At 52.5% G+C, this 141525-nt stretch overlaps 3 protein-coding genes and 2 pseudogenes across 3 annotated transcripts; 1 reads left to right on the top strand and 4 right to left on the bottom strand.

Annotated features, from left to right (window-relative positions):
* Positions 1–19396: 19396 nt before the first annotated feature.
* Positions 19397–20329, bottom strand: LOC136570505 (olfactory receptor 14J1-like). Its single transcript, XM_066570967.1, has one exon. The coding sequence runs from the start codon at positions 20327–20329 to the stop codon at positions 19397–19399; it is 933 nt and encodes a 310-aa protein (XP_066427064.1).
* Positions 20330–51464: 31135 nt separating this feature from the next.
* LOC136570535 (serine/threonine-protein kinase pim-1-like) lies at positions 51465–111273 on the bottom strand (annotated as a pseudogene).
* LOC136570402 (olfactory receptor 14A16-like) lies at positions 84512–85433 on the bottom strand (annotated as a pseudogene).
* A 7648-nt stretch (positions 111274–118921) lies between the features above and the next one.
* LOC136570421 (olfactory receptor 14A16-like) lies at positions 118922–119854 on the top strand. Its single transcript, XM_066570897.1, has one exon. The coding sequence runs from the start codon at positions 118922–118924 to the stop codon at positions 119852–119854; it is 933 nt and encodes a 310-aa protein (XP_066426994.1).
* Positions 119855–133785: 13931 nt separating this feature from the next.
* On the bottom strand, positions 133786–134718 carry LOC136570422 (olfactory receptor 14A16-like). The gene has a single exon (XM_066570898.1). It carries the CDS (start codon positions 134716–134718, stop codon positions 133786–133788), a length of 933 nt encoding a protein of 310 aa, XP_066426995.1.
* Positions 134719–141525: the final 6807 nt, after the last annotated feature.

Consider the following 141525-nt stretch of genomic DNA (forward strand, 5'->3'; position numbering starts at 1 on the left):
CCACTTTTAGGCAGCAGCTCCTTGGAGAGTGCCCTGTAGGAGAAACCTGGTTGTGCTTGAATGTGATGCTACTGAAGCAAGCCTGGTACATCAGGTCAAAGAGAAAGAGACAGTAAAAGCAATAAGAGAACAAGACCATTTAGAGATACCCCGAGGTAAGAACCTATTCATAGATTCAGTGAAAAAAGTTAGCCACAAACTAAATTTAACTGATTGTTGAGTTTGTACTCAGATGACCGAAATTTGGCCATGGGAGAAGATTAATCTAAGGCTATTAGAAATCTGTAACTGGATACAGAATAACTCAGAATTTAGTATTAATTTAGTATTAAAGGTTACAGTACACCAGTAAAAAGAATGGTCTGTAAATGGCATTTAGCAGTAAAGAACTCTGCTACCCAGCGGATCCCAAGAGATCCAAATAGATTTTGGTCTGTTGAAAGAAAAGAACAAGTGTATCTACCATGAAGCATATGAATTTTATGAGTATACTGAAGAATGGATAAACCCCTTTTGGGGAATGAAAGGCATTTCTAAATATTGGGAATGTCCAACAGAACCTAAGCATACATTTTGGGGAGCCCCTAAACACCTGTTTTGGATCTGTGGTACTACAGCATACACTAAATTGCCAGGAGACTGGTCTGGCAGTTGCACTATTGGAATGATAAAACCATCGCCCACCTGGGACTGACATCCCTAAACATAAAAAAAATTTAAGCATTTTTCCTTATAAATAAAATTCAATTAATTAATAAAATGATAATTATATTATTCTGATAGTATTATTCAATTTAATTACCTAATTTTTATATTTATATTAAAAAGTCGATACACTTTTAGTAACCAAGAAAATTATTGGTCATTGGTTCCAAGTAACACAATTCCCTTCATTAATTCATTAAGCTCTATTGGGTATTTATTTCTTCCTCTTTATGGTAACTAATATTCTTTGTAGACCTTTTACCATCATTTTTATCATCTTTTTTTCGCATATGGTCAAGAGGAGGCACTTTGGGGTCCATGCAGACATTTCTGGTGCACATTTGGGGCAACTTTGGGTCTGGGGAGGGAATTCAGAGAGAACTTGAGGGTCTGGAGGACGCTTGGGGGAGCCAGGTGGGCACTTGGACGGGGCACTCGGGGATTCTGAGGGACAGTTCGGGGTCCGGGGCAGCACTTGGGGGTCCAGGGGGGCCCTTGGAGGTCAGGGAGGGGAATTCGGGGCCCTTCGGGGTCCGGGCGGGCCCTTGGGGGGCTCTGACAGGGCTCTCTGGGGCGTGGGGGCTGATGGGAGTTGTAGGCGCGGGTATCATACGGTTTAACGGGGCCGCAGAGCATCACGGGAGTTCGAGGCGCAGCTGCAAAGGCTCTCCGAGGGGTGCGGGGCATGACGGGAGATGAAGTCCCAGCTGGAATAGCGCTGGACGTGCGCCGCGGAGCATGATGGCAGCTGTAGTCCCAGAAGTGATTGGAACGCGGGGTTTGGGGGTCCGGGAAGGCACTTGGGGGACACTTTTGCGTCCGAGCCGTGACTTGAGGTCCTCGGGGCAACTTAAACGGCTCGGGAATCCGTGGGGGGAGTTCGGGGAGCTCTAACCGGGCTCTTTAGGGCGTGGGAACGGCAAGAGTTTTAGGCGCGGGACTGTGTTCTGAGGGGCTCGGGGGCCATGGGGGATGAGAGGAGACGAATTCCCAGAAGTGGCTGTAGCGGGCATCTGTGGGGTTGGGAGCACTCAGGGGAACTGGGGACGCTTTTGTGGGCTCCCAGATAGGCACTGAGGGGGCACTGAGGGATCCTGGAGGGTCTAGGGGACACTTATGGGACAGATGGGGGCGGATCCCGGGGTTCTGTGGAGCGTGGGGCATGACGGGCGTTGCAGTCCCGGCTGCAATGGGGCTGTTTTTGGCCGCGGGGCATGACGGGAGTTGTAAGCAAAAGGAAAATATGGCGGCCGTCTAGGTACCGCCCGCAGGCCCCGATCTCTGGCGCTGATTGGCTGTGAGTGGTGATGGGCGGAAGCCTCGGCAAATGAGAGGCTTACACTAAATTACCCTGGGGGAGTGGAGCGGGAATTATTAATTACTCCCACATTTTAATTACTCCCACATTTTAATTGCTCCCCAAAGAGTCTGGATGGAACCTAGGGGTCTCAGTATGTGATGATTTGAAGAAATCCAGCTGACAAAAAAGAAACTCAATCGAAATTGGAGGAACACAGACAGGGAAAAACACAGAATGGACCCCCCAGGAAATAATTTGCACTTCTGGACCGGTGATCTGGGCTCAAGATGGGGACACCAGAACCCAATTTATTCATTAAATCGGATTCTAAGATTACAAACAGTACTGGAGATGGTATAGAATGGAACCTCTCCAGCTTTAGACCACATAAATGACCAACTATCCCAGACTAGAGCTGCGGTGAATCAAACCAGACTGGCAGTAGATTATTTACTGGCCAATGAAGGAAGCACGTGTGGAAAATTGAACTCCTCTGAGTGCTGCTCAGAAATAGATGACCGCAGTGAAGTCCTTAGAAATATCTCAAAGGAAATCTGGAAGTTATGTTGGAACACAAGAGTGGATCCCTACATTTGATACCAGCTGGTGGGACAATTTCTGGTCATTGAAAGGAAACTGGTGGGAAAAAAAACCCAACCTTTTTTATCGAATGTGAAATTGCTGTTTTAATCTTCCCACCTTGCATGCTCCTCTGTATGATATGAGTTGTAACATCAGTAAGTTTAATGATACCAAAAGAGCTTAATAAGAAAGAAGTGCAAGTAATCACGATAATGAACGATCGAGAGCGTCAAGATGCCAAGCAAATTTACAACCAACATTAAAAATTGTACTTTCAAGAAGAAGGAATTGCTGATTGATGCAGGCCTGAGCCCATTTGAACAATTAGAGGGGGAAATTGTAGAGAATACTTTGTTAAAGGAGTTGATATAAAGTTCGTTGTTAAAGGAGTTAATATAAAGTTCCAATGTTGGTTACAGATTGCTTGTTGAATGTTTTATAGCCATGCAAAGTTCCAATGCTAGTTAAAGGATTTATAATTATGTAAATCCCCTGTGTTTCCAATAAAGCTGAAACCACTAAAGAGCTGATTGCCATTCATAACACTCAGCGCTGCAGTTCCCTGCTCAGAGCCTTGGGCTCCCTGCAATCCTGGCCTCAAGGATCTGCTCTCACCAGGCCCTGGGCAGCCTTTGGCACTCCCTGCCCTCACTGGGGCCCAGCCATGCTCCAAGGCACTCGGAGTTTTGCTGCTGACTCCTTGAGCAGCTTCTTCATCCTTCTCTCCGTGCCTGAGGCTTCCGGACCCAGCCCCAAATCCACCGTGGGGCTGATTAAAATCCAGAAAGCCCTCAGGAGCTCTTTGTCTCCCTTCCATTGCCTTTGAGTCTCCAGGCCTTGTGCAGTGATTGGAGTCAGTTTGGAGTTCTCTTCAGGAGGAAGATTCCAAAGTGCACCTCATGATTTTTGGTTTTAGACAAGGGAATATTTTTTTACTTTTCATTTCAGAGAAGAGGGGATGGAAGCATTCCCCAGGTGATCTTGATGCTGAATGTCTCCTTAGGAGGTCTGGGCACAGAGAAGAATGAGTCCATTGAGGGCTGAGCCTGTTTGGACAAGCTGCTCCTCACCCCCAGCCTCACCATGTCTGACATCGCCCACCTGAGACTGACATCCCAAAACATAAAAAAAAATTATGCATTTTTCCTTATAAATAAAATTTAATTTATAAATAAAATTACAAATATATTATTCTAATTTATGAAAATGTTCTTCATTATTTTTAATACCTTATTTTTATATTTTTCTTTAAAAATCTATACATTTTTAGCAACCAAAAAATTTTTTGGTCTCTCATTCTAGGAAACACAATTCCCTTCATTAATTAATTAATCCCTATTAGCTATTTCTTTCTTTCTCCTTATGGTAACTAGTAATATTTGTAGTCCTTTTGTCATCTTTTTTTATCATCTTTTTCTCACACAGGCTCAAGGGGACCACTTCAGGATCCCTGGAGCCATTTCTGGGGCACATTTGGGGCAGTTTTGGGTCTGGGGAGGGAATTCAGAGAGAACTTGAGGGTCTGGAGGACACTTGGGGCAGCCGGGTGGGCACTTGGAGGGGCACTCAGGGATTCTGAGGGACAGTTCGGGGTCCGGGGCAGCACTTGGGGGTCCAGGGGGGCCCTTGGAGGTCAGGGAGGGGAATTTGGGGCCCTGCGGGGTCCGGGCGGGCCCTTGGGGGGGCTCGAACGGGGCTCTCTGGGGCGCGGGGGGTGATGGGAGTTGTAGGCGCGGGTCTAATACGGTTTAACGGGGCCGCAGAGCATCACGGGAGTTCTGGGCGCAGCTGCAATGGCTCTCGGAGGGGCGCGGGGCATGACGGGAGATGAAGTCCCGGCTGGACTAGCGCTGGACGTGCGCCGCGGAGCATGATGGGAGCTGTAGTCCCGGAAGTGGCTCGAACGCGGCGTTTGGGGGTCCGGGAAGGCTCTTGGGCGACACTTTTGCATCCGAGCCGCGACTTGAGGTCCTCGAGGGAACGTAAACGGTTCGGGAGGCCTTGGGGGGGAGCTCAGGGAGCTCCAATCGAGCTCTTTAGGGCGCGGGCACGGCAGGAGTTCTAGGAGCGGGACTGTGTTCTGAGGGGCTCGGGGGCCGCAGGTAATGAGAGGAGATGAATTCCCAGAAGTGGCTGTACCGGGCATCTGTGGGGTTGGGAGCACTGCGGGGATCGGGGGACGCTTTTGGGGGTCCCGAATGGGCGCGGAGGGGGCACTGAGGGATCGTGGAGGGTCTGGGGGACACTTATGGGACAGATGGGGGCGGATCCCGGGGGTTCTGTGGAGCGCGGGGCATGACGGGCGTTGTAGTCCCGGCTCAAACGAATCTCAATCGAGCCGCGGGGCGTGACGGGAGTTGTAGGCAAAAAAATGGCGGCGCCACCAGGCACCGCCTCCGAGGCGCCGATCCCGGCGCTGATTGGCTGCTGGAAGTGATGGGCGGGATCTTCAAAATTGGGACGCAGGAACAGCCCCTTCAACCTCTCCAGTCCCTCCCAGTACAGACCAGTGCAACCGCAGTACAGCCCAGTTCATCCCAAGTGGAACCCAGTACAACCCCAGTGCCGCTCCAATCCCTCCCAGTACAGCCCAGTCCCTCCCAATACACCTGAGTTCATTCCCAGTCCCTTCCAGTTCCCCCCAATGTCATCCACAGGATGCCCCAGTGTGCCCAGTCTTGTCCGCAATGTCCCCATTGTCCCCAGTTTGCCCCAGTATCACTCCCAGTATGTCCTGGTATGTCCCAGTGTGTCTCAGTGCACCCTCACAGTCTATCCCAGTCCACCCAGATTCCCCCTCAGCATTCCCCGTGTCCCCAGGTTGTCCCAAGTCCTCCCCAGTGTCACTCCCAGTATGTCCCAGTGTCTCCCACAGCGTTCCCAGTGTTCCCCACTATGTCCCAGTCCTCCCCAGTGTTTCCAAGGACAGTTTAATTTCTCACGGTGGCCATGGCAGCCAAACCCAGCAGTGGGGTCAGTGCAGTGCCCATGGCCACAGCCCCTTGCAGTGGCCCAGTGCAGCTTCAGCTGATGATCCACCCTCACAGCTGGCCCAGGGCAGTTCTGCAGTGGCTTTGGTGGCACCTGGGGCTGGCACACACCTGAGCAGTGTGTCTGTTTGCAGGGGGGAAACTCAGGAGTTTCAGATTGCTTCAAAAAACCCCAAAAAGAGAAAACCCCTCTTAGGCTGAGTGCAGGCAGCTCTCCAAGCACAGCAGGTCCCAGGGGAGTGAGGACAGACAGGATGGGGCTGGGGAAGGTGGAGCAAGGTTGTCCACACTGGGTCAGAGCTCCAGGCACAGCTTCTGTGAGCAGGCCAGAGCTGCTGAGGAGAGACCCTGGGTCAATATCAATCACAGAATGCTGCAATCACCTCTGCTCTAAAGAGAAATAAAATAAAAATACATAATTTAAAATAGGAATGTCTGTTTCTGACAAGTTCTTTGAAATCATTCTCCATCACTGGACTAGGAAAACTTTAATGACCCTCTCAGGGCTTTGATGTTGTTTACATCAGACTCAGTCCCTGAGAGTGTCTTCAAAAAACTTCTTGAGAACTCAAAGATAAATTTAGACTCCCAAGTTACTTCAAGTTTTAATGGGTCCCACTGAAGGACACAACTGAGCAAGTGTCCCCAGGTTCCAGTTAGAGCAGAACACTGGAGGCAGTGATGACAGCTGGGGACAAACAAGGCCAAGGTGTCTCTGGTGCTGAGCAGAGCTGGATGTGTTTGAGGAATGCCAAGGGCCAAGACCTGAGCCCCAGGGCCTGGCCAGGCAGATCCTGTCCCTCCCTCCTTGCTCAGGGCTCTTGCCAGGATGGGCACTGGCATGTGGGGATGGGCAATGCCAAGGGCAGGAGCATGGGGCGGCCCCTGCCAGGCTGCTGAGCAGGGACAAGGAGGCCATGAGGCCCCAGGCCTGCAAGGGTCACTTGTCTCCTGCTCCTGCCTCAGGCCCAGGCCCAGCAGCCATGGCCAAAGTGCCGCCCAAGTTGGCTCTGGCAGGGCTGTCTTGCAGCTGCTGCCCATGCCTGTGCCCTGTGCAGCCCAGGCTGTCCTACGGTGTCCCTGCCCTGCGCCTCTGTCCCTGCAGGCTGTCGGCATCCCCCGGCTGCCCCACCTGGCTGGGCCCTTCCTTTGCTGACAGCTCTGCCTCCTGCCTGCCTCTGCCTGCCCACACAAAGCCTGGGGCTGATACCAAAAGAGTTCATTCCATTTTTACCCTGCCTGGGAAATTTCAGCACGGGAATAAGGCATGCAGGGGCTGCTTTCCCTGCAAGGATGGTTGGAAGAGAAGAAGAAGACATCTGGCTCAAGGGTGCAGGGATAGAGAAAACAAGGACTGAATCTGGGAACTTGGGGTGGGTTTTATGGAAATGGGTAAATTGTAATTGGCATTTAGTGACTGTGTATTAGCAACACACTGGTAGAATTACATGTCCACATAAGGTTAGGAGTTATTCCCTGTTGGACCTCAGGTCTGAATAAATGATGCCTTCTCAAACACCGAAGAAGTGTTATGGAGCCTTATTCTGATATTTCAAGCATTTGGTGACAGCAGAGGCTGACAACCCAAGGAGTCAGCTGTGACACTGTGGAACCCCATGGAATAAAGGGTCCCTGGTGATGCAGTGGAACCCCCTGGAACCAAAAGTCCATTGTATCAGAGCAAGGCCTCAGGGAACCAAGGAGAGCATTGCTGACAGTGTGGAAGCTCCTGGAGACATGGGGTCATTGTGACAGTGTGGGGCTGCATGGAACCAATGGTCCATTGGGACACTGCAGAACCTTCTGGAATCAAGGGGATCGTGTTATGCTCTGGAACCTCATGGAACAAAGGATCCATGGTGACACTGCAATACTCAGACCATTGTTGACAGTGTGAAAGCTCCTGGAACCAAAAGTCCATTGTGACACAGCAAGGCCTCCTGGAACCAAGGGTCCCTTGTGGCTCTGTGGGGCTTCCCAGAACCAAGGAGACCATTTGGACACTGTGGGGCCTCATGGAACCACCTGGCACTGTGACACAGCGGGGCCACACGGAGCCAAGGGGCCACTGAGACACTGAGGAACCTCATGGAACCAAAGGTCCATTGTTACACTGTGGGGCCCTGTGGAACCAATGAGACCATGGTGACACCGTGGTGCTCCATGGAACCAAGGGGCCATTCTGATTCTGCTTTGCCTCATGGAGCCAAGGGGCCACCATGACACTGCAGGGCCTCGTGGAACTAAGGCAGCCTTGTGATACTGCGGGGGCCTTGGAACCAAGGGTCCATTGTGACACTGCAGGGCCTCATGGAACCATGGAGACCATTCTGACCCTTCAGTACCCATTGGAACCAAGGGGCCATTGTGACACTGCAGAGCCCCGTGGAATCAAGGGGACCACAGTGACACTGTGGGGCTCCATGGGACAAAGGGGCCATTCTGACACTGTGGAACCAAGGAGACCATTGCTCTGCTATGGGACATCATGGAACCAAGGGGGCCATTGTGACACAGCAAAGCCTCATGGAAGCAAGGACACGACAGTGACACTGTGGGGCTCCATGGGACCAAGGGGGCATTCTTAAAGTGCAGAACTAAGGAGACCACTGTGACAGTATGGGGCATCATGGAACCACAGGTCCATTGTGACACAGCATGGCTGCATGAAACCATGGAGGCCATTTTCACACTTTGAGGCCTTGTGAAACCAAAGGGCCATTGTGGCACTTTGTGTCTCCATGGAAGCAAGGAGTCCATTGTGACACTATGAGGCCCTGCTGGGCCAAAGGGCAATTTTGGCACTGTGTGGCACCATGGAACCAAGGGACCATTGTGACCCTACAGGGCCACATGGAACTAAGGATTCATGGAACAATGTGGGACTCATGGAACCAAAGGTCCATTGTGAGGTTGTGACACCCCATGAAATACAAGACACCATTTTGACATGGCAGGGTCTCATTGAACAAGGGTCCATTGTGATACAGCGGTACCAAGGGGAGCACTGTGACACTGCTGGGCCTCATGGAAGCAAGGGGGGACAATTGTGATGCTACAGGGCCCAATGGCAGCAAGGGGCCAGTGTGACACAGCTGGGCCTCATGCACCCAAGGGGCCACTGGGATCCTGAGGAGCTCAAAAGAACCAAGAGGCCATTGTGACACTCTGCAGCCTCATGAAACCAAGGAGGCCATTGTGCCATTGTGCAGCTCCATGGAACCAAGGAAACCGTTTTGACACTGCAAGGCCTCATGGAAGCAAGGGACCATTGTGACACTGCAGAGCCCAATGGAAGCAAGAGGCCTGTGTGACACAGCGGAGCCTCATGTAGCCAAGGATCTAATGTGACACCAGCATTTTGAAACTGTGGGGCCCTGTGGATCCAAGGGAACAGGGAACAGGTCTGGTTGGCTTGGCCTGACTGGCTGAACTGCCCTTGGCATGTTGAGGGTCTGTTCCCCATGTGCCCCTGAAACACTGGGGCTCTGGGCTTACCTTCCTGTGGGAATGAACTGGCCTTCTCCTCCAGGTGCTCATGTCTAAAATCAGGATTCTGTTCCCAAAATTCTGTAAATCTGAGATACAGAATCCAAGATATTTATTTGGTTGCTCCTAGATGAAATCTGCCAGAACAGACAGCTCAGGCTGGCCTTGGCCTCTGGTGGCTGCTGTTCATCAGCCCCTGAAACACTGGGGCTCTGTGCTTTCCTTCATGTGGAGATCATGGTAACAAAAAAAAATTAGGGCATCAAGGAACCAAGGGGCCATTGTGACACTGTGGGGACCCCATGGAATCAAGGCAATCATTGTGGCACTGTTGGGCTGCATGGTTCCAAGGGGCCAGTGTGAAACAGCACTATGGAAAAGAACCACCCACCTTTCCAGGTGCCCACAGCCAAAATTGATACTCCCCCTGAAAAATTCCCTATCTGCAAGATTCTCCCAGACAAAAGCTGCCAGGACAGAGAGCTCTGGCTGGCCTTGGCTTCTGGTGGTCACCTCTCATCTCAAGGAAGCCCTGAGGAAAGAATTTGAACAGGTTTGACTACTGGAACATCAATGAGTCTCTCCTCCTCTGAAAAATTCAGATGCTCTCCTGATCATTTGAGTCTTTATTTCCTCATTGTGTATTATGCATGAAATAATATTTTCAGTTACATAATATTATTCTTCTCACTCTACCAGTGTTATCTGACACAAAACACCTCCTCTACATATGGATCCAGGTCACCTGTAAAGGCAAACACAAGAAAGAATGCAGCAGGAATGATTTGTCTCTGCTCCCATCTGTCCCATCTCCTCTGGAGCTGGAGGTGCAGCCCCAGCACTGGGCAGGGCTCAGGGCTCACAAGCTCAGCTCCCACCCAGAGAACTTGCAGACCCTGGCCTGCTCTTCTTGGCCCCTGCACGCTCAGCCAGGCTGAGATGGACACTGATGGTTTCTGGGCCAGGCTCTCTGAGCCCAGCCCAGCTCCCTGCAAGCTCTGCCAGCTGCCCTGAGCTCTGGGCAGCACCAAGGGCCTCTCTGAGCCCAGCCCTGCCCAGCCGGCTCTGGCCCCACAGCTCTGCTCAGGCCAGGCTGCTCTGGGCACTGGCCCACGGCCTCAGCCCCTGGCAAGGGCACAGCAGCAGCTGCAGCTGCCACAGGACTCAGCCCCACCATGGGGGAAGGTGCCTGGCCAAGGGAAAGGAGGCTCCCTGGCTGCCCTGCTCTCCTCTGCAGGAGATGCTGAGAGCTCTGCAGCCCCTGCTGCCATCCCATCTGCCCAGGGCAGCACAAGAGCCCCGGCCTTGGGGCCCTCAAGAGCTGCTCCTGCTCCAGGCCCAGGGCCCATGCCAAAGCTGGGGCAGCCACAAAGCTGTGCCCATTTCTGTTCATTCCTGCTCTGATCAGGATGGATCCTCAACACCTTGGAGGTTGGTGATGAACTTTACTTTTGCAGAGGCCTCTTCCTGCTTGAGCTCTTCAGTTCAGGAATTCAGTGACAAAGGCTCATAAACATTTATTCAAAACACCCAAACAAGACAAGCCCATGGGAATAATTCAAGTCTTGAATTCTTTTGTGGTTAATTAGAGATATTTCAGATGTGTATTCAAACTGAATCTACTAAATTGAAAAGAATGAAGAGAGAATTGCTTTGTCCTATTTAGTTTTCTTTCCCTGTTTATAGATTGATATCAGCAATCCTCATTTGATATTGATCCCCAGCCCCTCCTAATGCAGTTTGAACAGATATGAAAATCAAGACCCTCCATGGCTGACAATCAATCAGACTTTGTCCCTACCCCCTCCCCACCATTTCCCTCATCCAACCCCTGGCACTCAGAGCAGCTGAGGAATGGAGTCACATCCAGGGGTGTCCCCAGGGCTCAGGACTGGGGCCAGGTCAGTGAAATCTCTTTATTGCTGATCTGGACGAGGCCATGGAGGGCACCCTCAGTCAGTTCCCAGGTGAGCCCAAGCTGGGTGGCAGTGTGGCTGTGCTGGAGGGCAGGAAGCTCTGCAGAGGGATCTGGCCAGGCTGGAGCCATGGGCCCAGGACAATGGGATGAGGTTCACCAAGGCCAGGGGCCAAGTCCTGCCCTGGGCTCACAACCACCCCAAATCCCTGGCTGTGCCCTGCCCCTGATCCCCACAGCCTGCCCTGTTTCCTTCATCCCTGCATTGCCAGGGACTTTCTGGGACAAGGGAGCTCTGCTCTGGGGATGGAGGGAGGTGCAGGTGCCACCGCTGGAGTGGGAACCAGAACTCACCAGGTTTGTGTCCTTTGGGGGTCAGGAACTGGTGGGACTCAGAGGCACAGGAAGTTTCTCTTCATGGCCAACAGACCATGGTTGAACAGGACACAATTCAGTAACAATCACGCTCTTCCCTGAGCCATGTGCAATGTCCCAGCAGCCTCTGACATGTCCACCATCCACAAGTGATTTCCATACTAAAATTAATTTTAGAAAAATATGTTTCTGTGATAGATATAAGCACACTCAAACTCTTGTATCAGGATGCCCATCCTGGAGTGGGGGAAAAGCAGCCTGAACAATTCCCATTTTTTTAAGCTGTCAGTGGTGGACAGAGAAGGGAGTCAGGCTGCTTTTGGTGTTGAAGAAATGCTGAAACCTGCCTCACTCATTTCATCTCCTCCTGTCCTGGCTGATCTCCCCTCTTTTTCCCCTTCCACCCATTGTCTTTTGTCTCCCCCCAGGCCCCCCAGTGAAGAGCCTGGCTCTGAGTTCTCCATCCCCTCCTCGCTGGCACTGCCAGGCTGGGATGAGGAGCCCCTCAGCCTTCCCTGCTCTGGGCTGGACAAGCCCAGCTCCCTCAGCCTCTGCTCACAGCCCAAGGGCTCCAGCCCCACCTTGGAGGCCCTTCCCAGACCCTGCTCCAGCTGCCAGACATCTTTCCTGCCCTGGGCAACCCAACCCAGGCCACAGTGACCTGGGTAATCCCCGTCCTTGCTGTCCTGGTCACACAGCCCTGGCCCCTTGTCCCTGAGTCAGGTTTTGGGGTGGATCCTGTGGAACATCCTTGGGGGAGGCTGCAGCTCCAGGTGGACCAGGGGGATACCAGGGGACAGGGACCCTGCTGGGCATGAACAGCTTTGGACTTCTCGGGGGAAACTGTGAGGGGGGTCAGGGGCAGAGTGACCAACCCAGTGACCTCACACAGCCCTCCTGTGATGTCACAGCCTGCTCTGTGATGTCATAGCTTATTCTCTGATATCGCTATGCTGGTCTTTGATGCCACAACCCACTCTGTGAAGCCACACAGCCCTCCTGTGATGTCACACAGCCACCCCTCCCCCTGTGATGTCACAGCCTGCTCTGTGATGTCACAACCCATTTTCTAATGTCACACAGCTGGTCTCTGATGTCACAGCCAACTCTGTGATGTCATAGTCTGCTCTGTGATGTCAGTCCTCTGCCCTGTGATGTCACACCTGGCTCTGTGATGTCACAGAGACAGCCTATGATGCCATAGCTACTCAGTGACCTCCCATAACCCACTCTGTGGTGTCATAGCCCACTCTGTGACCTCATGTTACCAGATGATAAATTGCCTACACCAGGTGAGCTCACACCTGAAGCTTGTTCTTCAAAACCCCAGGCCTATGGAAACCACACAATGTCCATTGTGTGAGAAGGGGAACTGAAATTCACCAGACTCAGTGTCCTGGCAGCTCAGCCAGGCCCACTGGAACTTTGGGGTCCACGAGCACCAGGGACCACCAGAGAGACCCCCAGGACAGAAGAACGCATAGGTAAAGGGGAGGGGAAATGTGTTAATGATTTCAGGGAAATTGTTATCATATGCATCACAGTGAGTGCAGCCACGACAAACCTCTCTGGTTCCCTGACTTCAGGGCGAGGGTGGTGAAAATGAAAAGGAGCGGATTCGATGGAGTTGTCCAAAAAGAACTATAATAACAGGGTGAAAAACAACAAATGTGGAGAAAACGACCACAGTATGAGGGACAGGATCCAAAGACCTGAGACAAAGGGGAAACAACAATATATACACTTGGGGGTGGAACACTCTAGAACAACAACCATCTAGGGCAAACAGGTAACCAATAGGGGAGCAGAACTGGGACAACTTAGCATAACAACACCAAAGGCTTCTGGGGGAACTCTCAAGCTCACCCCAAGATAAACAAATGATTCTCAGGGCTTGAAGCTCATGCTCAGTGCTTTTGGGGTAAAATCCAGTTGAGTCTGAGTCACAGCTGGGCCAACTCCACACATATGTATGTTTAGTCTGGGACAATCAATGAATATGTGTGCAAAATACAGAATGTAAACAGAAACTTTCCTGTACTCAGCATGCACAGCTTTGGGAGGGGCTATCCTCCTGTGCATCTGGCCAAATAAAGAATGCTGCTTCTTAATGCTACATTGGTGTTAAGGAGTTTTTATTTTACTGCATTTTTGGTAACAATCCCACTCCCAAGGAAAGCTCTGCTGCTGTTCACAAACAGAGAAGGGCTGGTGGGAGATGTGGTGGTTGGAGGCTGCCTGAGGCACAGCCACTATGAAATAATCGAGTTTTCAATATCCTGTGAAAGAAGGAAGAGCATTGTCGTGATGGGCGGAGGAATTGCCTCACACAATATGCGTGAACAGCAAATCCCAAAGTTTATTGATAGCTCAAACATATTTATATTGGTGTTAATGAAGCTTATACATATTGCAAAAGCTGAGCTCATTATTGGTTAAAGCACACTTAGATCAACCACACCTACTTCTATGCTCTAATGAATTATTTTGTTTCTATGTTTACATTCTTATAGCTACTCTACCTAGGCTATCTTCATTTTCTGGCAAGCGATTTTCTCCCCCATCTTCCTGTTTCAGCGAAGGTCACTATGACCTTTGTCAGTGATTGGACACTGGTTGCTTAATCCCCAGCTTGTTTCCCCTATTCTTATCCAACGGTATCACATCGAAGTGGCCTTTCTCAGCTAGCCAATTATCCACAAAGCTCTCCACATTTTCCTCGTTTTTCTGTTGAACAAGCATGGTTTGATTAAATGCGGTAGATATCATCTTTTGCACTATATTCTGTAAGTATATACAAAAACATGGCAAAATTAATACTAACAACAAAGCTACAGTAGCTACTACAATGCTAACTTTAGCAATAGAGCGTAACTATGATCTTAAGCTTAAAGATTTGAGCTATTCTTTGCCCCCTTTTCGATTTGCATAGGTGGAAAAAGAGTATGCACTATAATAGAAATCTCCCCTGTTTAGTCAGCATCTAATATTCCAGATAAAACACACAATCCCATCATGGTAGCCGAGGAACGACCTAAAAGCAAAGCTCCCATAGGTAATCCATCAATAACGAGTGGTCCCTTCTCTCCAGTTGGAACCTTTTCTGGGTGGGTGGTCATCAGGGTTACTGTACCTGCGGCTGCCAGGTCCAATCCGAGGCTCCTGGTGGTGGCGGGTTGGAGGCAGGTTGAGCTGAAGCGGTGACAGCTGCTACTTGTGTCTGGGCGCGGTGGCTGGTGGGCGCGCTGGCTCTGCCGTTTCCCGAGCGGCATCTGCAGGCTCCGGTGTTGTGAGTTCACTGGTTACTCCAAATTGACTAACCGTGGATCGTAACTGTGATAACAATTTCCAATCCAAAGCAGTTATTGTAGCTTGAAACCCTCCCCCCGCCAGGGGAGAATAAACCACTGGACAGGCAATTTCCATAGCAGCCGATATCGCTTCGTCATCCCCCGTGTCCATGAATTCTTTCGCTACCGCCGCCCATGCCTCCCTTTGCTGCTGTTCAATGGCCCCTGCTAGGTCACTCTGACCCGGGGATGGGCACATTACTAGGTGGAGGAGGTGTAGGGTTTGACACCAGGGCAGGCGGTGCGGATGGCATTGCTGGAGTACACGCAGGGGGGAAGCTGCTGCCTGAAGCAGGAGCTGATGTCGGCGGGGAGCCGCCGCTTAAAGTAGGTGCTGGTGCCGGCGGGGGACTGCTGCGTAAAGCAGGAACCGAAGTCGGCGAGGAAGTGCTACTTAAAGCAGGTGCTGATGTCGGTGGGGCAGTGTTGCTTAAAGCAGGCGCCAATGTCGGTGGGGCAGCGTTGCTTAAAGCAGGCACCGATGTCGGTGGGGAACTGCTGTTTAAAGCACAAGGCGATGCCGGCGGCAGATTGACCGTGGACGTAACAGGGGGTAACGGGGAACCAAACCAGTCTCCGTAATTCCTGTTTTTTTCATGGGCTGCACTAGCCTGCTGAGCAGCTCTTTCCTCCGCCTGATATTTCAACAATTCATCATGCACGACTCGCCACAACTTTCCCAACTTTCTTGCAGTTTTATCATCATCTATGACTGCTTGCCACAACTTATCCCCAAATATACGCCACTCTGATAACTCATGCACTGTGTGAGGATTTCGAAAAAGTCCCTGTGCATACCCATGAGCTAACAACCCATGAAGCTCTTTCTGCAAATCTATACCCTTAACCTTACGCTTTTGTAAAAAGCTAGTAAATAAATCATATGCTGCTTGCCTTTCTCTATCCATGTTAAAGATAACAGCGCGCTTCTTGCAGCCCTTCAAGGCTTCGGCAGCACGTATCGGCCGGGCTCTCCGATGAGGTCACCCGGGGTGCGGCACTTTCCCTTTTTCAGCGGTGCTTTCGCCGTCCTCAGCTGCAGTAGGACCTGAACTCCTTACACCGATCGACTGTGGCTACCAGCTATCACATCATGGAGTCACCAATTGTCGTGATCGGCGGAGGAATTGCCTCACACAATATGCGTGAACAGCAAATCCCAAAGTTTATTGATAGCTCAAACATATTTATATTGGTGTTAATGAAGCTTATACATATTGCAAAAGCTGAGCTCATTATTGGTTAAAGCACACTTAGATCAACCACACCTACTTCTATGCTCTAATGATTATTTTGTTTCTATGTTTACATTCTTATAGCTACTCTACCTAGGCTATCTTCATTTTCTGGCAAGCGATTTTCTCCCCCATCTTCCTGTTTCAGCGAAGGTCACTATGACTTTTGTCAGTGATTGGACACTGGTTGCTTAATCCCCAGCTTGTTTCCCCTATTCTTATCCAACAGTATCACATCGAAGTGGCCTTTCTCAGCTAGCAAATTATCCACAAAGCTCTCCACAGAGCATCAACAAAACGTCTACCCTGGAATCAGGAAGGGCAGACCTTGGCCTGTTCAGGATGCAGATTTGGAGAGTACTGAATCAGGTACTGATTTTTTAAAGGGAAACAGCCTTAAAAACAAAGGTGTCCATGAAGGATGGACACACCTCAAGAAAGGAATCTTAAAGGGGAAGGAGCAGCCTGTGCCTCTGTGACAAAGTTTAACCAGAGAGGAAAATGACTGTCCTGGCTGGGCATGAGCTTTTTGTGGGAACTCAGAAAAAATAGGTCAGGCAGGTCAGGAAGTGTTTAAGGATGTTGTTGGGTCATGCAGAAAGAAAAATAGAGAGATGAAAGCTCAATTAGAGCTTCACCTGGCCACTTCTGTAAAAAGTAATAAAGAAAATTTTTTATAAATAAACTAATAGCAAAAGGAGGAATAAGGAGAACCTCTACTTGAGAGTGGATGCAGTGGGGAACAGAGTAACTAAAGATAAGGAAAAGGCTGAGCTGCTTAACACCTTGTGTACCTCAATTTTCAACAATAAGACAGCTTGTCCTCAGGATAAGTGTTCTCCTGAGCTGTAGATGGGCACAGGGAGCAGAACAGCCCCCCTGTAATCCAGGAGGAAGCAGCTAGGGACCTGCTGAGCCACTCAGATGCACACAGGTGTCTCTGGGAGCAGATGGGATCCATCCCAGGGGGATGAGGGAGCTGTGGATGAGCTCCCCAAGCTGCTCTCCATCATTTACCATCAGTCCTGGCTCAGCAGGGAGGTCCCAGAGCACTGGAGGTGCCAATGTGAGCCCAACCCCAAGAAGGGCTGGAAGGAGGAGCTGGGGAACTCCAGGCCTGTCAGCCTGACCTGGGTGCCCGGCAAGGTTATGGAACAGATCACCTTGAGTGCCATCACAGGGCACCCACAGGATGGCCCAGGGATCAGAGCCAGCCAGCGTGGATTTCAATATCTGCACTGCTGATCTGCATGAGGGGACTGAGTCCAGCATCAGCAAATTTGCAGATGACACCAAGCTGGGTGTGAGTGTGGATCTGCTGGAGGGTAGGAGGGCTCTGCAGAGGGACCTGGACAGGCTGGATCCAGGGCCCAAATCCAACAAGGTGAGGTTGAACAAGACCAAGTGCTGGCTCCTGCACTTTGGCCACAACAACCCCTGCAGCGCTACAGGCTGGGAACAGAGTGGCTGGAGAGCGGCCAGGCAGAAAGGGACCTGGGGGCACTGATGGACAGCAGGCTGGACATGAGGCAGCAGTGTGCCCAGGTGGGCAAGAAGGCCAATGGCTCCTGGCCTGGATCAGGAATGGTGTGGCCAGCAGGAGCAGGGCGGGGATTCTTGCCCTGCACTCGGCACTGGTGAGGCCACACCTCGAGTGCTGTGTCCAGTTCTGGGCCCCCAATTTAGGAAGGCCATGGAGGGGCTGGAGCGTGTCCAGAGAAGGGCAACAAGGCTAGTGAGGGGTCTGGAACACAAGTCCTGTGAGGAGCAGCTGAGGGAGTTGGGGTTGTTTATTGTGGAAAAGAGGAGGCTCAGGGAGACAAGGTGGTGTCAGGGCTCAAGTTGGACTTGATGATCTCCAAGGTCTTTTCCAACCTTGCTGATTCTGTGATTCTCTGGAACCACCCTTGGAGCAGGTGCAGGAGGAGCCCTGGGCCTCCTCTTCCGGAGCTCCAGCAGCCCAGGTCCCTCAGCTTCTCCTGCCAGCCCCAACGCCCATCCTGTCAGTCCTGCAGAGCCTCTGCAGCCCCTCCTCACTGCCCAGAACAGGGAGCCCCAGAGCCAGACACAGCAGCCCAGATGTGCCCCCCTGGCCTGGGGTGCCTCTGGCAAGGGAGCAGCAGCAGGCACTGCAGGAGCCTGCAGACAATTCCTGCAGCACTTGTAGGATGATCCTGCTGCCCAAGGGACGTTCCCATGGGGCCAGGTCAGGAACTGCAATGGGGAGTGGGGCCAGAGAGGAAAGGGCAACCAGGGATGGGCTGTTTGCAGGGGAGGGGACAGTGATGGGCAATAGGAAGAAATCTGGATCAGGAAAGAGGAAATAAAGCAAAGGTGAAGCCAAGGAAATGCTCAGGGCAGTTTGAGGGTGGCTGCCAGGCAGCCCTGGCTCTGAGCAACAGCGTCTGCAGAGGCACAGGAAACTCCCAGCTGATGGGAACAAACTTTCTGGCTGACTGCAGAGGCCAGGACAAAGCTGAGTGGTTTCCCTGGTGTCCCCCAGCCCTTGCTGGCCCCAGGGGCTGATGGCATTTGTGCTCCCTCAGGTTCATGTCCCCACAGCAACAGCATGGGGGTGCTGCCCCTGCTGTGTGCAATGCAAACAGGGGCTGCTGAGCCAGTGCTGCCGTGTCTGTGCCTGCAAGGATGGGGCACCTGTGTGAGCTGGGGGAGAGGCCAGGGCTGCAGAGGGGGGATGTTGTTGGCAGCTGCATGAGGACGCTCTGGGACGCTGCCCTGGGCTGTGCAGCGCACTGGGGATGGATCAGCCCCTGCTCTGCTGCTCCTTCCCGTCTGCCCCAGGGCCCTTGCAGAGCCCCAGCCATGCTGTTTGCCCCCAGCCTGCCCACGGCCAGCCTGGGGCTGCTCACGGGGGTTTCTGTGCTGAGCATTGGCCTGGGCGTGTTCTTGAGAGAGCCTGGGCAAGGAGCCTGGAGCCCCCAGGCCCTGGGCTGAGGCGTCAGCGCTGCCCCAGCAGTGCCCATGGCCTGTCCCTGCTGCAGCCCCGGCACTGCCACCCCCAGGGCTGTGCCCGGCCCCGAGAGCACTCAGGCCCTGCAGCAACACCAGGGCCACCAGGGCAGCGGGGCAGGGCCACGGCAGCAGCACTGGCAACACCAAGTGCTGCTGCTGCTGCTGCTGGGCACAGCTGCTGGGCCAGCCCTGATCTGCCCCAGCTCTGCACACAGACATTGCTGCTGCAGCTCCAGAGAGGGAACAGAAGGGGCATCTCTGGTGAAAACTTTGCTGGGAGATCTTTTATTTCATTTAAAGCCACCGAGAGTGCAGCCCCTCTTTGACACAGTCTGAGGCCACAGTAAAGGGGGAAGTGGCACAAACAATAGCCTTGGTTTAGGGAGAATACTAAAAAAAGAAAGAACAGGAAAAAAACCAAACCAATAGATCTATCAAAGATGACTTTTATTAAAAGTGAATTGCAGAAATTGGCAACCAGTTTAATGCTTCTGAAATTGTCCAGTGATCAGTGTCCACACTGCAGCCTTGAGCTCCTGGTTCCTCAGGCTGTAAATGAGGGGGTTCAGAGCCGGAGGTACCACCGAGTACAGAACTGACACTGCCAGATCCAGGGATGGGGAGGAGATGGAGGGGGGCTTCAGGTGAGCAAACATGATGGTGCTGAGGAACAGGGAGACCACGGCCAGGTGAGGGAGGCAGGTGGAAAAGGCTTTGTGCCGTCCCTGCTCACAGGGGATCCTCAGCACAGCCCTGAAGATCTGCACATAGGAGAAAACCATGAACACAAAACAGCCAAAAGCTATAGAGACAGTGAAAACAGAAACCTTAAGTTCCCTGAGGTAGGATTTGGAGCAGGAGAGCTTGAGGATCTGGGGGATATCACAGAAGAACTGTCCCAGGGCATTGCCATGGCACAGGGGCAGGGAAAATGTATTGGCTGTGTGCAGCAGAGCATTGAGAAAGGCACTGGCCCAGGCAGCTGCTGCCATGTGGGCACAAGCTCTGCTGCCCAGGAGGGTCCCGTAGTGCAGGGGTTTGCAGATGGACACGTAGCGGTCGTAGCACATGACGGTCAGGAGGGAAAACTCTGCTGAAATGAAAAAGGCAAACAGAAACACCTGTGCAGCACATGCTGAGTAGGAGATGGTGCTGGTGTGCCAGAGGGAATTGTGCATGGCTTTGGGGACAGTGGTGCAGATGGAGCCCAGGTCGCTGAGGGCCAGGTTGAGCAGGAAGAAGAACATGGGCATGTGCAGGTGGTGGCCGCAGGCTATGGCGCTGATGATGAGGCCGTTGCCCAGGAGGGCAGCCAGGGAGATGCCCAGCAAGAGGCAGAAGTGCAGGAGCTGCAGCTGCCGCGTGTCTGCCAATGCCAGCAGGAGGAAGTGCCTGATGGAGCTGCTGTTGGACATTTGCTGGGGCTGCACATTTCAACCTAGAGAAGGAGAGAATACAGGGATATCTAGGGGACATTTCTCACAGAAAAGTCAAAGCCCTTTCTTACAGACCCTTTCCTCCCACTAAACACCTCCCCCTTGTCTATGTCTAGCAGATCTTCCTTCACCTTTCTTGCTGGAGCCCTGATTGCTGCTGGCCAATGTTGTGTGAGGAGCTGGACCTTCAGCTGCAGGACGCCTGGGAGTCAGCACTGACCTCCAGTCAGTGCAGGGGAACAGTCAGAGCAGGGGCCAGTCCTGGTGTTCAACTTGGAAAAAAAATCTTCCAGTAAGGCTGCAGAGCTGCCTGGGTGAAGGGATGGGGATTGCTGGAGGCAGAACGAGAGATTCTGCTGCACTGGGGAAGAACAGAGAGTCCAGGGAGGCAGGAGGGTTGTCTGAGGCTTAGTGCAGACTGAGGGGAGCTGCTCTGTCCCTCTCTCCTGTTCCAGCTGCCCTGCACTTGCACCTTTCTGAAATCCAGTCCCGTGTTACCCTGGACAGCCAGGAGACACTGCTGAGAGCAGAGGGATCCCTGGCACACAAAGTGGCTCCTGCCTTTCCCAGAGTCAGGAGAGTGGGCTCATTGCCAGCCTCCCAGGCTGCCCTGCCCAGAGCTCCCTGGGCACAGGGAGCAAGGACACCCCATTGCTGTGCTCAGCCTGCACAGGAGGAGCCCAAGGGCTGGGCCTGGCCCTGCAGCTGGAACTGCCATTGCAGAGAGCCCCTCAGCAATGCCAGCAGCACCTGGGCAAGGCAAGGGGAGAGATAGAGAGAGTCTATCTCTCGGGCCTGAGGAAAAGCCTTTCCCTGCCTTTCCCTGCCCAGCCCTGCCCAGCCCCTGCCAGGCAGCAGCAGGGCAGGACAGTGGCCCTCAGGCCCTGGTCAGCAGGGTATGGGCACATGGCCGGAGAGATGCCCTTCATCTCTGGGGCTGCTCTGCCGGCCCAGGAGGGACTGAGGGCCCCGAGCCCCCGGGCTGAGGGCTGTGCTGGCTGCGAGGGGACACAAGAGCTGTGCTACTCAGGGCAGTGTCTGCCCTGCAGGGCAGGCCCAGCAGGTGCCACACCTGCCCTGCAGCAGGGCTGCCCTCAGCACTGCCTCCCTCCCTCCCTGCCCACGGCTCTGCTGCTGGAGCTGTCCCAGCCCCAGCTGCTCCTGTGGCCCCGGGCTCCTTCCCTGCCAGAGCTGCCAGAGCCCAGCCCAGCCCCTGGGCCAGCCCTGCCCTGCAGCTGCTCAGCTCTGCAGGGATTAAAGAACAGCTCCCCCAGCCTGGGCACCATGGAAAGGCGATGCTGCATGGATCTAGAGGCTGGGCAGGTGCAGGCACTTGCTGAAGTGCCCAAGAATCCTCAGGGTGATGGTTTAAGAGTCTCAGCCCCTGCTCTCCTATGCACAGCTGAGTTTCCATTGCCTCCTCCTCCTCCTCCTCCTCCTCCTGTGCCACAGAGAAACTGGGAGAGTCCTCCTGACACGTCCCCCAGGCTCTGGGGTGTGCTGGCTTCAGGAGATCCCTCCAGGAGCACAGGGGACATTGCCCTCCACCCACACACTCACCATGCACAGGGCTGTGAAGATCTTTCCCCAGGTGAAGTCTCAGCTCAATGTCTTCCCAATCCTGATTGCCTTCAGCCTGTCTCTGTCTGGCTCCTGTGCCCTCAGTGCCTGCAGGCAGAGCCCTCAGCCCTGCTGGGCTGGGAGAGGAGCTGGCCCTGGGAAGAGCTGTTCCTTTAAAGCTCAGCAGCACAGACACAGCACAAGGACTTTAGTGAGCCTCTTGGGGATTTGGTGTTGTTTACATCAGACTCAGTCCCTGAGAGAGTGCTCAAAAAACTTCTCAAGAATTCAAAGTTAAATTGAAACACTGAAGTTTCCTGAAGTTTTAATGGGTCCCATAGAGGAACACCACTGGGAAAGTGTCCCCAGGTTCCAGTTAGAACACAACCCTGGAGGCAGTGATGACAGCTGGGGACAAAGAAGGCCAAGGTGTCTCTGGTGCTGAGCAAAGCTGGATGTGTTTGAGGAATGCCAAGGGCCAAGGCCTGAGCCCCAGGGCCTGGCCAGGCAGATCCTGTCCCTCCCTCCTTGCTCAGGGCTCTTGCCGGGATGGGCACTGGCATGTGGGGATGTGCAATGCCAAGGGCAGGAGCATGGGGCGGCCCCTGCCAGGCTGCTGAGCAGGGACAAGGACGCCATGAGGCCCCAGGCCTGCAAGGGTCACTTGTCTCCTGCTCCTGCCTCAGTGCTTTCCTTTTTATGGAAAAGAACCATCCCTCCTTCCCAGGCACCCTTGGTGGGAAAACAGGACTCCCATACAACTAACCAATATGATTAAGCTGAAGCCATTGATTGTTTACATTATGCACTTATTTATGCATTCTAACTCTACTGCACACACTGATCACGCAGCTCTTCATTGGTGCCTCTCTCTTGTCCTTGTGTTCTGCACTCACTTCTCTGGGTATGTGATTGGTTACAGTCCAGGTGGTTCACAGCCCTCTGTTATCTAGTTCTTGTGCTCTTGGTATTCTGTTTCTCAGCATTTTCTTTCTTCATTTAGCACAGTTTATGTCTTAGTAACCTTGCTGAATTCCAGAGGGCTCTGATAAGAAGAACTACAAGCAATATGGCTGGAGCACAGTGTGGCCTAAGTTGTTCAGATACATTGCTACAACTCCCCCTTCTTCTTCTTGCACCAGCCAAACCCTTTTCACTGTATTTTCTACCAAGTGGGTCTCCAATATCACTATGCATGGAATAGCTTAAAGGAACATAATAATAACTACTAGTAATAACAAAGCTTCCTTTAAGGTATCTTTCAATCATCCAGTTATTCCCCATCCCTCAAACCATTCATCCAAGCCCCAATCATTCAGAGTTAATTTCTTCATGTTGTCTTGTAGTTGTTTGAGTTTCCTGTGAATGGATGTAGACTGGCCAGAGAGGTTCATACAACACATTCCTTCAAAATCCTCACACCTGTGCCCATGTGCTAACAGCAAAAAATCTATAGCAGCTCTATTTTGCAGTGTGCCATGTCTAATACCATCTACATCAGTGAGCATTTGATTTAAAATAGATGAACTTGTGTTCAGTGTGGGAATCCACAAAATCAGAGGGTTTTTGGGGAAGCTGCAAAAGGCAGGCCTCAGAGACAGCAGGACTGTGATTAGAGCTAAGCAGTAGCCCTGAGATTGGTCAGCAGAAAAATTATTTAAAAAGTAGAAAAGCAAGGACAAATAGAACAATAGTCTGTGTATTAACGCTTATCTAGAAAAACTCTCTAAGCTACAGAAAAGTTCTTCTAGCAAGATATTAGGAACTTTGAAGCTTAATAATGGAGCTCTGTGCATTGTGTTTTAAGGCTTCCAAGCAGGTATTGTATTCAAAATAATCAAGCATTGTTTTAACCAAAGGTACCTGTGCTTATTGTGGTTGGATAGAACTACTATCAATATGCTTTTTCTTTGTGGGATTGGTCAAAAAACTTTTAAAGTAAGTTGTAACATTGCGTTCTTTGTCTTCTGCCGAGGACACGAGCTGCTGGCATCTTCCCATTGTCACTACCATGTAATGAGACTGATGCTGGAAAATAAAACAGCTCAAGGCACGTTCCACAGCAGCCCCGTCCCGTTTGTGATTTGTACATAGCCCCCGGCTCTCTCTATACATAAAGACAGACTGTTCAAAGTACTTTATGCTATGAATTTCATGAATTGCTCTCAAAAAGAACCAAACCCCCCTGTCTTAAGGCACTTTCATAACAACATGTACACACACCTCAAAGAAAGACCTCCAGTACTTGACCAGAATCATGAATCTAAAATTATTGAAGGGCCATACCCTCTCGCTATGTGGGGGAGAGGATATGCTTGTGTTTCTACAGATACAGGACCCTGGTGGATTCCCAGAAGATTTATCAGTAGACCACAGATCTGATGATGACCCCTCGAATGAACACAAAGTCAGATCCCCCTCCCACCATGCCACAGAAGCAGCTTTCTCTTGGAGATGAAGAAAAAAGAAATTCATATATCCAAACATTGTGGCAAGGACACTCATTGCACGTAGATACATCCCACTGATAACATCCATGTCAATCTCAAACGCAGACACACCCCTGCCTTTTCCACCATCTCTCTACCAGTGACCCTTTATCCCTACCCCCTCCCTCTTTCCCCTCTTGAAACTGCTCCTTTTTCCCTCCCTCAAACTTCCCTTAAAAAAGAGAAAGGCGTGATTGGGAGGAGTTGGTAAGAACTATAGGGGGAACTTAAAAATATTTAAGAATGTCTTAAAATAAGTCAACTAATGTGTGTTTTTACCATACACAAGTGAAAACTACCCAGTGGGAAAGAAGAAGTATGATTCTTTCTGTCACACCCTCCAGGGCAGCCCACAGCAGAACCAGTGCCATCGTTGTCATCGTCTTTATCAGCGCCCTCATCTGTATCCAAGTGACCACCGGCTGGATCGTCCCTCAGCCAAAACAAAACATCTGGGTCACTTTGGCAAAGTCATTAAAGCAAGACAGTCTTTGCATGGCCATTGGAAGCGTAGACGGTCCGCTCTTAACATGCCTGGTGGGAGTCCCCCTGTCACCAAACGACCACCCATATGTAGGTAAGAAACCCAACCCCATGGACACCTGGGACGAGTGGATGAAGATCCTCCCACACCATGTCTCCACAGGACTTGCTTTTCCAGGCCCAGGATGGTGTTCTGGGCAGTGGTGTGAGGCACAGGGTCAGTCTCCAACCATCCCGTAGCGGCTTCCACCATGGTCAGCACGTAGCGCTTGCCCTGGCGTGTCTGGGGCAGTGTGATGGAGTCAATCTGCCAGGCCTCCCCATACTTGTACTTGTACCACCGCCCACCGTACCACAGGGGCTTCACCTGCTGGGCCTGCTTGATGGCAGCACACGTCTCACAGTCATGGATAACCTGAGAAATACTGTCCATGGTTAGATCCACCCCTCGGTCTCGTGCCCACTTACAGGTGGCGTCTCTGCCCTGATGACCTGAGGCATCATGGGCCCATTGAGCTGGGAACAACTCCCCCGTATGTTGCCAATCTAAGTCTATCTTTGGCACCTCTATCTTTGCAGCCTGACCTACCTGCTCGTTGTTTTGGTGTTCCTCACTAGCCCGACTCTTGGGGACATGGGCATCTCCGTGGCAGACTTTCACAGGCAGCTTCTCCAACCAAGAAGCAATGTCTTCCCATTCATCAGCAGCCCAGATTGATTTTCCTCTATGCTGCCAGTTGGACTTTTTCCACCTTTCCAGCCAACCTCACAGATCACTGGCTACCATCCATGAATTGATATAAAAGGTATAGTTTTGGCCCCTTCTCTCTTTCAGCAATGTCCAGGGCTATCTGAATGGCTTTGAGTTCAGTAAATTGACTTGATCCAACTTCTCCTTTGATAGCTTGTGCAATCTGTCGTGTGGGGCTCCATACAGCTGCTTTCCATTTCCAGTTCATCCCTACAATGTGTCAGGAACCGTCAGTGAAAAGAGCGTAGCGTGTTTCCTCTGCTGGTAGTTGGTTGTACGGTGGAGCTTCCTCAGCCCGTGTCACTTGTACCTGCTCCTCTTTGTCAGTGAGACCAAAGTTTTCATCTGCCAGCCAGTTTGTATTTATCTCCAAAATCCCAAGGCGATTCAGGTTTCCAATACAGGCACGCTGTGTGATCAGAGCAATCCATTTGCCCCATGTGGTGTCAGTGGTGTGGGGGGTACAGAGAACCTTTCTTTTAAACATCCGCCCCAGCACCGGTAGTCGGGGTGCCAGGAGGAGTTGTGCTTCTGTGCCAATCACCTCTGAGGTCCCTAGAACTCCTTCATAGGCAGCCAAGATTTCCTTCTCAGTGGGAGTGTAGTTGGCTTTGGATCCTCTGTAACATTGGCTCCAGAATCCCAGTGATCGGCCTTGAGTCTCCCCAGGCACCTTCTGCCAAAGGCTCCAGGACAAGCCATTGTTCCTGGCTGCAGAGTAGAGCACGTTCTTCACCTCTGCTCCTGTCCTGACTGGGCCAAGGGCTACTGCATGAGCGATCTCCTGCTTGATCTGAGCAAAGGCTGGTTGCTGCTCAGGGCCCCAGTGGAACTCATTCTTCTTGCAGGTGACCAGGTGGAGAGGGCTCACAATCTGGCTGTACTCAGGAATGTGCAGTCTCCAAAAACCTATGGCTAAGAAAGCTTGCGTTTCCTTCTTGCTGGTCGGTGGAGACATTGTTGTGATCTTACTGATGACCTCAGTGGGAATCTGACGCCATCCATCTTGCCACTTCACTCCCAGAAGCTGGATCTCTCGGGCGGGTCCTTTGACTTGGCTTTTTGCTGGCGAAGCCAGCTTCCAGCAGAATCTGGATGATCCTGTCTCCTTTCTCAAACACTTCCATTGCTGTGTTCCCCCACACAATGATGTCCTCGATGTACTGAAGGTGTTCTGGAGCCTCACCCTTTTCCAGCGCAGCCTGGATCAGTCCATGGCAGATGGTGGGGCTGTGCTTCCACCCTTGGGGCAGTCGGTTCCAGGTGTACTGCACTCCCCTCCAGGTGAAAGCAAACTGAGGCCTGCATTCTGCTGCAAGAGGAATGGAGAAAAACGCGTTAGCAATGTCTATAGTGGCAAAGCACTTTGCTGCCTTGGACTCCAGCTCATACTGGAGTTCCAGCATGTCCGGCACAGCAGCGCTCAGCGGTGGAGTCACTTCATTCAAGCCACGATAGTCCACAGTCAATCTCCATTCTCTGTCAGACTTGTGCACAGGCCAGATGGGGCTGTTGAAGGGTGAGTGGGTTTTGCTGAGCACCCCTTGGCTCTCCAGCTCACGGATCATTCTGTGGATGGGGATCACGGCATCTCAATTCGTTGCTATTTCACCTTGACTTGGCATTTTCCTATCTTTAAGCCTCTTCCCTCCGTCGAGCCCTAGCAGGCTCGGAGCCTGCCACAGATCACAGAATCTCAATTTGTTCAACACTGCCAGTGGTGCACCATCGAGGTGACAATTGGTACTCATTGCTCTTCCACCCTCAGGAGTCCTACTGCAGATGAGTTTTCTGATAGTCCAGGCAAGGTGTTCAACTGCTTAATGTTCTCTGCCTCTACCGCAGCTATTCCAAAAGCCCACCCGAGTCCCTTGGGGTGTTTGTGAAGCCATTCTGGAAGAAGTCTATGCCCAGAATACACGGGGCCTCTGGGCCAGCCACAATAGGATGTTTCTGCCACTCCTTCCCAGTCAGGCTCACCTGGGCTCCCAACAGGGTCAATTGCTGTGATCCCCCCGTCACCCCAGCAATGGAAACAGGTTCTGCCCCACCATGTCCCGAGGGCATTAGGGTACACTGCACACCAGTATCAACTAAGGCGTTGTATTTTTGTGGCTCTGATGTGCCAGGCCATCGGATCCACACCATCCAGAAAATCCAGTTTTCCTGTGCCTCTCCCTGGCTAGAGGCAGGACCCCCCTAGCCCTGGTTATTATTTCTTTCCTGGGCATACATGGTAGAGGTTCCTTCAAGGGGATCTGACAGATCACACCTGGCAGCTCGGTCATGGCAGGTTGGGGCTGCCTTCACTTTAGTGGAACTCCCTCAGTTAGTGTTTCCCTCCTTGAGCTGATGCACCCATGCTGCCAGGAGAGAAGTGGATTTCCCATCCCACCTTCCCATGTCTTCCCCATGGTCACGCAGGAAGAACTACAGGTTGGCTCATTGGGTGTACCCTCTCTCTCTAGCTGGGGGATGTTGGGCTCTGACTTTGGGGCCTGTAACCTGCACTGGTGCCAAACTGATCTTCCTCACCTCCTCCTTCATCTCTCTCATTGTAGGAAACATATGTTTGTGCTGTTCTTGTGAGCCAGCAAAGGCTTCCTGAAGATAAGGAAAGCCCCATATCTCTCTGGAGGAAGGTACCAAGGCTATCACCATGACACCATGGAGAAAGAGAGAGAGTTAGAAGATAGGGGCTTTAGTTGGCTCTCAGAGTGACATGGCTCCTTGTTCACCTACTGAGAACTTTGTTTCTTTCTTATGACCAATGGGCAGTGAATGTGTCTGTTCAGTAAATGTAAATATCTTGACAGAGTATAACAGCAACATGTTGCTATAATAAATCTCTCTTGCACCCTTCTGGTGGAGTCGTGGTACTTTGTGCTGTGTCGTGCCCTATATTGGCATCTGGTGGCCCTGCCATGATTGCAACAGGACTGTAAAAAAGGAAAGACAAAAGAGGGAAAAAGTTGAAAAGTAGCCTAAAAACGAGTGAAGGCAGCAAGGACGCTGCGGAGGTCCGGACCTAATTCAGACGTCTGATTCGAGGTAAGTGACTGGGAAAAATAATGGGAAATAATTTATTAAATGAGGAAAAGGCTGTTTTGTCCACGTGGAAGGCTTTATTGAAAAGGAAAAATGTTCAAGCTTCTGATTATGCTCTTGGTAGTTTACTGACATGGTGTAAACCACATACTTTGAAGCTGATGCCGACACTGCCTTCAGTGTCCGGGCATGGAAAAAGGTTGGGAAGAGACTATGGGAAGAGATATCTAAGGGGTATAAGACAGTTGTTGATTTGGCTGCTACCTGGAGACTGTTGTATGAGGCGTTGAAGGTGTAATATATGTTATGAAATAATTCATGCTTATAGAGAGAACGTATTTTATAAGACTGTGAAATCCAAACGAGTCTCTGACCACCAGCAGCCCAGAGGCAGACGTCTACTTGGAATCTCAAGGTTCCTGAAGGCAGCAGGAGAACAATACCCAGTTAACTTATGAATAGACGTGTCCAACGCCATGATTGCTGCTATCCCGAGTGATCGGAATGTGCCCGAGGACGATCATTGCCCAACTGATACAATCGATCAAGATAGCAGAAGTTGCCAGAAAAATACATCCGAATAGACGACTTCCCTGGACGCAATTAACGCTGGCTATTGACCAGGAAACAGCGATTGTCCAGCTCTGCACAGTGAAACTTGAATATGCAGTTACAAAAGAAATCAGGACTCCTCTGCCTCAGGCATAACAAACTGTATAAAACAGCCCCGCAAGAAGTGGTGCTCGTGAACAGGGGAAGGTCTGATGCGATAGAGGTCAGATCCAGGTTCACCCAGCGCTGACCCCGGGCTCGACACTTTCTCTTTGGCTCTGGGGTTTTTGAGGACCGTATTTTGGTCATGGAAAAAAAAAATAAAATCTTTTTTGCATTTTGATAAATTTGGCTTTTTGATTGATCATTTATAACAAAGGAACGGAAAGCAGAACAAGATAGAGGGGAGGAATTGGAGGAAGAGGAATTAGAGCAAGAAACTGAAGTAGAGGAACAGGAGGAAGTTGAGGCTGAGCCTGTCCATGTATCTCCCCCTGAAGAGCCTGCTGCAGTTGCTGGGGAGGTTCCCCCAGGGTTTGCTATCGTGAGAATCAAACGGCAGGCTGAGACTGCTCCTTGGTACTCATCTCCAACAGACTGTTGAGTGTATGTTAAACCTGTGTTAAACTGCTCAGCAGTTGGTTGAACTGAGTACCAAACCAAAGTATCTTGTGCCTGCACAGCAATTAGCCAAAATGAAGTTCCAGAAGAAGCCAAGTGAAAAACAGGCTGGGTCCTTGGCCCTTCTGTCTCTCCCTGGGCCGTTTGCTCCCCTGCTCCCCTCTCACCCTCCCGTGGATCAGTTGCTCCCCACCACCCCCAGCTTTCCCTTGAGCCGTCCGCCCCTCCTCTGCCCTCCTTCGAGTCCTCTGCCTCCACTCCAGCCCCAGCTGAGCCATCTGGCCTGCCCCTCCCTCCTGAACTGGTTGAACACAAGCAATTTTTAACATTGTGTCCTTCTTTCTCTAGTGATAGTTCTGACGGTGAACTGCCGGTTATAAGTACACCTAAAAAGACGCAGGAATCTGTTTCTGTTAGCCCTCGGAGCAGATCCAGGCCTGCTGTTTCTTGGACTCTGCCTCCCTGCCAGGTGGCTGTGACTCCTTGACACCCTTTGCAATTCTGGGAGCATGTGAGAATGAAAGCAGCTGAAGTGGGAGATTGGAATTTGTTAGAGAAAATAGGTGCACCTAAAAGGATGGAGATGGCTTCTGCTGCTTCTGGTGGGCCTGTGGCTTTTCCTGTTTTCAAAGCTGTTCCTAATTCAGGACAAGAAGATAGCCATCAGGTTTTTGCATGGAGGGATCTCCAGTCAAAAGTAGATCAGTATGGTGTTAACTCTTCCCAGGTGATGCAAGTGATTCGTGTTCTAAATGCTGATGTACTTGCACCTCATGATATTGCTCACCTTGCTACGATTCTGTTTCAGCCAGTGCAGTATGGTGTGTTTCAAGCTACCTGGAAACAAATGGTTGAAAGAGCAGCATTGGACAATGTGCAGTTACCCCAGCAGGATCCACGTCACGCTGTGGGAGCTGATGCCTTGCTGGGCAATGGACCATTCTCTAACCCAGATTTGCAGGCAAGATGGGACCCCCTGGTTCTGGCACAGGCCCAGCAGCTGGGTATGAGTGTCACCATGATATTTTCTGAAAATTCCTCTTTGCCCAGGATTTTCTCCTGGGAAGCTGAGAAGCCTCAGAGAGGAATGAAAACAATAAGTATCTGATTGATGCTCCTGTGTTTGCTGCTTTGGAATGTGGCTTGAACATTGTTTACCAACAGGCGAATGTTGATTGGTTCCATGTGAATTGTTTTAATTTAACGACCAATCATGGTCCAGCTGTGTCAAGGCTCTGGGGAGTCATGGGGTTTTATCATCATTCTTTTCTAGCCTTCTGATGTATCCTTTCTCTATAATTTAGTATAGTTTTAGTATATAATTTCTTTTCATAAAATATAATGTCATAAAATAATAAATCAGCCCTCTGAGAACATGGAGTCAAATTCTCATCTCTCACCTCGGGACCTCACAAACACCACACATGAGTGCTTTACTCCAAACAATGGAAATGGCAGCTCCTAAACCAAGGTTTATTACCATCCAGCAAGGGGTGAAGGAACCTTTGCTGCAGTTTGTGGAGAGGGTTGCTGCAGCCCTTGAGAAGCAAGTAGAAGATGATAAGCTCAGGCAAATGTTATGCAGACAGCCTGGGACAACGCAAACAAAGACTGCAGGTGAATTATTGATTCTTTAGCGGGAGATCCCCCACTGTCTGATCTTGTAGTGGCTTGCTCAAAGGTTGGTTCGGTTGAGCATAAAATGGCTGCTTTGGCTGAAGTAATGAAGTCTTCACCCAGATGTTCTGCTTGTGAAGAATCGGGGCATGTGAAGACACAATGCCCTCAAACTGCTGGACGATGTGTACGCTCCAGTTGGTTTGGTTATCGCCCTGGAGAAAGTTCAAAGGCAGATGCCTTGGAAATATTTGGGGTTGATAATCACCAATACACAAATTGTGCCTCAACCTGTAAAATTGGACATTGATATTAAAACTGCTGTTGACGTACAAAAATTAGTTGGTGCAATAGTTTGGCTTAGGCCATACTTGGGGATAACTAATCATCAACTTCAACCTTTGTATGACTTACTATCCGGGATAACTTCCTCTACCGATGAGAGACATTTGACTGCTGCAGCAAAAAAGGCTGTAGAAGTTGTTGAATTGCCCTTGACATCTAAATTTGTTACCAGGATAGAGTTTCTCTTGGTGTGCAATTATTTATTTTGAGAGATGATGAAATACCATGCAGATTGTTGTGTCAATGGAATGATAAATGGGAAGACAAATTGCATATTTTGGAGTGGATATTTCTATCTTTCAGGTCCCGAAAAACAGCTCCAGGCCTGTATGAGCTTTTTGCAGACATCATTATCAAAGGTCGCAGACGCTGCCATGAGATCTTAGGCCATGCTCCTGTAACTATTGTCACACTGGTACAACAATGGTATTTTGAGTGGTGTTTTCAAAACAATCATGAGTTGCAATCTGCCTTATCTTCCTTTACAGGTCAAATAGCATATCATTTACCTTCTCATCCTCTTTTGGATTTCACTAAGAAGATTCCCTTTCAGGGGAAACAATTTTGCTCTTCTGTGCCAATGGAAGGTGCCACAGTTTTTACAGATGGATCGGGGAAAACTGGATAAACTGCTGTAGCCTGGAAGAACAATGACTGCTGGGAATATGGGTTCAAGAAGGGTCTTTTAATTAGTTGAACTTGGTGTCGTACTTTTGGCCTTTACCTTATTTCCTAATTCCATCAATATAGTTGCTGATTCTGTTTATGTTTCTAATTCAGTGAAACAGTTGGATCAAGCTGTGTTGTATAATGTAAAGGAGAAACCATTATTTGTTATGTTGTTAAAATTGTGGATTGTTATTCGTAATCGAAAGCATTCTTATTTTATTATGCATATCCATAGCCATACATTGCTACCTGGATTCTTTGTTGAAGGTAGCGCCTATGTGGATTCCCTTGTGGCTGCCTCAGCAGTAAAAACGGTGCCTAATGTGTTACAGCAAGCTGTTCTATCTCACCAATTTTTTCATCAGGGTGCTCAGGCACCACGGCAGCAATTTAAGTTATCACACAGCGAAGCAAAGTCAATTATTTCTTCTTGCCCTGATTGTCATCTGGCTCATGTTTCACAATATTACAGCACTAATCCTAGAGGCTTACTCCCTTTGCAAGAATGGCAAACAGATGTTACAAAAATGCCTGAATTTGGCAGTCTAAAGTACGTTCATGTTAAAATTGACGCTTTTTCTCATGCCATGGTTGCTTCAGCATTGGCAGGTGAACCAGCTCGGGGTGTTATTCGTCATTTTTGCCACGCCTTTTCCATCTTAGCCGTTCCATCACATGTAAAGACAGATAATGGCCCGGCGTATGTTTCAAAGAAATTGCAAGTGTTTTTTCATGCCTGGGGTGTTGATCATTCCACTGGTATTCGACAGGCCAAGCAATTATTGAATGTGCTCATGGTGTGTTGAAACGACAGGTACAAAAAAAAAGGGGGAATGCAGAGGGAGTTGCCTCAAGTGAGATTAGATAAAACCGTTTATGTCTTAAACTTTCTGCATCCTCTACCTGACTTAGCATCGTCTCCTATATTCCATCATTTTTTGTCTTTGAATTCAAAACAGCCAAACTTTCAGAAAGGTATTAATGGATGGGTAAAAGATTTAATCACGGGAAAGTGGACTGGCCCAGTGGAATTAGTAATATGGAGAAGAGGATATGCATGTGTTTTAACAGGAAATGGCTCTCGTTGGGTCTCTGCCCGTTGTGTTAAACCTTATTTGGAGCACACAGGAAAGGACAGGATGGGTGGTTCTACAGTGGAAGCAAAATGAGTAGGCAATTGCATTGGTTATTAGGTGCATGGAAGCATGGACCCTCAAGGAATGTGTGGTAAAGATGGTAATTCAAGACAGAGTAAAGGGAGCTATAGGCTTACCCTGAAAATACAAAATTTAAGTTAGTGGGTGTTACTTTTGCTTCTTTTCCTTGAATTGTCTTACAGAGAGGTTGGTAGTACTGAGAAATGTGTCTTGTACCATTTCCTTTTGCAGGGCACTGACAATGCCAAAAATAGGGGAATTTGATGCACCTAAGGGAGAAGTGTTGCCTTTGCAGAGGGGTTGAATTAGTAGCTGATCTCCAAACTTTGAGCAACTAGGTTGGTTGCCCATTATGACAGCAGCAACCAGTTGTAAAGTTGAGTGGATGCTACTTGGTCCTAAGTGGTGACTAGGCAGATGACTTGGTCTCTGACTCTGTGTGGGTGAAAGTTATTTGACTAGAGGTGAAGGTGTCATTCTGCTACAAATGTGTCATCTGGAAGTTGCGAGGTCTGTATTGGTATTTGAAGACCTATTTTTATGTGCCTTGTTTGTATATGAGTGTTAAGACTGTGAGGGTGTGTGTTGTGGATTGGGTAGAAGTTTGTTAGTTGTAAGTGAATGAAGAATGGATCCTCTGTCTGCTTGGATTTTTGCAAGGGCCCTGCAGAAGTCCTTAGCAGTTGTTTTTGTGGGTCAAATACAAAAAGGGGCACTTGTAGGAAAGACATTTTTGTGCTGTTGCTGTAAGCCAGGGAAGGCTTCCTGAAGATAAGGAAAGCCCCATATCTCTCTCGAGGAAGGTACCAAGGCTATCAGCATGGCAACGTGAAGAAAGAGAGAAAGTTACAAGATATGGACTTTAGTTGGCTCACAGAGTGACGCGGCTCCTTTTCACCTATTTAGAACTTTCTTTTTCATGACCAATGGGCAGTGTATATGTTTGTTAAGTAAATATAATAATCTTGTAAAGCTATAAAGGCAACCTGTTGCTTTGATAAATCTCTCTCATACAGCCTTCTGATCTGAGTCCTGGTGCTTGTGCCATGTCGTGCTCTATAGCGACACCTCATCTCCTCTTTAGGGCCTTGATCACAGCAGAGACAGGAGCCTGCATGGGGCCATTGATCACACTCTCACAATTTCTAAGCTTGTTGGTGACAGAGCCCACTGTCTCTTGGTTGTTATCGGCATTAATCATTGCAATGAAGGTGGTGTATTGAGATGGCCCCAGATTTGCCAGACTCCACAGCATTTGCCCTGTGCACTGACCTTGTCAGGGTCATTATCATGCTGTCCATCCCTCCCAAAGAGTACCTCCAATACTGCCACTTCTCTCAGCTGTTGGATCCCTTCCTCGAGGATCTTCCAGCACATTCTATGGTGCTGCTCCTGCATTCTCTCCCTGGGGACAAACCTCTCTCTGACACTCAATAAAAGCTGCTCCCAGAGACAAAGGGACCCTAGCTCCCTTACAAAAATCTGATTCACTCCTGAGTCCTGGGTCAAGGGTCCCAAATTCCTTGCCTCACCACCATCCAGTTGCAGGCCTGTACCCATAAGGTCCCAGACCCGGAGTAACCAGGTTGTATAAGCCTCACATCCCTGTCGTACAATGTCTTTGTGCAGATTACAGAGACTTCTGTACATCAGGGACTCAGTGATGATCTCAACCGTTGGCTCCCCTGCGGGTTGTGAGGGCCCTCCATTTTTACCCTTATCTTGGGTGATCTGATTTCATCTTAGACCTCCTTGTTTCCACAGGGGCGACTGCTGCTGGCTGTGACTGCCCTTGCAGTTCAGCTGGAACCTGGACGGTTGTAACATCTGTGGGTTCACTGCTGCACCATCAGACTCTCCCTCTTTGAGGCAGGGGGAGGGTTTCTCACCAGCTGGGGAAATGTGCTCCTTCAGCATCTGGCCCATCTCCTTCACCAGAGCCCCCACCCAGTCTGGGTGGTTCATTTCTGAGCTGGGCTGTGGGGAAGGGTCAGCCTCTGGGGCAGCAGCATCCCTTGTCTCTGGGGTAGGTGCCAGGGTGGTTATCCAGGTTAATCTTCTCTTATCTCTGAATGCTAAATAGAACAGGCCTATCAGCAACACCAACCACTTTCTGATATCATTAGCATTTAGAGTGGATCTGAACCCTTTGAAAACTGGTGGGGCAGACCCAAAGAGCTGGGTGAAGGGTTGGGAGAAAATTTCCTCTGGTGTAATCTCCTTACAGTGGGTACCATTATTAAAGTAACCCCAAAACCATACAGTTAGTGTGTGATAGCTCTGAATCCATGTGCCTGCATTCCAGCGGAAGTTAAAGATCCATGAATTCCTCACCTTATTGTGATATATGTTATGGAATAATTCGTGCCTGTGTAAAATATACATGAAATAAGTTGTACTTGTACAAATAATTCTTAAAGATTTAAAACCACAAGCCACAGGCGGGGAAAAGATTGCTTCACAAATTGAGAAATCACAGATGGCAGTGGAGACAAAAAACTAATTAGGAAACAAAAAGACCTGGCTCTGTGCAGAGATGGGCCCTTTCCCAGGACAGTCCAGAGACACCCAAGTGATGAATACTCAGTAAGAATCTATGATCAAGACAGTCAGAGTCTTCAAGGGTGTGCATCCCAATGCCAGGTTCCCATAACTCGAGGATCACCATTCATCACTTCCCAGAAAAAGTTTTTTGCAGCCCAGCACAGAGAAAAGGAAACTACATAAATATGTGAAGCAACAAGAAGAATAGGAGCAACTCTGCCCCAGGTGGAAAAATCTGTATAAAACCAACCCGAAGGAGGCAACATTTGTGAGCAGAGGGGATCTGAAGCGATAGAGTTTAGATCACCCAGTGCCGATCCCAGGCTCGAAGGTGTCCCTTTGATTGTGGCTATTGGAGACCAAATCTTGGTTGCGAAATAAAAACCCCTTTTTTATTGATTATTGATTGGCTTTATCATTTATTACTTATAATATTATTAAGCCATAAAACAAACTGGATTGCTGGGGAAGATGAAACAGGAAAGCCTTATAAATATGATTGCCTGGCAAAAGATTTTGAGAATATAGAAAGTATAAGCGAGATTGAAATGAAAGCAAGCTTTGAGATACCTCAGTTACTGAACAACTTGAAAACAATGGTATGGCCAGCTGAAGGTAATCCCTTTTTGATCAAACAATTCCCTCTGCTTGCAGACAGCTCCAAGGGTCAGAGCAGACGCCACTAGCTTGGGGTCCAAAGAGGAGTTTTTAGGGTTTAAAATGTAACACAGTGTGGTAAGGTAATGATTCTTATAGGCTGTATGTAAATGCTATAGGATTTGTATCTTGTACTAGATTGGTTAGTGAGAATTAGAATATTCAGCACAGAAGATGATTTATCGTATTGTAATGAGAACCTCGCCCTCTCATCCTCTCTCTCTCTCTCTCTCTCTCATCTCTTACCACGCTCTTGCCTTCTCTCTCTTTACCACTCTCTTTACTTCTCTTGGGCCTGCTCCAGCTTTGTCCGGCAGCTCCCAGCAGGGCCCTGCACCCAGGCCCTTTGCAATAAACTGCATGTTCCACAGCCTGGCTTCAGAGATCTCTCCAGATCCCTTGGAAGGTGAGACCACCTGGAGACCAGAGGAGACCAGCTGGAGCTGCAGGCACAGCTGATGATTGGCACAGCCGAGACTGGGGAAGCTCCCATAGCTCCTGCCTTCTCCCTCCCTGTTGACAGCTCCCTCTCTCCAGCCCTCAGACCCTGTCTGTGGTAGTTGGTGTTTTACAGTTGTTTTAATACAAAAGATAGATTTCCTGTGTTAGTCAGTTATAATGGTTTCTCCCATGTCCCCCATTTTGTTCCCCCTAATGGTTCAGTCCTGTTGTTCACCACAAAGTTTTCTGCCACTTGTCTGCCCATCAGTGTGTCAGTCTCCCTGCTCCTCCCCTCATTCCCTTAGAAGCCCTTGTGAATCTCAGTTGTACTACCCCTTACTCTTGTCAGTCTCTGTAGTCACTCCCCTTGTATTCTCAAATGTTCTGTGTCAGCAATGTCTCGATGGTTGATTGCTTTGTGAGGCTTCTTGCCTCCCCTGAATGATCCTTATTGGAGTTGCTGAGTGATGTGTTCCTCCCCTAAGATCCCCTCATTGGGTGAGAGTTGTATCCACCCCTTGCACCATCCCCTCTTTAAAAATGCTAGTTGGACCCATTTTCTCTGTGACTTGCACCTGACCCCTTTTGGGAATAGACCTTCCTTGCAAACTCAGACCAGTGATCCTTCCTTGTTTCCTTTGCCTCTGATTTCTCGTGCCGTGCTCCTGCTGTGTCACCCACGCCGTAGCGATTACCGCCACCCTGGACGGTCTCGGCAGAGATCAGGGGGCGGCCACTCTCGAGTGTGCCCTCGGCCACCAAGGGTGTGCCAGCCAGAGAACCTCCATCCCGTGGCTGCAGAGCCCTTCCACACCTGCCCGTCCCCTTTCTCCCTTCCAGCTCATCCCTTTGCTTTGCCTTGCATTAATAAACAGTTTGGCTTCTTCACTTTACCTGCATCTCTGTGGAGCTGGAGCGATGCAAATCCAGGGCCCCGGGACACTCAGGCCCCTCCTGCCGTTCTCCTCCACGCCGTGTTTTGTGCACAGACACAGAGGAACGAGGGCAGATGAGGCTGGAAAGGTCCCTGTGCTGAAGGTCCAGTTCCACAACACTGTGGAGTTAGAGATGTTGCTGAGCACCCTGGAGCCCCTGGACACTGGAAGAGCCAACCCGAGGATGCTCTGAACCCAGCTGTGAGGGATTCCATGGCGAGCATCCATGGAGGGCAAAGGAGCTTGGAATGCTGGAAGGTTTCAGGAACAGCTTCCTGAAAGCACAGCAGTGCTCCATCCCTGCCCTGGATCAGGAAGAGGGCAGAAGCAGAGACCATCTGGGCTTAACAGAGAGCTTTGGGTGTGCCTAAGAGCAAATGAAGCAGCAGCATGGTGCCCGAGACTCGGACTCGCGACCGTGCCAGTGCCCGGAGCGCTGTCAGGCAGTGCCGGGATCCTGGCTGTGGTTCTGGTCCCCACAACTGAGGAATGGCAGCCGCAGGCTCAGACCCAGTCAGAAAGCCAACCAAGTGAGACCAGAGGGAGGGCACCCTTCCAGTTTCTCTTGGGCATGGCTGCAAAACAGCCCCTGCTGCTCCTTCCTCCGCCTGTGTTTGGGCTGTGCTGGTGGCAGAGCCAGCCAGGTTGTGCTCTGCGTTCCAAAGCCTGTTGAGAGCGGGCATGAAAAGCGCTGTGTGCACAGCAGAGTCCTGGAAGGTGCTGGCAAGAGCGTCCTGCAGGGACAGGGCTCTGGGCTCTGGCTGGGAACAGCCTGGTTTTGCTGCTGTGAGCGCAGGCAGGAGCTGAGGCAGGTGAAGAGGCAGCGGGCAGCTTGTGTTTGTAGAGGGCCTGGGGCTGCACCTCTGAACCTCCCCCTGGACACTCACTTGGGGGAATACGAGCTAGAGCTGGAGTGCCTGTCCTGAAAGGACCTGGAGTCATTCAGCCTTGCCAGCTTTTCTAAAGAGTGTGTTGGTGTTCCCCAGGAAAGCTACACATTTGGGGAAATGTCTTTGGAGGAAAGGGGCTTGCTTCTCAAGGAAAGTGCTTCCCAGGGAGCTCCCAGTGAGGTAGGTGCAAGTGTCCCCCTTTGGCTCTCTGTGCTCCTTTCAGTCCTTGAGGCCCCTTGCACTTGGCAGAGGGGCAGGGCAAGGGAGAAGGCTGTGAAGAGCAGGTTTGGCATCCGCCTGGACCTGCAGAGACCAACCCAAGCACCTGCAGCAGGGTGTGTTCCCCCCTTTGGACAGAGGTGTGAGCAGGAGCATCTCTGTCCAGCCATGAGCCCCAAAGCTCTCTTTGAGAGCTGTGAATTAAAAGGCCTTTGCACACACACTTTTCACATCTTCCCTGTCTGCTGTGTTTCAACTCTTGGCAATGTGCATTTGCCTCCTGCTTGGTGGAAGCTGCTGTGGCCCAGGGCTGGCACAGAGCTGGGCTGTGTGGGCCAGGCAGCGTGGAGAGCCTTGGCTGATCTTGGTGTGTCCCTGGCCTCAGAAAAGGCTTGGAAGGTTTGCCTCCCAAGGCATCCTGCTCATTGGCTCTCCCTGTGCATCTTGGAGAGAGCAAGGTGGGCATTTCTGGCAGCTGGGCATCAGCAGGCCTCAAAATGGGGGCATGTTGTGGAGCGAGCCCAGCTGAGATACCTGAGAGGAGCCCAGTGCTCCTTGCTCCCCTCTGCTGACACGTGAGCGTTTGTCTGGTTTTGGAATGGCCCTGGCTGTGTCAGGGGTGCTACGTGGACACGAGACAGCCCGTCCTGTCCTGCTGGGTCCCAGCAGTGCCTCGCAGCAGCCCTGCACCCACGTCAGGATGCTGGCCAAGAGAGGTCCTGGAAGCTGAGGCAGCTGATTTTAAGCTTGTGCAGGAGCCTACAGGTCAAGGGTAATGGTGTTCCCTTGGGATATAGCAGTCCTGAGGGCTCTCCCTCATTCAAAGAAATCGGCAGACAAATGCATTGTCTGCCAAAAGCCCTTTTATTGACTTGGCAGGAGGACAGGGGTCTGCACCCCACTAAAATGTTTCTCTGCCACGTATAAATTTCAATGGGTTGATGTAGGAATTGTATCAAAAATACCATCCATTTTTACACTGCTGAGATGATTCGATAGGCAGGTGGTTAGAAGTACATTGTGTCAGATTCCTAGACTTAAAGCTGATGTCCAGGCACTGGCCAGGAGCGCTCTCGATGCCCTAAAGCAGCACAAAGTCTTCCTCATGGCTTCCCTGCACTGGGCTGATTCCCCACTTGCCCTTAGTTCTTCTGGCAGACTATGTCTAAAGCTTTTGTCAAGTCACTCTCATGTCAAGTTAGGCCTGCCAGGTTTTTCTTATGCTAACTGGTGCTAAGGACTTATGTCTGTCTGTGGTAAGCACTTGTTTACTAATGTGAATTGCTCGTGCTTACTTATGTCAAACCAAGGCCTTGTTCCATTGCCAAAGGTGCCTGAGGCCCCCTGCTCCTTGTGGCACCAGTTGCTTTGCTGTGGGATGTTCTGCCTCCCCAGAGAGTAAAGAGGGAGCTGGAGAAAGAGCTGGCCAGGCTGCTCTGGATCCTTTCCCAGCAGCCCTGGCTGAGTGGAGCAGTGCGAGCTGAGCGCAGAGGTGCCCATGGAACAGCCGTGCCCAGGAAGGCTCGGTGGGAAGGGTGATCCAGGAACCACAGGCCTGGCAGCCTGAGCTGCCACCGGGGAAGGCCTTGGAGCAGATCCTCCTGAGTGCCAGCCCACGGCACGTGCAGGGAGCCAGGGCGTCTGCTGGAGGCTGGGAAAGCTCTGCGGAGGGACAGGGACAGCTGGGGGTCCTGGTGGGGTGTTGAGGGCTTCTGTGTGGGAGTTTGGGGGGTTGGTGTTGGTGGGTGTTGGGGGAGGCGTTGTCTGGAAGGTGAGAGGTCTAGGCTGGAATTTGAGTCAGTCTGAAGGCAGCATCTGTGCTTTGGCACAGCTTTGGTTAGAGAGGGCAGAAAGAATATCTGTGACTTTTATTCTTCATGGTCCTGATTCTCCTGCAGGGACCAAGAGGGGAGAGCTGTACTTTACTGGCCACTTAGATATCTGTACCAGGGGGAGGATTAGCCCTTTTGCCATGTACTCATTTCCTTGGGCTACTTTTGTAACACTGAGTGGACTTGAATTTCTTGAGAGCTTTTATTCCTTAAGAGACTTAGGATATTATCATCCCTTCATAGGAAACTGTTTGCAAACCAAAGAATGGCCTTTTGTTTGCCTCTGTGTAGTGTTATGTTCTGTAAAGTGACTCTCAGTGGATGATGTTAAGGCAAATGAGTTGCTGCTTTGAGAAGGGAAGCAAAATTCCAACTCTTCACCTTCTCAGGCCATCCCAATGAATTTCGGAAGTTTGCAACTTTTTAGAACTACTTGAGTTGAGCAATGGGAAGTAAAGATTTCCTGAACTGAGGATTCTTAAATGCCAGGTTCTTCTGTGCCTTTGCCACTAAGGTGTTTCTGTGCTGAAGGAAATGACTTCAATGAGAAAATAATTTCATCATGGAGTAAGAGACCAAGTGCTGCCAGCAGCTGCTCCAGATGCTGCTGCCAACAGCCCCTGCAGGAAGGAGCACAGCCCCCAATGCACGTGGGCTTTGGCTCCCTGTGGCACAGAAGCCCCTGGGGGCACAGGTCTCTGGGGCAGGAGATGGGCACCAGCGCTGCCAGGGCTCGGGGGGTGGGAGCTCTGCTTGGGCAGGGACTCTGCCACACCTGCTGATGTCAGCGCTGCCCGGGCCCCAGGGCTCAGAGCAGCATTCGTGCCCTGGCCCACACGTTCCCTGTCCGTGTCACACCCGTGGGTTTAGGATGGCCACCAGCTGGGACGTGTCCCAAGGAGGCCGTGCCAGCTTCTGTGGAAGGTCCTGTGCCCTTCCCAGCGGGGCTGCATCAGCAGCCCTGGGGCTCCTTCTGCTGCCCTGAGCCTGCAGAGCAGGGCAGTGTTTGCTGATGGTTTGAGCTGTTCCTAAAGACCCTGTTGGGCTGTCTTAGGCACTTGGTGTGAGTGATTTCTTCCAACCTGAGCCCCTTTGGCTGGGCTGGGGGCGGCCCCAAGGCAGGGGGCAGTGTGTGCAGGGGTCCTTTGTGACACGGTGCAGCACGGTCACCATGCCATGGAACGGGTGTCCAAGGGCCCTTTGTGACACGTGGGAAAAAGAAGCTTGCCCGGCTGCTGGGAACAGGCAATGGGGCAGAACGGGACAGAGCGGTGCTGTCAGGAGCCCCCGCACAACGCTCTCGTTCCTGTCTCACCCGCAGCCTTTCCCAGGCCTTATTCCTGCAGCTGAGCTCGAGGCCAGACCACGGGACTTGGTGACCCGTGGCCTTGCCGAGGCTTCTCTTCTGCAGCTGCTCTCGAGGGCAGAGCGTGGCACTTGGTGCCCCAGAGGCATCTCCCATCCCTGCCACCAGTGCCCTCGAGGCCCGACCACAATCCTTGACAGAAATCTCCTGTCCTTGTGGCAGGAGCCCTGGAGACCAGAGTGCAGGACTTGCTGTCCTGTAGCCTTCCTGAGGCTTCTGTCTTGAAGGTGCCTTCCAGGCACAACTGCAGGACGTGCTGACTCAGAGCTTTTCCCAGGCATCTCTCCTGCAAGTAGCCACAAATCCAGCCACTAACATGGAGCAGAGACCCCTGAGAGCGCCCAAGGTGGCCTGGGGGGAACAGGAGGAAGAAGGCCCTGCAGCTGTCCCAGCACAGGAAACCAAAGAGGTGGTGCCGTTTGAGCTACCGCAGGAGGGTGAGGGCCAGAGCTGGGCCACAGGCTTGGTGCCTGCAGCCAGCTTGGCACCTTTGCATCCCATCCCATCCCATCCCATCCCATCCCATCCCATCCCATCCCATCCCATCCCATCCCATCCCATCCCATCCCATCCCATGCAATCGCATTGCATCCCAACCCATCCCATCTCCTGGGGATGTTCCCATGGACAGAATGGAATAGGGATGAAGACATGGAGCAGAGAGACCCAAGAGTGCCCAAGCTGCTCAGGGTGGAGGAGGAGGAAGAAGGCCGTGGACCTGCTCCAACACAGGAAACCAAAGAGGAGGTGACACTCGGGCTGCCGCAGGAGGGTGAGTGCCAGAGCTGGGCCACAGGGTGGGTGCCTGCAGCCAGCTTGGCACCTTTGCCCATCCCATCCCATCCCATCCCATCCCATCCCATCCCATCCCATCCCATCCCATCCCATCCCATCCCATCCCATCCCATCCCATCCCCTGGGCCATGCCCATGGACAGGACAGAAAAGGGACAGGGCAGACACCCCGCAGGGGCCGTGCTCCATCCCCTGGGGCATCCCGGGGCTCTCCCTGCCTGGGGAGCGCAGGGCTGGGCTGTGTTCTCCGGCCTCTCTCACAGCCCCTCAGCTCTGGCTGTGCTCGCTCTTTGCCAGGTGCAGCCCTGGAGCGCACACAAGAGCAGGAGCCCGCCCGTGGCCTCTTCCGCAGAACAGCGCAGGTACCTGCAGCCATCCTCACCTGGGCTGGGCTTGCTGGCACCGCGCTTGGAGCATTCCCTGTAACATCCCTGACTTCTTGCCCTTCTCCTACAGCTGGTTTGCAAATTCATGAGGAGAATTAGGGAGGAAGAGACCAGCACCATGGACAGTGGGCTCAGAGCCTATTCGCACATCTTCAAAACTAAGACCAGTGCTGCTCTGCTGGATATGCTGGTAGAGGAGGGCTTTTCCAACCCAAAGCAAGTAAGCAGCCTGTGGCCAGGCTTTGATCCTCCCAGGAATTGCTTGCTCTCCCAAGCCATGCCTGCTGGTCACTGTAACTCTTGGAGGCCATGGCAGCGTGGTGGCAAGGGAAGCACTTGTCTGGAGAAGCTGGGCACATTCCTCCCTCTGGCCGCTTTCCAAGTGTCCCCGTGCCTTCTCCAGGTGCCCGCCCTGGTCAGGTACATCCACCAGTGGCTCCTGGCCAATCAGTTTGCTGAGCACAGGCTGAACAGGAGCCTGCTGGATCTGACGGAAGCACAGCCCGCTGACGTAGTCGTGACGCTCCTGCGTGTGGCCCCGTCCTGTGACAGGTATGGGGCCCACCTGCCCAGAGGGCTCAGGGCTCCCCAGCCCATCAGCCTGTACAGCCTGGCCCAGGTGTCCGAGCAACAGAGAGTTCCAGGGCCCTCTGGCTGCTCCCTTTGCCAGCCCTGGCATGTCAGGCCTCGAGCCTGCTGCCATGCTCCCTCGCTGCCCCTCAGGGGCCTGTCCCCACAGGCCTGGGCTGCCTGGGTGCTGCTGGCCAGTGGCAGTGGGCAGAGGCAGAGCTGGCAGCCAGCTCAGGTCCCCACTGCTGCCCAGGCCCCCGTGCTGTGTCTGAGACCCCCCTGAGACAGAGCTCTAACCCCACAGAGCTGCTTTCACCATGTGGAAGAGCATCATGTGCTCGCCCAGGACGGCAGAGCCGGCGCTGCTGATCCTCCTGCATGTGCTGGGCAGCTGGCCCAAGCACAGCACATGCACCTCCAACATGGACAAAATGGGTGCCTTTGTCCTGGCTGTGAGTTTCTCTAACTGGCCTTTGCTGGCCCCAAGGCCGCCTCTCCAGCAGCTCTCCATCCCCGTTCCCCCACTGCATCTCCCTGCTGCAGGCGCTGGGCTGAAACCTGGCCCAGGGGCAGCTCCAGGCCCAGCAGGCCCCGTGCTCCCCCTGCCAAGGTCTCTCCGGGCCTCTCCCTGCCAAGCTCGGGCCCTGCCACATGGACACTTGGGCACTGAGCGCTGTCTCGGGGCGCTTTGTCCTTTGCAGGCAACCGTGGTGATGTGGAAGATCCTCCAGGTGCCCTGTGTCCCACATATGGTGAGGGTCTATTTCCCCCGCCTCTTTGTGCATCTGCTCTTCCAAGTGTTCCTCAGCACTCTGGATATGCCAGAGGAGGTCGATGCCTTCTGGAAGGGATGCCAGGAGGAATACGGCCTTGCCACCAGCCCCAACAGGTGCTCCATCCCACTCCTCCTGTCCCTGCCATGTCCCTGGCCAGGAGCCAGCACTCCCAGCGTCACCTGGCCTTTGCTGTGCACGCAGGTTTGCAGTGCGGACCCTGAAGTCCCTGCTCTGCCGCATGCAGCACGAGGATGTGGTGGTGGCAATTGAACGCAAACATGGCTGGGACACGCTGTTGTGTGCTGACACCCACCACTATGCCGTGGCTCTGCTGGCCAGGTGAGAGCCCCTTCTCCCCACAGCCTCTGACATTTGTGCTGCGGGCCCAGGGAGCTCCACACAGTCCCCGAGTCGTGGGGCAGCGGGCCTTGTCACCGAGGGATGGCCAAGCAGACTGGAAAAGGCTGGCAGAGGAGGGTGCCCAGCAGGAGCTGCCTCCCAAATAGCCCAGGGCCCCTTGCAGGATGCTGGCGAAAGAGCAGAGCTCTGGCTGTCAGTCCTGGCAGAGCTTTGTCCCCCTGGCCCACAGGCTTGGCTCCTTTTTCTCCTGCCAGGGAGATGTGCTGTGTCTCCATCCCCTTGTGCTCCCGCATCGCTCGCTACCTGCTGCGGCTGCTCAGCACACAGGAGCCACGCTGGGAGCTGCCCGCCCTGGCCTTCCTTGTGGAGGTGAGCCTGATGGCCAGCGCTGCCTGGCTGAGCTGCCTCCCAGCTCTCTGCCCTCTGGGAGCCGCAGCTGCCTGGGACGGTGCCCGCGCCCTGTGCTGCTGCCCAGGCCCAGGCCTGTGCGGCTCCAGGCTGCTGCCGGCCGGATCCCCTGTCACTGCCCTGTGCCTTTCAGGTCCTCCAGTTCCTGGACTTGAGTCAACGTGGTGCTAACAGAGTCCTGCAAATCTTGTCAAGGCAGCTGCAGAGCGAGTGCAGAGAGAGGCGTCGCCTGGCGCTCAGGGCCCTTCTCGAGCTCATTGAGGAGCCCTTCATGGTGAGAAAGGGGCAGCGGCTGAGGCTGAGCTGGGGAATGCAGTCACTCGGGCTTGGCAGGGCTTTGGGTGCTGGGGCAGCTGCTCCCAGCTCTCCTGCCTCCCAGTTCAGCTGCCCCAGTGCTTCGGGACAGGCCTTTGGCCTCTGGGCCCTGCGGCAGCAGGATGGCATTTCACAAACTTGTGCTCCGCACAGACCAAAAAAATGTGGAGCCTGACTGAAAGTCTTGTGCAGTTCCTGTGGGACGCAGATGGAGAGATAGTTAGCATGACAGTCATGCTACTGAGCTTTATTATCTTGGACAATGACACACTGATGCCTGGCCCCATCACACTGCAGCTGCTTGAGGCGCTCCTGCCACTCTTTGACCACGTAAGGCTCACTGCCCCCAGCCACAGCCACTGGCTGCTGCCCGCACACTGTGTCCTGTGCATTTGCAGGCCTGCGCCAAGCTGAGCCCCGTGCAGCCGCAATGCTGAGGTCTTTTTTTCTTGCTTCCATACAGAACAATTGGCAGGTGCAGCTGCTCTCCATCCTGCTCTTCCGAACATTGGTGACCCTTCCAGAAAGAGAAAATGAAAAAAAGGCCCTGAAGACACCCCTGCACCAGAGCCTGCTGCCCCTCTTCTTCCACTGCCATGATGGCAATCAGCTTGTGGCACAGGTGAGGACTCGTGGGCTGCTGCTGTCCCCCTGGCAGGGGGCTCGGCTGCCTCCTGGCCTGGTGCCTGCCAGGCTGCAGCCTCCTGCAGGCCTTGGCACAGGGATGCGTGTCCTGCGCCCTGGGCTGTGGGGCCATCTCCGCGTCTCTGCTGCTCTCCAGGCTTCTCAGGAATCGCTGCTTTGTGTGGCCGAGTTCCTGAAGAGGAAGGATCTTGAAAGATTGCTGAAGAGCCAGAATCTGTGGAAGTTCAGCGAGTGCCTGGTAAGGAGGGCCTGGAAGCCCCAGCCTCAGCCCAGAGAAGCCCCCTGAGGGAGGTGCACAGAGTGTGGGGCTGACAGCTGTGCCCCTGCCCGCTGCTGCAGCCAGAGGCCTTGCAGGCTCTTCTCCAGGCTCCCAAGGGCCCGAGCAGGGGGCCGATGGAGCCCTGGCCCGGCGGGGCTGCAGGGCGGGCCGGCACCACGGCTCCCCGGGCAGCAGCCGGCCCCCTCTGCCCCCTCCCCTCGGGAGCCCTTGGCCAGCGGCTGCTGGCCGCGCCTCAGGGCTGTGCGCCCAGGGGAGGCCAGGGCCGGGCGTAGGCAGCGCCCGGCCCAGGGCCTGAGCCTGCACCAAGCCTTCCCTCCTGCCGCTCTCTCCAGCTGGCAGAGGACAGCAGCAGAGCGGCCGAGCACCTGCGCCAAGCCCTGCCCTACCTGCAGAACCCACAGGAGTCCCTGCGAGCGGCGGCCATCAGGTTCACGGGTGAGCCACGAGCCCGGGCTCCCTCCCAGGCCCGGCCCGCCGCAGCTCGGCCCCCGCCCCGCCTGCTGCCCCGGCAGCGCCAGCCGGGCCCGGCGCCGTGGAGCCCCGGCTGGCCTGGGCATTGCTGCTGCCGCCCTCTGGCAGCCGTGCCCTGGGGCGGCAGCGTGCGCCAAGGGCCGGGCTGAGCCCTGCCGGGCCAGCAGCCCGTGTGGCCACAGAGCCGGCAGCGCTGCTGGCAGGGAGCTGTGCCGCTGGCGCCCTCACAGGCTCTGTGTTCACAGGGATGGCCGCGCGGCACCTGAGGGGGAAGAAGGAAGAGCTCCGGCTCATCTGCAACGGTGAGTGAGGCCAGCGGGGGCTGCCGGGGGAGCTGCAAGCCCTGCCCCGGCTGCCGAGGGCTCTGCTCCCTGTGTGCACCAGGGCCGGCGTGGGCAGAGCACACACAGATTTCAGGGCCACCCGGGGCATTTGTGGCCAGCAGCTTCGGGCTGGTCCCGTTGGTGCCTGCTCCCTCCTGGTCATGGCTAGAGCCGGCTGCCATGGCCCTGCCAGGGCGCTCTCCTCGGCTCCCCGCAGATGCGGCATCTGACCATGGCTCTGTCCCTCTCTCTTTCAGCCCTTCAACACCTGACAGAGGACACCAGCAGTGCCGTGTCAGACGTGGCACTTGCAACATTGCATGTCCTCCAGGCACTGCAGAGTGAGCCATATTCCATCTTCCAGAGGCTGCAAGATCAGCTCCGCAGGGCATGGAGGACTCGGCCTCGTCTCTCGGCGCTCAGCTGGCTGCGCTGCTTCAGCTCTGCAGAGAGCTGATGCCAGAGGCTCTGTCTGCTGGGACCACCTGAGCCAGGGGGAATTTTCCATTTCTTTCAGATTGTTCTTTTCTTCTTTCTGGTTGTTCTTTAGTATATCAATATAGCGTTTGTTATAATACACAGACTCCCAGGAGCTTTCTTCTGCTACCCAGGCTCTGCAGGGCTTAGGGGAAAAGGGGGACAAGGGGGACAAGGGTGCCTGGGCTCGGAGAGCTGCCCAGGCGTGCAGTGTTGCAGGGAAAATGGCCAGAAACCCCTTGGCCTTTGATGGTTCTGTGGAAGCTTTTGTGCTGGTGACAGAGCGGCTGGGCAGGGGCCGGAGCTGTGGGGATCCCTGTGAGAGCGGTGCCTGGAGATGGCCACAAGCCCTGTGCCAGGCAGGGAGCGCCCTCTGTGTCCTCCTGCCCGTGTGCTGCTGGCTGGATTGCTGAGGGCTCCCGGCTGCCTCTGGATGGGGCTCCTCTGGAGCTGCTGTGGGGCTGCGGCGCTGCTGCCGGGCAGCTTGGCCGGGCTGGGGCAGCCCCTGAGGGGCTGGGGCCATGAAGGGATGAGGGGCTGGGAAGCCCTGACTGGACACGGCAGTGGGAAGGAACGAGGGGGATGTGTGAGGGAGTGGGTGGCTGTAACATATGCTGGAGGGGGAGTGGGTTGGAGACAGAGAGAGCACTCACCCCGATGTTCATGTGGCAAACAGAGAGCGTTTATTCTCAAGCCCTTCCTTCTAAAGGGTCTTTGAGAAACCCAGTCTGGATAATTTCATTGCTCTGATCTCTGTGCCTTGTCAGATTCTGGCCAGTGAAATGCTGCAGCCCTGGGAGAGATGTGACTGGGCGAGGCCCCTGGCAGTCAAACCAGGGCTGGTACATTCACACAGCACGAGCCAGCCTGCACTGTGACACACGGCAACAGAGTGCAAGGCACAGCTCCGGGTGCTCCCCAGGAACCTCAGCTCTGGGAGCACTGTCTGCCCCAAGCTCCAGGGGCTGCAGTGGGAGCCCGGCTGGGCTCTGCCCTGGGGCCATCCTGCAGGGACAGCTGGACACAGGGAGCATTCCCTTGCCACAAACAGCCAAGCCAGGGCTGCAGGGCAGCTGCTGCAGCCCAGACTGCACTGTTGTGTGCTGTGCTCTGGGGCTGGGGCTCCCCGCACAGGGCACTGGGCTGGTGTGCCACAGGAGACACAGAAGCTTCAGCTTCAGCCTAACTGAGGTGGGTGCGTGGGCTGGGAAGAGTGGGGAGGCTCAAGGGGATTCACAGAGCTCATCCTGCTGCAAGGACAAGGAAAAGGGAGAGGGAGCTCAGCAGTGAGGAGAGCTGAGGGCTGGAGAGCAGCTCTGAATGACACTAAAATCCCACTGGACCTCTGAGACATTGCTGCTCCTCAGGCAGTGACAGGATGAGTCCCTAAACCTGGGGCTCTGCCTTCCTCATGGTGAGGGGCACCAAGGAAGGCAACAGTGTGATGGAGACTGCAATGGGCTGAGAACTCACTGGGGGAAAAGAGGGAGCAGTTGGGAAGTAAAAGGCAGGTGGAGGAGAGAACCGTTCAGAGAAGGGCTGAGCTACAACTTGAGCAAGCTGAAAAATGTCATTTGGGGTCATCCCAGATTGATTTCATTTCAGAAGTTACTGAACAAGTTTATTTTCTGGGGGGTGTCATGTTTTCCCTTGGAGCTATACACTCTGCAAACTTGAGCTGTGCTGCCAAAATGCTCAAGCAAGTCTGTGCTGCAGGTCACACCATTTCGTCTTTGGCTGATTCTGGCCCGGTGCTGAGCTCCAGCAGAGCCCTGGCAGAGCCCAGAGCAGCCTCAGCAGCCGCAGAGCCCGGCTGCAAGGAGAGAAAGCAGAAACCGCCCATCAGCTGAAGGCTCCTGTGCCCTTGTCCCAGCCGCCCGCGGTGCCCAGGCCATGCTGGCCGTGCTCAGAGCGGTGCCCAGAGCTGCCCATCCCTGCTGCCTTTGGCACAGAGCAGGAGGGCAGGACATGTGCCCAGCCTGCAGCCAGCCAGGGCACATCCAGCCCTCAGCAGCTGCCCAGAGCAGGATGCTCCTGTGCTCGCTGCCATCTCCCAAAAGCTCTGATCCCACCCTGCCAAGCAGACGGGGACCCACCTCATGCCATCCCCCCCTTGAATGCTTCCTCTAGAAAAAGAAACATCAAATTATTGAAAATAGATTACAGACAATGGGGCAAAAAAGAAAAAAGGTAAAAAATCTTATCTCTACCAGGGGCTTGACGAAGGCCCAATCCCTGCATGCCAGGGAAAAACCCACCCACGGGTGAGGGAAGCCCAGGCTTTCTCCCTTCCCCCTGCACTGCCCCCCATAATAACAGTGACCCCAAAGCAAACAAGGGCAGTGGAGCAGCCCAAGCCCTTCCTTGCCTGCACAGCAAAGCAGCCCCTGCACAGCTTCTGGAGTCCCACCTCTGCTCCCACCATGGGGCTTTGTTTGTGTCGGGCTGGCTGCCCCAGCCCCAGCCCCAGCCCGGGGCACGGTGGGTGCTGGGGGCTGTTGGCAGGGCCAGGAGCCCACTCCCATTTGTACCCAGCCCAGCCCATGCCCCAGCCCTGCCAAAAGCAGCTGGGCAGCGGCTGAAGGATCAGCTGCACCCGCCCCAGCAAAGGGGGAACCTTTGGTTCCTGGTTAGGCTGTGCAATGCCCAAATCTGGGAGCATCCCCCTGTGTGTGGACTCATCTGCGAATTTCCTGTGGAGCCTGGTTTTGAAGAAGGTGCCAGAATCCAAGTCCATCATCTTCAGCTGGTCAGTGGCCAGGTCCAGGAAGAGGTTGTCATCCTTGGTGTTGTCCTCGCTGTCTCCAGCAGCAGCATCCCCACCTGGTACAGCTTCTCCAGGGGCTCCTTCTCCTTCCCTGGGCTGAGACCAGGCTCTCAGGGTTCTGCCCAGGGCCTCAGCTGTCAGGGAACCAGGACAAGCAAAACCAGCTCAGATGGCAGCCACCAGTGCTGGGCAGAGCAGCTCAGCTCCAGCACAAGGTCTGTGTGTTCCCATCTGATGAGCCCTAGGCAGTGACACGGGCAGCACAAAAAAGTCTGGGTTCCTTTGCTACTGATTGCCAAGGCATGTGTGGGGCTGTAACTTACCAGGGCCCTGCATCAAAGTGTGCCTGTGGCTCTCTCCCTTCTTCTAGGGCAGATGAATATCCTGCATCCCAGGATGACAGAACAGCTCTTCCAATGAGGGCCTTTCCACGTCCAGCGTGGATAAACACAAGATCAGATCTTGGCACTCTGGGCACAGAAACCAGAAACCACCGGGCAGTTGGAGAAGGCTCCTGTTGGCTTTGCCCCAGTATTGCCATGCCCAGCCTTGCTGGATGTGCTCAGAGCTGGGCCTAAACTTTCCCATCAATTCCCTGTTTTGGAGGAGAGCAGGAGAGCAGGACATGTGCCACCTCCTCAGCAGCTGCCAGAGCGGGATGGCCACGAGCCCGCTGCTGTCTCCCAGCACTGGGATTCCCCCCGTGGCCAGAGATGAGGATCCACCTTGAGAGAGCCCTTGTGGCAGCGAGAGCTGATGGTCCCAGCTGATGTTCTGGCCCCTCCTGAAAGGGTGCTCCCCACAGACCATCTGGTGCAGCAGGATGCCCAGGGACCAGATGGTAGCTGGCTTGCCATAGTACCAGCCAAAGTGGGTCCATTCCGGGGGGCTGTATGACCGTGTTCCTATGGAATAGAGATGGAGTTCATCAGGGGGATGCTGCTGCTCCCAGAGCCTGGCCCCAGCATCCCTGGGCATGCGGGGGCTGCCCCAGTGGCACACGGGGTGACCACTGCCCTCTCGCCAGCACCTGGGACTTGTGTACAGACTTGGGGTTGGGAAAGAAGCCACTGGTGATGGAAGAGGGCTGTGGAAACCCTGGCAAGGCCCAACCATGACAAGGAAGAACCCACTCAGTGCTGGTGAAAAACCATGCTGTTGTGAATTCGAATGAGGCCTGATTTTGAGAAGGAAATAGGCTCTCATTTATCAAAACAAACTACAGAGGACAGGGAGTTTGAGATAAGCCCAAACTCCCACGCAACAACCCAAAGATAACAACATGTCCCAAACACACTGGGTTCCCCCCCATATAGTACATCCCTCAGAAGGAGAGGAACCCCAACCCAACCAAACCCTCATTTTATAACCCCTCTCGGGTCCAGGATTGGTGGGGTTTGGATCCGCATGTTGACTGGTCATTTTCCGGTGTTCTCATTGATCCTTATCGATATTCATTCTGGACCAATCATTTTCTCAGGGTGTCGAATGATTGCTCAAGTCCCCTGTCCAATCACCTCCCGCCTCCCTTCGACTATCGCCCCCACCAAACCCTGGACTTCCCCTCCCCAGGACCCACAACAAACACCCATCAACTCTCCCCAAAATAACAATTCCCAACCCAGCCCCAATTCAACACAAATTGAATGTAATAAGTAGCAGTACGTTTGTTCATTAATTAAATCAATAGCTAAATAATTATACAATATAAAAGCAATAACTAAATAGCTAAAACCGCTTGATTCTTAAATGTGCAGCCACACATGGTTGCTTGGCTTGCAGGAATCATATAGTGCTTTGGGAATTCCATGGTAAAGATATAACTTATAAGGAAAAGTTCACCCAGAGGGCACAGAGGAAGGCTGTAACAACAATCCTTAAACTCACAAGAATTGCTTAGGCTTGCAGGAATCGTATAGTGTTCTGAAAATTCCACTGTATAGGTATGCCTTATAAGGAAAAGTTCACTCAGCGGTTAAAAGAGGAGGACTTGGAGCCTTCATCCCACGACCACCAGAAGGCAGAAAAAGACCCCCTAGCAACTGAACGGGGAAGCGCAAAAGACAGACCACATCATCCCTGAACCCGGGAGAAGAAGGCAATAAAAGGCGAACCTTGGGGATAGGAACGGTGCGAGCCTAGAGGAGCGGAGACTCCCGGCTGCCCAGCGCTGGACTTTGCTTATTCTTGCTTGCATAATAATAATAATAAAAAAATAATAATTGTATGATCCTTAAATCCAGTGAACTCGTTTATCACACCCATGAAATGTTTTGTCTCACGCAAAGAAGAAAGAAGCCACAAGCCAACACTCTTCTTTATTGCTACACTGTTTTCTTTGGTTACTTCTCTAATAGGAATGACTTTGGGGTGTGATTTGTTTGTTTCTCTCTTTCGTTCCTTGGGGCGCACGGCGGCTCCTCCGTTGGGTTCGCGGGGCAACGGAGGAACGGCCGCGAGCTCCGGCGGCTCCGCAATAGCAGCAGCAGCAGCAGCAGACGCAGCAGCAGCAGCAGCAGCAGCAGCAGCAGCAGCAGCAGCAGCAGCAGCAGCAGCAGTGCTTTTCTTGATCGGTTTTCAGCTCGACTTTTCCCTTGCTCCGCATCCCCTTCTCCCTCCCACTCACTGTATTCCCGTCCCGTCCCATCCCGGGCTGTGCCGTCCATGTTCCGCCTCTCCCAGCCTGGCTGATGCTGCGTCCCGCAAGGTGCCCCTTGGCGGGGCCGCCCCATCCCCGCCCCTGCCCAGCCCGCCGTGGTTCCGCCTGGGCCGGGCTCTCTCCGTACCGGCTGTGGCGCTGCAGGAAGAGCCGCTTGCTCTGGTGCTGGCGGAGCATCGCGGTCTTTTGGCTCGGCCTGGCGCGGGGTCTGGCCCAGCCCCGGCCGAGGCCCCGGCCCCAAACGAAGCCCCATCTGTGTTTCCGCCCGCAGCCGCTCCGCCGCTCGCCAGCTCGGCCGCCGGCCCCGAGCCGCTGCAGCCCGGGGCGGCTCAGCAAGCAGCAGCGCGCCGGGCGGGCGGGTGCCCCGGGCAGAAGAGCAGCAGCGCGGTGCCCCCCGCATGGGCGGAGAAGCCTCCCTTGGGGCAGCTCTACCGGCAGGGCCCGCTGCTGTGCAGTGGCGGCTGCGGCAGCGTTTACTCCGGGACCCGGCTCGCCGACGGCGCCCCGGTAAGAGACGGGGCCGGCTCGCATGGCAGCGGCAGGCGGCGGGCAGCGGGCGGTGGGCGACGAGCTCAGCCCACTGCTCACCTTGGCTCGCAGGTGGCCATCAAGCGAGTGTCCCGGAGCGCATCTCGGAGTGGGCGCGGCTGGTGAGTGAGCGGGGCCAGCGGGAGGAGCCGGCGGGGAGGAGCCAGTGGGGCGGGCCGGGCGGGGCTGAGGCGAGGCCTGGCAGGGTGGCAGCCGGAACGCTGCGAGGGCAGCGAGCGTGGAGTGAGCGGGGGCCGCGCAGCGCCCCGGGCCGGGCCATGGCGAGCCGCGGTGGGGCTGGGCAGGGGCTGCCTGAGGCGCGGCGCAGCATCGGCCCCGCTGACGGCATCGTGGTCCCCTCGCAGCGCAACGGCGCCCTTGTGCCCCTGGAGCTGGCGCTGCTGTGGATGGTGTCGTGGCCTGGCTCCACGGCGTCGTGCGGCTCCTGGACTGGTTCGACGTGCCCGAGGGCTTCGCCCTGGTCATGGAGTGTCCGCAGCGCAGTGAGGACCCCTGGTACTTCCTGCACGAGCGGCGGTTCCTGACGGAGCCCGTGGCGCGGGGGCTGTTCCGCCAGGTGCTGGAGGCCGTGCAGCACTGCAGCGGCCGCGGCCTCCTGCACCGCGACATCAAGGCCGAGAACGTCCTCGTCGACCTGGCCACGGGCGAGGCGAAGCTCATCAACTTCGGCTGCGGCACGATCCTCCAGGACACGTTCTACACCCGGATGTCAGGTGAGCCCAAGCCGGGGCCCAGCCGGGCAGCTGAGTTCCCCGCTTTGCTGGCAGAGGGGGAAGAAGGGGGAAGGAAAGAGGGGGAATCCTTCTTCAGCCAGCTGCAGCCAAGTTGCTTTTTGGCAGGGCAGGGGCTGGATGTTGTGGAACGGGAGCTGGCTGGGAGGGAGGGAAGGAAGGCAGGAGGGAGCAGCATGGGCCTGATGAGCTGCGCCTGTGTCCCATAGGAACGCCGGAGTACAGCCCACCAGAGTGGATCCTCTTTGGCTGCTACCATGGCCAGCCAGCCACTATCTGGTCCCTGGGCATCCTGCTCTATGAGCTGGTCTGCGGGCACCTTCCTTTCCGCACCAACAAGGACATCGTCCAGGGCCAGCTCGTCTTCCCGCCCCGGGTGTCTCAAGGTGGGGATGCGCCTTCAAGGCACGAGGGGAAGAACGGGGTTGGGAGGGGCAGCTGGCACATAAGGATCCTGCTCTTGCAGCTGGTGAGGAGGTGGATCTCCTGGGCTTAGCTGGAGGAGGTGGCAGCTGTGCCTCTGTGCTGGTGTCCTCCGCAAGAGAGGATCAATAGGAAGCTTTTGGGTGCAGCTCTGAGCACTCCTGGTGTTGCCTGGGCACTGTGGAATGTGGGAGAGCATGGACAGGAGCCTTCTGGTTTCTCTCTGCAGAGTGCCAGCACCTCATCAGGTGGTGTTTATCCATGGACCCCATACACAGGCCATGCTTGGAGGACCTTTTTGAGCATTCTTGGCTGCAGGAGCCCTGCCTGGCCCAGGAGACAGCAGAGATGCATCCTGAGCACAGTAGAATCCAGAAGCCCAGCAAGCAGCAGCGGCACGCGTCTCGTGGCACTGGAGAAAAACCCCGGAGCGTTTCCCTGCGGCCGCGGCGCGGAGGAGAGAGCGCAGCCGAGGAGATGCTGCTTCCGCTGGTCCCCACGAGCTGTGGAGGGAGCGGCTCCGTACTGCCCGTCCTATTGGAGAAGTGTTGGCAGTGCAGTGAAGGTGACACGGATTGGGACAGAGGAAACATCCCCCTGCAGCTCAATGGCATCGTGATGTCCCCGCAAGCCGAGGCACAGCTGGCGTGTTCTTCTGGAGCACGACGTGGAGCTGGGAACACCGTCCTGGAGCTGGCCACTGGCGGGGCAGAGCCAATTGGTTTTGGCTGCGGCCCCTGCATGAAGGACACGCTCTGCACTCCGATGAAATCAAGATGAGTCCCCAGCCGGCGCAGGGGCGGGGGGATGCTGGTGCTTCCAGGCACGGCAGGGCTCGGCCTGGCCACGTGCCGGAGGTTCCCTGCCCAGCAGCGCCGGGGAATATTAATTTTTCTGCCGGCCGCCGAGCTGCTTTTTGGCGGGACAGGGGACGGATGTTGTGGAAGGGGAGCCGGCTCCTGGCCTTGCTGACAGCTTCTGCCAGCCAGCCTGGCACGGGCTGAGGCGGGGGCAGCCAGCCTGACAAAAGCATCCATCCATGTGGATGGGGGGTGGCAGAGGGGGGGACGGGTTCTGTAGCCGTGCCCCAGCTGGTCTGCTCTGCAGGCCCTTGAGGAAGAGGTGCGTTTACGGGCAGGAAAGGTGGGGATTTTCCCCACCTCTGAACAGGTTTAATTCTCACATGGAGTGGTCAGACCCTCCTCAGGCCTGTGAAACGGTGACAGGTTTTGTGCTTTTTCTTGTTTCCAGGTCTTGTTTTGAATTGGCTTTCATGCAATTGTTCTTTTGTTTTCCCAGGAGGATTACACCTGGTGCCCAGACCGGACAGGGAAGCGCCTGCAGCGTCCGTGGAGCGCGTCCAGTGCCAGCGCTGCCCCAGGGGCCACGGTCCGCGGGGACAGCCCCTTCCAGAAGGACGAGGACCTGGTTTGGGATCGGCTCCTCTCCTGGCAGCAGCTCTCCAGAGGTGGGCACCCGGCTCCACAGCTCGACTGGCAGAAGGGCTCCGGGCAGATGGCAGCAGGCACACGGGCATCCCGCTCTTGCAGCTGCTGAGGAGGTTGCTGTGCCATGATTAAGCAGAGGAGGTGGAACGTGGCCTGCCACGCTGCCCTTCTCTAAAAACAGAGAATGGGTCGGGAGGTTTGGGCTCTGAGCAGAGCCAGCAGCCTGGCCCGGGCACAGGCCATGGCGGGACAGGGGGACGGGAGCCTGCTGCCACTGACCGTGGCTCTCTGGTTTCTCTCTGCAGGCTGCCAGCACCTCATGCCATGGGAACGGCACCGCTCGGCCTGCCCGCCTGGGAGGGCTGGAGGGCGGCCGGTGTTCATTTGCGGTCAAAATAAATTTGTTTGGGTTTTTTTTGTCATCGTCATCATCAGAGCGTTTCTTTCCTCCTTTTCCAAGCTTTTGGCCTCCCTTTCTCCAGGGTAATCTTTTTGTGTCCATCCTCAGCCTCTTGATGGCATTTGGCAGGGGGGGTTAAGCAACATGAAAAATTCAACAACAGCTCCTGTAGCCAACTGCAGCAGCTCCTTCAAGAGCCCCTTCCAGTGAGGTCTGCATGTGCCTTGTAAAAGGAAGTGCTTTGCAGCGATGGGGTTGTCGCCCTGCTGCAAAAGCTGGGAGGAACTCAGAAATGGCAAAATGCCAATTTGGCTCAACCACCACCCAGGTTCTTCATCTTTTCCCTCTGCTCCGTGATAGGCAAGCAGGGCTGGACTCCAGGAAAGTTCAAGTTCTTGGTGCTCCCTGGCATCAAAGTGATCCAGTAAACTCTTGTATGCAGGGACTGCAACAGGGCTACTTGTCAGAACCCAGGAAATTCCTCTGGCTGCCCTGGAGGACTCGAGCCCCTGTCCAGGGGGCACAGAGACCTTGGCACAGAGCCCAAGACCCCTGTGCCTTTGATTTAGCCCTTGAATAAAACGATTACCAACCTTATATGAAGAATTGCGAGCCATGAAAGTTTTAAGTAGAATGAAAATGAATTTATCATGGGGTGAAAAATAGATTTTTGGGGTTTCTAGATGGGGATTCAGGGGGCAAGTTGGAGCAATCGGGGTGTGTCCAGCCTTTCTCCTTCTTCTTCTTCTTCTTGGCCTCCATCTTCTGCTATGATGTTGACACTTTTAGATTGGTCTAGAGTAGAAGCTCACAGTCTAACATAGGTGATAGGTATTGGAAAATAATTGTAAATATCGTACATGTAGTTTTTAGTATAAAAAGATAACACCTCCTCGGAGCCGGCAGAATGCCTCTGACTGTCTTGCTGAGCGGACCTCATCAGGACAGGAGAAAGAATTTTATAGATAAGATACAATAAACAACCTTGAGACCAAGAATGGAAGAGCTCTGACTCCTTCTTCGAGCACCAGGCTGGGAGAAGAGACTTTCTAACGTATATCAGGGTCACTCTGACCAGCTAGAGATCCTGAGATCTCCTAAGAAATATTTTTTGGGTCCTTTTAAATGTTGTTATTTTCTTATATATGTTCAGCTGTTCTAAGAAGTTACTCGCAAGGTCTCTAGGAGAAGATTTTTTATTAAATAAAGAAGGGGGAGTTGTGGGGGCCAGAGATCCAGCCAGAGAAGAACTTACTGTGCTCCCCTGGAGGGCCAACTCCTGACCCACTGACTTTGTAGTTTGGGCGAGCAAATATGACCCCCAGCTGCCTTTGCAACTTTATGTTGATCCCCCAGTACTCATTGGTCCTTCCCTTTGTGTTCTGCCCCTAAGCCCTTATCCCATTGGTTACCAGTTTTGTCCTGCCCCTTGCCTTCCCTATATAATCCTGTTTTTCCCTGGTTCTGAGAGTTTCTGTCCCTGGCTCCCTATGCAGAGTGCCCTGCTCTTAATAAAGGCTTCTTCTCTGTGGAATGCCATGCAGAGCTCCAGCCTTTTTTCTCCGTGTCACCTGAAGAAGGAAGCTGAACATCACACGCTGCTCTGGGAGGAGGATGTGCCTGTGCCCCTGAGCTGTCCTTCTTAGGAGGCTCTTCAGGAAGGTTGTGGCACCCTTACCACGGCCACCCTGCCGCCACAGCAAGCAAGAGCCTCAGAAACGCCCTTGTTCCTAGAGGCTGTTCTTGTTCACTTGCTACCGATGAGTAATTTGGGATCACAGCCACCAGGACAGTCCTGGAAGCCCTGGAAGTTACCTGCTGAAATACTCAGCATCAGTCAATTAACAATACAGAGTGCAATACACATTCTCCAGCCACATGGCTCTGTCCCATGAGCTTCTCCGTGACTGGATGTGACATGTTTGGGGATTTCTGCTCTTTGGGCATTTGTTTCCTCTTGCATTTCATTGGATTGAGGCAGTTGTTGCATATAGGTTTTATGGGCAATTTTTTTCCTCCATAGGGAGAGTAGAAAAGAATACAGGGAGAGTAGAATAGAATACAGCAGCATGCTTAGTTGGTTTATTAAAATCAATGAGTTAGAAAGTAGTAAGCAGCTATGGAACTGAGGAAAAGGGAATATTAATAGACTATGATAAAACACTCTGATGCCGAATTTTGCCCCAAAAGGCGAGAATAAGCTGCCCAGAGACTGGATTTGAGGTCTATAGGCAGGAGGTATTTATTGGCAACGCGTTGGAGAAATCACTAAATGGATTTCCAAATTGTGTACAGCAAAAGCAGGTTTTTATACAATTTTGAAAAAGGATTACATCATTATTACATGCATATTCATAGGTAGGCAGGAGTACAGTCGGAGTCTTCCAGGAATTCTTGGTCTTCCTTAGTTAAATTTTAAGCTTTTCCTAATTTGGGCAGTTTCCTGTTATTCTTGGCATGTCTTTCCATGGCTTGGCAGAAGTTATTGTTGTAGTTGGCTTGATTCTATGGCTTGGCAGGTCACTTTAACTTATTGGCTTCCATTTCTGCTTTTCTCTTCAAATATTCTAATTCCAATGTTTCCTCTTCAAATATTCTGATTCCAAAGTTTCTTCTGTGTGTGTTTTTTGGTTAACTTATCTAGATATATGATCAAAGTTAGGGCTCCCTAACAGTGTATTTTAGGTTATTTATTAACTTATCCAAATATCTGATCAAAGCTCTTCCTAATAGTGTATTTTAGGTTATTTATTAACTTCTGCGATTCCCTTGATATACTTTTAAGTGTCTTTTAATTCTTTTATTTCTCAAAAAAAAAAACTTATTGTTCAATATAATGAATGGCTTCATTCCCCCCTTTTCTTATAACTTACGAATTCTTTCGTCAAATCCTATAGGGCGCTGATACGCTCGTACCATAGCCCAAATCATTTGGGTCCTTCTCATTATGATTCTTAGTCTCCACCACATACATTTCAGCATCTAAGCATAAATCTTCTGCTTCTACTACAGCGTTTTCGCAGACATAGCCTAATTGTCCTCTAGGAATGCATGCTTCTGTGCTAACCGATTGCCACCTATTTTTGGTATTATCATAACTGGCCCAGACATTATGGTCTATTGGCCTGACAATGACATTTTGATGTATTGTCCCAAGAGTGAGGATAGGAAAGATAGCTCTTTCCTCTGCTGCACTAATGGTGAGGACATAGGCTTCAATGTGTTCTTGTTGAGGCTCATAAGTGAAATTTACTAATTGCCACCAGGCTTGGTGGTCCTTTTCAAATTGTGTAGTATGATTGTCCTTTAATATTGTTTCTCTTATCTCTTGAGGTAATATACCTGATGTTCCTTCTCTCATTATTCCTGCCGCTACTGATTGTACCCATTGTTGCGTCTGAGGGCATTGGATAGCTAGTGCAACTTCTTTGCTAAGTTCCCCTGTATAGTCAGCAAACTTTGCGAAATCCTCTGCAGTGTTGTTTGCTACCATGGTTAGCAATTTTACTACTAGTGATTGTGTTTCTGCTAATGTGATCATGGATGAACTGAGAGGCATTTTAAGCTTCCCCAAGTTCGACGTGACAGTACTCAATTTGTTTACTAACACCTCTTGATCTATCGTGTTTAATATACCAAATCCGGTGCCAATCCACCCACTTATATCTCTTTGTGCTCTTCTGTGATGAGATCTTGTTGCTAACCATGCATTCCATCCCTTAAGGCTTTGCTGTATAAATGGTTGGCAATCCTTCTGCAAATATGTAATATCGGTGTGAATGTTCATCTGGACCTTTTTCAGGGAATAAGTGGGGTCTAACAATAATTTTTGTTCATTGGATTTTCGTATCACCTGAGGCCCTATAAAGGTTAGGTTATGTACTGCTATACATTCCACCAGTGGAGTGGTTTCTTGGGGCAAGTCTAGACCTGGGTACAATGGGATCACGTCCTCTGGTAATGCCACCTTATATCCGACAGCACGCTTAGGGAAGCCAGAACCCACTTCCAACATTTTCAACTCTCTTTCACATGTGAAGGTCATCGACTGATCCAATCTAAATGCCATCTCGCACTGTGCTTTCCCTTCCTCAGGACCACTAGATGCTACAATCTTTCCTGCAGAAAAGAGAAGAGGGTGAAGGTCAAGGGTTATGTTTTGAGGATGTAGTTCCCCAAGCGGATCTTCTGTATAAATTACTGAGTCTCGGGGTTGTGATCCAGGTGGATCTTCCCTGAAGTCACTCCACTGACATGAAATTGGGCCCTTTTGCTGAATCCAGGCGGTGGGCTTGCCCATTTTCACTGGACTAAAAGTAATTAGGTTATGTTCAGAGGCTGCCATCAAGGGATGAATTGTTAATACTAGCCGCCTTGTTTTTCCTTCTACTAGGTCAAGTTCTCGACACCCAATTTGGATTAGGTCTCCCTTGTATGCTACCATGGTGGGCTGATTCCACGCTTTACTCGCGTATGGCTGATTGTTACGTAAGGCATAAACCTCAAAATAGGATCCCTTTGGTTCCGTTTCCATCTCCGGGTGGATACACTGGTGTGCATTAGACCATGGGTCTATTGGGGCAGAGTCTTGGGGAAGAACTATACTTATCGAGAGTCCAATGATCAGGGTTGTGAAGGTCTGAGGTGGAGTCAGGATCATGATGTCTGTTCCTCTTGTTTATTCTCCGGAGCCTTCTTGACCCGAGAGTAATGAATCCACGTGGGTCGCTCCTTGATCCGAACCGCGGTGAAGGTAGTCAGCAGCACTTGGAAAGGTCCCTCCCACTTCTCTTGTAGGGGTTTTCCTAAAAGATTCTTAACATACACCCAATCACCGGGATTAAACGGATGCAGTTTGCAATCAGGTTGTTTAGGTTGGTGCTCTATCACCACAGCAGCATTCTTATCGAACTGTTTCCCCACCGTAATTACATAATCATAAATGTACTGGTTACCGATTTGGTCTATAGCGTCCCCATTTACAATTTGCATAGCATAAGGTCTACCATACAAAATTTCAAATGGGCTTAACTTTTCTTTTGATCTTGGTTTGACTCTCAGCCTAAGCAGAGCAATAGGCAAAGCTTGATACCACTGCAAATTAGTCTCCTGGCATATTTTGACAATTTGCTGTTTGATGAGATGATTCATCTTTTCCACTTGCCCACTGGCCTGTGGACGGTAAGGCGTGTGTAATTGCCATTTGATTTGTAATGCTTTGCTTATTGCTCTCACCACTTTTGCACAGAAATGTGTACCCCTATCCGAAGAAATGCTCTTCGGTACCCCAAACCGTGGAATAATTTCATTCAACAGTACTTTAGTTACTTCCCTTTCCTTATTTGTCCTACAAGGGAATGCTTCAGGCCACCCAGAAAATGTATCAGTTAATACCAACAAATACCGAAACCCCCCTTTTCTTGGGAGTTCAGAAAAATCAATTTGCCATACTTCACCTGGGAATTTACCTCGATTTATAGCTCCTTGGTGTACCTTGGTTCCCGTATTTGGGTTGTTTTTCAGACACCGCTCGCACTGGGATGTAACGTGCTTTACAGTAGTAAATAATTTCGGTCCTGCTATCCTGGCTTGCAAATATTGGTAAAGCGGATCTAGACCCCAATGGGCCTTTTCATGCTCCGTCTTTACAATCTGCCACATTAGGTTCCCTGGTATTATCAACTGTCCTGTTTCCAATTGTGCCCATCCACTGTCTAACAATTTACCTTTATTCCTTTGAATCCATCTATGATCTGATTCCTGATAATTTGGTTGAAGGTTTACATCCAGCTCTCCTGGTATTAGAGCTGTTATATTTACCTCTCCGGTCCTTGCAGCAGCTAATTTAGCTTCTGCATCTGCCTTTCTATTCCCAACTTCTGGAGTAGTGTTACCTTTTAGGTGTCCTTTACAATGCATTATGGCCACTTGTGCTGGGAGTTGGACTGCTTCTAGCAATCGTAGGATTTCCTCTGCATGTTTGACTGTTTTCCCTTGAGTAGTCAACAGTCCTCTTTCTTTCCAGATGGCTCCATGAGCGTGCACAACAGAAAAGGCATATTTAGAGTCTGTCCAAATATTTATTCGCATGTTCTCTGCCAATTCCAGAGCTCGAGTCAGAGCTATCAATTCTGCCTTCTGGGCTGAGGTCCCTGCAGGCAAAGGGTTTGACTCGATTACCTCTTCTGTGGTAGTTACTGCATAACCAGCCATTCTTACTCCTTGTTTTACGAAGCTGCTACCATCCGAGAACCAGTCATCTGCATCTTCGAATGGCTCTTCTTTGAGATCCGGGCGACTGGAGTAAACGGCTTCGATTGTTTCCAGGCAATCGTGCTCGATGGGTTCTGCTGAAGTCTTCCCTTCTAGGAATGAAGCTGGGTTCACAACGTTAGTTACCTGGATAGTAACATCATCTGATTCAGCCAAGATAGCTTGGTACTTTAGGAATCTGGAAGGTGACAGCCAGTGATTTCCTTTCTGCTCTAACACAGCAGATACAGTGTGAGCTACTAACACAGTCATTTTCTGGCCCAGAGTGAGCTTTCTGGCTTCTTCAATGTTGATTATCACTGCGGCTACTGCTCTTAGACAGCCAGGCCATCCTTTACTCACTTCATCCAACTGTTTGGAGAAGTAGGCCACAGCCCTTTTGTGTGGTCCTAACTGTTGTGCTAGGACTCCTAGGGCCATTCCTTGTCGCTCATGAGAAAACAGCCAGAATGGTTTTGTCACGTCTGGAAGACCCAAGGCTGGTGCTCTCATGAGTTCCTGTTTCAGTCTCTTATAGGCTCCCTTTGCCTCGGGAGTCCAAACTAGAACACCCCTACTTTCCTTTAGTAAGTCATAGAGTGGTTTGGCGAGTATCCCGTATTGATAGATCCATAGCCGACACCAACCGGTCATCCCCAGGAAGGCACGCAAATCTCTTACCGTCTCTGGTCTAGGCATTTGGCAGATGGCTTCTTTCCTGGCTGCTCCCAGGGATCGCTGTCCTCTGGAAACTTCATATCCCAGATACACCACTTCTTCTTGTACCAGCTGTGCTTTCTGTTGAGAAACTCGATATCCATTTAAACCCAGAAAGTTTAACAGGGAAATAGTCCATTCAATGCATTCTTCTTCTGTTTCTGTTGCTATTAGGAAGTCATCTACATATTGCAAAAGAGTACCATCTCCCAGCGGCCTTTCCCATTGTTCTAGTTCTTTGGCTAGTTGATTCCCAAAAATTGTAGGGCTGTTTTTGTACCCTTGTGGCAACACCGTCCAGGTAAGTTGGGTTTTTCTTCCCCTATCTACAGATTCCCATTCAAATGCAAAGATCTTTTGGCTCTCTGGAGCTAAAGGAAGGCAGAAGAATGCGTCTTTTAAATCTAACACAGTGAACCATGTCAAATTATCTTTTAATTTAGTTAAGAGTGTGTAAGGGTTAGCAACTACTGGATGTAGTGTCTTGGTTATTTCATTTACTGCCCTCAGGTCTTGGACCAATCTATAAGTTCCATTAGGTTTCTTTACTGGCAGGATTGGGGTGTTAAAATCCGATTCACATTCTATCAATAACCCCAATTCTAAAAACCTTGTGATTATGGGCTCAATTCCCTTTCTATCTTCTAACCTCAGTGGGTATTGTTTCCTACTTACCGGCCTCGCTCCAGGTATAAGTTCAATAATGATAGGTGTTGCTTGTTGTGATTTCCCAGGTATATCAGTAGCCCATACTAATGGATATGTTTCACTCAGGATACGCTCAATATTGTGACTTTCAGGCTTCGGTTCTATACAACTGATTGTTAGGCTTAGGGCTGTAATCAGTTGCTCTTCCCTTACTTGAAATTCCAATTTGTCTTTGTTGAATTTTATTACGGCTCCCAAGTTCTCCAGTAAGTCTCTTCCTAATAGAGGCTTTGGTGAATTTGGCAAATACAGAAACTGGTGAATCCCCATTTGTTTCCCAATTTTGTATTTGATAGGTCTCAAAAAGTAAGCTTTTTCTGGTTGGCCTGTTGCTCCCACAACTTGTACAAATTCATCACTCTTAGGTACCAATTCTTGATTTAAAACCGAAAATGTTGCTCCTGTATCAATCAAAAAATCCAATTCCTTTTTACCTTCCCCTAGCTCCATTTTAACCAGTGGGTCTGCTAGGGTACGGCCCACCGGTCCCCCTCATTCACTGCCCTGATGTGCGATAGCAGTAGTGTCCATTGATCTTAGTTGAGGGCACTCACGTTTCCAGTGTCCCGTTTGGAAGCAATAGGCACACTGGTTTGGCCCTATTCTAGCTGGGTGGGGTTGGAACCTCCCTCCCCCTCCCACTGGGTAGCCCCTTCCCCTACCCCTGGTATTAGGTCCCAAATGGTTTGTATTTTGAGCTGTTATTGCTGCAGCCACTATTCGACCAAGCCTCTTATCTTCCTTTTTCTTTTCCTCTATTTCTCTATTATTATACACTTTCCACGCCTCATTCAGCAACGCCTCCAGGTTTTTGTTTGCTGGATGCTCAAGCTTTTGTAATCTCTTCCTAATGTCCGGGTTACTTTGTCCCATCATTAATCCCAACAGGTGTTGTTTACCTTCTTCCGTTGCTGGGTCCAGGGGTGTGTATTGTCTCATGGCTGCCCGAAGTCTATCCAAAAACTCTGATGGGGTCTCATCTTTTCCCTGCCTGATGTCATATAGCATCGACCAATTGATAGCCTTAGGGATCGCATTACGCAAGCCCATCGCTATCAGTTTTCTATACTGCACCAGCCTCCGATAATGCTCTTCATTGCCCGGGTCCCATTCTGGTTTACTGCTGGGGAAATTATCTTCTAGTCTCCCCGATAACACTTGAGCATGTCGTTTTCCGGTTTCCAATACGAGTTCCCTTTCTGTATCTGTCAACTCTGACAGCATCACCTCTATATCTTCCCAATCAATATCCAAATTCTTTGCCATTAATTCAAACCTCTTCGCTACTCCCTCTGGATTCCTCCTGAAGTTCCTTGCCTCATCCCTCCAATTGTTCAGATCACTCGTTGAGAACGGCACCTTTATTCTAGTCCTCTCCCCTACCATTGGCATAAGTTGTCGGAGAGGAGCTATCGTATGGTTCCCCTCCTCTCTTTGCTCTGCTTCCCTCCGTGCCACAGATCTGGTATAATACGAGTGACCAATCCCCTCCCCGGGATCTTCCAACCACTTCTCACTCTGCATCTGTCGCCTTTCTTCCCGCATCTGCCGGTGCCTATCCTGTTCCGGGCTACCGTCCTCCTCATCTTCTGTTCCCCTTCCATCCCTCTTATCCTCTATACGAATTACTATATTCAGCTTCTGTGAGTCGTTCTCCACCCCCCTTTCGCATGTCTCATTGTCATTCTTTTCACTATATTTCAACTTAGAGACGTCGCCCCCCAGTGAGTCACCTTTGTCTCCAGTCCTCGGTGTGCTGGTGTCCATTCTACAAGTACCTGATTTCCTTAAACTTCCATTCCCAGGTGTGCCACCATCCCCACATGGACTTAGTTCGGGCAGGCTGCGTGTCTCCCCTCGGCTCTCTTCCCCATGTGGGCTGCCCCCTTCCCTCTCAACTTCTAGTCTGGGTGGGCTGCCAACATCCCTGTAGCTCCCCGACCCCTGTGGACTGTCCAGTCCCTGTGGGCTGCTTTCCCCCTTGTTAGTCCCCGATTTTAATGGGCCACCCCCCTCCCAACTGTTGTCGAGCTTCTGAGGGCTGTGCCCAAACTTAGATTTCCACCATCGTTCCAGTTCCTTTAATGGGCTAGGATCCCCTTGTTCCTCTTTTGGCCTGGGAAGAGGCCCTTCCCGTCCTGGGGCGAATGGATGGTATTCCCACAGGCTTATTTCGCTCTCCTTCCCACTGTCCCTTCTTGTTAACTTAAGACATTGTTGCCCAATGCTACATGCATCACAGCAACGTTCTTTAGGCTTTAAGCCTTTCTTATCTTTTTCGAGGGCTAGTACTAGGGGGTCTTGAGGTGCTACGTTTACCCCGCACTCTTTTTGCCACTCCGGTTTATTTCTTAAGGTAAAGAACATATCAGCATACATCACTTCGTCCCATTTATTAAGTCGACGAAGGAAAAGCATCAGTTGTAAGATAGTGTTATAATTAGTTGTTCCCTCCGGTGGCCATTTCTCATCGTCATCTAACTTATACAATGGCCACCACTGTGTGCAATATTTAAGGAGTGTCTTTTTACTTATGTTTCCCCCCGGAATCCCTCCCAAGTCCTTCCAGTGCTTTAGGATACATCCTAAGGGGGTTTTCATATTTACGTCCTTACTCTGTTGACCTCCCATTACTATTCCCTGTGGCTGTATTTACTGTTTAACCGGATCAATCCCTTTCCCACAAGTACTGTTTGCCAATTTATTGCAACACTCCACACACACAATTTCCAATCGCTTCGTCCGTTTCCGACCTGGCTTCTCGCGAAGAACAGGAACTGCGGAGCGGGACTCCCTCTCGCTTCGCAGCGATGCTGCGTCTCATTCACTCTCATCCATACCCACACACCTTTATCTACAAGATTACATAGAGTGACAAAATGTCTCCTGTAAGATTTGCAACAGACACATAGAACACCACAAACTGACCGAAAATGTCTCCTGTAAGATTTACAACAGACACTTAGAACACCACAAACTGACCGAAAATGTCTCCTGTAAAATTTGCAACAGACACATAGAACACCACAAACTGACCGACCTCTCTCCCGGTCTCAGAGAGCAATTAATTCACAGTAAATATAACATTAAACACAATATTAAAACAGTTTCCCACACAACAAGAAGAACCCAAAAGTTCTTGACCCTTAATTCACAGTAAATATAACATTAAACACAATATTAAAACAGTTTCCCACACAATATGAAGAACCCAAAAATACCAAGATAAATGAAAAACAAATATTCCTTCCAGCAGGACTCTAACCTGCGTTTCTATTACCAGCAGGACTCTAACCTGCGTTTCTATTACCGGGACTCTAACCCAGCTGGGATATTTTTACCAGGGCGTCCCCCGGAATCCCTTCGAGCGGTCACGTCTGACCCTCGTTTCCCATTAAAGCGCTTTACCATAAAACCTATAAGCAAAGATAAATACCTCTTAATTTGGAGCAGGAGATGCAGAAAGTCCTTGTCCACCGAGTCAAGGCTCGGACGGACCCTTTTCTGTCCTGCCGCGGTCGCCAAAAATGATGCCGAATTTTGCCCCAAAAGGCGAGAATAAGCTGCCCAGAGACTGGATTTGAGGTCTATAGGCAGGAGGTATTTATTGGCAACGCGTTGGAGAAATCACTAAATGGATTTCCAAATTGTGTACAGCAAAAGCAGGTTTTTATACAATTTTGAAAAAGGATTACATCATTATTACATGCATATTCATAGGTAGGCAGGAGTACAGTCGGAGTCTTCCAGGAATTCTTGGTCTTCCTTAGTTAAATTTTAAGCTTTTCCTAATTTGGGCAGTTTCCTGTTATTCTTGGCATGTCTTTCCATGGCTTGGCAGAAGTTATTGTTGTAGTTGGCTTGATTCTATGGCTTGGCAGGTCACTTTAACTTATTGGCTTCCATTTCTGCTTTTCTCTTCAAATATTCTAATTCCAATGTTTCCTCTTCAAATATTCTGATTCCAAAGTTTCTTCTGTGTGTGTTTTTTGGTTAACTTATCTAGATATATGATCAAAGTTAGGGCTCCCTAACAGTGTATTTTAGGTTATTTATTAACTTATCCAAATATCTGATCAAAGCTCTTCCTAATAGTGTATTTTAGGTTATTTATTAACTTCTGCGATTCCCTTGATATACTTTTAAGTGTCTTTTAATTCTTTTATTTCTCAAAAAAAAAAAACTTATTGTTCAATATAATGAATGGCTTCAACTCCACAGAATACACAGTTATGCTAAAGAGTCTCCTTCTCCTTTTGCAGAAAGGCCCCTCACCGAGGACATAACCAGGGTGGTACAGAAAGCTGCATCAAGAGCTTGTGGGGGGAAACGGAGTTCTTTGTGTTGTAATGCCTATGGAAATTCTGTGCAGTGACAGAGCTCTTGTAAGAGCTGTAAATTGGTACAATGCCTTCAGGCCTAAATTCAAGCTAGAAGCATGCTCCCAGAGCAGCAGCCTTTCTGTCACTGCTCTTGGACTGCAGCTTCAGAAACAGGCAAGACAGACCTCAGCTTAGAAAATCTAAAAGCTCCTTTTCGGTTCCTTGATCAGATTCAGGATATACTAGATTGCCAAGCAGTATGGATTCTATTTGCCACCTGTATGCCAGTTGTCTTCTGTTAATTGGGCAGTTTTCCTTATCTCTTCCACAGCCAATCCTCCCTCCAGGGGAGACATCTGCTGATAATGGGCTATTGAATGTCACTGCATGGCTGAGAAGAACTACAGCATCCCATTGGGAGATGCTCCACCCAGAGGGAGGAGCCAAGCATTCCTACCCGGATATAATCTTGAAATTCTGGAACACCAGCACAGCTTCTCCTCTGGATTTCCCAGAAGAACAGCTGCCTCTTCCAGTGGATCTTCAGAGGAAGACTACACCTTTCTACAGGATCCCTGCTCCAACAGAACCACACCTGACACTCCAGGAGGGCTGCAGCCACAATTCCAATTGGACTGCTACCAACACCCTGACCCACAGGGTGTCAGGTTGTATTCTGACTCTGTCAGTGCTGTTTTGGTTTACTGCATTGTTTATTTTATCTTTTTATTTTCTTCCCTAATAAGGAACTGTTATTCTTGATTTTTACCTGAGAGCCCCCCTTAATTTAAAATTCATGACAATTCAGAAGGAAGGGATTTACATTTTTCCATTTCAAGAAAGGCTCCTGCCTTCCTTAGCAAACACCTGTCTTTCCAAACCAAGACAGAGGAGCCACCTGTGTTATACATGTAAATACATAACACAAAAAAAGCAAGAGCCTCAAAAAGGCAAAACAACTTGGTAATTTGTAGAAATAACTTTGATCAAAAATAAATGTGTTAATAGATCGGTCTGAAGATGACATTCACAATTTTCCTGGTGATATTGTGCACTGTACTGTAACAATGGATAGTAACTGGACATAGCCAGTAGGATAACTGGATATGCTTTTCAAACTTAGTATTCATTGAATTATTCATTGAATTCTCATCCTTCTGTACACTTCAGCTCTGCTGTAAACTTCAGAGACATTTTTTCACAAACTTCTAACAAGTTACTCTGGATCCATAATTCCTGAGACCAAAGGGAGTCCAAATGTCAAGTGGGATTACTCTTTCTCAAAGCCTGGAGTCACACAGAATGAAGCAGTACTTAAATCATCGTGTGCATCCCATATACGTAACAGTCCAGTTACTGACCATCTGCAAGAATTTTTTGACTTTTGCTACAAATTACCTTCAAGAATAAGCTACAAATAATATCTTGAACCTGTTTAAATTCAGGGATGGCATTACAATTGCCCTAAAAAATTCTAAGGGCACCTAGTGCTGTTGCAGTAATACAAGAGAACTGTAAGTGTGTATTACTAGTTGTTATTCATATTAGGTAAAAGTGGATCAGCTCAGCTTTGCAAAGCAAGAAACAAGTCATGGAGAGTTGAAATGATGGATTTGGGACAGTGTAGCCAGTCTGCTTTTTGTGAGAGATGCTCTTAAGCAGTGGCAGCAGTAATGTACTCATCTCCTGTATCTGTGCTCCTTGTGATCTACTATCCCCCTCTGCAATTTTTTCTGCTCTGTTTTTTTTCTTTATGTCTTCAGCTGAGTACCAAAAGGAAACACAGAACTGCAGTGTTGCTACCAAAATAATAGATCTTTTTTTCAAACTAAAAAATACCCAGGGCTTTTAGAAAACACAACAGAAGTGTTGCAAAGTATAAACAATAAAAGATATTGAACAGTATTTTGACATTACACTACATCAGCCAAAGAAATGGATAGTAGGGCTTGAGGAACAAGGATAGAAATGAAGTTTTGTTAAAAGGGCTTATTTTGGTCTCTATGTGGTAACTGTCATCACCCTGATGTAAATACTTCACAATCTATTTAAATTTTCCTAAGTTGTATTCTTTTGCAATCAGCTATGATTTTTTAAATTTCTCCTGCACCCATAACTGAATGATCTGAGCACAATCTCCAAACAAGACAAATGGTAAAGTAGCAAAGGGCTGCAATAACTGAGCAGCCAACAGGATAAGCCACACTGGCATCTCTTGGCTTTGCCAAATCCTCTGTGAGTGTTTTCGTTTCTTTTCCTCTTTGGTTTAAAATGCAACACATTTTCTTTCCTTCTGATGATTCACCTCTGAAAGAAAAAGGCAGTAGCTGTTTTTGGCAGTGTAAGTTGCATTTGCAAATTGGCTCAGCTTGTTGGCAGCAGAACTGCATTTTTTCTTATCAAAGCTGCTCATCAGCTTGAGTGGGGAGAAGGCACAAAAGGATGAGAGAGGCTGGTGCAGCTCTGATGGTGTGAGGATCCAATGGTGCAAAGAGCTGGGAGGTGAAATCCCTTTTCTTGAGTTCAGGGTCATTAGGGAAAGGGAGTGTGTGCCTGAGAGCTCAGTTCTGTCAGCCATATTCACCTAGTAAAAGGTTTTTTTCCTGCACCTGTGTGTGTGGCCAATGCCAAGGGATGACAGCTCTTTCTGTTGTGGGGGCGTTGCAGCCTCCAACTGCAGACTATGCAAACTGAGCTGCATTGAAATGTGTTCTCCAGGGCTCTGTTTTGGGGCCGGGCCCGGATTAACATCTTTATTGATGATCTGGAGGTGGGCATTGAGAGCACCCTCAGTAAATTTGCTGATGCCCAGTTGGGTGGGAGTGTGGATCTGCTGGAGGACGGGAAGGCTCGGCAGGGAGACTTGGACAGACTCGATCAATGGGCCAAGGACAGGGGCGTGAGGTTCCACAAGGCCAAGTGGCACATCCTGCAGGTCACCAGCCGCCTCAGGGTGAGCCAAAGTGTGCCCAAGGGGGCAAGAGGCCAATGACACCTGGCCTGGATCAGCAGCAGTGTGGGCAGCAGGAGCAGGCAGCGCCTGCCCCTCTGTGCTGGGCACTGCTGAGGCCACACCTGGAATGCTGTGTCCAGCTCTGGGCCCCTCGGGAAAAAGGACATTGAGGGGCTGAGTGTGGCCAGAGAAGGGCAGCAAGGCTCACGAAGGCTCTAGAAAACATGGCCCATGAGGAGTAGCTGAGGGAGCTGGGTTTCTTCAGTCTGGAGAAGAGGCTCAGGACCTCACCGCTCTCTCCAATTCCATGGCAGGAGAGTGCACTGAGGGGGGCTGTTCTCTTCTGCTGGGTCTGCACTGAGAACCAGAGGAAGTGGCCTCAGGTTATATTTTAGAAAAAAATATTCACTGTTCAGGTGTTCAGGCCTGGGAATAGGTTGACTAGAAAGGTGGTGTGAAATACAAAGTTGTGTTTCGTGGCAGGTACAAACAGGTGACGTGTGTATTTGTGAATGCGAAATGTGTGGACCCCAACAATGGGAGAGCTGTAAATTCTAATAATAATTGAGGAAAATAAAGCATGGAAAAAGGCCTTTGAACCTATCTTTTGTTTGCAATTAGCCCTGGTTGATTTACGAGCATCGGAATTAAGGTGTTAAGGATGTTGCTTTTTGCTTGCAGTTAATCCATTAAGAGCTCTGCAATAATAACCTTTTGAAGGATAATTTTAGAATATTACTTGTATCCTTGAAACTATAGCTTTGGAATATATATAAAGGAAATATGCTTATCTCACGCCTTATGGAAGCAGAGAAAAACAGCTTGAGAAAGGAAGATGAACATCACCTCAAGGATTTATGGTTTCAACCAAAGGGAAGCTGGACATCACTGTTATGAGATTTATAGCCTCTGCAATTAAAAGGTGCACCCACATCTGGGGAGCTGACTCCACCAGATGGGATTCCTCTTTCTTCTTTCGGAAACTGGACCGCCACCATCTGGGATCCTCCTTTTGAGATACATCCTGAGAAACTAAGATCACAATAGTGTATAGAATTGTGATGTAATAATTTGGAATAAAAATTGCTGATGAGTAAAAAATTGGAAATAGAAACTGCTGAAAAAGCTGATGAGTACCCTTATAACTACCTGTAACCCTCAACTATCGGTGTGCAGTTGGAGGGAAAACTTCCCCCACTGTACCCGGCACTGTATTGCTCATACTTTACCATATTAAATAATAAATTGTTTACTGCTTGAATATTGGCCTAGTCAAGCTTCTTATTCATAACAGTAACTAATAATGTTTGAAGTATTTTGGTGCCATTTTTATCATCTTTTTCTCTGATAGGGTCAAGGAGGGAGGCACTTTGGGGGCCGTGGAGACATTTCTGGGGCACATTTGGGGCAGTTTTGGGTCTGGGGAGGGAATTCAGAGAGAACTTGAGGGTCTGGAGGACACTTGGGGGAGCCGGGTGGGCACTTGGAAGGGCACTCAGGGATTCTGAGGGACAGTTCGGGGTCTGGGGCACCACTTGAGGGTCTAGGGGGGCCCTTGGAGGTCAGGGAGGGGAATTTGGGGCCCTTCGGGGTCCGGGAGGGCCCTTGGGGGGCTCTAACGTGGCTCTCTGGGGCGCGCGGTGTGATGGGAGTTGTAGGCGCGGGGGGGGGGGGGCGGGGCGCGGGTCCAATACGGTTTAACGGGGCCGCGGAGCATCATTGGAGTTCGAGGCGCAGCTGCAATGGCTCTCGGAAGAACGCGGGGCATGACGGGACATGAAGTCCCGTCTGGACTAGCGCTGGACGTGCGCCACGGAGCATGATGGGAGCTGTAGTCCCGGAAGTTTTTGGAACGCGGCGTTTGGGCATCCGAGAAGGCTCTTGGGGGACACTTTTGCGTCCGAGCCCCGACTTGAGGTCCTCGGGAAAACCTAAGCAGTTCGGGAGCCCCTGGGGGAAGCTCGGGGAGCTCTAACCAGGTTCTTTAGGACGCGGGGTAGGGCAGGAGTTTTAGGCACGGGACTGTGTTCTGAGGGGCTCTGGTGCCGCGGGGATGAGAGGAGATGAATTCCCAGAAGTGGCTGTACCGGGCATCTGTGGGGTTGGGAGCACTCAGGGGGTCTGGAGACGCTTTTGTGGAGTCCCGAATGGGCGCTGAGGGGGCACTGAGGGATCCTGGAGGGTCTGGGGGACACTTATGGGACAGATGGGGGCGGATCCGGGTGGGGGGGGGGGGGGGTCTGTGGAGCGCGGGGCATGACGGGTGCTGTAGTCCCGGCTCCAAAGGGGCTGTATCCGGCCGCGGGGCATGATTGGAGTTGTAGGCAAAAATAAAACATGGCCCTCACCTAGGCACCGCCCCCAGGCCCGGATCCCTGGTCCTGATTGGCTGAGACTGGTGATGGACGGGAGCCACAGCAAATGGGATGCTGTGGAGGCGGGAACAGCCAAATCACCCTCCTCCAGTCCCTCCCAGTACTGACCAGTATAACCCCAGTAAAGCCCAGTTCATCCCAAGTTGAACCCAGTACAACCCCAGTGCCCCTCCAGTCCCTCCCAGTACAGTCCAGTCCCTCCCAATGCACCTGAGTTCATTCCCAGTCCCTTCCAGTTCCCCCCAATGTCATCCACAGGATGCCCCAGTGTCCCCAGTTTGTCGCAGTATCTCCCAGTATCTCCCAGTATCACTCCCAGTATGTCCCAGACTGTCTCAGTGCACCCCCACAGTCCATCCCAGCCCACCCAGATTCTCCCTTTAGCATTCCTCGTGTCGCCAGGTTGTCCCAGTCCTCCCCAGTGTCACTCCCAGTATGTCCCAGTGTCTCCCACAGCGTTCCCAGTGTTCCCCAGTATGTCCCAGTCCTCCCCAGTGTTTCCAAGGACAGTTTAATTTCTCATGGTGGCCGTGGCAGCCAAACCCAGCAGTGGGGTCAGAGCAGTGCTCATGCCCACAGCCCCTTGCAATGGCCCAGTGCAGCTTGGGCTGATGATCCACCCTCACAGCTGGCCCAGGGCAGCTCTGCAGTGGCTTTGGTGGCACCTGGGGCTGGCACACACCTGAGCAGTGTGTCTGTTTGCAGTGGGGAAACTCAGGAGTTTCAGATTGCTTCAAAAAACCCCAAAAAGGGAAAACCCCTCTTAGGCTGAGTGCAGCCAGCTCTCCAGGCACAGCAGGTCCCAGGGGAGTGAGGACAGACAGGATGGGGCTGGACAGTGTGGAGCAAGGTTGTCCACAGTGGGTCAGAGCTCCAGGCACAGCTTCTGTGAGCAGGCCAGAGCTGCTGAGGAGAGACCCTGGGTCAATATCAATCACAGAATGCTGCAACCACCTCTGCTCTACAGAGAAATAAGATAAAATATACCCTTTAAAATATGAAATGTGTATTTCTTACAAGTTCTTTGAAATCTTTCTCCATAACTGGAATAGGAAAATTTAATGACCCTCTCAGGGCTTTGGTGTTGTTTACATCAGACTCAGTCCCTGAGAGTATGTTCAAAAAACTTCTCAAGAACTCAAAGTAAAATTAAAATTCTGAAGTTTCTTGAAGTTTTAATGGGTCCCACTGAGGGACACGACTGGGAAAGTGTCCCCAGGTTCCAGTTAGAGCAGAACACTGGAGGCAGTGATGACAGCTGGGGACAAACAAGGCCAAGGTGTCTCTGGTGCTGAGCAAAGCTGGATGTGTTTGAGGAATGCCAAGGGCCAAGGCCTGAGCCCCAGGGCCTGGCCAGGCAGATCCTGTCCCTCCCTCCTTGCTCAGGGCTCTTGCCGGGATGGGCACTGGCACGTGGGGATGTGCAATGCCAAGGGCAGGAGCATGGGGCGGCCCCTGCCCGGCTGCTGAGCAGGGACAAGGAGGCCATGAGGCCCCAGGCCTGCAAGGGTCACTTGTCTCCTGCTCCTGCCTCAGGCCCAGGCCCAGCAGCCATGGCCAAAGTGCTGCCCAAGTTGGCTCTGGCAGGGCTGTCTTGCAGCTGCTGCCCATGCCTGTGCCCTGTGCAGCCCAGGCTGTCCTACGGTGTCCCTGCCCTGCGCCTCTGTCCCTGCAGGCTGTCGGCATCCCCCGGCTGCCCCACCTGGCTGGGCCCTTCCTTTGCTGACAGCTCTGCCTCCTGCCTGCCTCTGCCTGGTCACAAAAAGCCTGGGGCTGATACCAAAAGGGTTCATTCCATTTTTACCCTGCCTGGGAACTTTCAGCACAGGAACAAGGCATGCAGGGGCTGCTTTCCCAGCAAGGATGGTTGGAAGAGGAGAAGACATCTGGCTCAAGGGTGCAGGGATAGAGAAAACAAGGAGTGAATCTGGGAACTTGGGGTGGGTTTTATGGAAATGGGTAAATTCGAATTGGCATTTAGCGACTGTATATAAGCAACACAGTGGTAGAATTACATGTCCATGTAAGGTTAGGAGTTTTCTCTCACTAGACCTCTGGCCTGAATAAATGATACCCTCTGAAATAGCAAATGAGCGTTCAGGAGCCTTATTTTGCTCTTTCAAAGATTTGCCGCCAGCGGTGCCTCACAGAACCAAGGACTCAGCTGTGACACTGTGCGAACTCATGGAACAAAGGGTCCATGGTGACACAGCAGAACCCCATGGAACCAAAATCCATTTTGGCACATTGGGGTCACATTGAACCAATGGTCCCTTGTGATACTGTGGATCCAAGGAGACCATTGTGACCCTGAGAAATCTCTTGGAACCAAGGGGCAATTGTGACACTACAAGGACTCAAGAACCAATGGCCAGGGGGCCATGATTACACTTGGAGGCCTCATTGGATCAAGGGGTTCTGCAGGGCCTCATGGAACCAAGGAGACCCCTCTGACAGTGTGAGTCCCCAGGGAACCAAGGGTCCATTGTGATACTGGGTCACCAAGGAGACCCCTGTGACACTGCAAGGCCTCATGGAAGCAAGGGACCATTGTGACACTCTGGAGCCCCATGGAAACAAGAGGCCAATGTGACACATCTGGGCCTCATGGAACCAAGGATCCAATATGACACCACCACTGTGACCCTGCAGGGCCCCATGGATCCAAGGGAACAGGGAACAGGTCTGGTTGGCTTGGCCTGACTGGTCCAACTGCCCTTGGCATGTTGAGGGTCTCTTCTCATGTACCCCTGAAACCCTGGGGCTCTGAGCTGACCTTCAAATGGAAAAGAACTGCCTTTCTCATTCATGCATCCATGGCCAAAATGGGATTCCCCCTCCAAAATTCCTCATATCCAGGGATTGTTCCCAGACAAAAGGTGCCATTACTAACAAGTCTGGCTGACCTTGTCTTCCTGAGAGCTGGGTCACACCTGCCTTCAAACATGGGGCTCAGTACTTTCCTTCCTATGGAAAAGAACCGTCTCTCCTGCCCAGGTGACCATATCTGAATTTGGTATTCTTCCTCCAAAATTCCCTATATTCAAGGGTTTTTCCCAGACAAAAGCTGCCAGGACAGACAGGTCTGGCTGGCCTTGGCTTCTGGTGGTTGCCTGAATTCTGCCCTGAAACACTGGGGCTCTGCCCTTTCCATCCTAAGGGAAAAGAACCATCCTTCTTCTCCAGGCACTCATAGATGAAATTGGGATTTCACCTCCAAAAGTCCTATATCCAATGTTTACTCCTACACAGAAGCTGCCATTACAGACAGGTCTGGCTGGCCTTGGCCTCCTGACAGCTGGCTCTCACCTGCCTTCCAAACACAGGGGCTCCATGCTTTCCTTTCTATGGAGAAGAATTGGCCTTCTCCTCCAGGCCGAAATTGGGTGAAAATGAGATTTAACATTCAAAATTTCCAATATCCAAGGGTTGCTACCAGACAAACCTGCCAGGACAGACAGACAGGCCTGGCCTTGGCTTCTAGTGACTGCAGTTCATCAGCATCTGAAATACTGGGGCTCTGTGCTTTCCTTCCTGTGGAGACCATGGTGGCACTGCGGGGCCCCATGGAACCATGGAGACCATTGTGGCACTGTGGGGCCTTCTGAAATGAAGGGGCCATTGTGACACTGTGGGACCCTGTGGCACCAAGGCCATCGCTGTGGCTCTGTTGGGCCGCATGGTCCCAAGGGCCCAGTGTGGAGCAGCAGGGCTTTGTGGAACCAAGAGGCCATTGCTGCATTTCAGGGCCTCATGGAACCAAAGGGCCTTTGTGATCCTGCAGGGCACCGTGGATCCATGGAGAGCATTGTGGAATTGCAAGGCCCCATGGAATCATGGAGACCATTGTGGCACTGTGGGGCCCCAGGGAACCAAAGGGCCACTGTGACCCTGCAGGGCCTCATGGAAGCACAGGGCCATTGTGACACTGCAGAAGCAAGGAGAACATTGTGACCCTGCAGGGCCTCATGGAACCAAGGGGACATGGAACAGGTCTGGATGGTTTGGCCTCCCAGGGGCCACTGGACAGGTCCGGATGATCTTGGAATGCTGAGGGCTGCCTCTCATCAGCCCCAGGAGAGCTGGGGCTCTGTGCTTTCCTTCCTATGGAAAAGAACCATCCATCTTTCCATGTGCCCATGGCCAAAATTGATACTCCTCCTGGAAAATTCCCTGTATGCAAGGGTTGTCCCAGACAAAAGCTCCCAGGACAGAGAGCTCTGGCTGGCCTTGGCCTCTGGTGGTAAACTCTCATCTCAAGGAAACTCTGAGGAAAGTATTTGAACAGGTTTGACCACTGGAACATCAATGAGTCTCTCCTCCTCTGAAAAACTCAGATGCTCTTCTGATCATATGTGTCATTTTTTTTTCTCATTGTGTTTTATGCATCAAATATTATTTCCAGCTAAAATGTATTATTCTTATCTATCTGTGAGTATTATCTGAAAAAACCACATCCCCTACATATGGATCCAGGTCACCTGTAAAGGCAAACACAAGAAAGAATGCAGCAGGAATGATTTGTCCCTGCTCCCATTTGTCCCATCTCCTCTGGAGCTGGAGGTGCAGCCCCAGCACTGGGCAGGGCTCAGGGCTCACAAGCTCAGCTCCCACCCAGAGAACTTGCAGACCCTGGGCTGCTCTTCTTGGCCCCGGCACGCTCAGCCAGGCTGAGTTGGACACTGATGGTTTCTGGGCCAGGCTCTCTGAGCCCAGCCCAGCTCCCTGCAAGCTCTGCCAGCTGCCCTGAGCTCTGGGCAGCACCAAGGGCCTCTCTGAGCCCAGCCCAGCCCAGCCAGCTCTGGCCCCACAGCTCTGCTCAGGCCAGGCTGCTCTGGGCACTGGCCCACGGCCTCAGCCCCTGCCAAGGGCACAGCAGCAGCTGCAGCTGCCACAGGACTCAGCCCCACCATGGGGGAAGGTGCCTGGCCAAGGGAAAGGAGGCTCCCTGGCTGCCCTGCTCTCCTCTGCAGGAGATGCTGAGAGCTCTGCAGCCCCTGCTGCCATCCCATCTGCCCAGGGCAGCACAAGAGCCCCGGCCTTGGGGCCCTCAAGAGCTGCTCCTGCTCCAGGCCAAGGGCCCATCCCAGAGCTGGGGCAGCCACAAAGCTCTGCCCATTTCTGTTCATTCCAGCTCTGATCAGGATGGATTCTCAGCCTTTTGGAGTTTGGTAATGAACTTTACTTTTGCAGAGGCCTCTTCCTGCTTGAGCACTTCAGTTCAGGAATTCAGTGACAAAGGCTCATAAATATTTGTTCAAAACACCCAAACAAGACAAGCCCATGGGAATAATTCAAGTCTTGAATTCTTTTGTGGTTAATTACAGATATTTCAGAAGTGTATTCAAACTGAATCTACTAAATTGAAAAGAATGAAGAGAGAATTGTTTTGTCCTGTTTAGTTTTCTTTCCCTGTTTATAGATTGCTATCAGCAATCCTCAGTTGATATTGATCCCCAGCACCTCCTAATTCAGTCTGAACAGGTATGAAAATCAAGACCATCCAATGGCTGCCAATCATTCCCACTTTGTCCCTACCCCCTCCCCACCATTTCCCCCATCCAACCCCTGGCACTCAGAGCAGCTGAGGAATGGAGTCACATCCCGGGGTGTCCCCAGGGCTCAGGATTGGGGCCAGGTCAGTGAAATCTCTTTATTGCTGATCTGGACGAGGCCATGGAGGGCACCCTCAGTCAGTTCCCAGGTGAGCCCAAGCTGGGTGGCAGTGTGGCTGTGCTGGAGGGCAGGAAGCTCTGCAGAGGGATCTGGCCAGGCTGGAGCCATGGGCCCAGGACAGTGGGATGAGGTTCACCAAGGCCAGCGGCTGGGTCCTTCCCTGGGCTCACAACCACCCCAAATCCCTGGCTGAGCCCTGCCCCTGATCCCCACAGCCTGCCCTGTTTCCTTCATCCCTGCATTGCCAGGGACTTTCTGGGACAAGGGGGCTCTGCTCTGGGGATGGAGGGAGGTGCAGGTGCCACCACTGGAGTGGGAACCAGAACTCACCAGGTTTGTGTCCTTTGGGGGTCAGGAACTGGAGGCACAGGAAGTTTCTCTTCATGGCCAACAGACCATGATTGAACACGATACAATTTCATGACAATCTCACTCTTCCCTGAGCTATGTCCAGTGTCCCTGCAGTGTCTGATGATTCCACCATCCACAGGTGATTTCCATACTAAAATTAATTTTAGAAAAATATGTTTCTGTGATAGATATAAACACACTTAACTTCTTCTATCAGGATGCCCATCTGGGAATGGAGGCAATACAGTCTGAACAATTCCTGATTTGCAAAGCTGTCAGTGGTGGATGGAGAATGGGGTCAGGCTGCTTTTGGTGTTGAGGAAATGCTGAAACCTGCCTGACTCATTTCATCTCCTCCTGTCCTGGCTGATCTCCCCTCTTTTTCCCCCTTCCACCCATTGTCTTTTGTCTCCCCCCAGGCCCCCCAGTGAAGAGCCTGGCTCTGAGTTCTCCATCCCCTCCTCGCTGGCACTGCCAGGCTGGGATGAGGAGCCCCTCAGCCTTCTCTGCTCTGGGCTGGACAAGCCCAGCTCCCTCAGCCTCTGCTCACAGCCCAAGGGCTCCAGCCCCACCTTGGAGGGCCTTCCCAGACCCTGCTCCAGCTGCCAGACATCTTTCCTGCCCTGGGCAACCCAACCCAGGCCACAGTGACCTGGATAATCCCCGTCCTTGATGTCCTGGTCACACAGCCCAGCCCCTTGTCCCTGAGTCAGGTTTTGGGGTGGATCCTGTGGAACATCCTTGGGGCAGGCTGCAGCTCCAGGTGGACCAGGGGGATACCAGGGGACAGGGACCCTGCTGGGCATGAACAGCTTTGGACTTCTCAGGGGAAACTGTGAGTGGGGTCAGGGGCGGAGTGACCAACCCAGTGACCTCACACAGCCCTCCTGTGATGTCACAGCCTGCTCTGTGATGTCATAGCTTATTCTCTGATATCGCTATGCTGGTCTTTGATGCCACAACCCACTCTGTGAAGCCACACAGCCCTCCTGTGATGTCCCACAGCCACCCCTCCCCCTGTGATGTCACAGCCTGCTCTGTGATGTCACAACCCATTTTCTAACGTCACACAGCTGGTCTCTGATGTCACAGTCAACACTGTGATGTCATAGTCTGCTCTGTGACATCAGTCCTCTGCCCTGTGATGTCACAGCTGGCTCTGTGATGTCACAGAGACATCACCAGGTGAGCACACACAATGCTTGTTCTTCAAAACCCCAGGCCTATGGAAACCACACAATGCCCATTGTGTGAGAAGGGGAACTGAAATTCACCAGCCTCAGTGTCCTGCCAGCTCAGCCAGGCCCACTGGAACATTGGGGTCCACGAGCACCAGGGACCACCAGAGAGACCCCCAGGACAGAAGAACACATGGATAAAGGGGAGGGGAAATATGTTAATGATTTTGGGGAAATGATTATCATATGCATCACAGTGAATGCAGCCGCGACAAACCTCTCTGGTTCCCTGACTTCAGGGCAAGGATGGCGAAAATGAAAAGGAGCAGGTTTGATGGAGTTGTCTAAAAAGAACTTTAATAACAGGGTGAAAAACAACAAATGTGGAGAAGATGACCACAGTAGGAGGGACAGGATCCAAAGACCTGAGACAAAGGGGAAACAACAATATATACACTTGGGGGTGGAACACTCTAGAACAACAACCATCTAGGGCAAACAGGTAACCAATAGGGGAGCAGAACTGGGACAACTTAGCATAACAACACCAAAGGCTTCTGGGGGAACTCTCAAGCTCGCCCCAAGTTAAACAAATGATTCTCAGGGCTTGAAGCTCACGCTCAGTGCTTTTGGGGTAAAATCCAGTTGAGTCTGAGTCACAGCTGGGACAACTCCACACATATGTATGTTTAGTCCAGGACAATCAATGAATATGTATGCAAAATACAGAATGTAAACAGAAACTTTCCTGTACTCAGCATGCACAGCTTTGGGAGGGGCTATCCCCCTGTGCATCTGGCCAAATAAAGAATGCTGCTTCTTAATGCTACATTGGTGTTAAGGAGTTTTTATTTTACTGAATTTTTGGTAACAATCCCACTCCCAAGGAAAGCTCTGTCTGCTGCTGTTCACAAACAGAGAAGGGCTGGTGGGAGATGTGGTGGTTGGAGGCTGCCTGGGGCACAGCCACCATGAAATAATCGAGTTTTCAATATTCTGTGAAAGAAGGAAGAGCACGAACAAAATGTCTACCCTGGCATCAGAAAGGGCAAACCTTGGCCTATTCAGGATGCAGATTTAGAGAATACCGAATCAGGTACTGATTTTTTAAAGGGAAGCAGCCGTTAAAAACAAAGGTGTCCAGGAAGGATGGACACACCTCAACGAAGGAATCTTAAAGGGGAAGGAGCAGCCTGTGCCTCTGTGACAAAGTTGAACCAGAGAGGAAAATGACTGTCCAGGCTGGGCATGAGCTTTTTGTGGGAACTCAGAAAAAATAGGTCAGGCAGCTCAGGAAGTGTTTAAGGATGTTGTTGGGTCATGCAGAAAGAAACGTAGAGAGATGAAAGCTGAATTAGAGCTTCACCTGTCCACTTCTGTAAAAAGTAATAAAGAAAAGTTTTTATAAATAAACTAATAGCAAAAGAAGGAATAAGGAGAACCTCTACTTGAGAGTGGATGCAGTGGGGAACAGAGTAACTAAAGATAAGGAAAAGGCTGAGCTGCTTAACACCTTGTATATCTAAATTTTCAACAATAAGACAGGTTGTCCTCAGGACAAGTGTTCTCCTGAGCTGTAGATGGGCACAGGGAGCAGAACAGCCCCCCTGTAATCCAGGAGGAAGCAGCTGGGGACCTGCTGAGCCACTCTGATGCTCACAGGTGTCTCTGGGAGCAGATGGGATCCATCCCAGGGGGATGGGGGAGCTGTGGATGAGCTCCCCAAGCTGCTCTCCATCATTTACCATCAGTGCTGGCTCAGCAGGGAGGTCCCAGAGCACTGGAGGTGCCAAGGTGAGCCCATCCCCAAGAAGGGCTGGAAGGAGGAGCTGGGGAACTCCAGGCCTGTCAGCCTGACCTGGGTGCCCGGCAAGGTTATGGAACAGATCACCTTGAGTGCCATCACAGGGCACCCACAGGATGGCCCAGGGATCAGAGCCAGCCAGCGTGGATTTCAATGTCTGCACTGATGATCTGCATGAGGGGACTGAGTCCAGCATCAGCAAATCTGCAGATGACCCCAAGCTGGGTGTGAGTGTGGATCTGCTGGAGGGAAGGAGGGCTCTGCAGAGGGACCTGGACACGCTGGATCCAGGGCCCAAATCCAACAAGGTGAGGTTGAACAAGACCAAGTGCTGGGTCCTGCACTTTGGCCACAACAACCCCTGCAGCGCTACAGGCTGGGGACAGAGTGGCTGGAGAGCGGCCAGGCAGAAAGGGACCTGGGGCACTGATGGACAGCAGGCTGGACATGAGTCAGCAGTGTGCCCAGGTGGGCAAGAAGGCCAATGGCTCCTGGCCTGGATCAGGAATGGTGTGGCCAGCAGGAGCAGAGCTGCTGTTCCACCCATGACATGCCCTCAGCTCTGCACACAGACATTGCTGCTGCAGCTCCAGGGAAGGCAGCAAAAGGGGAATTGCCAGGGAAGACTTTGCTGGGAGATGGTTTAGGTCACTTAAAATCACTGAGGGCAGAGGTCCTCATGGACACAGTCTGAGGTCACAGCAAAGGTGGAGAAAAACAAATGGAATATGACACAAACAATGCCATTTTTGTAGACAAGATTAAAAGACTAAGACGAAAGAAAGAAAAGAACAAATCAAATACCAAATCCAAGTATTATCAAAGACAAAATTTATTACAAGTGACTTACAGAAACTGGCCAGCAGTTTAATATTTCTGGAACTGTCCAGTCATCAGTCTCCACACTGCAGCCTTGAGCTCCTGGTTCCTCAGGCTGTAGATGAGGGGGTTCAGGACTGGGGGCACCACCGAATACAGAACTGACAGGGCCAGATCCAGGGATGGGGAGGAGATGGAGGGGGGCTTCAGGTAGGCAAAAAATGCGGTGCTGAGGAAGAGCCAGGTGAGGGAGGCAGGTGGAAAAGGCTTTGTGCCGTCCCTGCTCACAGGGGATCCTCAGCACAGCCCTGAAGATCTGCACATAGGAGAAAAAAATGAACACAAAACAGCCAAATCCTAAACAGACACCAAGCAATGAAATCCCAATTTTTCTGAAGTTGGAGTGTGAGCAGGAGAGCTTGAGGATCTGTGGGATTTCACAGAAGAACTGGCCCAGGGCATTGCCATGGCACAGGGGCAGGGAAAATGCACTGGCTGTGTGCAGCAGAGCAATGGGAAAGGCACTGGCCCAGGCAGCTGCTGCCATGTGGGCACAAGCTCTGCTGCCCAGGAGGATCCCATAGTGCAGGGGTTTGCAGATGGACACGTAGCGGTCGTAGCACATGATGGTCAGGAGGAAATACTCTGCTGAAATGAAAAACACAAACAGAAACACCTGAGCAGCACATCCTGAGTAGGAGATGGTGCTGGTGTCCCAGAGGGAATTGTGCATGGCTTTGGGGACAGTGGTGCAGATGGAGCCCAGGTCGCTGAGGGCCAGGTTGAGCAGGAAGAAGAACATGGGCGTGTGCAGGTGGTGGTCGCAGGCTACGGCACTGATGATGAGGCCGTTGCCCAGGAGGGCAGCCAGGGAGATGCCCAGCAAGAGGCAGAAGTGCAGGAGCTGCAGCTGCCGCGTGTCTGCCAATGCCAGCAGGAGGAAGTGCCTGATGGAGCTGCTGTTGGACATTGCTTCACTCTGGGCATGGTGGACTGTTGAAGCAAGACATTGACAAGCTCTTTGGGGTTATTTTAGGAATTGCGTCAAAACTACTTCTCTACCTGTCAGGAAAATTCACTCAACATTTTTATTTTTGAGCTTCGGTTTATGCTCCTGAGTTACTGATTCATCTTCAGCATTGTTCTCAGCCTGCACCCCAGGGAAGCCCAGAGGGAAAACAGGGCTCCCTGTGTCCCAGGGCAGTCAGACCTGCTGGTCCCCACACAAGTGCCCTTTGCCCATGACACCTCCCTCTAGCTCTGGGTGATCAAACTTTAAAAATGCTTGAAAAAAAAAGTGGAGTTTCTATAGACTCCTTTTTCACAGTTAGTGTCTCTAAGCCCTGCTCTCTTCCCAGTGCAGCTGGACAGGAATGGATACCAAGGGTTGGTCTGGCTCTCTGCTGCCTGGAGTTGTGCCTGCTGGGAGCTGTTTCTCTCTATCCAAGCCTTGTCCCTGCCAGTGCTGCCAGAGCCCAGCCCAGCCCTGGGGGCTCAGCTCTGCCCTGCAGACCCCTCCCAGCACAGGGCACTGCCCAGGGGCATCTCCCTGGCAGCAGGGCCTTAAGGGCAGGCCAGACAAACAGAGATGCTGCAAGCCAAGGTGCTGCTGCTGCTGTGTGTAGGGAGAGGAGGCTGAGGAGGCACTTTCTGAGGGAGATCTGAGGCCCATCTGCTGATGCCCAGGCTGACAGTGCAGGAGGCTCAGGGACACAGCCAAAGCTGACAGCCCCTTTCCCTTCCCTTTAGGAGAAAGCTGAGAGCAGCCCTGGCCATGCAGCACCATCTCCAGAGCAGGAGGAATCTGCCCTGATGGGGGCGGCTCCTTGCACCTGGAACTTCTCCCCTGCAGCGTCCATGGGGAGCTGCCCGGCAGGCTGAGAGCTGCCCCTGGCAGGTGGCACATGCCCTGGGCTGGCCAAGAGCCCTGAGGGCTGCAGGAGCTGCTCTGCAGGACAGCCCTGGGCAGCCCTGGCTGCAGCCCCAGCTTCAGCCCCTGCAGCCGTCCCTGGCAGCAGGAGCCGTCCTGCCCTGTCCCTCTGACGGTGCCCAGGGCAGCCCCGCTCTGCAGCACATCCTTCCCCTCCTCCTCCTCCTCCTGCTCCTCCTGCTCCTCCTGTGCCACAGAGAAACTGGGAGAGTCCTCCTGACACATCCCCCAGGCTCTGGGGTGTGCTGGCTTCAGGAGATCCCTCCAGGAGCACAGGGGACATTGCCCTGCACCCACACACTCACCATGCACAGGGCTGTGAAGATCTTTCCCCAGGTGAAGTCTCAGCTCAATGTCTTCCCAATCCTGATTGCCTTCAGCCTGTCTCTGCCTGGCTCCTGTGCCCTCAGTGCCTGCAGGCAGAGCCCTCAGCCCTGCTGGGCTGGGAGAGGAGGTGGCCCTGGAAGAGCTGTTCCTTTAAAGCTCAGCAGCACAGACACAGCACAAGGACTTTAATGAGCCTCTCAGGGATTTGGGGTTGTTTACATCAGACTCAGTCCCTGAGAGAGTGCTCAAAAAACTTCTCAAGAACTCAAACTTAAATTAAAACTCTGAAATTTCTTGAAGTTTTAATAGGTTCCACTGAGGAACAGAACTGAGAAAGTGTCCCCAGGTTGCAGTTAGAGCAGAACACTGCAGGCAGTGATGACAGCTGGGGACAAAGAAGGCCAAGGTGTCTCTGGTGCTGAGCAAAGCTGGATGTGTTTGAGGAATGCCAAGGGCCAAGGCCTGAGCCCCAGGGCCTGGCCAGGCAGATCCTGTCCCTCCCTCCTTGCTCAGGGCTCTTGCCAGGATGGGCACTGGCACGTGGGGATGTGCAATGCCAAGGGCAGGAGCATGGGGCGGCCCCTGCCCGGCTGCTGAGCAGGGACAAGGAGGCCATGAGGCCCCAGGCCTGCAAGGGTCACTTGTCTCCTGCTCCTGCCTCAGTGCTTTCCTTTTTATGGAAAAGAACCATCCCTCCTTCCCAGGCACCCTTGGTGGGAAAACAGGACTCCCATACAACTCACCAATATGATTAAGCTGAAGCCATTGATTGTTTACATTATGCACTTATTTATGCATTCTAACTCTACTGCATACACTGATCACGCATCTCTTCATTGGTGCCTCTCTCTTGTCCTTGTGTTCTGCACTCACTTCTCAGGGTATGTGATTGGTTACAGTCCAGGTGGTTCCCAGCCCTCTGTTATCTAGTTCTTGTGCTCTTGGTATTCTGTTTCTCAGCATTTTCTTTCTTCATTTAGCACAGTTTATGTCTAAGTAACCTTGGTGAATTCCAGAGGGTTCTGATAAGAATAACTACAAGCAATATGGCTGGAGCACAGTGTGGCCTAAGTTGTTCAGATACATTGCTACAACTCCCCCTTCTTCTTCTTTCACCAGCCAAACCCTTTTCACTGTATTTTCTACCAAGTGGGTCACCAATATCACTATGCATGGAATAGCTCAAAGCAATATAATAATAACTACTAGTAATAACAAAGCTCCCTTTAAGGGATCTTTTAATCATCCAGTTCTTCCCCATCCCTCAAACCATTCATCCAAGCCCCAATCATTCAGAGTCAATTTCTTCATGTTGTCTTGTAGTTGTTTGAGTTTCCTATGAATGGATGTAGACTGGCCAGAGAGATTCATACAACACATTCCTTCAAAATCCTCACACCTGTGCCCATGTGCTAACAGCAAAAAATCTATAGCAGCTCTGTTTTGCAGTGTGCCATGTCTAATACTATCTACATCAGTGAGCATTTGATTTAAAATAGCTGAACTTGTGTTCAGTGTGGGAATCCACAAAATCAGAGGGTTTTTGGGGAAGCTGCAAAAGGCAGGCCTCAGAGACAGCAGGACTGTGATTAGAGCTAAGCAGTAGCCATGAGATTGGTCAGCAGAAAAAATATTTAAAAAGTAGAAAAGCACGGACAAATAGAACAATGGTCTGTGTATTAACGCTTGTCTAGAAAAAGCCTCTAAGCTACAGAAAAGTTTTTCTATCAAGATATTAGGAAATTTGAAGCTTAATAATGGAGCTCTGTGCATTGTGTTTTAAGGCTTACAAGCAGGTATTGTATCCAAAATAGGCAAGCATTGTTTTAACCAAAGGTACCTGTGCTTATTGTGGTTGGATAGAACTACTGTCAATATGCTTTTGCTTTGTGGGTTTTGGTAAAAAAACTTTTAAAGTAAGTTGTAACATTGCATTCTTTGTCTGCTGCCGAGGACACAAGCTGCTGGCATCTTCCCATTCTCATAACCATGTAATGAGATTGATGCTGGAAAATAAAACAGCTCAAGGCACGTTCCTCAGCACCCCTGTCCCGTTTGTGATTTGTACATATCCCCTGGCTCGCTCTATACAAGACAGACTGTGCAAAGTACTTTATGCTATGAATTTCATGAATTGCTCACAAAAAGAACCAAACCCCCGATCTTAAGGCACTTTCATAACAACATGTACACACACCTCAAAGAAAGACCTCCAGTACTTGACCAGAATCATGAATCTAAAATTATTGAAGGGCCATACCCTCTCATTATGTGGGGGAGAGGATATGCTTGTGTTTCTACAGGTACAGGACCCTGGTGGATTCCCAGAAGATTTATCAGTAGACCACAGATCTGACGATGACCCATCGAATGAACACAAAGTCAGATCCCTCTGCCACCATGCCACAGAAGCAGCTTTCTCTTGGAGATGAAGAAAAAAGAAATTCATATATCCAAACATTGTGGCAAGGAGACTCATCACACGTAGATACATCCCACTGATAACATCCATGTCAATCTCAAATGCAGACACACTCCTGCCTTTTCCACCATCCCTCTACCAGTGACCTTTTATCCCTACCCCCTCCCTCTTTCCCCTCTTGAAACTGCTCCTTTTTCCCTCCCTCAAACTTCCCTTAAAAAAGAGAAGGGCATGATTGGGAGGAGTTGGGAAGAACTATAGGAGGAACTTAAAAATATTTAAGAATGTCTTAAAATAAGTCCACTAATGTGTGTTTTTATCATACACAAGTAAAAACTACCCAGTGGGAAAGAAGAAGTATGATTCTTTCTGTCACACCCTCCAGGGCACCCCACAGCAGTACCAGTGCCATCGTTGTCATCGTCTTTATCAGCGCCCTCATCTGTATCCAAGTGACCACCGGCTGGATCGTCCCTCAGCCAAAACAAAACATCTGGGTCACTTTGGCAAAGTCATTAAAGCAAGACAATCTTTGCACGGCCATTGGAAGCGTAGACGGTCCGCTCTTAACATGCCTGTGAAATCCAAACGAGTCTCTGACCACAAGCAGCCCAGAGGCAGACGTCTACTTGGAATCTCAAGGTTCCTGAAGGCAGCAGGAGAACAATACCCAGTTAACTTATGAATAGACGTGTCCAACACGATGATTGCTGCTATCCCGAGTGATCGGAAGATGCCCGAGGACGATCATTGCCCAACTGATACAATCGATCGAGATAGCAGAAGTTGCCAGAAAAATACATCTGAATAGACGACTTCCCCGGACGCAATTAACGCCGGCTATTGACCAGGAAACAGCGATTGTCCAGCTCTGCACAGTGAAAGAAACTGTCTGGAATATGCAGTTACAAAAGAAATCGGGACTCCTCTGCTTCAGGCATAACAAACTGTATAAAACAGCCCCGCAAGAAGTGGTGCTCGTGAACAGAGGAAGGTCTGATGCGATAGAGGTCAGATCCAGGTTCACACAGCGCCGACCCCGGGCTCGACACTTTCTCTTTGGCTCTGGGGTTTTTGAGGACTGTATTTTGGTCACGGAAAAAAAAAAAAAAATCTTTTTCGCATTTTGATAAATTTGGCATTTGATTGATCATTTATAACAAAGGAATGGAAAGCAGAACAAGATAGAGGAGAGGAATTGGAGGAAGAGGAATTAGAGCAAGAAACTGAAGTAGAGGAACAGGAGGAAGTTGAAGCTGAGCCTGTCCATGTATCTCCCCCTGAAGAGCCTGCTGCAGTTGCTGTGGAGGTTCCCCCAGGGTTTGCTATCGTGAGAATCAAACGGCAGGCTGAGACTGCTCCTTGGTACTCATCTCCAACAGACTGCTGAGTGTATGTTAAACCTGTGTTAAACTGCTCAGCAGTTGGTTGAACTGAGCACCAAACCAAAGTATCTTGTGCCTGCACAGTAATTAGCCAAAATGAAGTTCCAGAAGAAGCCAAGTGAAAAACAGGCTGGGTCCTTGGCCCTTCTGTCTCTCCCTGGGCCGTTTGCTCCCCTGCTCCCCTCTCACCCTCCCGTGGATCAGTTGCTCCCCACCACCCCCAGCTTTCCCTTGAGCCGTCCGCCCCTCCTCTGCCCTCCTTCGAGTCCTCTGCCTCCACTCCAGCCCCAGCTGAGCCATCTGGCCTGCCCCTCCCTCCTGAACTGGTTGAACACAAGCAATTTTTAACATTGCGTCCTTCTTTCTCTAGTGATAGTTCTGACGGTGAACTGCCGGTTATAAGTACACCTAAAAAGACGCAGGAATCTGTTTCTGTTAGAACTCGGAGCAGATCCAGGCCTGCTGTTTCTTGGACTCTGCCTCCCTGCCAGGTGGCTGTGACTCCTTGACACCCTTTGCAATTCTGGGAGCATGTGAGAATGAAAGCAGCTGAAGTGGGAGATTGGAATTTGTTAGAGAAAATAGGTGCACCTAAATGGATGGAGATGGCTTCTGCTGCTTCTGGTGGGCCTGTGGCTTTTCCTGTTTTCAAAGCTGTTCCTAATTCGGGACAAGAAGATAGCCATCAGGTTTTTGCATGGAGGGATCTCCAGTCAAAAGTAGATCAGTATGGTGTTAACGCTTCACAGGTGATGCAAGTGATTCGTGTTCTAAATGCTGATGTACTTGCACCTTATGATATTGTTCACCTTGCTACGATTCTGTTTCAGCCAGTGCAGTATGGTGTGTTTCAAGCTACCTGGGAACAAATGGTTGAAAGAGCAGCATTGGACAATGTGCAGTTACCTCAGCAGGATCCACGTCATGCTGTGGGAGCTGATGCCTTGCTGGGCAATGGACCATTCTCTAACCCGGATTTGCAGGCAAGATGGGACCCCCTGGTTCTGGCACAGGCCCAGCAGCTGGGTATGAGTGTCCCCATGATATTTTCTGAAAAATCCTCTTTGCCCAGGATTTTCTCCTGGGAAGCTGAGAAGCCTCAGAGAGGAATGAAAACAATAAGTATCTGATTGATGCTTCTGTGTTTGCTGCTTTGGAATGTGGCTTGAACATCGTTTACCAACAGGCGAATGTTTGATTGGTTCCATGTGAATTGTTTTAATTTAATGACCAATCATGGTCCAGCTCTGTCAAGGCTCTGAGGAGTCAGGGGGTTTTATCATCATTCTTTTCTAGCCTTCTGATGTATCCTTTCTCTATAATTTAGTATAGTTTTAGTACATAATTTCTTTTCATAAAATATAAAATATATTCATAAAATAATAGATCAGCCCTCTGAGAACATGGAGTCAAATTCTCATCTCTCACCTCGTCCTGGGGACCTCACAAACACCACACATGAGTGCTTTACTCAAAACAAAGGAAATGGCAGCTCCTAAACCAAGGTTTATTACCATCCAGCAAGGGGTGAAGGAACCTTTTCTGCAGTTTGTGGAGAAGGTTGCTGCAGCCCTTGAGAAGCAAGTAGAAGATGATAAGCTCAGGCAAATTTTATGCAGACAGCCTGGGACAACACAAACAAAGACTGCAGGTGAATTATTGATTCTTTAGCGGGAGATCCCCCACTGTCTGGTCTTGTAGTTGCTTGCTCAAAGGTTGGTTCGGTTGAGCATAAAATGGCTGCTTTGGCTGAAGTAATGAAATCTTCACCCAGATGTTCTGCTTGTGAAGAATCGGGGCATGTGAAGACACAATGCCCTCAAACTGATGGACGATGTGTACACTCCAGTTGGTTTGGTTATTGCTCTGGAGAAAGTTCAAAGGCAGAAGTCTTGGAAATATTTGGGGTTGATAATCACCAATACACAAATTGTGCCTCAACCTGTAAAATTGGACATTGATATTAAAACTGCTGTTGACGTACAGAAATTAGCTGGTGCAATAGATTGGCTTAGGCCATACTTGGGGATAACGAATCATCAACTGCAACCTTTGTATGACTTACTGTCCAGGATAACTTCCTCTATCAATGAGAGACATTTGACTGCTGCAGCAAAAAAGGCTGTAGAAGTTGTTGAATTGCCCTTGACATCTAAATTTGTTACCAGGACAGAGTTTCTCTTGGTGTGCAATTATTTATTTTGAGAGATGATGAAATACCATGCAGATTGTAGTCTCAATGGAATGATAAATGGGAAGACAAATTGCATATTTTGGAGTGGATATTTTTTGTCTTTCAGGTCCCGAAAAACAGCTCCAGGCCTGTATGAGCTTTTTGCAGACATCATTATCAAAGGGCGCAGACGCTGCCATGAGATCTTAGGCCGTGCTCCTGTAACTATAGTCATACCGGTACAACAATGGTATTTTGAGTGGTGTTTTCAAAACAATCATGAGTTGCAATCTGCCTTATCTTCCTTTACAGGTCAAATAGCATATCATTTACCTTCTCATCCTCTTTTGGATTTCACTAAGAAGATTCCCTTTCAGGGGAAACAATTTTGCTCTTCTGTGCCAATGGAAGGTGCAACAGTTTTTACAGATAGATCAGGGAAAACTGGAAAAACTGCTGTAGCCTGGAAGAAGAATGACTGCTGGGAATATGAAGCAATGGTTCAACAAGGGTCTTTTAATTAGTTGAACTTGGTGTCGTACTTTTGGCCTTTACCTTATTTCCTAATTCCATCAATATAGTTGCTGATTCTGTTTATGTTGCTAATTTAGTGAAACAGTTGGATCAAGCTGTGTTGTATAATGTAAAGGAGAAACCATTATTTGTTATGTTGTTAAAATTGTGGACTGTTATTCGTAATCGAAAGCATTCTTATTTTATTATGCATATCCATAGCCGTACATTGCTACCTGGATTCTTTGTTGAAGGTAGCGCCTACGTGGATTCCCTTGTGGCTGCCTCAGCAGTAAAAACGGTGCCTAATGTGTTACAGCAAGCTGTTCTATCTCACCAATTTTTTCATCAGGGTGCTCAGGCACCACGGCAGCAATTTAAGTTATCACACAGCGAAGCAAAGTCAATTATTTCTTCTTGCCCTGATTGTCATATGTCTCATGTTTCACAATATTACGGCACTAATCCTAGAGGCTTACTCCCTTTGCAAGGATGGCAAACAGATGTTACAAAAATGCCTGAATTTGGCAGTCTAAAGTATGTTCATGTTAAAATTGACGCTTTTTCTCATGCCATGGTTGCTTCAGCATTGGCAGGTGAAACAGCTTGGGGTGTTATTCATCATTTTTGCCACGCCTTTTCCATCTTAGGCGTTCCATCACATGTAAAGACAGACAATGGCCCGGCGTATGTTTCAAAGAAATTGCAAGTGTTTTTTCATGCCTGGGGTGTTGGTCATTCCACTGGTATTCGACAGGCCAAGCAATTATTGAAGTGCTCATGGTGTGTTGAAACGACAGGTACAAAAAAAAAGGGGGAATGCAGAGGGAGTCACCTCAAGTGAGATTAGATAAAACCGTTTATGTCTTAAACCTTCTATGTCCTTTACCTGACTTAGAATTGTCTCCTATATTCTATCATTTTTTTGTCTTTGAATTCAAAACAGCCAAACTTTCAGAAAGGTATTAATGTATGGGTAAAAGATTTAATCACAGGAAAGTGGACTGGCCCAGGGGAATTAGTAACATGGAGAAGAGGATATGCATGTGTTTTAACAGGAAATGACTCTTGTTGGGTCTCTGCCCGTTGGGTTAAACCTTATTTGGAGCACACAGGAAAGGACAGGATGGGTGGTTCTACAGTGGAAGCAAAATGAGTAGGCAATTGCATTGGTTATTAGGTGCATGGAAGCACGGACCCTCAAGGAATGTGTGGTAAAGATGGTAATTCGAGACAGAGTAAAGGGAGCTATAGGCTTACCCTGAAAATACAAAATTTAAGTTAGTGGGTGTTACTTTTGCTTCTTTTCCTTGAATTCTCTTACAGAGAGGTTGGTAGTACTGAGAAATGTGTCTTGTACCATTTCCTTTTGCAGGGCACCGACAATGCCAAAAATAGGGGAATTTGATGTACCTAAGGGAGAAGTGTTGCTTTTGCAGAGGGGTTGAATTAGTAGCTGAACTCCAAACTTTGAGCAACTAGGTTGGTTGCCCATTATGATAGCAACAACCAGTTGTAAAGTTGAGTGGATGCTACTTGGTCCTAAGTGGTGACTAGGCAGATGACTTGGTCTCTGACTCTGTGTGGGTGAAAGTTATTTGACTAGAGGTGAAGGTGTCATTCTGCTACAAATGTGTCATCTGGAAATTGCGAGGTCTGTAATGGTATTTGAAGATCTATTTTTTATGTGCCTTGTTTGTATATGAATGTTAAGATTCTGAGGGTGTGTGTTGTGGATTGGGTAGAAGTTGGTTAGTTGTAAGTGAATGAAGAATGGATCCTCTGTCTGCTTGGATTTTTGCAAGGGCCCTGCAGAAGTCCTTAGCAGTTGTGTTTGTGGGGCAAATACAAAAAGGGGCACTTGTAGGAAAGACATTTTTGTGCTGTTGCTGTAAGCCAGGGAAGGCTTCCTGAAGATAAGGAAAGCCCCATATCTCTCTGGAGGAAGGTACCAAGGCTATCAGCATGGCAACGTGAAGAAAGAGAGAAAGTTACAAGATATGGACTTTAGTTGGCTCACAGAGTGACGCGGCTCCTTTTCACCTATTGAGAACTTTGTTTATTTTTCATGACCAATGGGCAGTGTATATGTTTGTTAAGTAAATATAATACTCTTGTAAAGCTATAAAGGCAACCTGTTGCTTTAATAAATCTCTCTTATACAGCCTTCTGATCTGAGTCCTGGTGCTTGTGCCATGTCGTGCTCTATAGCGACACCTCATCTCCTCTTTAGGGCCTTGATCACAGCAGAGACAGGAGCCTGCATGGGGCCATTGATCACACTCTCACAATTTCTAAGCTTGTTGGTGACAGAGCCCACCGTCTCTTGGTTATTATTGGCATTAATCATTGCAATGAAGGTGGTGTATTGAGATGGCCCCAGATGTGCCAGACTCCACAGCATTTGCCCTGTGCACCTGACCTTGTCAGGGTCATTATCATGCTGTCCATCCCTCCCAAAGAGTACCTGCAACACTGCCACTTCTCTCAGCTGTTGGATCCCTTCCTTGAGGATCTTCCAGCACATTCTGTGGTGCTGCTCCTGCATTCTCTCCCTGGGGACAAACCTCTCCCTGACACTCAATAAAAGCTGCTCCCAGAGACAAAGGGACCCTAGCTCCCTTACAAAAATCTGATTCACTCCTGAGTCCTGGGTCAAGGGTCCCAAATTCCTTGCCTCACCACCATCCAGTTACAGGCCTGTACCCATAAGTGCCAGACGCAGAGTAACCAGGTTGTATAAGCCTCACATCCCTGTCGTACAATGTCTTTGTGCAGATTACAGAGACTTCTGTACATCAGGGACTCAGTGATGATCTCAACCGTTGGCTCCCCTGCGGGTTGTGAGGGCCCTCCATTTTTACCCTTATCTAGGGTGATCTGATTTCATCTTAGACCTCCTTGTTTCCACAGGGGTGACTGCTGCTGGCTGTGACTGCCCTTGCAGTTCAGCTGGAACCTGGACAGTTGTAACATCTGTGGGTTCACTGCTGCACCATCAGACTCTCCCTCTTTGGGGCAGGGGGAGGGCTTCTCACCAGCTGGGGAAATGTGCTCCTTCAGCATCTGGCCCATCTCCTTCACCAGAGCCCCCACCCAGTCTGGGTGGTTCATTTCTGAGCTGGGCTGTGAGGCAGGGTCAGGCTCTGGGGCAGCAGCATCCCTTGTCTCTGGGGTTGGTGTCAGGGTGGTTATCCAGGTTAATCTTCCCTTATCTCTGAATGCTAAATAGAACAGGCCTATCAGCAACACCAACCACTTTATGATATCATTAGCATTTAGAGTGGATCTGAGCCCTTTGAAAACTGGGGGGGCAGACCCAAAGAGCTGGGTGAAGGGTTGGGAGAAAATTTCCTCTGGTGTAATCTCCTTACAGTGGGTACCATTATTAAAGTAACCCCAAAAACATACAGTTAGGTTGTGATAGCTCTGAATCCATGTGCCTGTCTTCCAGTGGAAGTTAAAGATCCATGAATTCCTCACCTCATTTAAGCCATAAAGCAAACTGGATAACAGCCACAGCAGCCTTAGTTATGGTTAGCCTGTGTTCCAGGCATGGCCGGGGTGCTCCTGATGGGGCAGAAGGAAGAGCTCCAGGCCCTCTGTGAGGGTGATGAGGGCAGTGGGCTGTCAGCGGGGGCTGGCCGGGCGAGCTGCAGTGCCTGGGCAGGGAGCTGCAATCCCTGCCCCGGCTGCGGTGGCTTCGCTCCTTGTGTGGACCAGGGGTGGCGTGGGCAGAGCACACGGAGATTCCAGGGACATGGGTGAGGGGATTCATGGCCAGCACCTTGCAGCTGATCCCCTTGGCCCCTCCTCTCTTGTGGCCATGGCAAGAGCTGGGTGGGATGGCCCTGGCAGAAAGGTCTCCATGGATTCCTGCAGATCCGGGTTCTGACCATGGCTCTGTTCCTCTCTCTTCCAGCCCCTCAAGCCCTGAGTGAAGACAACAGCCCCTCCCACATAAGCACATTTGTTCAGGTGATGTTCGAGGGAAGAGCTGCAGAACAATTTCCATCTGCTGGCTCAGAAGAACAAGTGTCTCTTGAAGACCTCCAGATCCCTTGGAAGGTGAGACCACCTGGAGAGCAGAGGAGACCAGCTGGAGCTGCAGGCACAGCTGATGATTGGCGCAGCTGAGCCTGGGGAAGCTCCCATAGCTCCTGCCTTCTCCCTCTCTGTTGACAGCTCCCTCTCTCCAGCCCTCAGACCCTGCCTGTGGTAGTTGGTGTTTTACAGTTGTTTTAATACAAAAGATAGATTTCCTGTGTTAGTCAGTTATAATGGTTTCTCCCATGTACCCCATTTTGTTCCCCCTAATGGTTCAGTCCTATGTTGTTCACCACAAAGTTTTCTGCCACTTGTCTGCCCATCAGTGTGTCAGTCTCCCTGCTCCTCCCCTCATTCCCTTAGAAGCCCTTGTCAATCTCAGTTGTGCTACCCCTTACTCTTGTCAGTCTCTGTAGTCACTCCCCTTGTATTCTCAAATGTTCTGTGTCAGCAATGTCTCGATGGTTGATTGCATTGTGAGGCTTCTTCCCTCCCCTGAATGATCCTTATTGGAGTTGCTGAGTGATCTGTTCCTCCCCTAAGATCCCCTCATTGGGTGAGAGTTGTATCCACCCCTTGCATGATCCCCTCTTTAAAAATGCTAGTCGGACCCATTTGCTTTGTGACTTGCATCTGACCCCTTTTGGGAATAAACCTTCCTTTGAAACTCAGACAAGTGATCCTTCCTTGTTTCCTTTGCCTCAGATTTCTCGTGCCATGCTCCTGCTGTGTCACCCACGCCGTAGCGATTACCGCCACCCTGGACGGTCTCGGCAGAGATCAGGGGGCGGCCACTCTCGAGTGTGCCCTCGGCCACCAAGGGTGTGCCAGCCAGAGAACCTCCATCCCGTGGCTGCAGAGCCCTTCCACACCTGCCCATCCCCTTTCTTCCCTTCCAGCTCATCCCTTTGCTTCGCCTTCCATTAATAAACAGTTTGGCTTCTTCGCTTTACCTGCATCTCTGTGGAGCTGGAGCGATGCAGATTCAGGGCCCCGGGACACTCAGGCCCCTCCTGCCGTTCTCCTCCACGCCGTGTTTTGTGCACAGACACAGAGGAACGAGGGCAGATGAGGCTGGAAAGGTCCCTGTGCTGAAGGTCCAGTTCCACAACACTGTGGAGTTAGAGATGTTGCTGAGCACCCTGTAGCCCCTGGACTTTGGAAGAGCCAACCCGAGGATGCTCTGAACCCAGCTGTGAGGGATTCCATGGCAAGCATCCATGGAGGGCAAAGGAGCTTGGAATGCTGGAAGGTTTCAGGAACAGCTTCCTGAAAGCACAGCAGTGCTCCATCCCCGCCATGGATCAGGAAGAGGGCAGAAGCAGAGACCATCTGGGCTTAACAGAGAGCTTTGGGTGTGCCTAAGAGCAAATGAAGCAGCAGCATGGTGCCCGAGACTCGGACGCGCGACCGTGCTGGTGCCTGGAGCGCTGTCAGGCAGTGCCGGGATCCCGGGTGTGGTTCTGGTCCCCACAACTGAGGAATGGCAGCTGCAGGCTCAGACCCAGTCAGAAAGCCAACCAAGTGAGACCAGAGGGAGGGCACCCTTCCAGTTTCTCTTGGGCATGGCCGCAAAACAGCCCCTGCTGCTTCTTCCTCCCCCTGTGTTTGGGGTGTGCTGGTGGCAGAGCCAGCCAGGTTGTGCTCTGCGTTCCAAAGCCTGTTGAGAGCGGGCATGAAAAGCGCTGTGTGCACAGCAGAGAGTCCTGGAAGGTGCTGGCAAGAGTGTCCTGCAGGGACAGGGCTCTGGGCTCTGGCTGGGAACAGCCTGGTTTTGCTGCTGTGAGCGCAGGCAGGAGCTGAGGCAGGTGAAGAGGCAGCGGGCAGCTTGTGTTTGTAGAGGGCCTGGGGCTGCACATCTGAACCTCCCCCTGGACACACACTTGGGGGAATATGAGCTAGAGCTGGAGTGCCTGTCCTGAAAGGACCTGGAGTCATTCAGCCTTGCCAGCTTTTCTAAAGAGTGTGTTGGTGTTCCCCAGGAAAGCTACACATTTGGGGAAATGCCTTTGGAGGAAAGGGGCTTGCTTCTCAAGGAAAGTGCTTCCCAGGGAGCTCCCAGTGAGGTAGGTGCAAGTGTCCCCCTTTGGCTCTCTGTGCTCCTTTCAGTTCTTGAGGCCCCTTGCACTTGGCAGAGGCGCAGGGCAAGGGAGAAGGCTGTGAAGAGCAGGTTTGGCATCTGCCTGGACCTGCAGAGACCAAGCCAAGCACCTGCAGCAGGGTGTGTTCCCCCCTTTGGACAGAGGTGTGAGCAGGAGCATCTCTGTCCAGCCACGCGCCCCAAAGCTGTCTTTGAGAGCTGTGAATTAAAAGGCCTTTACGCACACACTTTTCTCATCTTCCCTGTCTGCTGTGTTTCAACTCTTGGCAATGTGCATTTGCCTCCTGCTTGGTGGAAGCTGCTGTGGCCCAGGGCTGGCACAGAGCTGGGCTGTGTGGGCCAGGCAGCGTGGAGAGCCTTGGCTGATCTTGTGTGTCCCTGGCCTCAGAAAAGGCTTGGAAGGTTTGCCTCCCAAGGCATCCTGCTCATTGGCTCTCCCTGTGCATCTTGGAGAGAGCAAGGTGGGCATTTCTGGCAGCTGAACATCAGCAGGCCTCAAAATGGGGGCGTGTTGTGGAGCGAGCCCAGCTGAGATTCCTGAGAGTAGCCCAGTGCTCCTTGCTCCCCTCTGCTGACACGTGAGCGTTTGTCTGGTTTTGGGATGGCCCTGGCTGTGTCAGGGGTGCTACATGGACATGAGACAGCCGTTCCTGTCCTGCTGGGTCCCAGCAGTGCCTCACAGCAGCCCTGCATCCACGTCAGGATGCTGGCCAAGAGAGGTCCTGGAAGCTGAGGCATCTGATTTTAAGCTTGTGCAGGTGCCTACAGGTCAAGGCCAAGGGTGTTCCCTCAGGATATAGCAGTCCTGAGGGCTCTTCCTCAATCAAAGAAATCAGCAGACAAATGCATTGTCTGCCAAAAGCCCTTTTATTGACTTGACAGGAGGGCAGGAGTCTGCATCCTACTAAAATGTTTCTCCACCACATATAAATTTCAGTGGGTTGATGTAGGAATTGTATCAAAAATACCATCCATTTTTACACTGCTGAGGTGATTTGATAGGCAGGTGGTTAGAAAGACATTGGGTCAGATTCCTGTACTTGAAGCTGATGTCCAGGCATTGGCCAGGAGCGCTCTTGATGCCCTAAAGCAGCACAAAGTCTTCCTCATGGCTTCCCTGCACTGGGCTGATTCCCCACTTGCCCTTAGTTCTTCTGGCAGACTATGTCTAAAGCTTTTGTCATGTCACTCTCTTTTCAAGTTAGGCCTGCCAGGTTTTTCTTATGCTAGCTGGTGCTAAGGACTTATGTCTGTCTGTGCTAAGCACTTGTTTACTAATGTGAATTGCTTGTGCTTACTTATGTCAAACCGAGGCCTTGTTCCATTGCCAAAGGTGCCTGAGGTCCCCTGCTCCTTGTGGCACCAGTTGCTTTGCTGTGGGATGTTCTGCCTCCCCGGAGAGTAAAGAGGGAGCTGGAGAAAGAGCTGGCCAGGCTGCTCTGGATCCTTTCCCAGCAGCCCTGGCTGAGTGGAGCAGTGCGAGCTGAGCGCAGAGGTGCCCATGGAACAGCTGTGCCCAGGAAGGCTCGGTGGGAAGGGTGATCCAGGAACCACAGGCCTGGCAGCCTGAGCTGCCACTGGGGAAGGCCTTGGAGCAGATCCTCCTGAGTGCCAGCCCACGGCACGTGCAGGGAGCCAGGGCGTCTGCTGGAGGCTGGGAAAGCTCTGCGGAGGGACAGGGACAGCTGGGGGTCCTGGTGGGGTGTTGAGGGCTTCTGTGTGGGAGTTTGGGGGGTTGGTGTTGCTGGGTGTTGGGGAAGGCGTTGTCTGGAAGGTGAGAGGTCTAGGCTGGAATTTGAGTCAGTCTGAAGGCAGCATCTGTGCTTTGGCACAGCTTTGGTTACAGAGGGCAGAAAGAATATCTGTGACTTTTACTCTTCATGGTCCTGATTCTCCTGCAGGGAACAAGAGGGGAGAGCTGTACTTTACTGGCCACTTAGATATCTGTACCAGGGGGAGGATTAGCCCCTTTACCATCTACTCAGTTTTTTGGGCTACTTTTGTAACACTGAGTGGACTTGAATTACTTGAGAGCTTTTATTCCTTAAGAGAATTAGGATATTATCATCCCTTCATAGGAAACTGTTTGCAAACCAAAGAATGGCCTTTTGTTTGCCTCTATGTAGTGTTATGTTCTGTAAAGTGACACTCAGTGGATAATTTTAAGGCAAATGAGTTGCTGCTTTGAGAAGGGAAGCAAAATTCCAACTCTTCACCTTCTCAGGCCATCCCAATGAATTTGGGAAGTTTGCAACTTTTTGGAACTACTTGAGTTGAGCAATGGGAAGTAAAGATTTCCTGAACTGAGGATTCTTAAATGCCAGGTCCTTCTGTGCCTTCGCCACTAAGGTGTTTCTGTGCTGAAGGAAATGACTTCAATGAGAAAATAATTTCAGCATGGAATAAGAGACCAAGTGCTGCCAGCAGTTGCTCCAGGTGCTGCTGCCAACAGCCCCTGCAGGAAGGAGCACAGCCCCCAATGCACGTGGGCTTTGGCTCCCTGTGGCACAGAAGCCCCCTGGGGGCACAGGTCTCTGGGGCAGGAGATGGGCACCAGCGCTGCCAGGGCTCGGGGGGTGGAAGCTCTGCTTGGGCAGGGACTCTGCCACAGCTGCTGATGTCAGCGCTGCCCGGGCCCCAGGGGTCAGAGCAGCATTCGTGCCCTGGCCCACACGTTCCCTGTCCATGTCACACGCGTGGGTTTAGGATGGCCACCAGCTGGGACGTGTCCCAAGGAGGCCGTGCCAGCTTCTGTGGAAGGTCCTGTGCCCTTCCCAGCGCGGCTGCATCGGCAGCCCTGGGGCTCCTTCTGCTGCCCTGAGGCCACAGAGCAGGGCAGAGTTTGCTGATGGTTTGAGCTGTTCCTAAAGACCCTATTGGGCTGTCTTAGACACTTGGGGTGAGGGATTTCTTCCAAGCTGGGCCACTTATGCTGGGCTGGGTGCGGCCCCAGTGTGTGCAAGGGCCCTGGCTGGCACGCTGCAGCACGGTCACCGTGCCATGGAACGGAACCCGGTGACCAAGGCCCCTTTGTGACACGTGGGAAATAGAAGCTTGCCCGGCTGCTGGCAACAGGCAACGGGGCAGAACGGGACAGAGCGGTGCCATCAGGAGCCCCCGCACAGCGCACTCATTCCTGTCTGACCCGCAGCCTTTCCCAGGCGTTATTCCTGCAGCTGAGCTCGAGGCCAGACAACGGGACTTGGTGACCCGTGGCCTTGCCGAGGCTTCTCTTCTGCAGGTGCTCTCGAGGGCAGAGCGTGGCACTTGGTGCCCCAGAGGCATCTCCCATCCCTGCCACCAGTGCCCTCGAGGCCTGACCACGATCCTTGACAGGAATCTCCTGTCCTTGTGGCAGGAGCCCTGGAGACCAGAGTGCAGGACTTGCTGTCCTGTAGCCTTCCTGAGGCTTCTGTCTTGAAAGTGCCTTCCAGGCACAAATGCAGGACTTGCTGACTCGGAGCTTTTTCCAGGCATCTCTTCTGTAAGTAGCCACAAATCCAGCCACTAACATGGAGCAGAGAGCCCTGAGAGCGCCCAAGATGTCCTGGGGGAAACCAGAGGAAGAAGGCCCTGCAGCTGCCTCAGCACAGGAAACCAAAGAGGTGGTGCCGTTTGAGCTGCGGCAGGAGGGTGAGTGCCAGAGCTGGGCCACAGGCTTGGTGCCTGCCGCCAGCTTGGCATCTTTTCATCCCATCCCATCCCATCCCATCCCATCCCATCCCATCCCATCCCATCCCATCCCATCCCATCCCCTGGGCCATTCCCATGGACAGGACGGAAGAGGGGCCGGGCAGACACCCCGCAAGGGCCATGCTCCATCCCCTGGGGCATCCCGGGGCTCTCCCTGCCTGGGGAGCGCAGGGCTGGGCCGTGTTCTCCGGCCTCTCCCGCAGCCCCTCAGCTCTGGCTGCCCTCGCTCTTTGCCAGGTGCAGCCCTGGAGCGCACACAAGAGCAGGAGCCCGCCCGTGGACTCTTCCGCAGAACAGCGCAGGTACCTGCAGCCATCCCCACCTGGGCTGGGCCTGCTGGCACCACCCTTGGAGCATTCCCTTCAACATCCCTGGCTTCCTGCCCTTCTCCTACAGCTGGTTTGCAAATTCATCAAGAAAATCCGGGCGGAAGAGACCAGCACCATGGGCACTGGGCTCGGAGCCTATTTGCACATCCTCAAAACCAAGACCAGTGCTGCTCTGCTGGATATGCTGGTAGAGGAGGGCTTTTCCAACCCAAAGCAAGTAAGCAGCCTGTGGCCAGGCTTTGATCCTCCCAGGAATTGCTTGCTCTCCCAAGCCGTGCCTGCTGGTCACTGTAACTCTTGGAGGCCATGGCAGCGTGGTGGCAAGGGAAGCACTTCTCTGGAGAAGCTGGGCACATTCCTCCCTCTGGCAGCTTTCCAAGTGTCCCCGTGCCTTCCCCAGGTGCCCGCCCTGGTCAGGTACATCCACCAGTGGCTCCTGGCCAATCAGTTTGCTGAGCACAGGCTGAACAGGAGCCTGCTGGATCTGATGAAAGCACAGCCCGCTGACGTAGTCGTGACGCTCCTGCGTGTGGCCCCGTCCTGTGACAGGTATGGTGCCCACCTGCCCAGAGCGCTCAGGGCTCCCCAGCCCATCAGCCTGTACAGCCTGGCCCAGGTGTCCGAGCAACAGAGAGTTCCAGGGCCCTCTGGCTGCTCCCTTTGCCAGCCCTGGCATGCCAGGCCTCGAGCCTGCTGCCATGCTCCCTCGCTGCCCCTCAGGGGCCTGTCCCCACAGGCCTGGGCTGCCTGGGTGCTGCTGGCTAGTGGCAGTGGGCAGAGGCAGAGCTGGCAGCCAGCTCAGGTCCCCACTGCTGCCCAGGCCCCTGTGCTGTGTCTGAGACCCCCCTGAGACAGAGCTCTAACCCCACAGAGCTGCTTTCACCATGTGGAAGAGCATCATGTGCTCGCCCAGGACGGCAGAGCCGGCGCTGCTGATCCTCCTGCATGTGCTGGGCAGCTGGCCCAAGCACAGCACATGCACCTCCGACGGGGACAAAACGGGTGTCTTTGTCCTGGCTGTGAGTTTCTCTAAGTGGCCTTTGCTGGCCCCAAGGCCGCCTCTCCAGCAGCTCTCCATCCTCCTTCCCCCACTGCATCTCCCTGCTGCAGGCGCTGGGCTGAAACCTGGCCCAGGGGCAGCTCCAGGCCCAGCAGGCCCCGTGCTCCCCCTGCCAAGGTCTCTCCGGGCCTCTCCCTGCCAAGCTCAGGCCCTGCCACACGGACACCTGGGCACTGAGTGCTGTCTCGGGGGGCTTTGTCCTTTGCAGGCAACCGTGGTGATGTGGAAGATCTTCCAGGTGCCCTGTGTCCCACATATGGTGAGGGTCTATTTCCCCCGCCTCTTTGTGCATCTGCTCTCCCAAGTGTTCTTCAGCACTCTGGATATGCCAGAGGAGGTCGATGCCTTCTGGAAGGGATGCCAGGAGGAATACGGCCTTGCCACCAGCCCCAACAGGTGCTCCATCCCACTCCTCCTGTCCCTGCCATGTCCCTGGGCAGGAGCCAGTGCTCCCAGCGTCACCTGGCCTTTGCTGTGCACGCAGGTTTGCAGTGCGGACTCTGAAGTCCCTGCTCTGCCGCATGCAGCACGAGGATGTGGTGGTGGCAGCGGAAGGCAACTGTGGCTGGGACACACTGCTGTGTGCTGACACCCACCACTATGCCGTGGGTCTGCTGGCCAGGTGAGAGCCCCTTCTCCCCACAGCCTCTGACATTTGTGCTCCAGGCCCAGGGAGCTCCACACAGTCCCTGTGGTTGTGGGTCAGAGGGCCTTGTCACCGAGGGATGGCCAAGCAGACTGGAAAAGGCTGGCAGAGGAGGGTGCCCAGCAGGAGCTGCCTCCCAAATAGCCCAGGGCCCCTTGCAGGATGCTGGAGAAAGTGCAGAGCTCTGGGAGTCAGTCCTGGCAGAGCTTTATCCCCCTGGCCCACAGGCTTGGCTCCTTTTTCTCCTGCCAGGGAGATGTGCTGTGTCTCCATCCCCTTGTGCTCCCGCATCGCTCGCTACCTGCTGCGGCTGCTCAGCACACAGGAGCCGCGCTGGGAGCTGCCCGGCCTGGCCTTCCTTGTGGAGGTGAGCCTGATGGCCAGCGCTGCCTGGCTGAGCTGCCTCCCAGCTCTCTGCCCTCTCGGAGCCGCAGCTGCCTGGGACGGTGCCCGCGCCCTGTGCTGCTGCCCGGGCCCAGGCCTGTGCGGCTCTGGGCTGCTGCCGGCCGGCTCCCCTGTCACTGCCCTGTGCTTTTCAGGTCTTCCAGTTCCTGGACTTGAGTCAACGTGGTGCTAACAGAGTCCTGCCAATCTTGTCGAGGCAGCTGCAGAGCGAGTGCAGAGAGAGGCGTTGCCTGGCGCTCAGGGCCCTTCTCGAGCTCATTGAGGAGCCCTTCATGGTGAGAAGGGGGCAGCGGCTGAGGCTGAGCTGGGGAATGCAGTCACTTGGGCTTGGCAGGGCTTTGGGCGCTGGGGCAGCTGCTCCCAGCTCTCCTGCCTCCCACTTCAGCTGCCCCAGCGCTTCGGGACCGGCCATTCGCCTCTGGGCCCTGCGGCAGCAGGATGGCATTTCACAAATTTGTGTTCCGCACAGACCAAAAAAATGTGGAGCCTGACTGAATGTCTTGTGCACTTCCTGTGGGATGCAGATGGAGAGATAGTTTTCATGACAGTCATGCTACTCAGCTTTATCATCTTGGACAACGACACGCTGATGCCTGGCCCCATCACACTGCAGCTGTTTGAGGCGCTCCTGCCACTCTTTGACCACGTAAGGCTCACTGCCCCCAGCCACGGCCACTGGCTGCTGCCCGCACACTGTGTCCTGTGCATTTGCAGGCCTGAGCCAAGCTGAGCCCCGTGCAGCCGCAATGCTGAGGTCTTGTCTTTTGCTTCCATACAGAACAATTGGCAGGTTCAGCTGATCTCCATCCTGCTCTTCCGAACGTTGCTGACTCTTCCACAGGAAAGGGAAAAAAAGGCCCTGAAGACACCCCTGCGCCAGAGCCTGCTGCCCCTCTTCTTCCACTGCCATGATGGCAATCGGCTTGTGGCACAGGTGAGGACTCGTGGGCTGCTGCTGTCCTCCTGGCAGGGGGCTCGGCTGCCTCCTGGCCTGGCGCCTGCCGGGCTGCAGCCTCCTGCAGGCCTTGGCACAGGGACGCGGGTCCTGCGCCCTGGCCTGTGGGGCCATCTCCGCATCTCTGCTGCTCTCCAGGCTTCTGGGAAAACGCTGCTTTGTGTGGCCAAGTTCCTGAAGAGGAAGGATCTTGAAAGACTGGTGAAGAGCCAGAATCTGTGGAAGTTCAGCGAGTGCCTGGTAAGGAGGGCCTGGAAGCCCCAGCCTCAGCCCAGAGAAGCCCCCTGAGGGCGGTGCAGGCAGCGCCCGGCCCAGGGCCTGAGCACGCGCCAAGCCTTCCCTCCTGCCGCTCTCTCCAGCTGGCAGAGGACAGCAGCAGAGCAGCCGAGCACCTGCGCCGGGCCCTGCGCTACCTGCAGAGCCCGCAGGAGTCCCTGCGAGTGGCGGCCATCAGGTTCACGGGTGATCCACGAGCCCGGGCTCCCTCCCCGGCCCGGCCCGCCACAGCTGGGCCCCAGCCCCGCCTGCTGCCCCGGCAGCGCCAGCCGGGCCCGGCGCCATGGAGCCCCGGCTGGCCTGGGCATTGCTGCTGCCGCCCTCTGGCAGCCGTGCCCTGCGGCGGCAGCGTGCGCCAAGGGCCGGGCTGAGCCCTGCCGGGCCAGCAGCCCGTGTGGCCACAGCGCCGGCAGCGCCGCTGGCAGGGAGCTGTGCTGCTGGCACCCTCACAGGCTCTGTGTTCACAGGGATGGCTCCGCGGCACCTGAGGGGGAAGAAGGAAGAGATCCGGCTCATCTGCAACGGTGAGTGAGGCCAGCGGGGGCTGCCGGGGGAGCTGCAAGCCCTGCCCCGGCTGCTGAGGGCTCTGCTCCCTGTGCGCACCAGAGCCGGCGTGGGCAGAGCAGACACAGATTTCAGGGCCACCCGGGGCATTTGTGGCCAGCAGCTTCGGGCTGGTCCCATTGGTGCCTGCTCCCTCCTGGCCATGGCTAGAGCCGGCTGCCATGGCCCTGCCAGGGCGCTCTCCTCGGCTCCCCGCAGATGCGGCATCTGACCATGGCTCTGTCCCTCTCTCTTTCAGCCCTTCAACACCTGACAGAGGACACCAGCAGTGCCGTGTCAGACGTGGCACTTGCAACATTGCATGTCCTCCAGGCTCTGCAGAGTGAGCCATATTCCGTCTTCCAGAGGCTGCAAGATCAGCTCCGCAGGGCATGGAGGACTCGGCCTCGTCTCTCGGCGCTCGGCTGGCTGCGCTGCTGCAGCTCTGCAGAGAGCTGATGCCAGAGGCTCTGTCTGCTGGGACCACCTGAGCCAGGGGGAACTTTCCATTTCTTTCAGATTGTTCTTTTCTTCTTTTTGGTTTTTCTTTAGTATATGAATATAGAGTTTGTTAGAATACACAGACTCCCAGGAGCTTTCTTTTGCTACCCAGGCTCTGCAGGGCTTAGGGGAAGAGGGGGACAAGGGTGCCTGGGCTGGACCAGCTGCCCAGGCGTGCAGTGTTGCAGGGAAAATGGCCAGAAGTCCCTTGGCCTTTGGTGGTTCTGCAGAAGTTTTTGTGCTGGTGACAGAGCGGCTAGGCAGGGCCCGGAGCTGCGGGGATCCCTGTGAGAGCGGTGCCTGGAGATGGCCACAAGCCCTGTGCCAGGCAGGAAGCGCCCTCTGTGTCCTCCTGCCCGCGTGCTGCTGGCTGGATTGCTGAGGGCTCCCAGCTGCCTCTGGATGGGGCTCCTCTGGAGCTGCTGCCGGGCAGCTTGGCCGGGCTGGGGCAGCCCCTGAGGGGATGGGGCCATGAAGTGATCAGGGGCTGGGAAGCCCTGAGAGGACACAGCTGTGGGAAGGCACGAGGTGGATGTGTGAGGAAGTGGGTGGCTGTAACGTTGGCTGGTGGGGAATTGGGTTGGAGACAGAGAGAGCACTCACCCTGATGTTCATGTGGCAAACAGAGAGCCTTTATTCTCAAGCCCTTTCTTCAAAAGGGCCTTTGAAAAACCCAGTCTGGAGTCCCTGCGAGCGGCGGCCATCTGGTTCATGGGTGAGCCACGAGCTCGGGCTCATTGCTCACCCCCAGTCAATTTCATTGCTCTGATCTCTATGCCTTGTCAGATTCTGGCCAGTGAAATGCTGCAGCCCTGGGAGAGATGTGACTGGGCGAGGCCGCTGGCAGTCAAACCAGGGCTGGTGCATTCACACAGCACGAGCCAGCCTGCACTGTGACACACGGCAACAGAGTGCAAGGCACAGCTCCGGGTGCTCCCCAGGAACCTCAGCTCTGGGAGCACTGTCTGCCCCAAGCTCCAGGGGCTGCAGTGGGAGCCCGGCTGGGCTCTGCCCTGGGGCCATCCTGCAGGGACAGCTGGACACAGGGAGCATTCCCTTGCCACAAACAGCCAAGCCAGGGCTGCAGGGCAGCTGCTGCAGCCTGGACTGCACTGTTGTGTGCTGTGCTCTGCGGCTGGGGCCCCCCGCACAGGGCACTGGGCTGGTGTGCCACAGGAGACAGAGGCACTTCAGCTTCAGCCCAGGCCATGCTGGATGTGCTCAGAGCTGGGTCCAAGCTTTCCCATCAATTCCCTGTTTTGGAGGAGAGCAGGAGAGCAGGACATGTGCCACCTCCTCAGCAGCTGCCAGAGCGGGATGCCCACAAGCCCGCTGCTGTCTCCCAGCACTGGGATTCCCCCTGTGCCCAGAGATGAGGATCCACCTCGAGAGAGCCCTTGTGGCAGTGAGAGCTGGTGGTCCCAGCTGATGTTCTGGCCCCTCCTGAAAGGGTGCTCCCCGCAGACCATCTGGTGCAGCAGGATGCCCAGGGACCAGATGGTAGCTGGCCTGCCATAGTACCAGCCAAAGTGGGTCCATTCTGGGGGGCTGTATGACCGTGTTCCTATGGAATAGAGATGGAGTTCAGCAGGGGGATGCTGCTGCTCCCAGAGCCTGGCCCCAGCATCCCTGGGTGTGCAGGGGCTGCCCCAGTGGCACACGGGGTGACCCACTGCCCTCTCGCCAGCATCTGGGACTTGTGTACAGACTTGGGGTTGGGAAAGAAGCCACTGGTGCTGGAAGAGGGCAGTGGAAACCCTGGCAAGGCCCGACCATAATAAGGAAGAACCCACTCAGTGCTGGGAAAAACCATGCCATCATTATCCCTGCCTGCATTGCCCCAAAAAGCATTATCAACCCAAAGCACACCAGGTGAGTGGAGCAGTCCAAGCCCTTTCTCACCTGAACACCAACCTGGCTGGGGCACAGGTTCCGCTTCCCCCTCTCTGCTACCCCCACCCATGGGTGTTTTTGTTAGGCTGGCTGCCCCAGCCCCAGTCCTGGGCAGAGTGGTGGGCAAAATCTGCCAGCAGGGTTGGAAGCTGGTTCCCTACTCAGCCCTGCTCAAAAGCAACTCAGCTGAAGACTCAGTGCCATGAAGGGCAGCAAGAGAGGGAATCCCTTCTGCCATACCCCGCTTGGGCTGTGAGATGTTGGGCCATGAGATGCCAGGACCAGGAGCACACCCCTACGTGGGCTCACCTGCATGTGAGTGTAGGCTGTGTCTTGCAGGTAGGTGTCACAGCCAAAGTCAATCAATTTGGCCTGCCCGGTGTGCAGGTCAAGCAGGATGTTCTCTGGTTTGATGTCCCTGTGCAGGACCCCGCAGCTGGTGCAGTGCCGCACGGCCTCCAGCACCTGGTGGAACAGCTCCCGCGCCACCTCCTCGGGCAGGAACCCCCGTGCCCCAATGAAATGCTGCAGGTCCTGACACCGCACCGGGCACTCCAGCAGCATCAAGATGTCGTTGGGGAGCTCAAGGCACTCCAGCAGCTGGACCACGCCAGGGAAGCCAGTGGACACCTTGGCCAGCAGCACGATCTCCAGGGGTGCGCTGGTGCCGTCAGGCTGCGGGAGGAGCACGATGCCGTCAGTGGGGCCGATGCCGTGCCGGGGCTCGGGGAGCCCTCAGCCAGCCCGGGATGCTCTGCGCCCTGCGCTGGCCCCACACCTGCTCTCCCTCGGGGCATCCTGGCGGCTTCCACCGTGCCGGGCCTCGGCTCATCCCCGCCCGGCTTGGCCTGCCTGCTGCCGCTGGCCCCGCTCACTCACCAGGTCGCCCCAGTGCCGGACGTGGTTCCGTGGCACCCTTTTGATGGCCACCTGCAAGCCAAGGGCAGCAGCGGGCTCAGCTCACCTCCCACCCTGCCCAGCCCCATCCTCCGCCCTCCTCCTCGTCCGCCCCCTCCTCCTGCGCCCGCTGCCGGCCCTGCCGCTCACCGGGGAGCCGTCCGAGAGCTGCGTGGCCGCGAAGATGCTGCCAAAGCCGCCGCGCTCGGGCAGCGAGCCCAGCCTGTCCTGCTCCTTCAGGCCCTGCTGCGCCTTCTCTGCCGGCAGGACGCGGCTGTCAGTGCTCGGCCCGGGGCCAGCAAGGGCCCCCGAGCGCCCCTCAAGTGCCCTGGGCCGGCCATGCCCAGGCGTTCGCTCCCAGGAACGGGACAGCGGCGGCTCGGGGCTGGCGGCCGCGCTGCTGAGCAGCGGAGCTTGGGCCGGGCAAGCCGCAGTGGAGGCGGCGGGAGCAGCTGCACCACCTGTGTCCGCCGCGGGCACCGGGAGGAGCCGGGGCCAGGGCCAGGGCCGGGGCCGGGGCCGGGCTCAGGCCAGGCGGAGACAAAGGGAGGCGATGCCGCCCCAGCCCCAGGCACTGATGCCTGCCCAGCAGCGCCACCGCCAGCACGGCCAGAGCCGGCCGGAGGCGAGACCGCGGCGGGCCGGCCGGGGCCGGGCACGGGGCAGCCCCACCCGGGACCAGGGGCGGGCCGGGGGCATGGCCCGGCCAGGCATGGGCAGAGAGAGACTGGGAGAGGAGGGGACACCGGGAAAGGGAGAGCGGGACAGGGTGCAGGACTGCGGGAAAGGGAGAGGAGAAGCGAGAGGGAGTCGACAAAGTCGCTTCTTTTGCTGCTTTCGCTGCCGCTGCTGCCGCTGCAACTGAAGCTCTGGGGCCGTTTGTCCCCGTGTCCGTTTGTCCGCTGCCCGCTCGCCCCCGCTCCGAGCCCCGCACTCCCCAGGGGCAGCCCCTGAGCCTGTCCAAACACGGGAACTTTGCCCTGTTCAGCCAAGACCCAGAGTCTGGACTCCTGCACAGCGGCACAGGAATCCTCTCGGTCACTGCTGTGCATTGTCCCTGCTGAGGGTCAAACACTATTGGAAAGCGTTCCCTGAATGCAGAATTTGTACCTGACCCAAGCACTGCACTTACCTCTCCAGCATTGCTTTCCAAAAAAAAAAAAAAAAGCAGAGGAAGGCAAACTGTGTATAGCTCATGGTATTTGACAGTGTCTTAAACATGCCAAGTCATGGATCTTAGAGGTGAGATCCATTTGGAATTAAAAGTAGTGCAAGATGGAAAAAGAGAGCATAAAAATAAACAGAGAAAACACCTCGGTTTGTTTCTTTCCATTTTCATTTCATATCTTAAAAGCTCTTTCAGTTTTCCAAAAAATCTTCTCTTCAGTCCTGTTTGCTCTTTCCAAGAAGCTTTCCTGGAGAACCAGGTGCAGCTTCTGTCACAAGATGTGCCACCAACTGCAGCTTCTCTTGGCTTTCCACACTGGGCTTGTAGCACGACTCTTGCTGCAAAGCAGGACAAATGTTTGAAGAACTTTAAAACTTCTTCTTTCTTTTCCTTGTGGGCTGGGCACTTGTGCCATTGGTGAGGTTTTCATTGTTACTGTTCTACACTAAAAAACCATAATGGGCTACCAGGAACTGTTAGGCAATGCAAGCCTGACTCAGTGCAGAGAAAGAATCTCCAGAGCCTGCAGCCAGAAAGGGAGAGCTGTGTGATAATCATTCCAACACCCCCATGGACATCTTGAAAGTGATCTAGAAGATGAAAATGGGCTGACAGAGAGAGTTTCTTTCAGTGTTCAGTTCAGATGCTTCTGCATCTCATGCATTGATATAAATCAAGAGTACAGCAGTTCATGAAAAGCACCAGAACAAGCTGGACCTCTGAGGAGAAGACTGAAAGAATGTGAAAAGAAGAAATGCAGGGAATGACTTGGTGAACTTTGGCTGTACAAAGGATCATTTTTCCTAAATACTTTCCAATCCATTCCCTCCGCTTTTGTCCTTCCTAACAAGGCCATTTTCATCCCAGATTCCCCATGCAATGGGAACCCTGAGCTTGTGGAAGTGCCTGAAAGATGCCCTGTTCCTCTGCAGGGACCCTGAGGCTGAGGCAGGAGCCTGAGCCCTCTCTGGGGCAGCCTCCTCCGAGCTGGAATTTGTGCCGTGCTGGGAGAGGAGGAGGAGGGGGAGAGCGCTGGCGCTGTGTGGCAGGAGCAGGAGGTTTGGGCCGCAGGACATTCCGTCTGCGCCGCTGCCCCGCAATGGGCGGCCGTGCCCGGGGCTCTGGGCCTGGCCCTGTGTGCGCTGAGCTCCCGGCACTGCGGGAGCTCCCCGGGCTGGGCTCAGCTCCCCGCTGGGCCTGGGCAGCAGGCTGGGCTCCAGCTGGGACCAGCAGCAGCTGGAAATACCTCTGGGCATCTCCCTTTGCTGCTGCTGCTCGGAAGAAGAAACAATGGAGGGAGTCAAGAAGTTCTGGTTTCTCTTTCTTCTGGTGGATTTTTTCATTTGATTTGACATTCCTGAGGCAATTTCTGTGATGGCCTCTGTCAGTTGATTCTATTTCAGCAGCAGCAGCAGCAGCAGCAGGGCTGTGTTTGAGCACTGCAAATGTGGCCCGTGTGACTGCTTTAATTGTCCTTGACTTTGTGCTCAGGGACTTGAGAGCATTTCAAGATCTGCCAATCATGATGCCTGTGACCAAAAGCCTGAGTTCACCTATTGCCAGCCGGGGGCCATGTACAAATCACCAACAGGACGGGACTGCTGAGGAACGTGTCTCGAGCTGTTTATTTTCCAGCATCAGTCTCATTACATGGTTATGACAATGGGATGATGCCAGCAGCTCGTGTCCTCGGCAGCAGACAAAGAATTCAATGTTACAACTTACTTGAAAAGTTTTTTGACCAATCCCACAAAACAAAAGCATATTGAAAGTAGTTCTATCCAACCACGATAAGCACAGGTACCTTTGGTTAAAACAATGCTTGCCTATTTTGAGTACAATACCTGCTTGTAAGCCTTAAAACACAATGCACAGACCTCAAGCTTAGAACTTCTTAATATCTCGCTAGATATACTTTTCTGTAGCTTAGGGAGTTATTCTACCAGGCGTTAATACAAAAACTATTGGTTTTTTTGTCCTTACTTTCTATTTCTAATATAACTTTTCTGCTGACAAATCTTATGGCTACCGCTTAGCTCTAATCACTGTTCTGCTTTCTCTGAGGTCTGACTTTTGCAGCTTTCTCAAACCCCTCTGATTTTAAGGATTCCTAAATTCACTGTCATGAAAGCACTCTGGGTAGCACTGATCAAAAAGGGCAATTGCAGTTTTACAGATAAATTTCAAGTGGCAAGCAGAAGAGTGGCAAGAGCAGCCAGGTTCTCCAATTCCCAAGGCAAAGGCAGCAGCAGCCTCCTGCTGTCACCTCAGGGTGAGTAAAACAATGCTGAAAACAGTGCTGGAACCTGATCCTTTCTTCCTCTGAGGGCTGGCCCAGGGCAGCACAGGTGCACCCTGAGGAGTCAGGGCTGTGTGTGGGTGATTGCTGCTCTAGTCCAGAACTGAGCTGGAAAAAGCCCTTGGGAGCCGAGGCAGGAGCAGGTGGGAAGGGGCTAGCACTGCTGCTGCTCCTGGCCGGGAGCCCCGGCTGGACCGGGCCGGCGCCCCCTGTGCTGCGGCTGCTGCTGCTGCCAGAGCCGGGCGGGACTCGGGGACAGGGAATGGACACGGGGGGACAGCAAAGGCCTGGCGGCTGCAGGGATGGTGGCACTCGGGCCAGCGCCAGCACAGAGCTTCAGCCCGCAGGTAACCCCGAGGGAAACGCTGGGGAAAGGCTCCATTTCAGCCTTTCTGCACTCGTGGCTGTGAAGGGACCGAAATAAAAGGAGAACAAGTATGGCCTGACCCCTTCTCCTTTGGGAAGAGCCCCAGGCCTGGGCTGTGAGGGGACATGAGGGCTGTGAGGGCTGTGAGGGGCCATGATGGAACTTCGAGGGGTTGTAAGGGACCATGAAGGGCTTTTGAGGGGCCATGAGGGCCATGAGGGGGAGAAGGTCTCTGAGAAGCTGTGGGAGGCCAGGCACCTCATGGAACAAAGGATCCATTATGACACTGTGGAGACAAGGTGACTGTTGTTAGCTGCACAAAAGCTCATTTGGAACCAAAAGTCCATTGTGACATATTGGGCCTCATGGAATCCTGGAGACCATTATGGCACTTTGAGCCTTGTTGAATCAAGCAGCTCTTTGTGACACTGCAGGGATTTGTGGAAGCAATGAGACCATTCTCGCACCCTGAGTCCCCATCGCACCAAAGGCCCATTGTGACACTATTGGTCCTCATGGAAGCAAGGGGCCAGTGTGACACAGCCAGGCCTTGTGGAACCAAGGGTCCATTGTGATCCTGGGGAGCCCAATAGAACCAGGGGCCATTGTGCCATTGTGCATTTCCATGGAACCAAGGGAACCATTCTGACACTGCAAGACTTCATGGAAGCAAGGGGCCATTGTGCCGCTGCAGAGCCAAGGAGACCATTGTGGTATTGCTGGGCCTTATGGAAACAAAGATCTCTTGTGATACTATGGGGTCTCATGACACCAAGAGGCCATTGTGATGCTGCTGGGCCCCAGGGATCCAAGAACATGGGAAAGTTCTGGTTCGCTTGGCTTAACTGGTCCAGCTGACCTTGGCATGTTGAGGGTTGCTTCTCATCTAGCCCCGGAGTTCTGTGGTTTCCTTCCTGTGCAAAAGAACTCTCCTTTTCCTCCGGAGGTTCACGGCTGAAACTGGGATTCTACCTCCATATTTGATTAAATCCACAGATTATCCCATATGAAACCTGCCAGAACAGACAGCTCTGGATGGCCTTGGCATGTTGGAGGCCACCTCTCATCTGTCCTCAAAACAATTGGGGGGGAGAGTGGGTCTGCTTTTCTTTCCATAGAAAAGAACATCTTTCAATGCATGTGTCCATAACCAAAATTGGGAATCTGCCTCCAAAATTCCTTATATCCAAGGATAGCTCCCAGACAAAAGCTGCCATACAAACAGGTCTGTCTGGCCTTGGCCTCCTTGGGGCTGCCTCTAATCAGCCTTTGAAACAGTGGGGCTCTGCCCTTTCCTTCCTGTGGAGAAGAACTGGCATTCTGCTCCAGGCACTCATGGCTGAAATGGAATTCCACCTCCAAAACTCCCCAAATATCCAAGGGTTGCTTTCAGACAAAAGTTGCAAGGACAGACAGGTCTGGCTTGCCTTGGCCTCTGCTGACTGCCTCTGATCTGCCTTCAAAACCCTGGGGCTCTGTGGTTTCCTTCCTGTAGAAAGGAACCATCCTTCTTGTCCAGGCACCCATGGCCTCAAGCACGTGAGCACTGTACAGGGAAAGAGGAGCTCTGTGCTCAGTGGGGTGGAGACTGAGGACAGCAGAGGAGAGCCCTGGGAGGGATTGAAGGGTGGTTTCAGAGATGGTGGATCGTTTTGTCATAATAGAAAACAGGGAGAAAAACCAGAAAATTAATGTAAATTGCCACTGAGGAGGTCCAAAATGGATACCAGGAGAAAGGAATTTTTCCCCCAGGGCAGGGCTGTGGTGCAGCACATCCCCCAGAAGGAGTCTAGGCCAGGCCAAGGCTTTGTGTGGGCAGGCAGAGGCAGGCAGGAGGCAGAGCTGTCAGCAAAGGAAGGGCCCAGCCAGGTGGGGCAGCCGGGGGATGCCGACTGCCTGCAGGGACAGAGGCACAGGGCAGGGACACCGTAGGACAGCCTGGGCTGCACAGGGCACAGGCATGGGCAGCAGCTGCAAGACAGCCCTGCCAGAGCCAACTTGGGCAGCACTTTGGCCATGGCTGCTGGGCCTGGGCCTGAGGCAGGAGCAGGAGACAAGTGACCCTTGCAGGCCTGGGGCCTCATGGCCTCCTTGTCCCTGCTCAGCAGCCTGGCAGGGGCCGCCCCATGCTCCTGCCCTTGGCATTGCACATCCCCACATGCCAGTGCCCATCCCGGCAAGAGCCCTGAGCAAGGAGGGAGGGACAGGATCTGCCTGGCCAGGCCCTGGGGCTCAGGCCTTGGCCCTTGGCATTCCTCAAACACATCCAGCTTTGCTCAGCACCAGAGACACCTTGGCCTTGTTTGTCCCCAGCTGTCATCACTGCCTCCAGTGTTCTGCTCTACCTGGAACCTGGGGACACTTGCTCAGTCATGTCCCTCAGTGGGACCCGTTAAAACTTTAAGAAACTTCAGAGTTTCAATTTAATTTTGAGTTGTTGAGAAGTTTTTTGAAGACTCTCTCAGGGACTGAGTCTGATGTAAACAACCCCAAATCCCTGAGAGGCTCATTAAAGTCCTTGTGCTGTGTCTGTGCTGCTGAGCTTTAAAGGAACAGCTCTTCCCAGGGCCAGCTCCTCTCCCAGCCCAGCAGGGCTGAGGGCTCTGCCTGCAGGCACTGAGGGCACAGGAGCCAGGCAGAGACAGGCTGAAGGCAATCGGGATTGGGAAGACATTGAGCTGAGACTTCACCTGGGGAAAGATCTTCACAGCCCTGTGCATGGTGAGTGTGTGGGTGCAGGGCAATGTCCCCTGTGCTCCTGGAGGGATCTCCTGAAGCCAGCACACCCCAGAGCCTGGGGGATGTGTCAAGAGGACTCTCCCAGTTTCTCTGTGGCACAGGAGGAGCAGGAGGAGGAGGAGGAGGAGGATGTGCTGCAGAGCGGGGCTGCCCTGGGCACCGTCAGAGGGACAGGGCAGGACGGCTCCTGCTGCCAGGGACGGCTGCAGGGGCTGAAGCTGGGGCTGCAGCCAGGGCTGCTCAGAGCTATAGCTGAAGACCAGGTCATTTTTGACGGGACTTGTCAAGAGCATATTCAGGGCAGGAGTTTCCTGTTTGGGTCTCTGCTTTCTGGAATCTGTGCTCCCATTTTTCCCTGGCTCAGCTGGTTGGTAATAGAGACTCAGCTGGGCAGAGCAGAGCAGGGGCTGAGACTCTTAAACCATCACCCTGAGGATTCTTGGGCACCTCAGCAAGTGCCTGCACCTGCCCAGCCTCCAGATCCATGCAGCAGCACTTTTCCATGGTGCCCAGGCTGGGGGAGCTGTTCTTTAATCCCTGCAGGGCCGAGCAGCTGCAGGGCAGGGCTGGCCCAGGGGCTGGGCTGGGCTCTGGCAGCTCTGGCAGGGAAGGAGCCCGGGGCCACAGGAGCAGCTGGGGCTGGGACAGCTCCAGCAGCAGAGCCGTGGGCAGGGAGGGAGGGAGGCAGTGCTGAGGGCAGCCCTGCTGCAGGGCAGATGTGGCACCTGCCGGGCTTGCCCTGCAGGGCAGACACTGCCCTGAGCAGCACAGCTCTTGTGTCCCCTCGCAGCCAGCACAGCCCTCAGCCCGGGGGCTCGGGGCCCTCAGTCCCTCCTGGGCCGGCAGAGCAGCCCCAGAGATGAAGGGCATCTCTCCGGCCATGTGCCCATTCATTCCCTGCTGACCAGGGCCTGAGGGCCACTGTCCTGCCCTGCTGCTGCCTGGCAGGGGCTGGGCAGGGCTGGGCAGGGAAAGGCTTTTCCTCAGGCCCGGCTCTCTCTCCCCTTGCCTTGCCCAGGTGCTGCTGGCATTGCTGAGGGGCTCTCTGCAATGGCAGTTCCAGCTGCAGGGCCAGGCCCATCCCTTGGGCTCCTCCTGTGCAGGCTGAGCACAGCAATGGGGTGTCCTCGCTCCCTGTGCCCAGGGAGCTCTGGGCAGGGCAGCCTGGGAGGCTGGCAATGAGCCCACCCTCCTGACTCTGGGAAAGGCAGGAGCCACTTTGTGTGCCAGGGATCCCTCTGCTCTCAGCAGTGTCTCCTGGCTGTCCAGGGTAACACGGGAGTGGATCTCAGAAAGGTGCAAGTCCAGGCCAGCTGGAACAGGAGAGAGGGAGAGAGCAGCTCCCCTCAGTCTGTACTAAGCCTCAGACAACCCTCCTGCCTCCCTGGACTCTCTGTTCTCCTAGGTGCAGCAGAATCTTTCGTTCTGCCTTCTGTCATCCCCAGCCCTTCACCCAGGCAGCTCCTCTGCCTTAGCTGAACATTCTTTATCCAAGTCCCAATAGCAGGACTGGCCCCTGCCCTCATTGTTCCCCTGCACTGATTGGGGGTCAGGGCTGACTCCCAGGTGTCCTGCAGGCCAAGGTCCAGCTCCTGACACAACATTGGCCAGCAGCAATCAGGGCTCCAGCAACGAAGGTGAGGGAAGGTCCCCAAGACATAGACAAGGAGGAGGTGTTCAGTGGAAGGAAAGACTCTATGAGAAAGGGCTTTGACTTTTCTGTGAGAAATCTCCCCTCCATTGCCCGGTCTTTCCTCCTTCTGCAGGTTGAAATGCCCAGACACAACAAATGTCCAACAGCAGCTCCATCAGGCACTTCCTCCTGCTGGCATTGGCAGACACGCGGCAGCTGCAGCTCCTGCACTTCTGCCTCTTGCTGGGCATCTCCCTGGCTGCCCTCCTGGGCAACAGCCTCATCATCAGCGCCATAGCCTGCGGCCACCACCTGCACACACCCATGTTCTTCTTCCTGCTCAACCTGGCTCTCAGCGACCTGGGCTCCATCTGCACCACTGTCCCCAAAGCCATGCACAATTCCCTCTGGCACACCAGCACCATCTCCTACTCAGGATGTGCTGCACAGCTCTTTCTGTTTGTGTTTTTCTTTTCAACAGAGATTTTCCTCCTGACCGTCATGTGCTACGACCGCTACGTGTCCATCTGCAAACCCCTGCACTACGGGACCCTCCTGGGCAGCAGAGCTTGTGCCCACATGGCAGCAGCTGCCTGGGCCAGTGGCTTTCTCAATGCTCTGTTGAACACAGCCAATACATTTTCCCTGCCCCTGTGCCATGGCAATGCCCTGGGCCAGTTCTTCTGTGAAATCCCACAGATCCTCAAGCTCTCCTGCTCCAAATCCTACCTCAGGGAACTTGGGCTTCTTGTGTTTTCCATTTCTTTAGGTTTTTGTTGTTTTGTGTTCATTATTATCTCGTATGTGCATATATTCTGGGTCGTGCTGAGGATCCCCTCTGAGCAGGGACGGCACAAAGCCTTTTCCACCTGCCTCCCTCACCTGGCCGTGGTCTCCCTGTTTATCAGCACTGCAGCATTTGCCTACCTGAAGCCCCCATCCATCTCCTCCCCATCCCTGGATCTGGCACTGTCAGTTCTGTACTCGGTGGTGCCTCCTGCCTTAAATCCCCTCATCTACAGCCTGAGGAATCAGGAGCTCCAGGCTGCAGTGTGGACACTGATGTTTGGATGGTTTCAGAAGCATTAAACTGCTGGCCAATTTCTACAAGTCACTTGTAATAAAAGTAATCCTTAATAGTTCTTGGGTTTCATGCTTGTTTGTTCTTTTCTTTCTTCTGTTTTAGTATTTTAATATTGTCCACAAAAAAGGTCGTTGTTCATCCCCTTTCCCATTTTGTTTCTTTCCATCTTTGCTGTGATCCACAGACGGTGTCAATGAGAAGCTGTGCCCTTGGTGGCTTTAAACAAAATAAAGGAACTCACAGCAAAGTTTTCACCACAGATCCCCCTTCTGTTCCCTCTCTACAGCTGCAGCAGCAATGTCTGTGTGCAGAGCTGGGGGAAGATCAGTGCTGGCCCAGCATCTGTGCCCAGCAGCAGCAGCAGCACTTGGTGTTGCCAGTGCTGCTGCCGTGGCCCTGCCCCGCTGCCCTGGTGGCCCTGGTGTTGCTGCAGGGCCTGAGTGCTCTCGGGGCCGGGCACAGCCCTGGGGGTGGCAGTGCCGGGGCTGCAGCAGGGACAGGCCATGGGCACTGCTGGGGCAGCGCTGACGCCTCAGGCCAGGGCCTGGGGGCTCCAGGCTCCTTGCCCAGGCTCTCTCAAGAACACGGCCAGGCCAATGCTCAGCACAGAAACCCCCGTGAGCAGCCCCAGGCTGGCCGTGGGCAGGCTGGGGGCAAACAGCATGGCTGGGGCTCTGCAAGGGCCCTGGGGCAGACGGGAAGGAGCAGCAGAGCAGGGGCTGATCCATCCCCAGTGCACTGCACAGCCCAGGGCAGCGTCCCAGAGCGTCCTCATGCAGCTGCCAACAACATCCCCCCTCTGCAGCCCTGGCCTCTCCCCCAGCTCACACAGGTGCCCCATCCTTGCAGGCACAGACACGGCAGCACTGCCTCAGCAGCCCCTGTTTGCATTGCACACAGCAGGGGCAGCACCCCCATGCTGTTGCTGTGGGGACATGAACCCGAGGGAGCACAAATGCCATCAGCCCCTGGGGCCAGCAAGGCCTGGGGGACACCAGGGAAACCACTCAGGTTTAGTGTGACAAACCTTTGAGTTCACCAATTCTAACCTTCACCCTAACACCACCCTGTCTGCCCTGAGCCTCCAGATTATACAACCGCAGCTCCCTCATGTCCTCTCAACCAGATTTCTCTTCCAGACCCCTCACCAGCCTCCTTGCCCTTCTCTGGACACGCTCCAGCCCCTCCATGGCCTTCCTAAATTGGGGGCCCAGAACTGGACTCAGCACTCCAGGTGTGGCCTCACCAGTGCCGAGTGCAGGGGAAGAATCCCTGCCCTGCTCCTGCTGGCCACACCATTCCTGATCCAGGCCAGGAGCCTTTGGCCTTCTTGCCCACCTGGGCACACTGCTGCCTCATGTCCAGCCTGCTGTCCATCAGTGCCCCCAGGTCCCTTTCTGCCTGGCCGCTCTCCAGCCACTCTGTCCCCAGCCTGTAGCGCTGCAGGGGTTGTTGTGGCCAAAGTGCAGGACCCAGCACTTGGTCTTGTTCAACCTCCCCTTGCTGGATTTGGGCCCTGGATCCAGCCTGTCCAGGTCCCTCTGCAGAGCCCTCCTACCCTCCAGCAGATCCACACTCACACCCAGCTTGGTGTCATCTGCAGATTTGCTGATGCTGGACTCAGTCCCCTCATGCAGATCATCAGTGCAGACATTGAAATCCACGCTGGCTGGCTCTGATCCCTGGGCCATCCTGTGGGTGCCCTGTGATGGCACTCAAGGTGATCTGTTCCATAACCTTGCCGGGCACCCAGGTCAGGCTGACAGGCCTGGAGTTCCCCAGCTCCTCCTTCCAGCCCTTCTTGGGGATGGGCTCACCTTGGCACCTCCAGTGCTCTGGGACCTCCCTGCTGAGCCAGCACTGATGGTAAATGATGGGGAGCAGCTTGGGGAGCTCATCCACAGCTCCCCCATCCCCCTGGGATGGATCCCATCTGCTCCCAGAGACACCGGTGAGCATCTGAGTGGCTCAGCAGGTCCCCAGCTGCTTCCTCCTGGATCACAGGGGGGCTGTTCTGCTCCCTGTGCCCATCTACAGCTCAGGAGAACACTTGTCCTGAGGACAGCCTGTCTTATTGTTGAAAATTGAGATACACAAGGTGTTAAGCAGCTCAGCCTTTTCCTTATCTTTAGTTACTCTGTTCCCCACTGCATCCATTATCAAGTAGAGATTCTCCTTATTCCTTCTTTTGCTATTAGTTTGTTTATAAAAACTTTTCTTTATTACTTTTTACAGAAGTGGCCAGGTGAAGCTCTAATTGAGCTTTCATCTCTCTACTTTTCTTTCTGCATGACCCAACAACATCCTTAAACACTTCCTGAGTTGCCTTACGTATTTTTTCTGAGTTCCCACAAAAAGCTCATGCCCAGCCAGGACAGTCATTTTCCTCTCTGGTTAAACTTTGGCACAGAGTCTGCTCTTTCCCCTTTAAGATTCCTTTCTTGAGGTGTGTCCATCCTTCCTGGACACCTTTGTTTTTAACGTCTGCTTCCCTTTAAAAAATCAGTACCCGATTCAGTACTCCCCAAATCTGCATCCTGAATAGGCCAAGGTCTGCCCTTCCTGATTCCAGGGTGGACGTTTTGTTGATGCCCTTCCTTCTTTCACAGGATATTGAAAACTCGATTATTTCATGGTGGCTGTGCCCCAGGCAGCCTCCAACCACCACATCTCCCACCAGCCCTTCCCTTTTTGTGAACAGCAGCAGACAGAGCTTTCCTTGGGAGTGGGATTGTTACCAAAAATTCAGTAAAATAAAAACTCCTTAACACCAATGTAGCATTAAGAAGCAGCATTCTTTATTTGGCCAGATGCACAGGGGGATAGCTCCTCCCAAAGCTGTGCATGCTGAGTACAGGAAAGTTTCTGTTTACATTCTGTATTTTGCACACATATTCATTGATTGTCCCAGACTAAACATACATATGTGTGGAGTTGGCCCAGCTGTGACTCAGACTCAACTGGATTTTACCCCAAAACCACCAAGCGTGAGCTTCAAGCCCTGAGAATCATTTGTTTATCTTGGGGTGAGCTTGAGAGTTCCCCCAGAAGCCTTTGGTGTTGTTATGCTAAGTTGTCCCAGTTCTGCTCCCCTATTGGTTACCTGTTTGCCCTAGATGGTTGTTGTTCTAGAGTGTTCCACCCCCAAGTGTATATATTGTTGTTTCCCCTTTGTCTCAGGTCTTTGGATCCTGTCCCTCCTACTGTGGTCATCTTCTCCACATTTGTTGTTTTTCACCCTGTTATTCAAGTTCTTTTTGGACAACTCCATCAAACCTGCTCCTTTTCATTTTCGCCACCCTCGCCCTGAAGTCAGGGAACCAGAGAGGTTTGTCATGGCTGCACTCACTGTGATGCATATGATAACAATTTCCCTGAAATCATTAACACATTTCCCCTCCCATTTATCCATGCGTTCTTCTGTCCTGGGGGTCTCTCTGGTGGTCCCTGGTGCTCGTGGACCCCAATGTTCCAGTGGGCCTGGCTGAGCTGGCAGGACACTGAGGCTGGTGAATTTCAGTTCCCCTTCTCACACAATGGACATTGTGTGGTTTCTTAGGCCAGTGTGTTTGGAGAAGCAGCAGTGTGTGTGCTCACCTGGTGTAGGCAATTTATCATCTGGTAACATGAGGTCACAGAGTGGGCTATGACACCACAGAGTGGGTTATGGGAAGTCACTGAGCAACTATGGCATCATAGGCTGTCTCTGTGACATCACAGAGCCAGGTGTGACATCACAGGACAGAGGACTGACATCACAGAGCAGACTATGACATCACAGAGTTGCCTGTGACATCAGAGACCAGCTGTGTGACATTAGAAAATGGGTTGTGACATCACAGAGCAGGCTGTGACATCACAGGGGGAGGGGTGGCTGTGTGACATCACAGGAGGGCTGTGTGACTTCACAGAGTGGGTTGTGGCATCAAAGACCAGCATAGTGATATCAGAGAATAAGCTATGACATCACAGAGCAGGCTGTGACATCACAGGAGGGCTGTGTGAGGTCACTGGGTTGGTCACTCTGCCCCTGACCCCCCTCACAGGTTTCCCCCGAGAAGTCCAAAGCTGTTCATGCCCAGCAGGGTCCCTGTCCCCTGGTATCCCCCTGGTCCACCTGGAGCTGCAGCCTCCCCCAAGGATGTTCCACAGGATCCACCCCAAAACCTGACTCAGGGACAAGGGGCTGGGCTGTGTGACCAGGACAGCAAGGACGGGGATTACCCAGGTCACTGGGGCCTGGGTTGGGTTCCCCAGGGCAGGAAAGATGTCTGGCAGCTGGAGCAGGGTCTGGGAAGGGCCTCCAAGGTGGGGCTGGAGCCCTTGGGCTGTGAGCAGAGGCTGAGGGAGCTGGGCTTGTCCAGCCCGGAGCAGGGAAGGCTGAGGGGCTCCTCATCCCAGCCTGGCAGTGCCAGTGAGGAGGGGATGGAGAACTCAGAGCCAGGCTTTTCACTGGGGGGCCATGTGGGAGACAAAAACCAATGGGTGGAAGGGGAAAAAGAGGGGAGATCAGCCAGGACAGGAGGAGATGAAATGAGTCAGGCTGGTTTCAGCATTTCCCCAACACCAAAAGCAGCCTGACCCCATTCTCCATCCACCACTGACAGCTTTGCAAATCAGGAATTGTTCAGGCTGCTTTTCCCCCACTCCAGGATGGGCATCCTGATACAAGAGTTTAAGTGTGCTTATAATTATCACAGAACCATATTTTTCTAAAATTAATTTTAGTATGGAAATCACTTGTGGATGGTGGACATGTCAGAGGCTGCTGGGACATTGCACATGGCTCAGGGAAGAGCGTGATTGTTACTGAATTGTGTCCTGTTCAACCATGGTCTGTTGGCCATGAAGAGAAACTTCCTGTGCCTCTGAGTCCCACCAGTTCCTGACCCCCAAAGGACACAAACCTGGTGAGTTCTGGTTCCCACTCCAGCGGTGGCACCTGCACCTCCCTCCATCCCCAGAGCAGAGCTCCCTTGTCCCAGAAAGTCCCTGGCAATGCAGGGATGAAGGAAACAGGGCAGGCTGTGGGGATCAGGGGCAGGGCACAGCCAGGGATTTGGGGTGGTTGTGAGCCCAGGGCAGGACTCGGCCCCTGGCCTTGGTGAACCTCATCCCATTGTCCTGGGCCCATGGCTCCAGCCTGGCCAGATCCCTCTGCAGAGCTTCCTGCCCTCCAGCACAGCCACACTGCCACCCAGCTTGGGCTCACCTGGGAACTGACTGAGGGTGCCCTCCATGGCCTCGTCCAGATCAGCAATAAAGAGATTTCACTGACCTGGCCCCAGTCCTGAGCCCTGGGGACACCCCGGGATGTCCCCAGGATGGGGGAATGGACCCCATTCCTCAGCTGCTCTGAGTGCCAGGGGTTGGATGAGGGAACTGGTGGGGAGGGGGTAGGGACAAAGTGGGATTGATTGTCAGCCATGGAGGGTCTTGATTTTCATACCTGTTCAGACTGAATTAGGAGGTGCTGGGGATCAATATCAACTGAGGATTGCTGATAGCAATCTATAAACAGGGAAAGAAAACTAAACAGGACAAAACAATTCATTATTTTGAATATAGTAGATTCACTTTGAATACACTTCTGAAGTTTGTCTAATTAACCACAGAAGAATTGAAGACTTGAATTATTCCCATGGGCTTGTCTTGTTTGGGTGTTTTGAACAAATGTGAATGAGCCTTTGTCACTGAGTTTCTCAACTGAAGAGCTCAAGAAAGAAGAAACCTCTGCAAAAGTAAAGTTCATCACCAACCTCCAAGGTTCTGAGAATCCATCCTGATACGAGCAGGAATGAGCAGAAATGGGCACAGCTTTGTGGCTGGCCCAGCTTTGGCATGGGCCCTGGGCCTGGAGCAGGAGCAGCTCTTGAGGGCCCCAAGGCCGGGGCTCTTGTGCTGCCCTGGGCAGATGGGATGGCAGCAGGGGCTGCAGAGCTCTCAGCATCTCCTGCAGAGGAGAGCAGGGCAGCCAGGGAGCCTCCTTTCCCTTGGCCAGGCACCTTCCCCCATGGTGGGGCTGAGTCCTGTGGCAGCTGCAGCTGCTGCTGTGCCCTTGGCAGGGGCTGAGGCCGTGGGGCAGTGCCCAGAGCAGCCTGGCCTGAGCAGAGCTGTGGGGCCAGAGCCGGCTGGGCTGGGCTGGGCTCAGAGAGGCCCTTGGTGCTGCCCAGAGCTCAGGGCAGCTGGCAGAGCTTGCAGGGAGCTGGGCTGGGCTCAGAGAGCCTGGCCCAGAAACCATCAGTGTCCATCTCAGCCTGGCTGAGCGTGCAGGGGCCAAGAAGAGCAGCCCAGGCTCTGCAAGTTCTCTGGGTGGGAGCTGAGCTTGTGAGCCCTGAGCCCTGCCCAGTGCTGGGGCTGCACCTCCAGCTCCAGAGGAGATGGGACAGATGGGAGCAGAGACAAATCTATCCTGCTGAATTCTTTCTTGTGTTTGCCTTTACAGGTGACCTGGATCCATATGTAGGGGAGGTGTTTTGTGTCAGATAACACTGGTAGAGTGAGAAAAATAGGAGTTTTTAGCTGAAAATAATATTTCATGAATGATATACAATGAGAAAAAAAATGACACATATGATCAGAAGAGCATCTGAATTTTTCAGAGGAGGAGAGACTCATTGATGTTCCAGTGGTCAAAGCTGCTCAAATTCTTTCCTCAGGCCTTCCTTGAGATGAGAGGTGACCACCAGAGGCCAAGGCCAGCCAGAGCTCTCTGTCCTGGCAGCTTTTCTCTGGGAGAACCCTTGCATACAGGGAAGTTTTCAGGGGGAGTGTCCGTTTTGGCCATGGGCACCTGGGAAGATGGATGGTTCTTTTCCTTAGGAAGGAAAGCCCAGAGCCCCAGGGTTTCAGGGGCACATGAGAACAGACCCCCAGCATGCTGAAGTCAGTTGAGCCAGTCAGGCCAAGCCAACCACACTTGTTCCATGTTCCCTTGGATTCATGGGGCCCTGCAGTGTCACAAGGCTGCCTTAGTTCCACGAGGCCCTGCAGTGTCATGGTGGCCCCTTGGCTCCATGAGGCAAAGCAGAATCAGAATGGCCCCTTGGTTCCATGGAGCACCACGGTGTCACCATGGTCCCATTGGTTCCACAGGGCCCCTCAGTGTAACAATGGACCTTTGGTTCCATGGGGTTCCTCAGTGTCTCAGTGGCCCCTTGGCTCCATGTGGCCCCGCTGTGTCACAGTGCCAGGTGGTTCCATGAGGCCCCACAGTGTCCAAATGGTCTCCTTGGCTCTGGGAAGCCCCACAGAGCCACAAGGGACCCTTGGTTCCAGGAGGCCTTGCTGTGTCACAATGGACTTTTGGTTCCAGGAGCTTTCCCACTGTCAACAATGGTCTGAGCACTGCAGTGTCACCATGGATCCTTTGTTCCATGAGGTTCCGGAGCATAACATGATCCCCTTGATTCCAGAAGGTTCTGCAGTGTCCCAATGGACCATTGGTTCCATGCAGCCCCACACTGTCACAATGACCCCATGGCTCCATGAGCTTCCACACTGTCAGCAATGCTCTCCTTGGTTCCATGAGGCCTTGCTCTGATACAATGGACTTTTGGTTCCATGGGGTTCCAGTGCATCACCAGGGACCCTTTGTTCCATGGGGTTCCACAGTGTCACAGCTGAATCCTTGGGTTGTCAGCTGCTGCTGTGACCAAATGTCTGAAATATCAGAATAGGACTCCATAACACTCATTTGCTATTAAAGAGGGAATCATATATTGAGGCCTAAGGTGCAACATGGAATAACTCCTAACCTTATGAGGACATGTAATTCTACCAGTGTATTGCTTATACACAGTCACTAAATGCCAATTACAATTTACCCATTTCCATAAAACCCACCCCAAGTTCCCAGATTCACTCCTTGTTTTCTCTATCCCTGTACCCTTGAGCCAGATGCCTTCTTCTTCTCTTCCAAGCATCCTTGCTGGGAAAGCAGCCCCTGCATGCCTTGTTCCTGTGCTGAAAGTTCCCAGGCAGGGTAAAAATGGAATGAAACCTTTTGATATCAGCCCCAGGCTTTGTGTGGGCAGGCAGAGGCAGGCAGGAGGCAGAGCTGTCAGCAAAGGAAGGGCCCAGCCAGGTGGGGCAGCCGGGGGATGCCGACAGCCTGCAGGGACAGAGGCGCAGGGCAGGGACACCGTAGGACAGCCTGGGCTGCACAGGGCACAGGCATGGGCAGCAGCTGCAAGACAGCCCTGCCAGAGCCAACTTGGGCAGCACTTTGGCCATGGCTGCTGGGCCTGGGCCTGAGGCAGGAGCAGGAGACAAGTGACCCTTGCAGGCCTGGGGCCTCATGGCCTCCTTGTCCCTGCTCAGCAGCCGGGCAGGGGCCGCCCCTGCTCCTGTCCTTGGCATTGCACATCCCCACGTGCCAGTGCCCATCCCGGGAAGAGCCCTGAGCAAGGAGGGAGGGACAGTATCTGCCTGGCCAGGCCCTGGGGCTCAGGCCTTGGCCCTTTGCATTCCTCAAACACATCCAGCTTTGCTCAGCACCAGAGACACCTTGGCCTTGTTTGTCCCCAGCTGTCATCATTGCCTCCAGGGTTGTGTTCTAACTGGAACCTGGGGACACTTTCCCAGTCGTGTCCCTCAGTGGGACCCATTAAAACTTTAAGAAACTTCAGAGTTTCAATTTAATTTTGAGTTCTTGAGAAGTTTTTTGATCACTCTCTCAGGGACTGAGTCCGATGTAAACAACACCAAATGCCAGAGTGGGTCATTAGAGTTTTCCTAGTCCAGTGATGGAGAAAGATTTCAAAGAACTTGAAAGAAATACACATTCCTGTTTTAAAGGATGTATTTTATTTTATTTCTCTTTATAGCAGAGGTGATTGCAGCATTCTGTGATTGATATTGACTCAGGGTCTCTCCTCAGCAGCTCTGGCCTGCTCACAGAAGCTGTGCCTGGAGCTCTGACCCACTGTGGACAACCTTGCTCCACCCTCCCCAGCCCCATCCTGTCTGTCCTCACTGCCCTGGGACCTGCTGTGCTTGGAGAGCTGGCTGCACTCAGCCTAAGAGGGGTTTTCCCTTTTTGTATTTTTTGAAGCAATCTGAAACTCCTGAGTTTCTCCACTGCAAACAGACACACTGCTCAGGTTTGTGCCAGCCCCAGGTGCCACCAAAGCCACTGCAGAGCTGCCCTGGGCCAGCTGTGAGGGTGGATCATCAGCCCAAGCTGCACTGGGCCACTGCAAGGGGCTGTGGCCATGGGCACTGCACTGACCCCACTGGTGGGTTTGGCTGCCACGGCCACCGTGCGAAATTAAACTGTCCTTGGAAACACTGGGGAGGACTGGGACATACTGGGGAACATGAGGAATGCTGAGGGGCAATCTGGGTGGAGTAGGATGGACTGTGGGGGTGCACTGAGACACACTGGGACATACCAGGACATACTGGGAGTGATACTGCGGGATACTGGGGCAAAGTGGGGACATTGCATAGAAGACTGGGGCCACTGGGGCATCCTACTGATGATACTTGGGGGGAACTGGAAGGGTCTGGGAATAAACTCAGGTGTATTGGGAGGGACTGGGCTGTACTGGGATTGTACTGATCTGTACTGGGGATGAACTGGGCTGTACTGGGAGGGAATGGAGGAGGGTGAATTTGCTGTTCCCGCCTCCTCCACATCCCATTTGCCGAGGCTCCCGCCCATCACCGCTCACAGCTAATCAGCGCTAGGGATCAGGGCTTTGGGGGCGGTGCCTAGAGTAGGCGCCATCTTTTCCTTTAGCCTACAACTCCCGTCATGCCCCGCGGCCGGATACAGCCCATATGCAACCGGGACTACAACTCCTGTCATGCCCCGTGCTCCACAGAACCCCGGGATCTCCCCCCATCTGTCCCATAAGTGTCCCCTAGACCCTGAAGGATCCCTCAGTGCCCCCTCAGCGCCCATTCGGGACCCCCAAAAGCATCCCCAGATCCCCTGAGTGCTCCCAACCCCACAGATGCCCGGTACAGCCACTTCTGGGAATTCATCTCCTCTCATCCCCCGCGGCCCCAGAGCCCCTCAGAACACAGTCCCGTGCATAAAACTCCCGCCGTGCCCCGCGCCCTGAAGAACTCGGTTAGAGCTCCCCGAGCTTCCCACAAGGGCCCCTGAACCGCTTAGGTTTCCCCGAGGACCTCAAGTCGGGGCTCGGACGCAAAAGTGTCCCCCAGGTGCCTTCCCGGACCCTCAAACGCCGCATTCCAACTACTTCCGGGACTACAGCTCCCATCATACTCCGCGGCGCACGTCCAGCGCCATTCAAGCCAGGACTTCATCTCCCGTAATGCCCCGCGCCCCTCCGAGAGCCATTGCAGCTGCGCCTCGAATTCCCGTGATGCTCCGCGGCCCCGTTAAACCGTATGATACTCGCGCCTACAACTCCCATCACCCCCCGCGCCCCAGAAAGCCCCGTCAGAGCCCCCCAAGGGCCCTCCCGGACCCCGAAGGGCCCCAAATTCCCCTCCCTGACCTCCAAGGGCCCCCCTCGATCCCCAAGTGCTGCCCCGGACCCCGAACTGTCCCTCAGAATCCCCGAGTGCCCCGTCCAAGTGCCCACCCGGCTGCCCCAAGTGTCCTCCAGACCCTCAAGTTCTCTCTGAATTCCCTCCCCAGACCCAGAACTGCCCCAAATGAGCCCCAGAAGTGTCTTCAGGGACCCCAAAGTGCCCCCTCTTGACTATATCGGAGAAAAAGATGATAAAAAGACGACAAAAAGACTACAAATATAACTAATTAGCATAAAGAGGAAGAAATAAATAGCCTATGGATATTAATTAATTAATGAAGGTAATTATGTTTCTTAGAATCAGAGACCAATAATTTTTTTGGTTGCTAAAAATGTATAGATTTTTAAACCAAAATATAAAAATAATGTAATAAAAATAATGAAGGATATTATTATAAATTATAGAATAATATATTTATAATTTTTTTATTCAATTTTATTTATAAGGAAAATGGTTAAATTTTTGGATATGTTTTGGGATGTCAGTCTCAGGTGAGTGATGTCAGACATGGTGAGGCTGGGGGTGAGGAGCAGCTTGTCCAAACAGGCTCAGCCCAAAAGGGGCTCATTCTTCTCTGTGCCCAGACCTCCTAAGGAGGCATTCAGCATCAAGATCACCTGGGGAATGCTTCCATCCCCTCTTCTCATAACTGGAAAATAAAAAAAAATACTCATTTGATTAAAAAACCAAAAATCATGAGGTGCACTTTGGAATCTTCCTCCTGAAGAGAACTCCAAACTGACTCCAATCACTGCTCAATCCCTGGACACTGGAAAACAATGGAAGGGAGACAAAGAGCTCCTGAGGGCTTTCTGGATTTTAATCAGCCCCACGCTGGATTTGGGGCTGGGTCCAGGAGCCTCAGGCACGCAGAGAAGGATGAAGAAGCTGCTCAAGGAGTCAGCAGCAAAACTCCAAGTGCCTTGGAGCATGGCTGGGCCCCAGTGAGGGCAGGGAGTGCCAAAGGCTGCCCAGGGCCTGGTGAGAGCAGATCCTTGAGGCCAGGATTGCAGGGAGCCCAAGGCTCTGAGCAGGGAACTGCAATGCTGAGCAAGGCCTGGCTTGGCTGCAGGAAGCAGAAAGGCCAAGGCCTGAGCCCAGCCTGGGCCAGCAGGGCCTGTCCCTCACGGCTGCCTCGGGGCTCTTGGTGGGCCAGGGGGATGTGAGGGGCAGCAAGGACAAATGGCATCAACCTGCAGCCCCTGCCAGCCTCCCCAGGGAGGCCGAGGGAGAAGCAAAGTGCAGCCCCTGCCAGGAAAGTTCCTCCTGTGGGGCCTCCAGAGGCACTGCCCGAGCCCAGGGCACAAAGGCCTGGGTGCCTGTGGCCCTGCCAGCCCTGCCCAGCCCTTGGCCATCTGTCCTGCAGGCTGTGGCCCCTGGGCGTGCTGCTCCTCTGCCCTGGCCGGCTGCACTCGCCCATCTCGCTGTCCCCCAGCATTTCTCACCCAGCGTTTCTGTGCCCTCCCTGGGCTCCCTGCACCCAGTGCTGCCGGCTCCTGGCACACAGAGCCCGGCCATGGCCCAGCCTCACGCTGCCACACCTCCAGCACCAACATTCTGCCCTGCGAGGGACTTTGCTTTCTCCTCAGCTCCAGCCTGAACCTTCCAAGCTGCACCTTGGGGAGGTTTCCTGCAATTCCCACTGCCAAGCAAAGCTCTGTCTCCTGCTGGTCACAAACAGAGAAGGGCTGGAGGGAGATGTGGTGGTCAGAGGCTGTTTGGGGCACAGTGACCATGAAATTATTGAGTTTTTAAACATTCTGTGAAAGGAGAGGCATCAACAAATCTTCTACACTGAGTTATACAGAGCAGACTTTGTCCTGTTCAGGATTGATTTGGGGAGTACCAAATCAGGTACTGATTTTTTAAAGGGAAACAGCCATTAAAAACAAAGGTGTCCAGGAAGGATGGACATCCTTCAAGAAAGAAATTTTGAAGGAGCAGGAACAGCCTGTCCCTCTGTGCCCAAATGTGAGCTAGCAGGGAAAATGCCTGGCCTGGCCGGGCAGGGAGCATTTTCCAGGAACTCAAGGTTAAAAATAGGGTGCATGACCTCTGGATAGAGGAGCAGGAAACTCAGAACGTTTTTAAGGATGTTGTTAGATCGTCCAGAAAGAAAATTAGAGAGGTGAAGCTCAATTAGGGCTGAACCTGGCCACTTCTGTGAAGGATAATAAAAATGATTTAGTAGATATATTAATGGCAAAAGGAGGGCTAAGGAGAACCTCCATCCCTTATTGGAGACATATGGTTACCAAAGATGAGGAAAAAGCTGAGCTGCTTAACACCTTGTGTATCTCAATTTTCAACAATAAGACAGCTTGTCCTCAGGACAAGTGTTCTCCTGAGCTGTAGATGGGCACAGGGAGCAGAACAGCCCCCCTGTGATCCAGGAGGAAGCAGCTGGGGACCTGCTGAGCCACTCAGATGCTCACCGGTGTCTCTGGGAGCAGATGGGATCCATCCCAGAGGGATGAAAGAGCTGTGGATGAGCTCCCCAAGCTGCTCTCCATCATTTACCATCAGTGCTGGCTCAGCAGGGAGGTCCCAGAGCACTGGAGGTGCCAATGTGAGCCCATCCCCAAGAAGGGCTGGAAGGAGGAGCTGGGGAACTCCAGGCCTGTCAGCCTGACCTGGGTGCCCGGCAAGGGTATGGAACAGATCACCTTGAGTGCCATCACAGGGCACCCACAGGATGGCCCAGGGATCAGAGCCAGCCAGCGTGGATTTCAATGTCTGCACTGATGATCTGCATGAGGGGACTGAGTCCAGCATCAGCAAATCTGCAGATGACACCAAGCTGGGTGTGAGTGTGGATCTGCTGGAGGGTAGGAGGGCTCTGCAGAGGAACCTGGACAGGCTGGATCCAGGGCCCAAATCCAACAAGGTGAGGTTGAACAAGACCAAGTGCTGGGTCCTGCACTTTGGCCACAACAACCCCTGCAGCGCTACAGGCTGGGGACAGAGTGGCTGGAGAGCGGCCAGGCAGAAAGGGACCTGGGGCACTGATGGACAGCAGGCTGGATATGAGGCAGCAGTGTGCCCAGGTGGGCAAGAAGGCCAATGGCTCCTGGCCTGGACCAGGAATGGTGTGGCCAGCATGACCAGCACTGATCTGCCCCAGCTCTGCACACAGACATTGCTGCTGCAGCTCCAGAGAAGGGAACAAAAGGGGCTCTCAGGTGAAAACTTTTCTGGGAGATGCATAAGTTCATTGAAAGCCACTGGGAGCACAGCTCCTTATTGACACCGTTTGGGGCCATAGCAAGAGACAAAAAACAAGAAATGGCACAAACAATGGTTCTGTTTGTGAACAAGATTAATATACTACAACAAAGGTAAAAAACACCCACAACCAAAAAAAAGAAAAGGAATTATTACAGATGACTTATATTACAATGACTTCAAAAAATTGGCAAGTAGTTTAATGTTTCTGAAACTGTCCAGTCATCAGTGTCCGCACTGCAGCCTTGAGCTTCTGCTTCCTCAGGCTGTAGATGAGGGGATTCAGGGCTGGAGGCACCACCGAGTACAGAATGGACACTCCCAGATCCAGGGATGGGGAGGAGATGGAGGGGGGCTTCAGGTAGGCAAAAAAGCCAGTGCTGAGAAACAGGGAGACCACGGCCAGGTGAGGGAGGCAGGTGGAAAAGGCTTTGTGCCGTCCCTGCTCAGAGGGGATCCTCAGCACAGCCCTGAAGATCTGCACATAGGAGAAAACAATGAACACAAAACAGCCAAAAGCTAAACAGACACCAAGCAATGAAATCCAAATTTTTCTGAAGGTGGAGCGTGAGCAGGAGAGCTTGAGGATCTGTGGGATTTCACAGAAGAACTGGCCCAGGGCATTGCCCTGGCACAGGGGCAGGGAAAATGTATTGGCTGTGTTCAACAGAGCATTGAGAAAGCCACTGGCCCAGGCAGCTGCTGCCATGTGGGCACAAGCTCTGCTGCCCAGGAGGGTCCCATAGTGCAGGGGTTTGCAGATGGACACGTAGCGGTCGTAGCACATGATGGTCAGGAGGAAATACTCTGCTGCAATGAAAAAGGCAAAGAAGAAAACCTGTGCAGCACATGCTGAGTAGGAGATGGTGCTGGTGTCCCAGAGGGAATTGTGCATGGCTTTGGGGACAGTGGTGCAGATGGAGCCCAGGTCGCTGAGGGCCAGGTTGAGCAGGAAGAAGAACATGGGCGTGTGCAGGTGGTGGCCGCAGGCTACGGCGCTGATGATGAGGCCGTTGCCCAGGAGGGCAGCCAGGGAGATGCCCAGCAAGAGGCAGAAGTGCAGGAGCTGCAGCTGCCGTGTGTCTGCCAATGCCAGCAGGAGGAAGTGCCTGATGGAGCTGCTGTTGGACATTGCTTCACTCTGGCCATGGTGGACTGTTGAAACAAGACATTGACAAGCTCTTTGAGTCAATCCTATGGAGTTATTTTAGGAATTCCCTTAAAACTACTTCTCTACCTGTGCGGAAACCTCACTCAGCCTTTTTATATTTGAGCTTGGCTTTATGCTCCTGAGTTCCTGCCTCATCTTCAGCATTGCTCTCAGCCTGAACCCTGGGAAGACCAGAAGGAAAACAGGGCTCCCTGTGTCTCAGTGCAGTCAGACCTGCTGGTCCCCACACAGGTGCCCTTTGCCCATTTCACCTCCCTCTATTTCAGGGTGATCGAACATAAAACAAGCTTGAAAAATAAAGTGGCATTTTTAAAGACTCCAGCTTTAAAGTCAGTTTCTCTAAACCCTTCTCTCTTTCCCTGTGCATCTGAACAGGAACGGATACCAAGGGTCGGTCTGGCTCTCTGCTGCCTGGAGTTGTGCCTGCTGGGAACTGTTTCTCTCTATACAAGTCCTGTCCCTGCCAGTGCTGCCAGAGCCCAGCCCAGCCCTGGGGGCTCAGCTCTGCCCTGCAGACCCCTCCCAGCACAGGGCACTGCCCAGGGGCATCTCCCTGGCAGCAGGGCCTTAAGGGCAGGCCAGACAAACAGAGATGCTGCAAGCCAAGGTGCTGCTGCTGCTGTCTGTAGGGAGAGGAGGCTGAGGAGGCACTTTCTGAGGGAGATCTGAGGCCCATCTGCTGATGCCCAGGGTGACAGTGCAGGAGGCTCAGTGACACAGCCAAAGCTGACAGCCCCTTTGCCTTCCCTTTAGGAGAAAGCTGAGAGCAGCCCTGGCCATGCAGCACCATCTCCAGAGCAGGAGGAATCTGCCCTGATGGGGGTGGCTCCTTGAACCTGGAACTTCTCCCCTGCAGCGTCCATGGGGAGCTGCCAGGCAGGCTGAGAGCTGCCCCTGGCAGGTGGCACATGCCCTGGGCTGGCCAAGAGCCCTGAGGGCTGCAGGAGCTGCTCTGCAGGACAGCCCTGGGCAGCCCTGGCTGCAGCCCCAGCTTCAGCCCCTGCAGCCGTCCCTGGCAGCAGGAGCCGTCCTGCCCTGTCCCTCTGACGGTGCCCAGGGCAGCCCCGCTCTGCAGCACATCCTCCTCCTCCTCCTCCTGCTCCTCCTGCTCCTCCTGTGCCACAGAGAAACTGGGAGAGTCCTCCTGACACATCCCCCAGGCTCTGGGGTCTGCTGGCTTCAGGAGATCCCTCCAGGAGCACAGGGGACATTGCCCTGCACCCACACACTCACCATGCACAGGGCTGTGAAGATCTTTCCCCAGGTGAAGTCTCAGCTCAATGTCTTCCCAATCCTGATTGCCTTCAGCCTGTCTCTGCCTGGCTCCTGTCCCCTCAGTGCCTGCAGGCAGAGCCCTCAGCCCTGCTGGGCTGGGAGAGGAGCTGGCCCTGGGAAGAGCTGTTCCTTTAAAGCTCAGCAGCACAGACACAGCACAAGGACTTTAATGAGCCTCTCAGGGATTTGTGGTTGTTTACATCAGACTCAGTCTCTGAGAGTGTCTTCAAAAAACTTCTCAAGAACTCAAACTTAAATTAAAACTCTGAAATTTCTTGAAGTTTTAATGGGTTCCACTGAGGGACACAACTGAGAAAATGTCCCCAGGTTCCAGTTAGAGCAGAAGACTGCAGGCAGTGATGACAGCTGGGGACAAAGAAGGCCAAGGTGTCTCTGGTGCTGAGCAAAGATGGATGTGTTTGAGGAATGCCAAGGGCCAAGGCCTGAGCCCCAGGGCCTGGCCAGGCAGATCCTGTCCCTCCCTCCTTGCTCAGGGCTCTTGCCAGGATGGGCACTGGCATGTGGGGATGTGCAATGCCAAGGGCAGGAGCATGGGGCGGCCCCTGCCAGGCTGCTGAGCAGGGACAAGGAGGCCATGAGGCCCCAGGCCTGCAAGGGTCACTTGTCTCCTGCTCCTGCCTCAGTGCTTTCCTTTTTATGGAAAAGAACCATCCCTCCTTCCCAGGCACCCTTGGTGGGAAAACAGGACTCCCATACAACTAACTAATATGATTAAGCTGAAGCCATTGATTGTTTACATTATGCACTTATTTATGCATTCTAACTCTACTGCATACACTGATCACGCATCTCTTCATTGGTGCCTCTCTCTTGTCCTTGTGTTCTGCACTCACTTCTCTGGGTATGTCTTTGGTTACAGTCCAGGTGGTTCACAGCCCTCTGTTATCTAGTTCTTGTGGTCTTGGTATTCTGTTTCTCAGCATTTTCTTTCTTCATTTAGCACAGTTTATGTCTAAGTAACCTTGGTGAATTCCAGAGGGCTCTGATAAGAATAACTACAAGCAATATGGCTGGTGCACAGTGTGGCCTAAGTTGTTCAGATACATTGCTACAACTCCCCCTTCTTCTTCTTTCACCAGCCAAACCCTTTTCACTGTATTTTCTACCAAGTGGGTCACCAATATCACTATGCATGGAATAGCTCAAAGCAATATAATAATAACTACTAGTAATAACAAAGCTCCCTTTAAGGGATCTTTCAATCATCCAGTTCTTCCCCATCCCTCAAACCATTCATCCAAGCCCCAATCATTCAGAGTCAATTTCTTCCTGTTGTCTTGTAGTTGTTTGAGTTTCCTATGAATGGATGTAGACTGGCCAGAGAGATTCATACAACACATTCCTTCAAAATCCTCACACCTGTGCCCATGTGCTAACAGCAAAAAATCTATAGCAGCTCTATTTTGCAGTGTGCCATGTCTAATACTATCTACATCAGTGAGCATTTGATTTAAAATAGCTGAACTTGTGTTCAGTGTGGGAATCCACAAAATCAGAGGGTTTTTTGGAAAGCTGCAAAAGGCAGGCCTCAGAGACAGCAGGACTGTGATTAGAGCTAAGCAGTAGCCATGAGATTGGTCAGCAGAAAAAATATTTAAAAAGTAGAAAAGCAAGGACAAATAGAACAATGGTCTGTGTATTAACGCTTGTCTAGAAAAAGTCTCTAAGCTACAGAAGAGTTTTTCTAGCAAGATATTAGGAAGTTTGAAGCTTAATAATGGAGCTCTGTGCATTGTGTTTTAAGGCTTACAAGCAGGTATTGTATTTAAAATAAGCAAGCATTGTTTTAAACAAAGGTACCTGTGCTTATTGTGGTTGGATAGAACTACTGTCAATATGCTTTTGCTTTGTGGGATTGGTCAAAATACTTTTAAAGTAAGTTGTAACATTGAGTTCTTTGTCTGCTGCCAAGGACACGAGCTGCTGGCATCTTCCCATTCTCATAACCATGTAATGAGACTGATGCTGGAAAATAAAACAGCTCAAGGCACATTCCTCAGCAGCCCGGTCCCGTTTGTGATTTGTACATAGCCCCTGGCTCTCTCTATACAAGACAGACTGTGCAAAGTACTTTATGCTATGAATTTCATGAATTGCTCTCAAAAAGGACCAAACCCCTCTGTCTTAAGGCACTTTCATAACAACATGTACACACACCTCAAAGAAAGACCTCCAGTACTTGACCAGAATCATGAATCTAAAATTATTGAAGGGCCATACCCTCTCGCTATGTGGGGGAGAGGATATGCTTGTGTTTCTACAGATACAGGACCCCGGTGGATTCCCAGAAGATTTATCAGTAGACCACAGATCTGAAGACGACCCCTCGAATGAACACAAAGTCAGCTCCCTCTCCCACCATGCCACAGAAGCAGCTTTCTCTTGGAGATGGAGAAAAAAGAAATTCATATATCCAAACATTGTGGCAAGGACACTCATCGCACGTAGATACATCCCACTGACAACATCCATGTCAATCTCAAATGCAGACACACCCCTGCCTTTTCCACCATCCCTCTACCAGTGACCCTTTATCCCTACCCCCTCCCTCTTTCCCCTCTTGAAACTGCTCCTTTTTCCCTCCCTCAAACTTCCCTTAACAAAAGAGAAGGGTGTGATTGGGAGGAGTTGGGAAGAACTATAGGGGGAACTTAAAAATATTTAAGAATGTCTTAAAATAAGTCAACTAATGTGTGTTTTTACCGTACACAAGTGAAAACTACCCAGTGGGAAAGAAGAAGTATGATTCTTTCTGTCACACCCTCCAGGGCACCCCACAGCAGTACCAGTGCCATCGTTGTCATCGTCTTTATCAGCGCCCTCATCTGTATCCAAGTGACCACCGGCTGGATCGTCCCTCAGCCAAAACAAAACATCTGGGTCACTTTGGCAAAGTCATTAAAGCAAGACAATCTTTGCATGGCCATTGGAAGCGTAGACGGTCCGCTCTTAACATGCCTGGTGGGAGTCCCCTTGTCACCAAATGACCGCCCGTATGTAGGTAAGAAACCCAACCCCATGGACACCTGGGACGAGTGGATGAAGATCCTCCCACACCATGTCTCCACAGGGCTTGCTTTTCCAGGCCCAGGATGGTGTTCTGGGCAGTGGTGTGAGGCACAGGGTCGGTCTCCAGCCATCCCATGGTGGCTTCCACCATGGTCAGCACGTAGCGCTTGCCCTGGCGTGTCTGGGGCAGTGGGATGGAGCCAATCTGCCAGGCCTCCCCATACTTGTACTTGGACCACCGCCCACCATACGACAGGGGCTTCACCTGCTGGGCCTGCTTGATGGCAGCACACGTCTCACAGTCATGGATAACCTGAGAAATACTGTCCATGGTTAGATCCACCCCTCGGTCTCGTGCCCACTTACAGGTGGCGTCTCTGCCCTGATGACCTGAGGCATCATGGGCCCATTGAGCTGGGAACAACTCCCCCGTATGTTGCCAATCTAAGTCTATCTTTGGCACCTCTATCTTTGCAGCCTGACCTACCTGCATGTTGTTTTGGTGTTCCTCACTAGCCCGACTCTTGGGGACATGGGCATCTCAATGGCAGACTTTCACAGGTAGCTTCTCCAACCAAGAAGCAATGTCTTTCAATTCATCAGCAGCCCAGATTGATTTTCCTCTATGCTGCCAGTTGGACTTTTTCCACCTTTCCAGCCAACCTCACAGATCACTGGCTATCATCCATGAATCGATATAAAAGGTATCGTTTTGGCCCCTTCTCTCTTTCAGCAATGTCCAGGGCCATCTGAATGGCTTTGAGTTCAGTAAATTGACTTGATCCACCTTCTCCTTTGGTAGCTTGTGCAATCTGTCGTGTGGGGCTCCATACAGCTGCTTTCCATTTCCAGTTCATCCCTACAATGTGTCAGGAGCCATCAGTGAAAAGAGCGTAGTGTGTTTCCTCTGCTGGTAGTTGGTTGTACGGTGGAGCTTCCTCAGCCCGTGTCACTTGTACCTGCTCCTCTTTGTCAGTGAGACCAAAGTTTTCACCTTCCAGCCAGTTTGTATTTATCTCCAAAATCCCAAGGTGATTCAGGTTTCCAATACAGGCACGCTGTGTGATCAGAGCAACCCATTTGCCCCATGTGGTGTCAGTGGTGTGGTGGGTACAGAGAACCTTTCTTTTAAACATCCAGCCGAGCACCGGTAGTCGGGGTGCCAGGAGGAGTTGTGCTTCTGTGCCAATCACCTCCGAGGTCCCTAGAACTCCTTCATAGGCAGCCAAGATTTCCTTCTCAGTGGGAGTGTAGTTGGCTTTGGATCCTCTGTAACTTCGGCTCCAGAATCCCAGTGATCGGCCTTGAGTCTCCCCAGGCACCTTCTGCCAAAGGCTCCAGGACAAGCTATTGTTCCTGGCTGCAGAGTAGAGCACGTTCTTCACCTCTGCTCCTGTCCTGACTGGGCCAAGGGCTACTGCATGAGCGATCTCCTGCTTGATCTGAGCAAAGGCTGGTTGCTGCTCAGGGCCCCAGTGGAACTCGTTCTTCTTGCAGGGGACCAGGTGGAGAGGGCTCACCATCTGGCTGTACTCAGGAATGTGCATTCTCCAAAAACCTATGGCTAAGAAAGCTTGTGTTTCCTTCTTGCTGGTCGGTGGAGACATTGTTGTGATCTTACTGATTACCTTGGTGGGAATCTGACGCCATCCATCTTGCCACTTCACTCCCAGAAGCTGGATCTCTCGGGCGGGTCCTTTGACTTTGCTCTTCTTGATGGTGAAGCCAGCTTCCAGCAGAATCGGGATGATCCTCTCTCCTTTCTCAAACACTTCCATTGCCATGTTCCCCCACACAATGATGTCCTTGATGTACTGCAGGTGTTCTGGAGCCTCACCCTTTTCCAGCGCAGCCTGGATCAGTCCATGGCAGATGGTGGGGCTGTGCTTCCACCCCTGGGGCAGTCGGTTCCAGGTGTACTGCACGCCCCTCCAGGTGAAAGCAAACTGAGGCCTGCATTCTGCTGCCAGAGGAATGGAGACAAACACGTTAGCAATGTCTATAGTGGCAAAGCACTTTGCTGCCTTGGACTCCAGCTCGTACTGGAGTTCCAGCATGTCCGGCACAGCTGCGCTCAGCGGTGGAGTCACTTCATTCAAGGCATGATAGTCCACAATCAATCTCCATTCTCTGTCAGATTGTGCACAGGCCAGATGGGGCTGTTGAAGGGTGAGTCTGATTTGCTGAGCACCCCTTGGCTCTCCAGCTCACGGATCATTCTGTGGATGGGGATCACGGCATCTCAATTCGTTGCTATTTCACCTTGACTTGGCATTTTCCTATCTTTAAGCCTCTTCCCTCCGTCGAGCCCTAGCAGGCTCGGAGCCTGCTACAGATCACGGCATCTCAATTTGTTCAACACTGCCAGTGGTGCACCGTCGAGGTGACAATTGGTACTCGTTGCTCTTCCACCCTCAGTAGTCCTACTGCAGATGAGTGTTCTGATAGTCCAGGCAAGGTGTT

Source organism: Molothrus aeneus, unplaced genomic scaffold (genome assembly GCF_037042795.1).
Source record: "Molothrus aeneus isolate 106 unplaced genomic scaffold, BPBGC_Maene_1.0 scaffold_34, whole genome shotgun sequence".
Lineage (NCBI taxonomy): Eukaryota > Metazoa > Chordata > Aves > Passeriformes > Icteridae > Molothrus > Molothrus aeneus.

Coding starts and splice junctions, on each gene's coding strand:
- LOC136570505 (XM_066570967.1), bottom strand. CDS start 20,329: ATGTCCAACAGCAGCTCCATCAGGCACTTCCTCCTGCTGGCATTGGCA.
- LOC136570421 (XM_066570897.1), top strand. CDS start 118,922: ATGTCCAACAGCAGCTCCATCAGGCACTTCCTCCTGCTGGCATTGGCA.
- LOC136570422 (XM_066570898.1), bottom strand. CDS start 134,718: ATGTCCAACAGCAGCTCCATCAGGCACTTCCTCCTGCTGGCATTGGCA.